Source organism: Eutrema salsugineum, unplaced genomic scaffold (genome assembly GCF_000478725.1).
Source record: "Eutrema salsugineum unplaced genomic scaffold, Eutsalg1_0 scaffold_13, whole genome shotgun sequence".
Classification (NCBI taxonomy): Eukaryota; Viridiplantae; Streptophyta; class Magnoliopsida; order Brassicales; family Brassicaceae; genus Eutrema; species Eutrema salsugineum.
The window spans coordinates 7,251,376-7,373,271 of record NW_006256885.1 but is presented as its reverse complement, the minus strand read 5'-3'; the positions used below and the strand labels follow the sequence as shown (position 1 = coordinate 7,373,271).

General features: G+C 37.6%; 29 protein-coding genes and 1 non-coding gene across 49 annotated transcripts in view; 15 read left to right on the top strand and 15 right to left on the bottom strand.

Annotated features, from left to right (window-relative positions):
• The first annotated feature begins 2,713 nt into the window (after positions 1-2,713).
• Positions 2,714-5,350, top strand: LOC18023501 (transcription factor MYB108). Its single transcript, XM_006407876.2, has 3 exons — positions 2,714-2,992; positions 3,759-3,888; positions 4,380-5,350. The coding sequence occupies exons 1-3, from the start codon at positions 2,839-2,841 to the stop codon at positions 5,077-5,079; spliced, it is 984 nt and encodes a 327-aa protein (XP_006407939.1). The 5' UTR covers positions 2,714-2,838; the 3' UTR covers positions 5,080-5,350.
• Positions 5,351-10,267: 4,917 nt separating this feature from the next.
• On the top strand, positions 10,268-14,095 carry LOC18023500 (alkaline/neutral invertase C, mitochondrial). The gene is made up of 6 exons (XM_006407875.2): positions 10,268-11,320; positions 12,240-12,405; positions 12,623-12,834; positions 12,938-13,431; positions 13,510-13,558; positions 13,651-14,095. Exons 1-6 carry the CDS (start codon positions 10,559-10,561, stop codon positions 13,972-13,974), a joined length of 2,007 nt encoding a protein of 668 aa, XP_006407938.1. The 5' UTR covers positions 10,268-10,558; the 3' UTR covers positions 13,975-14,095.
• A 957-nt stretch (positions 14,096-15,052) lies between these two features.
• Positions 15,053-18,379, top strand: LOC18023499 (galactolipid galactosyltransferase SFR2, chloroplastic). Its single transcript, XM_006407874.2, has 10 exons — positions 15,053-15,399; positions 15,649-15,931; positions 16,012-16,150; positions 16,233-16,399; positions 16,470-16,691; positions 16,769-16,937; positions 17,047-17,280; positions 17,518-17,667; positions 17,774-17,903; positions 18,005-18,379. The coding sequence occupies exons 1-10, from the start codon at positions 15,237-15,239 to the stop codon at positions 18,220-18,222; spliced, it is 1,875 nt and encodes a 624-aa protein (XP_006407937.1). The 5' UTR covers positions 15,053-15,236; the 3' UTR covers positions 18,223-18,379.
• Positions 18,350-20,967, top strand: LOC18023498 (DUF724 domain-containing protein 3). Of its 3 annotated transcripts, none has more exons than XM_024159239.1 (4): positions 18,350-18,542; positions 18,892-19,430; positions 19,779-20,258; positions 20,359-20,967. In XM_024159239.1, the coding sequence occupies exons 1-4, from the start codon at positions 18,350-18,352 to the stop codon at positions 20,824-20,826; spliced, it is 1,680 nt and encodes a 559-aa protein (XP_024015007.1). In that variant the 3' UTR covers positions 20,827-20,967. The 3 variants fall into 3 exon arrangements, with proteins under 3 accessions (XP_024015007.1, XP_024015008.1, XP_006407936.1); XM_024159240.1 differs by having other exon boundaries at positions 20,333-20,467; XM_006407873.2 differs by lacking the exon at positions 18,350-18,542 and having other exon boundaries at positions 18,722-19,430.
• Positions 20,968-21,465: 498 nt separating this feature from the next.
• LOC18023497 (uncharacterized protein At3g06530) lies at positions 21,466-32,949 on the top strand. The gene is made up of 40 exons (XM_006407872.2): positions 21,466-21,625; positions 21,719-21,932; positions 22,015-22,110; positions 22,214-22,331; positions 22,414-22,587; positions 22,676-22,846; positions 23,014-23,069; positions 23,161-23,250; positions 23,348-23,496; positions 23,585-23,667; positions 23,748-23,876; positions 23,955-24,023; positions 24,126-24,294; positions 24,693-24,832; positions 24,915-25,001; positions 25,114-25,314; positions 25,468-25,660; positions 25,774-25,871; positions 25,972-26,115; positions 26,222-26,378; positions 26,617-26,750; positions 26,843-26,921; positions 26,999-27,161; positions 27,302-27,377; positions 27,511-27,681; positions 27,789-27,857; positions 27,939-28,043; positions 28,150-28,239; positions 28,438-28,655; positions 28,765-28,957; positions 29,033-29,215; positions 29,371-29,466; positions 29,564-29,631; positions 29,713-30,070; positions 30,261-30,476; positions 30,743-31,399; positions 31,483-31,892; positions 31,990-32,221; positions 32,321-32,491; positions 32,582-32,949. Exons 1-40 carry the CDS (start codon positions 21,466-21,468, stop codon positions 32,810-32,812), a joined length of 6,618 nt encoding a protein of 2,205 aa, XP_006407935.1. The 3' UTR covers positions 32,813-32,949.
• A 1,200-nt stretch (positions 32,950-34,149) lies between these two features.
• On the bottom strand, positions 34,150-36,884 carry LOC18023496 (rab escort protein 1). Its single transcript, XM_006407871.2, has 9 exons — positions 36,135-36,884; positions 35,896-36,018; positions 35,684-35,783; positions 35,563-35,601; positions 35,221-35,473; positions 35,051-35,126; positions 34,755-34,947; positions 34,576-34,659; positions 34,150-34,493 (listed from the first exon to the last, which is right to left on the bottom strand). The coding sequence occupies exons 1-9, from the start codon at positions 36,848-36,850 to the stop codon at positions 34,389-34,391; spliced, it is 1,689 nt and encodes a 562-aa protein (XP_006407934.1). The 5' UTR covers positions 36,851-36,884; the 3' UTR covers positions 34,150-34,388.
• Positions 36,885-37,197: 313 nt separating this feature from the next.
• Positions 37,198-37,964, top strand: LOC112088952. Its single transcript, XM_024159519.1, is given in 4 exon segments — positions 37,198-37,238; positions 37,351-37,373; positions 37,376-37,627; positions 37,630-37,964. Coding segments are annotated over 4 exon segments (651 nt in total).
• Positions 37,965-38,166: 202 nt separating this feature from the next.
• Positions 38,167-42,076, bottom strand: LOC18023553 (protein REDUCED WALL ACETYLATION 2). 2 transcript variants are annotated; one of them, XM_006407869.2, is made up of 16 exons: positions 41,775-42,076; positions 41,516-41,607; positions 41,261-41,404; positions 41,117-41,173; positions 40,970-41,042; positions 40,665-40,823; positions 40,342-40,491; positions 40,005-40,260; positions 39,822-39,937; positions 39,613-39,699; positions 39,427-39,515; positions 39,278-39,340; positions 39,138-39,194; positions 38,902-38,998; positions 38,661-38,819; positions 38,167-38,492 (listed from the first exon to the last, which is right to left on the bottom strand). In XM_006407869.2, the coding sequence occupies exons 1-16, from the start codon at positions 41,805-41,807 to the stop codon at positions 38,487-38,489; spliced, it is 1,638 nt and encodes a 545-aa protein (XP_006407932.1). In that variant the 5' UTR covers positions 41,808-42,076; the 3' UTR covers positions 38,167-38,486. The 2 variants fall into 2 exon arrangements, with proteins under 2 accessions (XP_006407932.1, XP_006407931.1); XM_006407868.2 differs by having other exon boundaries at positions 41,261-41,401.
• Positions 42,077-43,234: 1,158 nt separating this feature from the next.
• Positions 43,235-46,285, bottom strand: LOC18023552 (galactokinase). The gene is made up of 13 exons (XM_006407867.2): positions 45,961-46,285; positions 45,576-45,751; positions 45,434-45,480; positions 45,252-45,346; positions 45,097-45,179; positions 44,924-44,992; positions 44,658-44,843; positions 44,436-44,570; positions 44,191-44,325; positions 44,034-44,104; positions 43,867-43,944; positions 43,638-43,779; positions 43,235-43,533 (listed from the first exon to the last, which is right to left on the bottom strand). Exons 1-13 carry the CDS (start codon positions 46,121-46,123, stop codon positions 43,423-43,425), a joined length of 1,491 nt encoding a protein of 496 aa, XP_006407930.1. The 5' UTR covers positions 46,124-46,285; the 3' UTR covers positions 43,235-43,422.
• Positions 46,286-49,627: 3,342 nt separating this feature from the next.
• On the bottom strand, positions 49,628-50,518 carry LOC18023551 (transcription factor bHLH148). The gene has a single exon (XM_006407866.2). The coding sequence runs from the start codon at positions 50,422-50,424 to the stop codon at positions 49,744-49,746; it is 681 nt and encodes a 226-aa protein (XP_006407929.1). The 5' UTR covers positions 50,425-50,518; the 3' UTR covers positions 49,628-49,743.
• A 2,303-nt stretch (positions 50,519-52,821) lies between these two features.
• LOC18023550 (protein SINE3) lies at positions 52,822-55,592 on the bottom strand. Its single transcript, XM_006407865.2, has 4 exons — positions 55,474-55,592; positions 55,260-55,379; positions 54,643-55,047; positions 52,822-52,969 (listed from the first exon to the last, which is right to left on the bottom strand). Exons 1-3 carry the CDS (start codon positions 55,564-55,566, stop codon positions 54,682-54,684), a joined length of 579 nt encoding a protein of 192 aa, XP_006407928.1. The 5' UTR covers positions 55,567-55,592; the 3' UTR covers positions 52,822-52,969; positions 54,643-54,681.
• Positions 55,593-55,923: 331 nt separating this feature from the next.
• Positions 55,924-57,139, top strand: LOC18023549 (huntingtin-interacting protein K). Its single transcript, XM_006407864.2, has 4 exons — positions 55,924-56,183; positions 56,334-56,389; positions 56,653-56,719; positions 56,822-57,139. The coding sequence occupies exons 1-4, from the start codon at positions 56,052-56,054 to the stop codon at positions 56,912-56,914; spliced, it is 348 nt and encodes a 115-aa protein (XP_006407927.1). The 5' UTR covers positions 55,924-56,051; the 3' UTR covers positions 56,915-57,139.
• Positions 57,140-57,309: 170 nt separating this feature from the next.
• On the bottom strand, positions 57,310-62,691 carry LOC18023548 (probable LIM domain-containing serine/threonine-protein kinase DDB_G0287001). 2 transcript variants are annotated; one of them, XM_006407863.2, is made up of 13 exons: positions 62,026-62,689; positions 61,333-61,786; positions 60,584-61,250; positions 60,423-60,463; positions 60,244-60,312; positions 59,886-59,986; positions 59,703-59,781; positions 59,414-59,512; positions 59,006-59,074; positions 58,870-58,919; positions 58,696-58,777; positions 58,108-58,202; positions 57,310-57,960 (listed from the first exon to the last, which is right to left on the bottom strand). In XM_006407863.2, exons 1-13 carry the CDS (start codon positions 62,406-62,408, stop codon positions 57,846-57,848), a joined length of 2,304 nt encoding a protein of 767 aa, XP_006407926.1. In that variant the 5' UTR covers positions 62,409-62,689; the 3' UTR covers positions 57,310-57,845. The 2 variants fall into 2 exon arrangements, 1 of the variants encoding a protein (XP_006407926.1); XR_002900750.1 differs by having other exon boundaries at positions 57,813-57,960; positions 59,414-59,555; positions 62,026-62,691.
• A 2,720-nt stretch (positions 62,692-65,411) lies between these two features.
• LOC18023547 (probable serine/threonine-protein kinase SIS8) lies at positions 65,412-70,621 on the bottom strand. 8 transcript variants are annotated; one of them, XM_024159403.1, is made up of 14 exons: positions 69,958-70,621; positions 69,336-69,750; positions 68,617-69,253; positions 68,486-68,526; positions 68,326-68,394; positions 67,901-68,185; positions 67,603-67,701; positions 67,345-67,413; positions 67,207-67,256; positions 67,033-67,114; positions 66,462-66,556; positions 65,916-66,307; positions 65,683-65,737; positions 65,412-65,571 (listed from the first exon to the last, which is right to left on the bottom strand). In XM_024159403.1, exons 1-12 carry the CDS (start codon positions 70,329-70,331, stop codon positions 66,178-66,180), a joined length of 2,346 nt encoding a protein of 781 aa, XP_024015171.1. In that variant the 5' UTR covers positions 70,332-70,621; the 3' UTR covers positions 65,412-65,571; positions 65,683-65,737; positions 65,916-66,177. The 8 variants fall into 8 exon arrangements, with proteins under 8 accessions (XP_024015171.1, XP_006407924.1, XP_024015170.1 ...); XM_006407861.2 differs by having other exon boundaries at positions 65,412-65,737; positions 67,901-67,979; positions 68,085-68,185; XM_024159402.1 differs by having other exon boundaries at positions 65,683-66,307.
• Positions 70,622-71,670: 1,049 nt separating this feature from the next.
• LOC18023546 (ATP-citrate synthase beta chain protein 1) lies at positions 71,671-75,542 on the bottom strand. The gene is made up of 17 exons (XM_006407860.2): positions 75,359-75,542; positions 75,022-75,136; positions 74,804-74,906; positions 74,673-74,738; positions 74,461-74,584; positions 74,209-74,343; positions 74,053-74,113; positions 73,884-73,960; positions 73,541-73,696; positions 73,334-73,462; positions 73,122-73,254; positions 72,900-73,027; positions 72,692-72,797; positions 72,525-72,601; positions 72,363-72,433; positions 71,986-72,270; positions 71,671-71,892 (listed from the first exon to the last, which is right to left on the bottom strand). The coding sequence occupies exons 2-17, from the start codon at positions 75,119-75,121 to the stop codon at positions 71,817-71,819; spliced, it is 1,827 nt and encodes a 608-aa protein (XP_006407923.1). The 5' UTR covers positions 75,122-75,136; positions 75,359-75,542; the 3' UTR covers positions 71,671-71,816.
• Positions 75,543-75,969: 427 nt separating this feature from the next.
• LOC18023545 (FIP1[III]-like protein) lies at positions 75,970-79,947 on the top strand. The gene is made up of 6 exons (XM_006407859.2): positions 75,970-76,460; positions 76,554-76,666; positions 76,790-76,916; positions 77,017-77,112; positions 77,185-79,143; positions 79,388-79,947. The coding sequence occupies exons 1-6, from the start codon at positions 76,086-76,088 to the stop codon at positions 79,742-79,744; spliced, it is 3,027 nt and encodes a 1,008-aa protein (XP_006407922.1). The 5' UTR covers positions 75,970-76,085; the 3' UTR covers positions 79,745-79,947.
• Positions 79,948-80,169: 222 nt separating this feature from the next.
• Positions 80,170-82,476, top strand: LOC18023544 (peptidyl-prolyl cis-trans isomerase CYP21-4). 2 transcript variants are annotated; one of them, XM_006407858.2, is made up of 8 exons: positions 80,170-80,335; positions 80,770-80,962; positions 81,078-81,123; positions 81,241-81,291; positions 81,383-81,468; positions 81,731-81,868; positions 81,958-82,108; positions 82,191-82,476. In XM_006407858.2, the coding sequence occupies exons 2-8, from the start codon at positions 80,811-80,813 to the stop codon at positions 82,275-82,277; spliced, it is 711 nt and encodes a 236-aa protein (XP_006407921.1). In that variant the 5' UTR covers positions 80,170-80,335; positions 80,770-80,810; the 3' UTR covers positions 82,278-82,476. The 2 variants fall into 2 exon arrangements, with proteins under 2 accessions (XP_006407921.1, XP_024015789.1); XM_024160021.1 differs by lacking the exon at positions 80,170-80,335 and adding an exon at positions 80,389-80,506.
• A 422-nt stretch (positions 82,477-82,898) lies between these two features.
• On the bottom strand, positions 82,899-83,608 carry LOC18023543 (agamous-like MADS-box protein AGL29). The gene has a single exon (XM_006407857.2). The coding sequence runs from the start codon at positions 83,605-83,607 to the stop codon at positions 83,080-83,082; it is 528 nt and encodes a 175-aa protein (XP_006407920.1). The 5' UTR covers position 83,608; the 3' UTR covers positions 82,899-83,079.
• Positions 83,609-85,303: 1,695 nt separating this feature from the next.
• On the bottom strand, positions 85,304-89,243 carry LOC18023542 (aldehyde dehydrogenase 22A1). Its single transcript, XM_006407856.2, has 14 exons — positions 89,003-89,243; positions 88,808-88,851; positions 88,426-88,530; positions 88,183-88,310; positions 87,972-88,094; positions 87,715-87,868; positions 87,371-87,474; positions 87,210-87,288; positions 87,043-87,138; positions 86,796-86,933; positions 86,255-86,470; positions 85,933-86,124; positions 85,690-85,833; positions 85,304-85,598 (listed from the first exon to the last, which is right to left on the bottom strand). The coding sequence occupies exons 1-14, from the start codon at positions 89,112-89,114 to the stop codon at positions 85,443-85,445; spliced, it is 1,791 nt and encodes a 596-aa protein (XP_006407919.1). The 5' UTR covers positions 89,115-89,243; the 3' UTR covers positions 85,304-85,442.
• A 718-nt stretch (positions 89,244-89,961) lies between these two features.
• Positions 89,962-93,792, bottom strand: LOC18023541 (probable E3 ubiquitin ligase SUD1). Its single transcript, XM_024159518.1, is given in 10 exon segments — positions 89,962-90,354; positions 90,459-90,605; positions 90,689-90,840; positions 90,953-91,104; positions 91,179-91,529; positions 91,612-91,799; positions 91,889-92,413; positions 92,529-93,089; positions 93,347-93,515; positions 93,773-93,792. Coding segments are annotated over 10 exon segments (2,658 nt in total).
• A 1,441-nt stretch (positions 93,793-95,233) lies between these two features.
• On the top strand, positions 95,234-96,269 carry LOC18023540 (pectinesterase inhibitor 10). The gene has a single exon (XM_006407854.2). It carries the CDS (start codon positions 95,248-95,250, stop codon positions 96,067-96,069), a length of 822 nt encoding a protein of 273 aa, XP_006407917.1. The 5' UTR covers positions 95,234-95,247; the 3' UTR covers positions 96,070-96,269.
• Positions 96,270-96,823: 554 nt separating this feature from the next.
• Positions 96,824-99,332, top strand: LOC18023539 (INO80 complex subunit B). Of its 4 annotated transcripts, none has more exons than XM_006407853.2 (7): positions 96,824-97,007; positions 97,413-97,746; positions 97,845-98,373; positions 98,461-98,561; positions 98,653-98,742; positions 98,822-98,949; positions 99,043-99,332. In XM_006407853.2, the coding sequence occupies exons 2-7, from the start codon at positions 97,444-97,446 to the stop codon at positions 99,188-99,190; spliced, it is 1,299 nt and encodes a 432-aa protein (XP_006407916.2). In that variant the 5' UTR covers positions 96,824-97,007; positions 97,413-97,443; the 3' UTR covers positions 99,191-99,332. The 4 variants fall into 4 exon arrangements, with proteins under 4 accessions (XP_006407916.2, XP_024015387.1, XP_024015386.1 ...); XM_024159619.1 differs by having other exon boundaries at positions 97,399-97,746; XM_024159618.1 differs by having other exon boundaries at positions 96,824-97,043; positions 97,399-97,746.
• Positions 99,333-99,904: 572 nt separating this feature from the next.
• Positions 99,905-99,976, bottom strand: TRNAH-GUG. The gene has a single exon. It is a non-coding gene; the product is annotated as a tRNA-His (tRNA).
• A 306-nt stretch (positions 99,977-100,282) lies between these two features.
• On the bottom strand, positions 100,283-107,582 carry LOC18023538 (serine/threonine-protein phosphatase 4 regulatory subunit 3). 4 transcript variants are annotated; one of them, XM_006407852.2, is made up of 24 exons: positions 107,246-107,582; positions 106,606-106,686; positions 106,389-106,488; positions 106,206-106,290; positions 106,057-106,106; positions 105,823-105,902; positions 105,461-105,520; positions 105,016-105,115; positions 104,841-104,918; positions 104,456-104,523; positions 104,137-104,205; positions 103,977-104,054; positions 103,803-103,898; positions 103,474-103,544; positions 103,242-103,319; positions 103,024-103,117; positions 102,815-102,916; positions 102,452-102,648; positions 102,244-102,358; positions 101,777-101,908; positions 101,588-101,695; positions 101,404-101,513; positions 101,197-101,319; positions 100,283-101,106 (listed from the first exon to the last, which is right to left on the bottom strand). In XM_006407852.2, the coding sequence occupies exons 1-24, from the start codon at positions 107,288-107,290 to the stop codon at positions 100,626-100,628; spliced, it is 2,601 nt and encodes an 866-aa protein (XP_006407915.1). In that variant the 5' UTR covers positions 107,291-107,582; the 3' UTR covers positions 100,283-100,625. The 4 variants fall into 4 exon arrangements, 2 of the variants coding, with proteins under 2 accessions (XP_006407915.1, XP_006407914.1); XM_006407851.2 differs by having other exon boundaries at positions 102,452-102,645; XR_002900767.1 differs by lacking the exons at positions 100,283-101,106; positions 101,197-101,319; positions 101,404-101,513; positions 101,588-101,695 and having other exon boundaries at positions 102,452-102,645; positions 103,024-103,112.
• A 757-nt stretch (positions 107,583-108,339) lies between these two features.
• LOC18024878 (60S ribosomal protein L29-2) lies at positions 108,340-109,027 on the bottom strand. Its single transcript, XM_006407848.2, has 3 exons — positions 108,971-109,027; positions 108,756-108,859; positions 108,340-108,678 (listed from the first exon to the last, which is right to left on the bottom strand). The coding sequence occupies exons 2-3, from the start codon at positions 108,855-108,857 to the stop codon at positions 108,595-108,597; spliced, it is 186 nt and encodes a 61-aa protein (XP_006407911.1). The 5' UTR covers positions 108,858-108,859; positions 108,971-109,027; the 3' UTR covers positions 108,340-108,594.
• Positions 109,028-109,905: 878 nt separating this feature from the next.
• LOC18024877 (importin subunit alpha-1) lies at positions 109,906-113,508 on the top strand. Its single transcript, XM_006407847.2, has 11 exons — positions 109,906-110,271; positions 110,461-110,557; positions 110,657-110,748; positions 110,850-110,981; positions 111,095-111,280; positions 111,370-111,533; positions 111,629-111,707; positions 112,218-112,346; positions 112,458-112,585; positions 112,690-113,073; positions 113,173-113,508. Exons 1-10 carry the CDS (start codon positions 110,050-110,052, stop codon positions 113,069-113,071), a joined length of 1,611 nt encoding a protein of 536 aa, XP_006407910.1. The 5' UTR covers positions 109,906-110,049; the 3' UTR covers positions 113,072-113,073; positions 113,173-113,508.
• A 126-nt stretch (positions 113,509-113,634) lies between these two features.
• LOC18024876 (thioredoxin-like protein CITRX, chloroplastic) lies at positions 113,635-115,465 on the top strand. Its single transcript, XM_006407846.2, has 4 exons — positions 113,635-113,960; positions 114,291-114,413; positions 115,009-115,089; positions 115,171-115,465. Exons 1-4 carry the CDS (start codon positions 113,727-113,729, stop codon positions 115,285-115,287), a joined length of 555 nt encoding a protein of 184 aa, XP_006407909.1. The 5' UTR covers positions 113,635-113,726; the 3' UTR covers positions 115,288-115,465.
• Positions 115,466-115,836: 371 nt separating this feature from the next.
• On the top strand, positions 115,837-116,955 carry LOC18024875 (GATA transcription factor 15). Of its 2 annotated transcripts, none has more exons than XM_006407844.2 (3): positions 115,837-116,115; positions 116,221-116,385; positions 116,510-116,955. In XM_006407844.2, the coding sequence occupies exons 2-3, from the start codon at positions 116,239-116,241 to the stop codon at positions 116,774-116,776; spliced, it is 414 nt and encodes a 137-aa protein (XP_006407907.1). In that variant the 5' UTR covers positions 115,837-116,115; positions 116,221-116,238; the 3' UTR covers positions 116,777-116,955. The 2 variants fall into 2 exon arrangements, with proteins under 2 accessions (XP_006407907.1, XP_006407908.1); XM_006407845.2 differs by having other exon boundaries at positions 115,843-116,133; positions 116,510-116,953.
• A 1,808-nt stretch (positions 116,956-118,763) lies between these two features.
• Positions 118,764-119,534, bottom strand: LOC18024874 (anther-specific protein SF18). The gene has a single exon (XM_006407843.2). The coding sequence runs from the start codon at positions 119,412-119,414 to the stop codon at positions 118,968-118,970; it is 447 nt and encodes a 148-aa protein (XP_006407906.1). The 5' UTR covers positions 119,415-119,534; the 3' UTR covers positions 118,764-118,967.
• A 1,338-nt stretch (positions 119,535-120,872) lies between these two features.
• LOC18024873 (protein DEHYDRATION-INDUCED 19 homolog 4) overlaps positions 120,873-121,896 on the top strand; it is a 1,699-nt gene continuing 675 nt past the window's right edge. Inside the window, exons 1-3 of the mRNA XM_006407842.2 lie at positions 120,873-121,124; positions 121,214-121,362; positions 121,731-121,808. Of these exons, the coding sequence (XP_006407905.1) occupies positions 121,049-121,124; positions 121,214-121,362; positions 121,731-121,808 (303 nt within the window). The 5' untranslated portion in view covers positions 120,873-121,048. The remainder of the gene's footprint in view (positions 121,125-121,213; positions 121,363-121,730; positions 121,809-121,896) is intronic.

Here is a 121,896-nt window from a genome sequence, read left to right as displayed (position 1 = left end):
AACGTTAGAAGTGATTGTTTATCTCTTACATTCACTGGTTTTAAAATCTATTCACCTCGCATACCTAAGTTTTGGAACCTACATGTGATTAATGTAACGAATTAGAAAGGAAATGTCCAATCCGGAGTTCTATTTGAATTCCAATAAGATATACACCTCAAAATCCAAAACTTGCTAATATATATTTTCTTGTGTATTTGTATCGACTACATTTATTTACCAACAATAAAATATTTACATTCTTTCCGTTTATGACATAGATGTTTGATTAGAATCTTTTTTTTTTAAAACTCGGATAGATGTTTGTAATTACGTATGCATATTTATAAAAAATGAAGTATGCATATTAATATATATATATAATTATTATCGTTTAGTTATAATCATTTATTTTCTTTAAATTATAAATATTCGATAAGAAATCTAGTTGATATTTACATTAAATATTTACATAAGAACAGAGTATTTAACTACCATAAACTCTGGAACTTGTCTAAACTTCAGTTGAAATAATTTTGATGACCATGAAACAAAATATGTCATGCATGTTGAGTAAATGGATTTGGACTTTTTTGATGGTCAGAAAAGAACGGGAAGAAATAAGGGGGAAGTGGAGAAAGTAAAAAGGAGAAGAAAAAAAAGCTGTAGAGCATATATATTTATTATTGGCAACTTGTTTGAAATAATGAGAAACCCATAAAAGGAAATAAAAACACAGATTAATTATCAATAGAAAACAGAAAACGGAAACAGAGTTATGAGTTATGACACACAGAGATGGAAAGTCAGCGGGTCAACTTTTATAACTCAGTGCTTAATTAAGTGCTAAGTGATAATCAGCTCTTTACATTATGATTCCTTACGGAGCTAATTAACTGATTTTTTAACTGGACGGCATCTTTTCTTACTTCTAGACCTCTAGTATTATTAATTAAAGACGAGAGCGTGGTTTTGCAGTTTGCACAGTCCAATCAAGTAACAGAAAATAACTAAAAAACTTGTTCGGAGCTTTCTAACGATAATAATAAAATTTGATCGGACCATGTATACGTAGTTCTTAAATAAAGGGTTTTATTGAGAGTTCTATTCCATAGTCTTAGTGTTGTTACGAGGCCAACGTAGCACATTATTTTAAGTAACAGTTGGTTTTACTATATCTGTATCAAACAACAATTACAAAAAGTAACTACTATCACAATCGAGAAAAAAAATATCATGTTTACGACTTTTTATTTTAAAAAACTGACATAACAAACTTATCACCAGGAAACTAAAAAAAAAATGAGCACCAAGATACCATCGGTAAAGGCTTCTATGAAGAAAACGAAATTTGATGTTTTATGTGTGTTTCGTATGTATAAATTAGGATTTAAAGACATCAATGCTACGTGACTTATCATCGATCCATACTAAAAACTTTTGATCAAAATTTTGGTAATCAGCGCTTTAGTTCGACTAACTCTGATAGTTTGTAGTGCTGCCGACATGTTATAATCTGAATTCAAATTTGAAAATGTGCGTATGTGAATTATAAATGACAGCAAAAATACCAGTATAGTTCTTTTACAGAAATGTCTTGCTAATTGCTATGAATGAATTAATGTAAATTTGGTGTTTTTGTGGATTAGTCGTATGCCTTAATGCAAATAGGACTATACACTATAGTTATATAATAAGGGCTTCACTCTTCACTCTTTGATTTTTTAAGTTTGTGAAATCCGTCGTTAACAAACTAATTCATAATATAATGGTAGGATCGAAAAAGCTCACTTTTCTTTAACAAAAAAAAAAGGAAAAAAAAAAGCTCACCTTTCATAAGAGAATATTTGTTCAGCCATGTAGACTACTCGTATTCGGTAGTTTCCCCTAGGCCTGGGCGTTCGGATATCCATTCGGGTTCGGTTCGGATAATTCGGTTTTTCGGATTTTCGGTTTTTAAATTTAAAACCCATTCGGATATTTTTGGAATTTCGGTTCGGGTTCGGTTATATTCGATCGGGTCCGGTTCGGGTTCGGATATCCAAAAAATAATTAAATTAAATAAAAATAATTAAATTTAAATAAAATTAGTTAAATTCAAATAAAATTTGGCAAAATTTTAAAAATATAACTAAAAACTTAGTATGTTTAAATTATTTTGGATTTTTCATCATTTTCAGAATAAAAATAATTCATATTTTGGATTTATAATTGTAATTTTAGGTTATTAAATCTAATTGTAGTTAGTATTTTGGGTATATAATTGTATTTCGGATATTTCGGATATCCATTCGGATTTTCGGTTCGGTTTGGTTCGGTTTCGGTTTTTCAGATTTAGAAATTTAAAAACCGTTCGGATATTTTATCAGTTTCGATTCGGGTTCGGTTTCTCTTTTTCGGGTCGGGTTCGGATAAATTATTCGGGTTCGGATAATGTGCCCAGGCTACTTTCCCCGTTTCTCCATTATGAAAATTTAAAACTTAAAAAAAAAAAAAATCGAAAACAAAGAAAACATGGTTTACAAAACAGAATTGAGGAAAGCTAATAAATAATTACATCAATAAACACACAGTTCCTATATTACGGCTGTCTATTCCCTTCTTCGCACATGTTCCAAAGAATTTAAAAAATAAAAGAAAAATTGAAATCTATCATCTTTTCTCTTCTATAAAACCCACAACTTCTCTTTTTCTTGTGCATTAAAAACTCATCCTTTCTCTATCTACACATAACTCCAAAAAATATCAATTTCCCTCTCGTGTCTCTCTCTCTTCACAAAACCACAAAGAGAAAAGTAAATCGCTTCATTCGTTTTACTCAAGAATCGATCTCTTTGTGGGTCTCTTCTGTGTGCATCAATGGATGAGAAAGGAAGAAGCTTGAAGAACAACAACATGGAAGACGAAATGGACCTGAAGAGAGGTCCATGGACCGCTGAAGAAGATTTTAAGCTCATCGATTACATTGCTACTCACGGAGAAGGTCGATGGAACTCTCTTTCTCGTTGCGCTGGTATGATTCATTTCACACACATATATATGTTTGTATTTTCTACTTCGGTTTTTTTTTTTTTTTTTTTTTTTTTTTTTGGCTAAAAGAGCCAAGGGATAAGTCGTTTAACATAATTGGTTTTTAACTTTATGTTCTATCCTTTTCATGTTTCAATCAACATGTGTGATTGTGTTTTTTTTTTGTTCTTTTAAATTACCCACCTTTACTATTTTTAAAGAGAGCTTTTTTTTTTTGAGAATTTTCGATAATGGTTTGTTTCCTTTATATGCATAGATGAAAAGACCCTTCATAGGTATGAATCAAAAAGTGCATACGTCTCATGTTTCTTTGTTTTTCTCTTCTTAAACCTATATTTAAATATAATTTCACCGAATAAATAAAGTACAATACTGATGATTTTTAGTGAGATCTTTTAGCAATGGATACGATTATCAACAATCTCAGTTTTGAATAAAATATCAAATTTGGCTATCAAAAAGGATGAAAAAAGAAGAACTAATGCGAATTAATTATCATCATCTATATGGGAAGAGCACTAACTCAATGGAAGAAAGCTTGCTGAAGAAAAAGACCCTTTAGGAAAATTTTGCATTTTGCATCATATTACGGTCCATTTTTTATTTTGTTGGGGAACTTGATATAACTTTACCAAATATATATGAAACGTTTATACAAATGAGTTTCTTCCGTATAAAATCAGCTTACTATACGTATACATGACCGACCGGTATATTAATCATCATATGTACTTTTACCAATGAAACAGGACTCCAACGCACCGGTAAAAGCTGTAGGCTACGGTGGCTAAACTATCTCCGCCCTGACGTCCGCCGTGGAAACATTACCCTCGAAGAACAACTCATGATCCTCGAACTTCATTCCCGTTGGGGCAATCGGTACGTATGTTTCAAATTTAAAATAACATATATATATATATATTGTTTTGTATCGTTATCATGAGCTATATTTCTTTTATATCACAAAAAATATCGTTTGAATATAATTTTTTTACACAAATAAGTAAAATTGTCAATTCTATTAAATTAACCATTTATTAATATAACATCGTCTTCCAAATAAAATTATATATTTATATATAATATTTTATTTATACTTAAAATATTTTGTTTAAAAGAATAAAATCTGAATTTTACATTTTTTGCATCAGAATATAATTTGATATTTATGTGGGTTGTATATGTTGATGGATAAAAAAGAACTACTAATATCGATGTTGATGGATAAAAAAATCTACTGATATTGAGATATCATAAATCCTGATGAATATTAATGTATTAGACGACAAGAAAACAATTGTTTGATTATCAATTTATAATAATACGCTAAAAAAACAGATAACTGAACCTGTGTTGTTTGTTATAAACAGATGGTCAAAAATCGCACAATATTTACCGGGAAGAACAGACAACGAGATCAAGAACTACTGGAGAACGCGAGTGCAAAAACATGCAAAGCAGCTTAAATGCGATGTAAACAGCCAACAATTCAAAGACACAATGAAGTATCTGTGGATGCCCCGGCTCGTCGAGAGGATCCAATCCGCTTCAGCCTCGGCCTCAGCCGCAGCCGCAGCCACAACCACAGCCACGACAGGATCAGCTGCCACATCATCATGCATCACAACCTCTAACAATCAATTCATGACGTATGATTACAACAACAACAACAACAACAGTTGCATGGGACAACAATTTGGTGTAATGAGCAACAATGATTATATTACGCCGGAAAATTCCAGCGTGGCAGTGTCTCCGGTGTCAGACTTGACCGAGTACTATAGCGCTCCAAACCCGAACCCGGAATATCATTCGGGTCAAGTGGGGAATAGTTATTTTCCGGATCAGAACTTGGTGGGTCCACAAATGTTACCGGAGACTTATTTCGATTACAGTGGATTATTAGACGAAGATTTACCGGCTATGCAGGAGCAGAGTAACCTTAACTGGTTTGATAATATTAATGGAGCTGCTTCTTCTTCGGACAGTTTATGGAACATTGGAGAAAGTGATGAAGACTTCTGGTTTTTACAGCAGCAACAACAGTTCAACAATAATGGCAACTTCTGAATATAGATTAAGAAAAAAAGAAGATTAGAATCGTTAAGAACTTAATTAAACACGAAGTTTACGTGTGAAAGGAATTTGTTTAAGGGAATAATTAAAGAAGAAAAGGAATGTGTTTACGATATTTTATTAGGATGTATGATCAGCTTTATTATTCCAAGCTTGATCGTATATCATGACGTTTTAACAAGTCGCTAAATTTGATTGGTTTTGTTTTTTTTATTTTATTGGGATTGTAATGATATTTTTGTAGATAATTCATAAACATGTGGATGGTAATTTATGATGTACGCATTTTAAGAATACAAATTCTTCGCCGGTGGGAGTAATACGATAATAAACATAAATAATTGAAGTTGTTTTCACACGATTGAGTGATTTCCTCAATGGAGGCATAATATTAATCATTGTTCAATTAAATATTAATATTTCGACGACGAAGCCCATAATTGGTTCCACCATAATCAATATTTAACCTAAGATATAACACAAACAAACAAAACAAACACATCAGAAATTTTTTATAAAAAATATATTAAATAAGGACTTTATAACTATAAAATGGATAACCCCAGTAATATTGCTTTTTATGAACTATGTCTATAGGGCATGTATATGGGAAATAAAAAGAACTAGTGTGTGTGAAAGCCGTTCTTAAAGGGTTCAAAAGAAGACATTTAAAAACTGAATGTTTTATCCTCAAAATCACGTGGCAAAATCTCATTGGCTTTGATCTAGGCTTTGTGTTAAGGTGGACATTAAGGGGTTGTTATTCATTGAAAAGCTAATTCTTTGTTACGGAGAACGCTAAAGTGATGATATAACCCACCACTTAATATGTCCAAAAGCCTTAATTAATTATTGGAAACCGCATTATTGTACGGACCATTACACCATTATCCAGACAAAACCGAATTTTACTCTGCAACACGTCAGCAACACCGTATCTTCTATAGCCCTGAATCCCTTTCCTCCTCCGTTCTGGTCAGTTTAGAAGAAAAAAATAATTGAATCTACTTAAACAAGATTGTTAATTAGGAATTAAGATCACAGGCTAATATATAATATGTCATCTAATTATCAATGACTTTTGACATGAAATCCGATAGACATTAATGTTATATTGGATAACTTATTTTTGTAAACAAGCTTTGAAATTCCATTTTTTTTTTGCGGTCCACACATTATACATTAATTGTCAGCCGTCAAAGTAAAAACTGTAGTTGAAGTCGTTTTCTTTCTATACACCAACTTGATCCTTTTAGGCAATAATACGGCTTTCCTCATTTTTTCCCATTGAGTTATAATTTATAAACTCAAACATAGACACATACACGTATTACATAAGATATATATGTTGCACATCTTTTGGAATTGGCACGTGACGGAGAAGAGAAAAGGCACGTGTTAAATAGTGAAGACTTGAAAAAAAAAAAAAGGTGGCGGCGGCTGAGAGAATGAAAAATCCTAGGCCGTGTGGTGTGGCCAGCAAGCAAGCCGACGCCTAAAAGCCATCCCAAGACTAAGATAGTGGTCCCAAAATCTGAAGATCTCTTTCCTCAGCAATATATATATATATATATCTTTATCAAACTTTATTCAAAATCGATCACTCCAAGATTGAGATTTTTTTATGCTACAAGAATTATCCTAATCATTATCTTATACAAAATTTAAGTAATATAACGGAGTAGTTTTTTACTGAATTCGAACTAAACTAGGTAACAGTTTTTAAATGTCAGTTTTAAGAGAATTGTTTTTTTTTTCATTACAACTTCGAAAATCTTGTTCGGTTTCTTAATAAATGTTGACTGAATGGGGTATGTACATCTTTAGTAATATTTAAGTTTATTTGAGGGCCCTTAATAAGCTATTCAACATAAACTACCAATTAAGGCAATACAAGTAACAAATGACATTGAAATTTGATTTTAAGTTAATGTTATATTATGTATAAATGCAACGCAGAAATTTAAGTTAAACAATTAACGGTGGGAGATGGATTCTTCTTAATTCACACGTGGAAATTTAATCTCTTTCGTTGAAAAACAAAACGCTTCCATTTCAAACTTGTGTTCAGGTTTATTCAGAAGAGACAGGACCAAAAAAAAAGACAGAAAGCAGCAGATTCAGATACATGGGATGGGACTTACCCGTGCGCCACGTGGTAATCGATGATTAGATAGGTTGGATAATATTCCATTTTTGGGGAAGACGAGCACAATCAAGGACCGACTCAATCGTCTTTTGAATGGTCAAGGTCAACGCGTCCAGAGACTTACACGTCGGCGTCAACGTGGCTTTCTTTGGGTCCCACCTTTATACATTAACAAAACCTATCTAATCCGAAACCAAGCGAAATACATTGTATTTGGAGAATTCACCTTTCTTCGTTTTTTTTCTTCACTTTTTCCACAGAGAGAAGACTACGGCAATATGCTTAGTGAGTTTTTAAGTATGATAATAATAATAAAATTTGATGGGCATAATTTCATTTAAGTTTCCATATAAACTGACGTTCTGACGTCAAAAAAAAAAAACTGACGTTCTGAATATATATAGTGTGGAAGGTTTCAATCGATGTATTGTTGTTTAATATTGATTTATATGATATTCATCAAAAATGTACCGATATTAATACTGAACTATGTAGCTTTTTTGTTTGTTGTAGGAATCATGTAAATTTCAGGTTTATTCAGTCGAACCAGTAAGAACGTTTTAGAATTTAGAAACATATATTGAGTCCGAATTCCGAAACTTTGGTATTTTGAGAAAAAAAAGTTATCGTAATTTTTATACGATACTATATGACATTTTTGTGTTTAGATAATTCAATTCGATTCATCTCTTTATTGTATCTTACTCTGTTTATCCTCTATTTCAGGTTTGATTTATAAATTATATCAAACCGCAATAGAGTTCTATTCTTTATTTGCATCCCACATCGGTATATATTTTTGTTTGCTAATGCAAATTTTGAGATTTCACAAAAAAAAAAAAACCATTCAAATTTGTATAACTGTGAGCATATTGTGGTCCACTCATTGGTTACATTTTTTTATCAATCATCCAATCAACACATATTCTATTAAAACATATATATGATGAGTATACATGTTTTGTGAATTATGATAACTACAAACGCATGTAATTTGTGCCATTTATAGCTCACATATGCGTAATTCCATAATATTCAATATATTACTAACCACTGACGTATTACAAACTTCAGTTTTACGAATGAGTGATTATGAAATCGAATTAAAACAGATTTAGTTTCAATCGCTTTAATGCCTTTGTTCATTATTTTTTCCCTATAAGGCATAAACCATTTCTAGCCACAAAAGTCCCTACTGGATAATCGCTTTATTAGAGAATCTATAACAATGGATCGAGACTTAAACCCAATATTAAGCACATTAACGACTACCCAAAATCGTGTAATTGATACAGCACATGAATTTTATATATATATATATATGTATATATATATATTGATATTTCATTTTATTACCCATCTAGGAAATATATTGGTTTATGGGTTTCCGACTTTCCGTGGTACCTTTGGACTTAAAAAGATGTTTATGTTATGTCTGTCCCGTCGTAAGGTGATTGATACCTGCCTTGAAATTTGCCATATCTTAGCAATCGCGTATTCGTTTGTATGTCTTTTAATTTGTGGTTAACAATTAATCATTTTTTAAATTCTAGTTATAATTTTACATTTACAATCATTTAAAAGTAATTTCATAATTATGCATCATATGTGTTATCATATATGAAAGGATTTTGTAGGGTTTGTGAGCTTTGATCATGAGAATAAGCGTAATTTTAGATATAATCCTCCAAGCTATTAATTAAGGCATATTTGATTGTATACGATACGACTACACGTTTGTGTTTACATTTATAAATGGTTAAGCAAAATTCATTTGATCTTCATACTTATTTATTTATTTATTATTAGTAAACAGGTTGAACGTGTTTTGAACAATGGATTATAAACATTCATGTACATTAGGTCAACTGTGTGTATTTGGGTGCGAGGCTTGCAAGCTTGCCAGTTATCTTAAAAATATAAACTACTACCTTCTTAAAGAGACCGTTCCAATATATCCATAAGATATTTTTTTATAAAAAAAAAATAGAAAATTCTTAATTCAAGCAACAATATGGGATTTATAGATAAGAACGTACAGTATTAGCTAATATTAACAAGACAAAATGAAGCACGTTATATAAATGACATGCTTCTATCTCTTTCAATGTTATTCAAAAGCAAACGTTTATTATTAAACCCACATGCTTTCGGTTCTCGTGGTTAGGCTCTAATATGAACTGATGATCACTAAGATAATAAGATAGTTGAAAATTTTAACTTCTTCATTTTTTTTTCTTCACCATAATACAAATAAGTCCAAACAATTAGTTAGTTATTGGTCTAAAAAATGGTTTAAGACCGTATAAGTTCAAAAGTTGGGCTTCATGTAGACTCAATTTGCTTTTAAAAAAAAGAAGAATTTGTAATCCCTTTTCAATGGAAAGAAGCATCAGAGACCCATGGCAACTAATGAAGATTAAATGGGCCTCAGCTATGTGGTCCAATAGGCTAATATTATTCGTGCTGTGAAGCCCTTTAATGCGGTTGAATATATTGAGCGCGTGGAAAGTTTAATTTATGCGAGTCGTGACAAAGCAAGCAAGAAGGATCTTTTTACTTGTACGCCAGACGAAAGCAAACCGAAATTGACAAATAGAAATATAAATCTGAGAGATTCTATTTTCCTGCGTACCTCTAGAAACTTGCCACGCAGAAACTTAGCCAATGGTAGACATCTAGTTGTGTGTAAAGGTTATGGGCTTCCAGGGGTTCTTCCGTAAATACCTAAAAGCATTGGATCAATGGGGACAATAAGGTTTGGCTTTATGTATTTTTCATTTTCTCCACATTTATTCAACGAGAAATTTTGTGGTCTCTCTCTACCACCGGCCCATCTTATCCATACAGGTAACAACGAAATTTGGAATGTCATTTATACCCACACTTTTCAACACAATTAATACAAGCAAAAGAGACACGTAAACGAGGCTATTTTCGTAAATATAGTTTATGTTGGAAAGTGCACTTGCGTCGTCGATTTTTGCATTTCCGCCACGGAGCTTTTTCTTTTTAAGTAAAGTCTCAGATTCCATCTTCAACCAAACACATTCAGAAAATATCTTATTCATTCATTTATTACTCATTATCCCCTAAAACACCATTCTTCTTGTTGATCATCTTCTCTTCCCTGTAAGTATATTCCGATCTAAGTATTTGTTTCCTAATTATTTTTTCTCCTCGAGCTAGTTCAGACAATAGACATTCTCCAATTTATACGATCGGATTCTTTTTTTTTCGTGTCGGTCGATTAAGAATTTGTAAAAAAAAAAAGCTGTGTAAGGTGTTTGATTGTTTCAATCGTGTGTTCTCGATTCTTGGAGAATGATGAACAGCAGGAGCTGTATCTGTGTCTCTGCGATGAAACCATATTGTAGATTTCTGATTAGTTTTAGAAGTTCCTCGATCTCCGGGTTTTCTCCTCCGAGCTCGGCCAAATTGCTCAATTCGTCCAAGTTACAGTGTAGAAAGATTGATTCCAGAAGTATTAGATCTGGTACTCAATGCCGTCGGATTGTTCTGGATCGGAAGGCTTTTTGTGATTCCGATTCCATTAGTTGGGGAGGAGGATCTAGGGTCTTAAGAGCTAGAGTTAGTATAGGAAGAGGAAGAGGAAGAGGAAGAGAAAGGGGTGTTTTAGTAATTCCCCGTGTAGCTTCCGATTTTAGGAACCACTCGACTTCTTCGTTGGGTTCCCATGTAAATAGTGATCAGAGCTTCGAGAGTATCTTTGTGAAGCCACTGGTTTTCAAGGAACTCGAGAAAACTGAAGAGATACCGAAAAAGGAAAGTGGTAAAGGAGGAGAAGATGCTAAATCTGGAAATGTGGGTGTAAGAAGCGAGAAAGAACAGGTTTTGAGTCAGAGTGAGGCTGAGAAAGAGGCGTGGAAGCTGCTTCGTGGTGCCGTGGTGAATTATTGCGGGTTCCCCGTGGGGACTGTAGCGGCTAATGATCCAGGGGATAAGCAGACTTTGAACTATGATCAGGTCTTTATTCGTGATTTTGTTCCTTCGGCGTATGCGTTCTTGCTTGATGGGGAAGGGGAGATTGTAAGAAACTTTCTCCTTCACACGTTGCAACTGCAGGTAACATTTTCTTGAACCTTTTTGTTTGAAACAATGTTCTTGAGCTGTCTTTGATTGATCTTGCCCAATGCAGCCAGTTTTAGGCAATGTCTGAAAAATCAGAGCTTTTGGTCGATATTGCTGTTTATTTTCTTGGAAACTTTTGAGTTAGTTGGTCATTTATACCCGCACTAAAAAGTATGCTATGCTTTTGCAACTTTCCGGATTTGAGAATTATATCTGGCCGGATTCTTTGAATTTGGTTTTACTTTCTTGGTTGCACGCTCATTATTTGCCATTGGAATTTGATCTCTCATTCTAGGGAAGTTTAGCGGGTTTTGTGAAAACGGGAAATTTGTCTAGTTTGTTTACTGAATTTTCTTGCCTAACGGAGAAAGACAAGATTTGGAGAAATCTCTCCTCTTTCCGCTGCAGTCCCAGGTATGTCTTCTTATGTTTTGACTTGTTCTGACCCAAAAAGTTTGATTGCTTTTGTCATAAATTAGTTGTTAAAATTAGTGATACTGTGATATTCTTGAAGATGTCCCGAGTTTCGTTTACTTGGTCTAAATATTTCCCTCTCCTTGCTGCTATGTTAGTTTCTGGTTCTTAGAAAAGTGTTTTAATTTGTTCAGATCGCCTAAATTTTTTTACAGCTTGCTTCCCAAATCTAGTTTTAATCAGTGCTTTGAGAAAGCTCGGAGCATTATAAATATTGAGTTATGACTCTGTGATCTTCTTTTAGACGCATTTGATATCCGTTTACGTAGTCTAAAGATTTGCATTTCCTTGCCTGCTTTATAGTTTCTGGTTCTTATAAAAGTGCTTTCCTTTGGCTTCAACTACTTTCATCCTTGTGGATGCTGATTGTAAGGTACTATTTGATATACTAATCTACGCTAAAGTTTCTTAATCGAGCTTTCTGTTGCTTGGTTTTCAGAGCTGGGAGAAAACAGTTGACTGTCATAGCCCTGGCCCAGGGCTAATGCCAGCGAGTTTTAAAGTGAAGCCTGTGCCACTTGAGGGAAATGATGGCTCGTTTGAGGAGGTATTAGATGCAGATTTTGGCGAATCAGCTATTGGACGTGTTAGCCCTGTTGACTCTGGTAACTCCTTATGCTCACTTTTTTTTTTTTTTTTTTAGTCTTCAATTCCTTTTAGATGAATAAATTATATTTCCATCTATCTTGGAGAATCAAACGCCCTCGACAATCCACTACTAAATCACATTCTGTGTTGAAAAGTTGTGAACTTTTCACTTTAGCATTGCAATGGTAATGTGATTGGAGAATGTTTCTCACCGAGGTTGTAAATTTTGCTTAGGCTTGTGGTGGATTATATTGCTGAGAGCTTATGGAAAGCTCACTGGCGATTACACGTTGCAAGAGAGAATCGATGTTCAAACAGGGATCAAGTTGATTCTTAAGCTATGTCTAGCTGACGGTTTTGACATGTTCCCAACTCTTCTGGTGACTGACGGATCATGTATGATTGATCGAAGAATGGGCATTCATGGGCATCCACTTGAAATCCAAGTAAAGTGAAAAAAAAACTTATCTCGCATGGGAATTTAGTTGCTAAGGTTATGCTTTTTTCAACTGATAATTAACGGCCATGATTTTTTCTTTTCCCTTCCAGGCACTATTCTACTCGGCTCTTCGCTGTGCTAGAGAGATGCTTAACGTGAATGATGGTACCAAAAACTTAGTTGCTGCCGTCAACAACCGGCTAAGTGCTTTATCGTTCCATATCAGAGAGTATTACTGGGTCGATATCAAGAAAATAAATGAGATTTATCGTTACAACACTGAGGAGTATTCAGCAGATGCAACCAACAAGTTTAACATATATCCAGATCAGATCCCTTCTTGGCTTGTCGGCTGGATCCCTAACCAAGGGGGTTACTTCATAGGAAATCTTCAGCCTGCCCACATGGATTTCAGATTCTTCACACTTGGAAATCTCTGGGCCGTTATTTCGTCTCTGGGAAACCAAGAACAGAACGAAGGAGTCATGACCTTGATCGAAGAGAAATGGGGTGATTTGGTTGCAAACATGCCTCTCAAGATCTGTTTTCCGGCTCTAGAGCAAGACGAATGGCGAATAATCACTGGCTCTGATCCAAAGAACACGTGAGTCCCTTCAAAACCTTTTTTTTTCGTGTTCTCTGTGAATTCTGCAGATCTTTGATTTCATACTTGTCATTGCAGGCCTTGGTCATATCACAATGGCGGATCCTGGCCAACTCTCCTCTGGCAGGTACAAACAAACATATATCATCTCTTAAGTAGCTGTTCTTTTTTTCAGATTCAAGAGTTCCTAACACATTTTTAATGCCTGGATTTTGTTAGTTCACATTGGCTTGTATCAAGGTGGGAAAGCTAGAACTGGCGAAGAAAGCAGTTGCTGTAGCAGAGAAAAGGCTCAAGGAAGATGAGTGGCCTGAGTATTATGACACGAGAAGCGGGAGATTCGTTGGGAAGCAATCAAGGCTTTACCAGACTTGGACTATCGCAGGTTTTTTGGCTTCTAAGAAACTCATAGAGCAACCTGAGAAAGCCTCACTCTTGTTCTGGCAAGAGGACTATCAGCTGCTCGAGACTTGTGTCTGTGGGCTCAGCAAAAGCAGCGCAAGGAAGAACAAATGTTCGCGTTTCACACCTCCAAGATCTTAGTTGCGTGAAACGTAACGTTGACCCTTGTCTTTAAAAAAACTTATTTCTACACATGGTCATAAATTATGAACAATACATGTTCTTCTTGAATCAACTTTCTACACCACCTATGAATCACTTTCATAAGTTAAATACGCATACATATCCACTTATGAATATTTTTATGTAAGTTATGAGTATCAATACCTTCAGGCTTTCTTGCGTGAAACATATACATGTAACATAAATGTGTGTGAGTTACGAACAAAACTCTTTTTGTTAACCGAGTTTTTTTGTTGTTGTATGATACACTATCTCATATCCAAAATCATTGCAAATTAGGACGCTGGATCAGTTTACTAACTAACTAACTAATCGTACTTTTAATCAGAAGATTCTGAACAATTCTTCTTTCTTTTTTTTTGTTTATGTACTCTGTTTCGGTTTAGTTTTAAAGTTTTGGGATGGAGATCAAACTAAATTCAGTAATCTGAACTAAATGTTACTAACTTACTATATTGGTTTTTCCGTTTGATAATTAGCAGTTATCAGACACGTTCTACATTGTATGTCAATCAAAAAATGGATATTTTAAGGGAAAGTGAATAGATTTTGTTTCTTTTTAGCGTATCTGAAGGAAAACTATCATGTGAAACTGCCAAAAGAATGAGACGAGAGAAAAAGATATTAGAAGCCAAAAGGAACTTGAGGTGGCTGAGGTAAAAGATGAGAAAATCTACATGGACCACTCATAAAAATACACGTAGCATTGAGATAAAAAGCCTTCGGGCTCGGACAACAATCATAAATTTCACTACAAGCAGAAATTCAAGAAACTGTTTACAAAAATTAGAAAAAAGCAATAATGTAATGTCAAAGGAAACAGAACACATATGTCACAGTTCAAAAATGGAACTCAGAAGAAATTGGAGATTGATTTCAATAAATAAAATAAAAATTGGAGATTGATTTCGTTCTCCAAATTATTAGTTGAACACTGATGTATTGTGTTGCACTTGCTAAAAAGAGAACTTTCAAAGTTAAAATCGAGAAAACGACATCGTATTAGGACACATAGAGACGTACACGGACCTTAGAGCTAAGCCACCCACACGAAGACGATAAGGTTGCGAGCGAAGGATCACCACCAACCACTTCACGTCACGCTGTTTCGATAGGCCCTTAATGGGCTCGTCTTTTCATAAACCCGTTCTATTATTGTTATCTCTGTGCGCGCGCCGGTAGGAACTAGAAAGTGCCGTTCATCATCATCATCGGCGATAATGAACATAGTCGCATTGCTCGTTAAGGTCGCCGGTCTCTTGGCCACTGTCACCGTCGGAGCCAACGCAATCTCCTATTCTCGTTTCCGTCGCCGGAACCTCGGGAAGTTCCGCTCTCCGATCGACGAATCCAAAGAAGTTCTCGCCGATTTCAATTCCCACGGTACGACTGCGATTCGTATTACTGTTGAATGTGTTCTTCCTTCTGCTTTATTTGGTTGAGCCTTGATGGGTTTTTGTCCACTGAGTGTGAGGTTTCATTTCTGCAAATTTTTGTTTTTGTTTTTTTTAGTGGAATTGAATTTTCCATTTCTGCAACTTATGTTGACGATTGTTTCCCTTTTCTGCATTCTTTCGAATTCAAAATCATCAGAATCAAACTTCTTCTACATGAAATCGCTGTTTGTTTCAGAACACAAGGAGGGCAAATTCTTCTTTGGGTTGGCTACTGCACCTGCTCATGCGGAGGACGATCTCAATGATGCTTGGCTCCAGTTTGCAAAAGAAACACCATGTTCAGCAGCTGATGCAGATTCAGAGGCTGCTGATAAAAAGGCAAAGAGGAAGAAGGTTAAGCTTGCTGTGGGAGCTATAACGAAAGGGTTGGAGAAGAACACACATGGAAAAGATGACAAGACCTCTGCCAATAAGCCACCAACTAAAAATGTAGCTGCGTGGCATAACGCTCCTCACCCGTGAGCCTTATCATCTAGATATGATCAACTTAGCTGTGTCTTAAGAGCTGAAACTGAGATTTTCACAAATTGTTTGCCAGGGAGGACAGACTTAAATTTTGGTCAGATCCTGACAAAGAAGTGAAGCTAGCAAAAGATACTGGCGTTACTGTCTTTAGGATGGGAATCGATTGGTCTAGGATAATGCCACACGAGCCTACCAAAGGGATTAAGGAAGCAGTGAGTCAAGGAAGCATAAATAAACCTTGTGTCTGAATATGCTTCTTGTAGATAAAAGTGTTCTTACCATTGTGCTTTGTAGGTTGACTATGAGGCCCTCGAACACTATAAATGGATACTCAACAGAGTTCGTTCAAATGGGATGAAGGTGATGCTAACGCTGTTTCATCATTCACTGCCACCATGGGCTGCTGATTATGGTGGCTGGAAAATAGAGAAGACTGTGGACTACTTTATGGACTTCACCAGGTGACTGTCTTTTCAAATGAGCTTTATGGAGACTATGTAGGTCTTGATCATTTTTTCTATAACATGCCAGGCTTGTTGTGGATTCCATGTTCGATTTGGTAGACTCTTGGGTAACATTTAATGAGCCCCATGTCTTCACCATGCTTACCTACATGTGCGGATCTTGGCCCGGTAACGACCCTGATTTTCTAGAGATAGCTACATCTACTCTACCAATGGGTGTATTCCATCGAGTCTTACATTGGATGGCTGTTGCTCACTCAAAGGCTTATGACTACATCCACGGGAAAATGTTAGTTTTTCTCTACAATTATCATATGGATTTCTCTCACTATCGCATCTTAATAGTTTCCAACTCTCATTTGACAGTTCCTTGAGAAAACCTTTGGTAGGGGTTGCGCACCACGTCTCCTTTATGCGACCATATGGTCTCTTTGATATCGGGGCCGTTATGTTTAGCAACTCCCTCACTATATATCCATATATTGATAGCATTTGTGAGAAGTTGGATTTCATAGGCATCAACTACTACGGACAGGTAAGAGAGCGCTAAGAGTGAAAAATGCCTTTAGGTCTTAAATTTGGATCAATAATAATGATTTCTCTCGAATAAGTAAGTATTATGGAATCTGACTCCGGGAAATCAGGAAGCAGTGTGTGGTGCTGGACTAAAGCTTGTAGAGACTGATGAGTACAGTGAATCTGGAAGAGGGGTATATCCTGATGGTCTCTACCGCGTGTTGCTAATGTTCCACGAGAGATACAAACACCTGAAAGTTCCGTTCATCGTCACAGAAAATGGCGTGTCTGATGAAACAGATGTGATTCGGCGGCCTTACCTGATCGAGCATCTCCTTGCCCTTTATGCTGCAATGCTCAAGGTTTCGTCCTTACAACTCTCTGAGTCACACAAACGTTATTTACTGCTTAACTATTCCGCCTGTTTTTGAGCCTGGCCTGTTATGAACTTAATCTAAGCTTCAAAATCAGAACCCAGCTCATGACTGGCTTATTCTCAAAACGGGTCATCCGTTGCAGGGGCCGGGCAGGCTTTGAGTGCACCATAACAACCCTAGGTGCTGGAATATCTCTCACTGTGTTTGTGGCTTTCACGACAGGGTGTTCCGGTGCTCGGTTATGTATTCTGGACTATCTCCGACAATTGGGAATGGGCAGACGGATATGGTCCAAAATTTGGACTTGTTGCGGTTGACCGATCCAATGATCTTGCCCGAACCCTTCGGCCATCGTACCAACTATTTTCCAAGGTTTATCATTTTAACCCTTGTCCTTACCACAACACCTGAATTCATCTGATCGTTTTTTGTCCTGAAATGGCTTGTGTGTGTGTTTTTTTTTTCCGGTACTCTCCAGATAGTGAAAAGCGGAAAAATCACTCGTAAAGATCGGTCTCTTGCATGGAAAGAACTCCAAAAATCTGCCAAAGCAGGAAAACTACGGCCATTCTACCGAGCCGTTGATAATCGTGGTCTAATGTACGCAGGTTGGTTACAACTTCCACCTTTTAAGTCTTTGTTTTTACATTTTCCAACTTTTACTTTTATAATCTTACTTGCGAGGCTTTGTTTGTTACAACATATAAAGATGGTCTCGACAAGCCTCAATGGAGACCGTTTGTTGACCGTGACTGGCGGTTTGGTCACTACCAAGTGGATGGCCTACAAGACCCCCTGAGTCGCGTGGCTCGAGCCCTTCTCATATGGCCGCTTATCATGAAGAAGAAGATAAGAAAAGTTAAGATCAAGCACACTGATGATTCTGGGCTCATTTTACGTCCCGCTTATGCCTCACCCTTTGACTAGAGGAAGTCTGAGTAGAAGAAACCGAGAAAACAATCTCATTTCCCTGTACGAGTTGCCAAACCTTTGGCGCAGATAACTATTCTCCATTTTGTTCAAAGTTTTGTGTACTAATCTCAATTAGAAATCAATGAGATTGTTTGCGGTAAAGAAAACAAAAGTAAAGATAAACCGGCACAATATTCGACCTTATAGCCTCTGGATGAGGCGCTGTTTTCGCCCATGCGTCCTGCCTTCGATCGTTATAGGCCTTAGCGTGAGAATTGAGCCACTTGCCTGGACAATGAATCGCAAGCTTAACCGACCCAATGCCCGGTTTACAGGTACGAAAAAATCTTTACTCAAATTGGAAACGGGAACTATTATGACACGATGAGGCCCATTGTAATGGCCCGTCGGTGTTTTTTTGTTTTGTTTAACAAGACATTAAACATGAACAATTCAAGACTTGAACTCCAAGTCTCTAGTCTCAGATGAACCGTCTCTTATTTGAGACATTTAACACGAAGCAGAAAAACGCCTCGCAGTGTGGTACGAACGATCAATAAAAACAGCAAGATGTTGTATTCCATGAATTTAGAACGACGTGTTGTTTTGGTGTTTTTTCCTTTTTTTTTTCTGGCGTTGACCACTCTTGACCATCTCTCACTATTCTAGTATTTTCTGAATCAGTAGTCTTTACCAATTTCTCTCGTTGTCCCTCTTTCCTGCACAATTTTTTGGTAATAAAACCCGAATTCAAAGTCGAGCACCAACATCTTCACTTAAGAATTAAGATGATGAGCGATGGACTTTGGCGCGGCGGCGACCGCGTCGAGGTGGAACGAGTCGTCTCCGGCGCGGCGGCTTACTTTCCGGCGAGTGTGGTTAGTGCGCCGTCTTTGAGAAAGAAACTCGTCTGGGTGGAGCATGAAGCTCTACTGGTTGGAAGTTCCGTACGTATGAAGGAGTACGTGATTCCGACGCGCCTCCGCCCATCACCGCCGCGAGAGCTCAACCGAAGCTTCAAGGCTGGCGATGAGGTTGACATCTTCCGAGACAGCGAAGGTTGCTGGGTTAGAGGCAACGTGACGACCATTCTTGGAGATTCAAGGTACATTGTAGAGTTTAAAGGGGGAAATCGCCCAGAAGCACAAGTTGATCACTTGAATCTGAGGCTACATCGTGAATGGGAAGATGGAACTTGGGTGCCATCTCTTTTCCAACATCAGGTAAATCCGTTACTTCTCTGCCTCTGATTTAAATTGAATATAAGGTTTCAGGCAAAATTTTTTGTCTGATTAATAATTTTGTTCTGAATTTGCAAATCTTCAGTTGTTCTTTTTGGAAAGTCTTTGACAGCTTGTGACGTAAACTAGGATTTCTCGATACATTCTTTGTTTATGACATTTTGATGGCTATGTTCTGAGAATTTTGGTATGGGACTGGAGAATGTTAAAATCTCTCACGACTTAGTTCTGAGATCCTTGGTTTAAAATATTTTCCTATATATGTTGAGCAATTGAGTTGGAAGATTTGTTGGGATTTGTCTTAGTGCACTCACAATTCTTTGATTACAGGGCAATGTATTGGAATCAACGACCAAAAGTATGAAACTGAAGATAAAATTCAGAGAAAGAAGAGGTCAATATGAGAAGGGTGCTATTGTGGAAGTCAGAAGTGAAGAAGAAGCTTACACGGGTTCTTGGTATTGTGCACGTATACTTAATTTATTAGGTGATGATAAGTACATTGTTGAACACTTGAGATTTTCAAGAGATGGCGACGAGTCTATCCCTCTGAGAGATTTGGTAGAAGCCGAGAACATAAGACCAGTTCCTCCTTCAGAACTCTCGCCTGTTTTACGCTATGAACCAGGGGATGAAGTTGATGCTTGGTTCAACAAACGGTGGTGGATCGGCAGGGTTTCCAAAGTGCTCGCACGAGATTCAACATACTTAGTTTATTTCATCTCCACGGGTGAAGAAGTGACAGTCCTACATTTCAATTTGAGGCCCCGGAAAGACTGGATCAATGGCCGATGGATTAATTCTTACAAGGTATGGCTACATACAATGTCTTGCTATTAACTAATCTTGTTATTTGTTGAATACAGGTGTTTACACTGTTACAGTTTGTGCGTTCCTTTTTTGTGTACAGGGAGAAGAATGCTTCAAACCTCCATGGAAGAAGCTGAAATTTTGTAAGAGAGCAGAGAAGGTGTTTAACATCGGAATGATGGTGGAAGTTAGAAGCGATGAACGAGGTTATGAAGGCTCATGGTACTCTGCCAAGATTATAAGCTACTTAGGGGAAAACAGATACACAGTTGAGTATCAAACACTGAGAACGGAGGATGGAAGAGAGTTGTTAAAGGAAGAAGCAAGAGGCCTAGATATAAGACCTAATCCTCCTCAACTTATTCAAAGGGCGTGTCGATATGAATCGTTAAAAGATGTGGAAGCTTGGTTTAACGATGGATGGTGGTCTGGTCGAGTCTATAAGATAAACAGCAACTACACTCGATATGGTGTCTACTTCAAAACGACTGATGAGAGATTGGAGTTTGCTTACACTGATTTAAGGCCTTGCCAAGTTTGGAGAAAAGGGAAATGGAGCCGTGCTTAAGAATGAGAGAAAGATGGCAAATAATAGGTAGTGATGAAGAGGATAATTAACGTGACTTGATTATAGATTTGTTGTTAAAATTGTTTATATGACATTTATGATGTTGGTGATGTGGTTAATTTTCTTAATATATGTGTTTCTTCTCCAAGCTTAAGTTCTTTTTTTTTTTTTTTCTGTGTTTTCTTGTCATAGTTGAACATGTTTTTTGGGAGAAACCGTCTAGAACTCATTTTTTACTGTCTTGGCAATGGAATGGAATGCAAATAGTATTTTAGGACCAGAAAAGAAAATAGAGAATCTAGAGATTCAGATTTTCGAATGGATTCTTTTGTAACATTTCAAAAGGTTGGGGTGATTTTTAATCCTAATAACAAGGTCATGCTTTGAAACGTGATTTCATTAAAACTCAGGGGGTTTCCACTTTCCTTCTTCTTCTTTTTTACCGAGAGGTTTATAAGAGATTAAAAAAAGAGTATAGCATTCGTCAGACGACAAACAAATTAAAAAAAATATATAGAAAAGAATCGTTAAACCCTAAACCCACATTGATTTGTTTGTTCATCTTCTACGCCGCGCTCTTTCTCTCTCCCTGTCTGACTCATCTTCGATTTTCCTCTGGAAGAAGAAGCTTGAGCGAGCATGAGTTCTTCGCTAGCGTCGCAGTTACAGGCCATCAAGTCGGTTGTACTAGCCGATACAGAGCCTTCGAAGAGACCCTACACACGCCCTTCGATCCTCTTCAGTCCCAAAGAAGCAGCAGATTTCGATATCGAGTCAATTTACGAACTCGGACTTAAAGGTCTGTTATGGGTTTTGATTTATGCTCTTCTAGTAAAATGTAATTTCCATTGAACCAGCTCAGTGATTTTCCGTTTTTTTTTTGTTAATTCAGGTCTAGAAGTGCTTGGAAACAAAGATGAGAGGTTTAAGAACTTCATGAATGATTTGTTTAGTCATAAAAGTAGAGAAACTGATAGGGAATTACTGGGTAGAGAAGAAAATGCTCGGATTGACGCATCAATCAGCTCGTTTCTACGCTTACTCTCCGGTTATCTCCAGTTTCGAGCTTCCTTGGAGACCCTTGAGTATCTCATACGAAGATACAAGTAAGTTTTTCCTTATTACTATCTCTTTTGGACTTGCCAATGTATCTGTTCATCAAATTGTCCTAACTATTGGAATTTGTAGGATTCATATATACAATTTAGAAGATGTGGTTTTATGCGCTTTGCCATACCACGACACACATGCATTTGTCCGTATCGTTCAGCTGCTTTCGACTGGGTGAGCATGATTCTTTCATTCACTTCACTTTTGAAGTTGAAGACACTTATTTTTTTTTCAAATAGTGTTGTAATCATTGGCTTTCATTTCACTTGGAATACAGCAATACCAAGTGGAAATTTCTGGATGGTGTGAAAAATTCTGGTGCTCCACCTCCTAGATCGGTTATTGTTCAGCAGTGCATACGTGATATGCAGGTTTTGGAGTCCTTGTGTGACTATGTAAGTAGCTGTTATTTATTTTCCCTAAAGTGACTCTTAATCCCTATATTAAGCTGACGATCTGATTTCTTGGTTGTTGTAGGCATCTCGGACTAAGAAGTATCAGCCTTCAAAACCCGTGATCAGCTTCTCCACAGCTGTTGTCGTCGAGGTTCTAGGTTCTGTTGCAACGGTTGACGGTGATTTAGTAAAGCAAATTTTACCATTTGTCGACTCTGGTCTTCAATCTGCTGTGAAAGGGTGTTTAGATCAGCAGGTTTGTATGACGGAACTGCCAAATCTTGTCATTTTATTGATTTTGTTTCAGCGAGTGTGATTTTTTTGACATGTTTATTTGTTTCTAGGCTGGTGCGTTAATGGTTGTTGGGATGTTGGCTAACAGAGCCATGCTGAATGAAAATCTTATTAAACGCTTTATGAGGTCAATCATCGACATTGCTCGTGAACATGCGAAAGATTCCTCTGATCCTCATTGGCTTCGATTGTCATTTATGGCATTGATTAATTTTGTTCAGGTACAAGAACTTTCTGTTCTCATAAACATCTTAATTTTGATATCACTAATTTTTAAACTTCTAAATGTGATGTGAAACAAATTTCCTATTGCTTACTGAGAATTCTGTTACAACTGGTCGGTGTTGGTTTTTTTGAACTAATTGTTTTTTCGCTTGATCAACCACAGTTGCAATCTGTGGTCTTGATTCCAAAGAAAGTTTTGGACCTTTTAAAGGAAATAAGGTAGTCCCATATGAACCGTACTCCCTCCTTGGCTTAGTTTAATAATTGTAACTAAATTATTTTTTCTAACGAGGGCTTCAATTTCGTATAGGGATATTTCCGGTGTTCTTCTTGGATTATCCAAAGAGTTCAACATCAAGAGATTCCTGGCCGTGTTACTGGATTCTCTTCTTCTCTACAGGTGTGTATTTGACACACTGTTTGTTATTTTCCAAGCGGATGTATCTATATTATTAGTAATCATGTTTTGACTTACTCTCATCTGTATCTGTTTGCAGTTCTTCTGATGATCAATGTCGTCAAACTTTAGTTTCGATAATTGATAATGTTCCAATAAACAACTTGGTTGATCATTTGATCTCCAAGGTTTTCTCTATGTGTATGACACAATATCAGAAGAACAGTGATTTTACATCTTCTGCATCTGGTTAGTGACATGTCAACTACCGTGTCTTCCACTCTATTCTCTCTCGCAGCTCTCTTTATAATTGCCTTGGTTTGCAATTTAATTGTAGGGAGCTGGGCCAAGAAAATTCTGGTTGTTGTTAGAAATAAGTATCCTGTTGAATTACGTGCAGCAGTTCAAAAATTTCTGGAGGTCTGTAGTCCAAGTCTCGTTGACTTATTTAATCCTTTTGTCAGTTATGTCCCTTCTGAACCATCTAATTATTGCTGCAGGATACTAAAGTTCTTTCGAAGAAGGAGGATTTGAAGTTAGAGATTGTTTCTTGTATGCTGGATGGAAATACAGACATGTCCCAGCCATTCTTGGATTCGAAATTGTGGTTCCGGCTCCACCATCCCAAGGTTATATAAACTCTAGTCTTAGTTATGTTATTTTTTTTTCCTTTTTGGGCATGACTGAGCGCTTGTTTTGAATTGTAGGCTGCTGTACGTTGTGCTGCACTCTCTAGTCTTAACAGTGTTCTCAAGGCTGATAGATCTAAGGCAGAGGTATGTGTGGGGAGGGACTCATTCCGAATAATATTATGACTCCTTGCTACACACTTCTTGGCATCTGTCTAATCTTTTATTTCGTTGGCACTCTTCATCCAGAACCTTGTCACAATTCAGGATGCTATACTGCGCCAGCTTTGGGATGATGATCTGGCTGTTGTTCAGGCTGCCCTGTCTCTTGATCAGTTGCCGAATATAGTAACCTCTTCTAGTCTTCTGGATGCTTTGCTTCATGTGGTGAAACGGTGTGTTGGGATTCTGTTATCAGGTGATTAAAGATGCTCTGTTCTTCTCTTAACATGGTTCAGTGCTGTCGTCTAAAGTTTTATTTGCATATCAATAATAAGGAGTGTTGATCTTCAATGTGTCATCTGATTTATCATTTCCGCTAGCAGTAATACTTCGATTAAATTTTAGTGTGCTAACGTCAGTCAGATATGTTTTTTAGGCTGTACTGTCTTTAGGAACTTGAACTGCTCGGTCCATTTTCTTCTTGCGACACTTCCCTTTTGTGTTATGCATAATTTTAACTTCTGAATTTTTGGGAAATGCCTGGAGGAAAACTCTGTGTAGTGTCCTTATCCAGTTTCTTTTAAATATAAGGTTTAATGAAATATATATAATTGCTCCAATCAATTTATCTTGAATCAACATTTTTTGTTGCAGGAGTATCACATAATGCTCAACTCGCAGCTGATGTCGTTGCTTTGTCCCTTAAAATTGCCGTCTCAAGATTCTGTAATCAAGCAGAATCTACTGAGAAAGTCACCTCTGCAATGTTCCCATTTCTCTTGATTCAGCCGAAGGTTCTCTCGTTATTTATGTTATACAGTTATGGCCAAAGTCTATTTTACCTTTGCTAATTGTTGTAACCATGTTTGTGAATAGACTTGGAAATTAAACCTTCATGTGCTGAAATTGGGGAAGGATATTAACTGGCCACTTTTCAACAATCTTGTTGCTGATGATGGAATGGTAAATATGAGTTTACAATTTGTATATGCTTCATACCCCAAAATGCAATCAAAAATCATTTTGTGATTGTTGAATATTATTAAAATGTCATCTAAGAAACTCCTTTTTGCAGAAAAAGCTCCCTGATATCATGACTGGAAACATATCCTCAATAAGCATGGATATTATCAATAATTTGGGGGAGGCACTGTCCTTGGATCCTGATGAGCGTAGGATTGAGCTAATTGAGAGTGCTTGTAGCTTTAAGCTCTCTGAAGTATTGGAATCATGTGGCAGTATCAAATTGACAGAACAGGAACGCAACAAGTTGCAGGTTCGTCTTTACTTTCCTGTTTTTCATGAAAAATAATTCCACTTCTCCTTAATATTATAACTATTACTCTTGTCTAGTGTTGGCGTACGTGAGGCAGTTATATTTAATATACTATTGTTCTTTGTTTCTAAGATTTTATCTTATGTCATATAGAAGGGACTGTTGATCCGTGAAAGTGTGTCCGCATTGAATATGGAAATCGTTAACAAGCTGGTGGATGCGTTTATGATGCACCCTGGTGACGTTATTCAATGGCTTACTGTCAGTTGCCAAGATGCACCCTTGTCAAAGACGCTGTTTTTTATGATGTTGATGCAGTCATTGCTTAAGGTGTATTCTTCATCTGGTAAGGTTCAGTCCATGGTTTATTCGCTAACTATATATGATCATGTGTTTTCTATTTTTAAGTCCCGTAAAACCTTGATGTTATGTTAACGGCTGTGTTTTCCTTTTATTTAGACCCTAGTAAATTTTTGGACCTTTTTGAAATGTGCTTTCCTGCTTTAAAGACCGAGTGGGAAGAAGCTGAAGTTGCGGTTGATGTTTCTTTGAAAGAGGTATAGTTTTCTACTGGCTGATGTAGCTTGAGGTTTTGATAATTTACGATTGTTGCTTATTTTATTGTTAGATTTTGATGTATTTGCGTATTACTTGCAGCTGTCGAAAAGCAACTGCCAAGAACTCTTATATCAACTTTTTGACACTTCTGATTTTACTGCACTGAATTCAAAGCTTCTGATCTGCTTGTTTTGGAAGTTGGTCGAGTCATTCATTAAACTTGAACCGGCCCATGTCTCTTCGGTGGGTGATAATCAACTTGATCTGTTTACTATTTGGTTACATTGTAATTCTTGCTGCCCAACAAATAGCAATGCTCACAACTACATGCAACTTCTCCGTCGTTCAGGGTTTTAGCAGAAGGTTGTGTAGCGGACTTGAGGACATGTTTTTCTTTTTTGCAACAACTCGGTCACGGCATGTTTTCAAGGAACACCTTCACTACCGTGTGAGGGAAGCCAAAGTCTGTCCCGTTTTGTTTCTCACCCGACTTATATCACGAGAAGGTTTGCATGGAAATTTACATTTTCTCTAGTTATAACCACTTGAGCTTTTCTTTCTTTTCAAATGAATTCGTTTTTAGTCTCTTCTAGCATTCTGAGAGGTTTAGGTTTTATTTTTGATATTTCTCTCTCCAGCTTTATGCTGTTGGGAAATCAAAGGGCTCATAGAATCTAGTTGCTGATAATTCTTTCGATTTTATTCCATCTCCTGTTATCTTATGCTGTTCTCCTCTTCTTGCAGATGTTCCTCCTATGGTCCAAATTGATAGTCTCAACTGCTTTCTTTATCTTTGCTCCAACGGGAATAGTGAATGGTCGATTCAAATATTCTCTAGCTTTCCTGTCCTTTTGGTTCCCATGTCAAGTGATAATCAGGTGACACCTGAAGTTTTGTGTTTTTTATTATTGTATTACTCTTTGCATTATCTTCATTTTCTTAAACCCGTTTTGGTGCTTTCACTCTGTAGGACCTTAAAGTAGCTGCCATGAACTGCATTGAGGCGCTCTTCGACCTACGGTGTCGTTCCGACTCTAGTAAAAAGAATGGTAATCTTAGTTTGGCATTGGGTGTTTATGTTTTATCGTAACATTTGCTTTAATGCTCCTCTGAAATTTCAATCCAGGGAGTGCTGCAATCTGTAGTAATTCTTTCGATGAACTGTTGGGAATGATTGTTCAACAAAGGAGGCTTTTATTGTCGGACTATAAGTTTCTTCCATCCTACCTGACATCGTTGCTCAGTTCAACCCATAATGACTTACTAGTGCCAGTTGACCTGCAGAAAAGGTACTTAGCTGAGTTGTATACTTTTTTACTTCAAAACAGTTGTCTAAGGACGCATGGGCATATCAATTTATTTAGTCCATGCTTGAATGTTCTCTTCTCAAATTCCCTCAGTGTCGTCTTTTCTTGATTTTCATGTTCAGGTTTGATCAACCCACAAAAGACAATATCCTTTCCTTCATTTTATTGTGTGCACAAGAACTTCCTGCTTATGGAAAGGTGTGTTGCTGCTATCTTTCTTCTACATCTGTTTTCGGTTTCATTTCCTTTCATTTTGAAGATCTAAGTATCCTTATGGTTTGTGACATAATTTTTACCAAGTATAAAGACTCTTACCCATTTTCTTCTACAGCTAAGAGTCCTATCATTGCTAAAAGGTCTGGGCATCATGCTTCTGCATGATGAAAATGTTAAGACATTGTCTCAACTTCTTGATAAACGTAGTCAATACTACTTGAAATTGGACAAAGATTCCCAGCCAATATCTGACACTGAGGTCGCTTTATTGTGCCTTCTTCTGGAGGTAAATTCATTTTTTCTTGATTCCTGTCCTAGGAAAAGTTTACCTATCATTGCCTTCCACTTTAGTTTAATAGTAATCTTGCTTTTGCTTTTCACGGCCTGTATCAGTGCTCCATGATGCGTTCAGCGTCGTTTAAAGGGCAATCTGTTGATGATCATATACTGAACGCATTGAAAGTAAGAATTGTCCTTTCTTCGATATTTTTCTTGTTTTGTTGGATACTTTTTCGTTCCAGTCAAATTTGTTTACTTTTGCAGATGGATCGTGTGGCATCAGAACATCCTGCTGTTATATCTCCATGTCTTACTATTTTGGAGAAGATAAGCAATCAATTTTATGCTGAACTGAAAACCGAGGTTCAGGTCAGTCTTGGAATATAAAAGAAATGTCCTCTTCAATAGCTGGGTACCCTACTATATATATTATCAGGATCGTTTCAGAATTTCTTGATTGTTCTTTCTGGATCAGATTCGTTTCTTCCACAATCTGGTTTCTCTGTTTCGAAGTACAAATGGTAGAATACAACATGGTGCCAAAGAGGCTGTCTTACGCCTGAATGTATGTTCACTTTCCATTTATTTCTCGGTTTCGTCCTTGTCTTACTTTTTTTACTGTCTTTTTGATATATTATGTAAAAATTCTATCTTTATCCAGTTTAAAAAAACTTTTATGGAATAAGCGATACTTTAGTCCTTCAAAAAGTTTCTGCCAGTTGTATTTTGCTTTATTTACATGGTACGCTCAATGCTATTGCAGATTTCTTGTTCAACAGTGGTCCATGTCATTGATCATATCACTCAACAGGATAATCTTGTTATTGATTCTTTGAGCAAAAGAAAGAAACAGAAAAGAGATTCGAAGTCATGTTTAGAAGAAGATGTAAATGTTGTGGAACTTCTAAGAGGAGAAAAGGCTCTCTGTTTCATTGCCTCGTTACTTGACATGCTGCTTCTAAAGAAAGATCTAGCTCACAGGTTTCTTGAATTTGTATATGCTTATATTTGCATGTCCACTGTAGAAATGACTATCGGAGACATTTAGTTGCCCAACTGATATCTTATTATCTTTTTTGTTTTTGTTTAGGGAGTCCCTTGTAGGACCATTGTTTAAGCTCCTAGGAAGATCTAAGTCTAACGATTGGGTGCAAATTGGTTCTTCCGCTGAGGAAACCTCAGTCCAACCTCCTCAGGATGTTGCCTCCATATCTTCCATCCAACAGACAGTGCTCTTAATCCTGAAAGATATTTTTGATTCTCTGAATACGAATCCTGTGAAGGTATTCTCTAAATAATTTTGGGTTGATTAACAATATTCTTGCTTCTTTTCTTCTCTTAATTCACTTCTGATGCAGGCTGACATAACTAACGAAATCAATGTCAAAATGCTGGTTGAGTTTGCTCATTCATCAAATGATGGAGTTACACGGAACTATATCTTCTCCCTCTTCACATCTATTGTTCAAATTGTCCCAGACAGAGTCTTGGACCATATTATCAGCATACTTACACTTGTTGGTGAATCAACGGTGACACAGGTTTGTTACTTGATAGTCCATAACTTTCTTAGTCATGTATCAATTTCATTTTTTCCCTTAGACTCTTCAGTGATACATATCTTTCTTGGCACTCCCCGATATTTGGCAGTGACTAAATTTTCCTTAACTGATGATTCTTTATTTTTTATTTGTAGATTGATAGCCACTCGAAGTCTATCTTTGAGGGGTTTATATCATCGGTCATTCCATTTTGGCTGTCTAAGACTAAGAGTGAGGAGAAGTTGCTGCAGGTAATCTTTCCGTAATGTTTCGTTTTCCTTACTACAGTACTTTAGATGTGAATCATTTGTGGATTAATGTATCGTAATTTTAAATTTTTTTTTTCAGATTTTTGTGAACGTGTTGCCTGATATTGTTGAGCATAGAAGACGTTCGATTGTAGCTTACCTGCTGGGGTAATGTGTTGATGATAAAATCAAATTGGATATTGTGTTTTCTTTCTAAGAATACTGAATGACGTCCCTTTATTTCTGCAGAGTTATAGGTGAACAAAATGGCTTGCCTTCTTTGCTTGTTCTCTTATTCCAGTCCTTGATTGCAAGGAAAGACTCAGCTTGGCTTGGTAATGCCCAGAATTCTGAAAGGTTTACTTCCGTTGTTAAGAAGGAATGGGAGTATTCTTTTGCCGTGGAAATATGCGAACAATATTCTTCTTCGACATGGCTCTCAGCTCTGGTCACGCTTCTTCAAACTATCAGCAAAGACAGTTTTACTAAAGAATGTTTCTTTCAGATGCGGCTTGTCTTAGAATTTATATTCCAGAAGTTGCAAGACCCAGAATTTGCATTTAAGGTGTCACTTGAACCAAGAACTAATGTTTCAGATGGCATTCAGGTAAGGCCTCTTCCAATTTTTTGTTTTATTCAAATTGTTGTTACTAAACCTCTGTTTATCCTTGTGCATGTTGTTTCTTGGAAAATGAAAAACTCTATAGAATATATGGATTTTTTGGTACCTTGTTTCTCTTTTTGCGTGCTTTCTTAATTGCTGATTTCTTAGAAAGTACGTTTTGTTATTTTTTCAGCAAGAACTACAGGAGCTTATGAAGGGTTGTATGTTTCTACTGCAAGCTGTTGATTCCACAAACGAGAAAGATGTGACTTCGGCAGTTAGAAAGGAAATCAGAATGCGTATACATGATATCTTGATGACTGTTACAGGAGCCATGGATCTGTCTATATATTTCAGAGTTGTTACTAGCTTGCTTCAGCAGCAGTCGGACCGTAATGGGACAAAAAAGGTATACGCTATTACCATTTATTATTTTTTGTACTAGAGGAACAAGATAGAAGTTTTCATAGTAATTTCGTGGCTATGGTGATTGAACATATTTTCTAGCGGATGTTTTTTCTTCTGTTTACCTGGAAGTAGCATTGCCACACGAATTCCCGTGGGAAAGCACATATCCTTTGAAACCTTGATTAACTTAATCTTAATCGGGTTTTATGCTCATCGGCTTAATGGTTTGTTCTTTGATGCTAACGTTGTTATAATTTGTGAATGCAGATACTTGGGCTTATAAGTGAGAGAGCTAAGGACACCTCTTCTTCTAAACTGAAACACAAGAGGAGGCTCCCCAATCAAAAAAGAAGAAATCCTTGGCTTAATTTGGATGACGCTGCTGTTGAATCTTTTGGGAAGATGTGTGAGGAGATTGTGCATCTAATTGATGAGACTGATGATGAGTCAGGCGTTCCGGCTAAACGAGCTGCTATTTCTACACTGGAAGTTTTGGCTAGCAGGTTTCCCTCTGGTCATCCAATCTTCAGCAAGTGCCTTGCATCTGTTGCGGAAGGCATCAGCTCAAAGAATTTGGGAGTTTCTTCAAGCTGCCTTCGTACAACTGGTGCATTGATCAATGTTCTTGGACCAAAGGCGCTCGTTGAACTTCCACGCATAATGAAAAATTTGGTGAAACAATCGCATGAAGTATCTTCTGCATTGAAGAGTGGTGGAACTGCAACAGTCGAAGAACAGTTACTTATGCTGTCTGTTCTAGTCACTTTGGAAGCGGTGGTAGATAAACTTGGAGGTTTCCTAAATCCTCATCTTGGGGATATTATTAGACTCATGGTGCTACATCCTGAATATGTCTCTGACTTTGACAAGAATCTCAAGTCCAAAGCAAATGCCATTAGGAGACTCCTTATTGATAACATACCAGTGAGTTCTTCACAAACTTTTATGAATCTGATTTTTTTTCTTTCTGCTTGTAGTAGTGATATTAATAAAAACCCTTCTTCCAGGTTCGACTAACTCTGCAACCTCTTCTACGAGTATACAATGAGGCTGTTATTTCTGGGAATGCAAGTTTAGTGATTGCTTTTGATATGCTAGAAAATCTTGTTGCGAAAATGGATAGACCATCTATTGTTTGCAACCATGCGAAGATTTTTGACCAATGCTTAGTTGCCCTTGATATTCGACGTCAAAATCCAGCAGCAATCCAGAACATTGATGAAGCTGAGAGAAGCGTAACTAATGCAATGGTTGCACTCACAAAGAAGCTAAAGGAGTCTGAGTTCAAACCCCTCTTTATCAGGAGTATAGAATGGGCAGAGTCAGATATTGTAGACGGATCACGGAGTGAAAACAAGAGCATTGACCGAGCTATATCTTTCTATGGTCTGGTGAATAGACTCTGTGAGATTCACAGGTGAGTGACAATCACGTTTAGGAAGCTGTAATGCCCTTTACGTATGCTTCTGGAATATTGGGAAATTAACTTGAATATATCTTATTGTGGTATGCAGGTCCATCTTTGTACCATATTTCAAATTCGTGCTTGATGGTATTGTATTGCATCTCACCAGTGCCGAAACATCAGTTTCAACCAGGAAGAAAAAGAAAGCCAAAATTCAGGAAGCATATGACACTATCCCACCAAAAAGCTGGCATCTTAGGACACTGGTGCTGTCTTCCTTGAAGAATTGCTTTATGCATGATACTGGAAGCTTAAAGTTTCTCGACACAAATAACTTCCAGGTCATTGATCAACAACTTGTTTATGTTTTCTTGGATCAAACATCTCATCCTTTTTCTTGGAGTAACGGATTCTGATTCAAACTGTTTTCTTCTCCACAGGTGCTACTGAAGCCTATAGTCTCACAGCTAGTTGTTGAACCGCCATCTTCGTTAATGGAGCATCCATATATGCCATCTGTAGAAGAGGTTGATGATTTATTAGTTTCTTGCATAGGTCAAATGGCAGTAGCCTCTGGCTCTGACCTCCTATGGAAGCCGTTGAACCACGAGGTAACAACATAATCTTTAAAAACCTGTAAATTCTCACAGCTTTCGATAGACTTGTTGACTTCAACTGTCTTTAAAATCATGTTATGTCAGGTGCTAATGCAAACAAGGAGTGACAAGGTGCGTTCGAGGATATTGAGCTTGAGAAGTGTAAAACAGATGCTGGACAATCTGAAAGAAGAGTATCTTGTGTTGCTCGCTGAAACCATTCCATTCTTGGGTGAACTACTGGAAGACGTTGAGCTCTCTGTCAAATCTTTGGCTCAAGATATCATCAGACAGATGGAAGAGATGAGCGGTGAAAGTCTGGCGCAATACCTCTGAAACTAAAACCTTTGGGTTCCCATTTTTGATACGTTTTTTGTTTTTGTTGTTAAATAACTAAATATGGGATATATGAATTTATTATAATGTTAAACAACATTAAAACAAGATTTAATATCAAAATATTATTTCTAAAATATGACAGTTTGACTTTCTAAACTTTTATCACTTTATAACTTATAAACAGAATCTATAAATAGCATTTCTATCATTGGGAACAACAATTCCTGTAAAGAGCCAAAAGCAAAGAGTTTAGCCAATAAGACAATGCAAAACCATAAAAGAAGAGAATGGATCTACACAGAAAAAAGATTGAACTTTTCAAGCGAGCTAATTTTTTTTTTTTTTTTTGGATCATATGTAATCATATTTTTCCTTTTTCCATTCTTTTTGGATTATACAGTAAAAAAGATAAAAGCAAATATATAAAGCTCATGAATCACTAGCTTTAGACACCAAAAATTTTGGGCATCATTTGTGCAAACTATTTTTTATAATACAATGATAATTTTAAATTTGTTGGATAATATGTTTATTTGACTATGATTGTTTTAACGCGTTCGACGTGTAAAAGCGAGTACCAATCTTCCTTACTATAGAACAAGCGAGTCTTTCTATAAAATCCGGCTATAGAACATCCGGCTATGGAACATCCATGGTGGAATAGAACAAGTGGAGGAGAAGGAGAGAAAAAGCAAGTGAGAGAGGTGAAAGAGAAAGAGAGAGAGGTAGAAATCCCAAAGATGGTCTTGTAGTAACATGTATGATATTACTATAAACTCAGCAAATTTTGATTTTTCTCTTCTTGTGATTATCTATCCATGTGATGTGACTAATTACAAGACAATATATTTAATCTTTTTTTCTAAAAATAAAGTAAAAAAAAGAAAAAAAAGAACAAAAGATATAAATAACCTATCTCTTCCACCAAATTTTAATCTCCATGGTCGATGCACCTAAACAAATACCAAATGTTACTTGATCAGCTTCATATTCGACATGTTTTTACAAATACTTGAAGATTTTATATAACCATTAGCAAACCAAAAAAAAAAGTCAGACGACAACTAACTAGCATGATGGTTTAGTTGTTGAAAATTGCTCTATCAATTACTAGAAAAAGGAATTTGATATGTTTATTTTTGTTATGTCGACCAGTATAAACATGTTAAATGGTTAGAAAAAAAAACTATTAACACTTAAAAATAATATTAGTTCAGGTTCTTCAATATAAATTCACTCAATGCAACAACGTGATTAAAAAAGAAAAATTATCAGTTTGTCGCTATTAAAATTCTTACCAAACTTGTTGTTAATTCAATGAAATGTCTGGGAAATTTAATGTGAATTTTTTTTTTTAACAAACTTGTTAGTTTCTGTACCTTACACCACTTATATAATTGAGTACAAAAAATGAAGATGAACAATATCTTAATTGTACATGAAAATACGGGAATACCAATAAAAAAAAAAAAGAGACACAACCGTGAAAAATACACTTGCCTTGGTGCACTTAACTATATGTTGTGACAAAAAGCGTCACGTAATAAAAAAAAAAAAGGTGTGGTTTCTTTGATCAATCTTCAATTTCAACACCACCACTCTTTTCCATTTCCGCTGGGTTCTCTGGTGAGGCCTCTTCTTTAAACAATTCATCACTCCCCATGAATTGTTCATACAGCTACCAAATCCAAGATGATATGTTACATAAAGTTATCAAGTCATAACTTAATGAGATATGATAACAGAGTTTGGTAACTAACCTTCACGGCTGATTCCACAATCTCATTGTAGTTCAAATTTCCATCAGGACTAGACGCGGAACTGATACTACCTCCAAATTCACCCTGATCCAAATCAAACTTTGATTTAGTAAGATTACATTACCACGGTCGAAATGTGTAAGTCATGAAGCGATAATGTTCCTAATCACATGCCACACCTTGACCAGCTCTTGCACGTACAGTGCTCTCCAGAGTACAACAGGTTTTGTTTCAGCGGTGTCATTCTCAACTACTGAATCGCTTTGAAGATTCTCAGGAAGCTGCGGTCTAATGAGCGTACTCATGGCTGATAACAGTGCTGTTTTCCCTCGATCATCGTTGTCACACAAACTTGAAAGATATAAAACATGCCTGCAGCAGCAAAGATATGTCTCAGGGAACAATTATAGAGAAGCAAATGGAAAGAAACGCAAGGAAAAGGGCAAGGATCATCTTTGGCTCAACCACAACTTACATGTCAGCAGGACAAACCGCTAAACCACTACCAAGCTGCAGAACCCGAATCGCAGTTAGCTGTTCAGGAAACAAAGCTAAGAGCAAAAAAACAGTAAGAGTAGATCTATCAATACGCAAATGAAGATATACCTAAACAACTAACTAGTGGGTCTTCAAACTCTATCTTACATTTAGGTGGATATACGACAAGAGCGTTGGATATATCAGCTTTCACAGAACCTCTAATGATACATATCCCTCTTGCTATTTTCGCCTTACTGCTTATCGCCTTTGGGACAAGAACACGAAGAGTTTCCTTATGCTGATCTGTCAATGACGACAGTGACTCCAATCCCACAGTAAGACATGGATCCAGAATCAACTTTTGGCTGAATATCTCTTGACCCGAAGCTAGTCTAACTCCTTTGTAACCCCCAGTTTCCTGCAAAAAAGTTAGCACAATCAAGTAAGAATCAGTTGTCAAGCAAACCAATTGAACATATCTTTGGTAGCAACAGTCGACTCACTTGCCTTGTCAAGAAGCAGAGCAGTAATAGGCATCCGGAGAACCTGTTCATACATATACATACCAGATAAGTAACAAATTCGCAAGCAACTCAGTGCACAATGCAACAAATTGCTCGAAGCGTACATAGATGCATCCTTTGACAGCAGCCCGGCGACAAAAGGCTTGTGGGAGTTCCCCTTGTCCATAAATTGGGTATATCAACGCCCCAAGTGCATTAGAGAATCTAGAGTAGAGAACAAATGGGAGTTCAAAGACAAAATTACACAGAGTATATAACCAATGCGAACGGCGATCAGATATTCAAAAGAGCCAAGAATGAGAGGATGATGAGTGACCTGCCCATAGATGTAATGTATAGAGCCAATCGATCTATGCCATCTCTGGTCTTGAGTAAATCTCCACAAGTTTCCGTATTGTCTTGATCATAATCTAGCATCGCAATGGCATACAAGATGATCCTACACAGACGAAGAAGAAGAATCAAAGCCTTGTCGCCGGCGTTTTCTTGAGAAACAAAAGCTGCTAAGCAGACATATATGCATAGAGCTGCGACTAACGGAGAAGGAGGCCATACGATTTGATTTTGGGTGGCAAACGCATCTTCGCCAAGAATTCCACAAATGGACTCTCCATGTCTTCCTCCGATATACTGACTGTCGTCTCATCGCTTTCGATTGACGAAGCCAAGTGTGCCTGAACAAGCTTGAAGAATTTCATCAGCTGATTCTTCTCCAACAGAGTCAAGCTCTTGTCCTTGAATATCGCGGCTCTAGAATCCGGCACATTTCGTAGCTCTCCGCTCGAATCCCCGACGAAGCTCGCGTCGATGCTCTTGAACTCAACGTAATTGTTGGATCCTGATTTCAGCATGAGGTTAATGGATTCATCGGCACAGAAGATAACCCTAGGACCGCACAAGTCAACGTTAAATCTTCTCGAGTGTTCTTCGAGGATCGCCGGTTCGAAGCTCGAAATCTCGACGGAGGAGTACAAGGACCGGTTAACGAGATCGACGGAGAGGAAATCATGACTGATTGACGGCGGAGATGGAGATGAAGATGATGTCTGCGGCGGAGGAGAATCGGAGTTTGAACGAAGGAAAGAAGATAGATCGGGAAGAGAAAGGGAGGCGAAGTGAGAGCCGTAGAAAGGGTTAGGGTCGAGGTGGAGAACAGAACTACCGGAGGAGGAAGCGGCGGCGGAGAGGACGGACTCGGAAACTCCGGTGCCGACGACAATGAGATCGTAGTTAGTAGGATCAAGCGGCGGATAGGGAGGGAGTTCGCTCATCGTTGTTCGAACCAGTGGGTATCAAAACTCAGACTTTACCCTGTGCGGCTGAATAATCGGAATATGGTGGGACTACTACGATTTACACAGTCACCTTTTTTTAATTTTTAATTTTTTATAATTTTGAAAAAGTTAAATAAATATGAGTTAAAATCTAGTTCAGTAATTAATTAGACGTTAATGCTCCACAATAAAATAGAAATTTTACTATATTAAATTTATCCTTTTTTCTTGGTTTACAAGAAAATAAGTAATTTCCTTTTAGCAGTAATGTTAACTTTTTTGGGTGCAAATGTTAAGATTCCTTTTAGTAGTAATGTTAACTTGTTAAGTCTAAAGCTATAAATATGTATGTATATATATATGCTCAGAAGAGAGCAATAAACAAGTTTGTCAGAATATTAGATTCAACCTCTTTTCTTTTTTAATATTCTAAGAACAAATTTCACGTTTCTGGTTCAAAATCACAAAATTTCAACATTCTATGTGATTGTAAGCAGAGGAATATGGTACGTAATGACTCTTTCCCGCTCTTTGGCCTCTCCGTATCACTCAATCTTCTCTGGCCACCGGGAGAGTCAAAGTCTCGGTTCCTCAGGGACGGTGCGGTTAGTGCCACAACATTCTATGCAGTCACGCTGCTCAGATGTCTCTTCTTCACTGATCCTCCCTCTCCCTGCTACAAGGAGTTTACCACATCGAAGGAGAGGTATCTTCAGGGTCGGTTCTCGATTATTGCCTTACATGCAGTCATCGTTTTGCCTCTTATATATATAATGTGTTGATGAAACGGGTTGTGTTATCCGCGTCCTTATTCACCATCTCGTTGTTCACTGGAGGGATAGGGCTTATCCAGCTCTCGGATAATAAGCTTAGGATGGAGATGAGACGTGGTTTCCTCACGCTCTTCCTCGGATGGTTGTTTTGTCTAGTTGGCATCTATATGCTTTGTTCATACGACATACACAGTACTCAGGAGGGGCGGTCATTTGAAATTGCTATAGTTTGGTCAGTGGATGATTATGTGTTGTTTCATTTTTTATTGGGAGGAGGGCGACAAGGTGGACTTGGGCACTTGCTCTGCCGCTTCTGTTCTTGTCTGATAAGCTTATGACTGACTTTTTTGGTCTTACGATCTGGTTTCATGTTTTACTTTGTCTTTTTATTTTCTTTCTTTTTTCTCTTTTAGTTGAGGTTAATCTGTAGTTTGCAGCTATAATCAAAATTTCAACTTCTCTAACCTTAAACTTGGTCTAACAGACCTCCCTTTTTTTGAATCACAAGCTAGATGCGACTTTACTAACCTAACGGATTTCGGAAATTTGGCAATAGATGATGCCATTTTTTTATTTTTATTATCAACTGATTTTGGAGAATTGGCAAATATACACATATATATGAAAACACAAAACCTAACATCATCATAAACAAAACTTATATAAACTAAGAAAGAACACCTTGACCTTGTTCATAAATAAAAGGGATATACAGACATATGGCATTATAGCAACATTTGTATCCATCTTACCTCTGATCTCTATCTTCGTATATCCACCATATCTTCGCGTACTTCATTTAACTCCTCTGCAAATTGATATATCAATTAATATCCACTCTGGTCCGGTTCAGACGTGCTTCACACCTGGTTGTTTTCCATGAGATAATTAAACGTGAGATGGTTCAATCAAAATATCAGAGAGTGACATTCTCCCTTTACTTTGTGTATATCAATGCGCTCAAGCATCAACAACAACTTCCTTCCATACAAAAACAAAAAAAAAAAAAGAGAGATTTTTTTTTTTTGACTAACCAGTTTTTGGGGTATTTTGATCAGAACAAATGAGAAGAAGTAGAGACAAGTGCAGATAATGAGTGCCGAGATCGTGTTGTAGACAAGGCGCTTGTCGTCCTTGGTTGGTATGAAGGCTGTTTTCAAAGTGTTGGTAAGCTCGAAAAGCCTATAAGAGATCTGAAACAGAGTAACAAAACGCCAATCAGTTTCTTTTTGGCTTTCAAATTGTTTGTGATCTGTTGTAGCAGAATTTGCTTACAGCGACGTAAATCGAAGTTGTGAGCATGAAGTTCAACAACGGGTAATCCGGGATAAGAGATAGTAGTAATTTTGGTTGGCCATCAGGAACGCCAGATCTGTGAGTTCATTAGAATTTTTGTTAGTTCAAAGGCTCAAGACATATATTAAGAGCCTATTGTATTGGCACTCTCAACCATTAAATTTTCCAACTTAAGCTACAACTGAGAACATTGACATGAAAGAAGCCCTACATACCTGAGCCATATATGAAACTGTGAGATATACGTCTCCAAGGTTATCTTCCCAAGCCACCTGAAAATTTCATGAACCGAAATCAAGATTTCTGGAGATATCGAAATAATGGGTACATCTATTGACTAAACTATTTTACTTACGCCAGAAGTGTCAAACTATAGCCGCGGAAAGACTGGGTGATGTTCCGGAGACATATATAAACACTGAAACAAAAGCAAAGCGAGATACGCATATTAGGACTGGTTTTTGAAGAGATGTTGTATAGAGCTTTGCAAGTATAGTGGAATACGTTATTGGAATCCAAGATGTGTAAGGATGATATTTGTTGTATGTTAGCTTGTCCAGCTTGTATATGTACTCGTACCAAAGATATCCCACCTAAAAGTTTCATAAAAACGAGGATAGATTAGCTGGAGAAATAATAATGTAAGGTTTCTTTCACCTGGATGAAAGTTGAAATGATGATTTGTTCTACCGTTAGAGCTATAAGTGCCACAGTTGTTTTGATAGCCATCCTGAACTTCATCTCAGCTTCCTCCAGTTTATCCATCCAACTTTCAACCTATGAGATACACAATCAAGGAAATAAAGGAAGGATGAATTAGTTAGGTGTTTACCATTAAGCTACCCATTTGTGAAGAGAGATTTGGTGTGAAGTTCTAGTGTAAGTATTCGGGAACTTACAGTTGGGTGGTAGTATGCATATAGCATCCCGATTATCCATATGTACCGATCAAGGCCCGAGCGGAAATGCCACTCATGCAAAAGGGGAAGCTGTGGCTTTGCGGGATCGTTGTAACCTGCAATTGTTGCTTGTTAAAACAGTTATCTCATGAGCACATTTGTTTATCATGGGAAGTAACTAACCCATTAGGAGCGTAAATGGACTCCAAATCCATTCAAAAACACCGGGAATTTCCCAAACGATGATAACCACAAAGAAGGAAGCAACAAATTTGGCGGCCATGACGGAACCCATCTCATTATACTTATTCATGATACCAAGTGCTCCGTAGACCATCAGAGTAAACAGAGTGTGCATTGGGCAGATGTAATATAGCATGTAACTGTTGTTGAGGACAATGCAGGAGAATATGACCAGGAAATTTAGCCGCCACATCATCTGTTGAACAAGAGTATGTTAGAATTTTAAGTAGGTGATGGATAGACCGAAGAAAAAAAGCCGCGAGGACATAGCTGTTACCTGTGCAAACCTTGCAAGGCTAAAGTCCTTGCGAATGTAATAATAAGAAAAGTTCCCAAATCCAGTCATCCATACATAGCAAGCAATGAAAACACGTATCGCATTGTAGTACTCTGCAGCAGCAAAGTAGTGGTACATCAAAAAGAGGACCTACAACACCAGGGAAAGAAAACATTGATGAGGTGACAGCAAATTAAAAGGCACATTAAGCAATGAACACAAGATACTTCTTTGAAAATCTGAAAATCGTCTTCCTATTCAACAGACATGTAACAAATCGGAGGGCAAGCCACTAATTGGAACAAACATGTAATATGACAAACCTGCATCCAGCCTTTCCACTCCTCGGTTTGATGCCTATTCAAGTACATGATGGCCTTTCCGTTGAATGCAGACTTATCATTATGTATCGTGAAAGAAGTTATTGCTGAAACGATGATGAGAAGGAAGTAAAGGAACAGAAAGAGATCCCGATTGTAACTCTGTATCAAAAACAATAAACAATGTAAGGGAGTCAGACACGTAGAAGCATGTATAAGATATCAATTTATTTATAGTTCCCTCTGTAACCACCATAAACCTTTCCGGAACGTAATAAGCAGATTTCGAATATGATTATCATCATTACCTTCTTCGATGAATTGAAGACATCCGTGCGGTCACAGACATAAAAGTATCCCATAAGTAATGCGAACTCAATTCTGCATACAAAACCATAAATAATTTAGATAAATTCAAGAAAAATGTGCCTTTGAACATAGAAAACAGTACTCACATTGCTCTCAACGTCAGCCTATTCTCAACCAAGAACGACTCATCCAAAAGAGCAAACCTGCGTAGAAACGGGCATAAGCATAAGAAAAGAAAAGAAAAGAAAAACGGCAGAGGTAAGTGGTTGATTCTGAAGAAGTAATGGAACCTGATGAGAGGAGAATGTGTGGACAAGCCCTTGGCTCTGGGAGAAGCTGATTGAAGACCATCTCCATCTTCTATTAAAAGGGCTTTGTCATCTTCTTTGACAAAATCTTTCGCTATTTCCACCAAGCTGACGTCAGAGTGCCTACTAACATAGACAGCAAACAAATAAAAAAAAACAAGTGATAAATCATTACGAAATGAAAGCGAAAAAAACTCCATCATCACATCACTAGGAAGAAGAAAAAAACGAACGTACGCTTTGGCGGAGACCGAATGTTTTGTATAGTGCAGATACTCGGAGTATAGCCAAGCCGCGATCACCGGCACGATCCCGAGCACCACCGACATCTGAAATTTCCAGGAAGAAAAACAAATCACTCTCGTTTCACTAGAAAACGAACAAGAACTCAATATAACATCCAAATTTGTATATAAAAGCTAAATCGAGCAAGATCTAATTCAGACGAATGAAAGCTTAAACAACAACAACAACAGAAATCGCTCGTAAGACGTACTAGCCCAGGTGTAACAGGGCTTGAAATCGCCATTTCCAATCAGAGAAAAAACGAACACGACCGAGAATGAGATGGATTCAAACTCCACCACAGTCGTTGGTTTCCAAATTTGAACTGAGTCAATCCGCTTCGCTCCTGAACCAGATCTGGTAGATCTCGCGAAACAATCAATGACCTACGATTGGATCAAGAATAGATCCTAATTCTCTCGCTCATCAACTTCTATAGTCGCAAATCAACCTCTCTCAGATAAGCTTCACCGGAGCGAGTGAACTGTGTAATGCGAGAGAGTTTGAGCGGTTAGTAGCTCTATACTTGCATTAATCATTTTTTTAATATTCTCCCAAACGGGGAAAAAAAAAAATTTACTAACCGACAAAATTTTATGAGGAAATTTAACCAAACGAAACAAAAGTTTGAAAATAACATTTTGGTTTTTTATGCTCTTCTATCAAATCGGGGGCCATTAATAGAAAAGAAGAATCATGCATAGATACAAAAAAAAGGTGTTAATGTGTTGTGAATTTTTTTGCAACGAGAAGAACGTGTTACTAGATCGGTGTTTTAATTCGAACAAGCCAAAATAATGAAGAGACAATCTAACATTTTGTTTTACTCTCTGTGTGGATTGTACATTTTGATTCCCCCTAAACATCTTATCATTTTCAGTATCAGAAAGAGATATATGTGGATGTAATTTTGAGTAGAATTTATGAAATTTTACGTATTAATTTTCCACAATTTTGTGTGACATCTAAACTTTCAAACCTTATCTCACCGGAAATTTTTAAAAATTCAATTAGTGGATGGTTCCACAGTGCCCAATCAATGGTGAAATGTATAGTATGAACCACCGTATCTAACAACGTACGAGTTATTAACATAACTCTTGGAAAATTTAAGCAATAATATTTTCATTAGAACCTGGCAATTACACTCGTCTCTTCTCGGTTGGTAGAATCAAGTTATCGGTTGTGCAAGCATCTCAGCTGCCTAAGAATGGTGAGTGTGATAGCAGCAACAGTAGCAAGAAGATGACAAGGTTCTCCGGGAAGATAAGCAATGCAAAAATACACCGGTTTACTCACGGCATTTTCCCGTGGTTGGGTATGAGAAGATTAACCACAGGGAGGCTGAGAGCACGGAGATTAGGTGTTAGGTCGTGTTAGTGATAGATGGTTCTGCTTCTTGAAAACTATTTTTGTCTGTTTTTGAGTTTTAGGCCGGTTAAGTGTGTGCCAATGAATTGATTGAGATCATCTGTGAGGTTTGCTAGACGAGACTAGATTGACTTTTAACTTTCTGATTTGTAAAGGTCTCTAGACCAATCCGAATTGTTTGCAAAAGAAAAAGAGTTTCTCAAATATTTCCAACATGGAAAAGAACTAAGCAACGTTAAACTTGAAAATTTTGTTTTTATAGCTATAAAACTCTAAAAAGAAAAGTTGTGAATGAAACTTTTCAACTCCTCTACTCTATATTTTATTGATTTCAGGCGAACCAATTATCCAACAGATATATTTATACGACACTAAGTTGGGAATTCAATACAAGCTGACAATTGCAAACAATTCAGACTGAGAAAGATTGAATAAATAAAACAGAAAAAAAAAAAAAAAAAAAAAGACGAAGAGAAGAGGAGGCATGTTTAGAAGTTGAAGATGGCAGCACCACTTGACGGCTTGGAGGCAAAAAGGTAAAGCTCCATATCTTCTTCCTTTACAACTCCTTTCTCTACCCTCTTTCTGTAGTATTTGTCCTGAAACACCACAATTCCATTTCTTTGATATCAGTGGCCCACTCAAAATTAATAAAAGCATTACAGAGTCCAAAAACCATTAACCATAACAAGTATTTTACTACCTTGACCGCAGCTATGAACTGCAAAACTGCAGGCTCCTTAACCAAGGCCACGGCGCAACCGCCCCATCCAGCTCCGGTCAATCTTGCTCCAAGTGCTCCATTCTCCCTGCAAACTTGAACGAGTTCTTCTAGCTCGGGGCAACTGCGTCATTTCATCAAAATCAATAATCCAAATCCTTTTTCACAATCAACTAATTTCACACTTATACTTGATCTTAAATTTATGCACCTGCACTCGTATAAGACACTGCAACTGTAATGGCTTTCGTTCATGAGATCACCAAGTTTCCTTAACTTTTCTTCATCACTGCACAATTAAATTATCAAGGTATCAAGGTTTCTGATAACCTTGTACAAGATTTATTCAGAATTTTCCACGATGAAAAGTGGTCTCACCTCAAGTTTGAATTTACAGTGTCCTTGAAACCATGGACTCTCCGGGCTTCGGAGTAAACGTGTGCAGCTCTCTGTTGATGATGCGTAAGGAGTTGAGACTTGAGAAAAGAAAAAAAGAACACAATATTCCACAAGTTGGTATATTTATATTTTTTACCTGATGCAATTTGAAATGCGTTGCAGCATTAAGTACAGCTAAAGATGTTGGATCGTTGTTCAAGATTGATGGTAATTTCTCCTCGACAATTTTCTCAATCTCCTCGGCGCTATATGGTTCTTCTTTCAGATATTCCTTCAGCAGCATAGACAAGAAGACATAAATCTCAATGTCTGTTATAAATCGATTGAATAAATACAGCTAAATAAACATTCTGTTTTGGCAGAGATTGATTGGATGAGTACCTTTACAGCTAGAACAGGATCAGACGAGCCACGATCACCAGCAAATGACACACACAATCCCTCCACGTCAGAAAGAGTCTTAACTTTTGATATTGCTTCTTTTGGTTCCATTCCGAGCTTGATGCCAAGTATGATCTACAAGTCCACATGGCAGAGAGGATCATATGAAGTCTAGCTAACAAAGTTAAGATGTTGTAGTGGAAAAGTTACGCCATGACTCACTGAAGCAAGTCGACATTCAACGACCCTGTTATTGTAATTCTTGGCAGCCGTGACCGCCTTTTGAGATTCTGCAAGAGAATGTGCAATTACAAAACTCCCACCATCAGAGAGTTGCACATCAGTTGCACGAACTGGGTTGAAGTCAATAAGCTCAGCAAATCCACTTTTAGCCATAATAGAGATCGCCTGTTTGCAATATTTAAAACTTAAACAGTCAGAAAACAGAGAGAAATCTGGGTGCAGGCACAGATGAGAAAATTTCTGACCTGGTCCATCCCACCAGATTGTGTTCCAATGTGTCGTTCACAGTCACATGTAAGCTGTGCAAGTTCTTTCTGAAAGAAACGGAAACAGAGAGAAGAACTTGGCCAACTCAATAATTAACAAGAGAGAGAGCTATGAAAGTTCCTTTCATCAAGCGCCACGACTGAGTAAATACCTTTTCAAAGTTCTGACCAAAGACGGCCATAATAGCAATTGTTGATGAGCAGACAAACGCAGCAGAGCTTGATAATCCAGAACCTAGGTAATAAAGAAGAAACTCTCAAGTTAAAAAGTGAAATGAAATAATGATGAATGTATTGGGAGCAATACCTGTAGGAACAATTCCATCAACAATAACATCAAGTCCAACTGGTGAACCAAGATTTACGCCTTTTGACTTTGCATACTCATGGAAGCCTTTGTATCTGTAAAAAAATCGAAAATCATGAGGCTCCTCAAGAAAAACAAAGATCTCTTTCTGACACAAGAGATCCCCAGACGAAACCCCTTACGCGCATATGAAGTAATGACCCCATTTGTGATTCTGCAAGTCAATTTCCTGCAAAAAATGACATAAATAGTAAGGCAGTGGCACTCTAATCATTCCCAAGGGAATAAAAGTCATCAATCCAATCACAAGGAGAAGATATTAACCTGGTCAGGATCAGCAGGATATGTACACATGTTGTACTTTTCATTGACATTTGCAATCCGAAGCTGATTTTGACCCTCACATTTCCTGATTGCTATAATCGTGTCCTGACGAATAGCCATTGGCAGCACTGAGTATCCCTCATAGTCAATATGCTCTCCGATTAGATTCACTCTTCCTGAAACACACAAAAACCAATAGCTTTCAGCTTCTGTTTCGGGAACTTCACAATCAGTCCGACAATTACCAAAACTAGATTGCTTTTGATCTCCTGTTGTGTATTCAATTTCGATTTCTCATCATCCAGATACAGATTTGTGTAAAGATGATTTCGATTTCCAGGGTTTTTCCATAATCAATATCCAAACATAAAACCGAAATGATTACCAGGAGAGCGAGCGAAGAGTTGGGGGTTAGCACCAAAGACTTGATTGAATTTGGCCATCAAAACATCGAATCGTGCCTTTGCATCTTCGAGCTGAGATCCTTCGCCGTAGACAGGCTCAAGGGAGGAGAAGATCGGGACCGCAACTTCTTCATGTTTCGCCATTCTTGTTTCTCGAACGAATTCACAAGCACTCCTCACGTTCACACTTGTCACGAAATGTCTTCTTCCTTATGCGCCATTATTTATATGAGTTGTATCCACCGATCTAATTTATTGGTTAGATGAGAGATCTGTTAAGGAAGATCGCTTACAGTTTTCGAATATCTTTGAAAATATTTTGTTAATATCCCCCGTGTCTTACTTATCCATAACTTTGGATAATTACACTAATTCTTGTTCAGTTTTCTTAGTTTTTTCAAAAGGGGCTTATCCATGTCAAAAAAATTTGGAAAAAAAAAAGAATTTAAACAAGAGGACTAATTTAATTTTATACTCTTAACACACTAAAAACTCACAAGTATAATTGAAGGCAAACTATTGATGATGTACTATACCTATCTTGTAGAATAAAGAGTTGTTTTTTGTAACACTCTAAAATTACAGAAAAAAAAAAAACTAATTTACGATTGTCCATGACTGAAGAGTTCTGGGTTTCAGGGTTTGACGAATTTATCCTAAAATATAGAAGACTGATTAGTCTGGATTTTCAATCACAAAAAAAAAAAAAAAGAAAAAAAAATCCAGGCTATAAAAAACCATAATTTGACACAAAATAAATAAATAGCGGTGATTTTGGAGAAAAGTAGATTTAGATTAAAGTCATGGCCATGTGTATATAATAGTGTACCTTATATATTGAGATTGAGATCGATCATATCTACAAAACAAATCCATAAGCAAAAACGTCTCTTACCCTTGTTAATTTGATCCCTCACATCACCGATTGAGTCTTGGCCTCTCCCAAAGAAGTGGTTATCAAGGAGGTTTTACACGTGTGGCTTCTTCTTCACTCAAAAGCTTCTTCAGTCTTAACCTCGTCTGCAACTCATTACAGAAACTCTGCTCAAGTCCATTTGCTTCGACGACGATTCCATAATCCCCAAGGATGATCCAATACATAGCCTCGAGATTCCTCGATCGAGAAATACAGAGAGAGTGGAAACGCCGAAGCAATGACTGGTGCAGGAATTGCGAATTACGTACTACTTAGACCGATCGAGACGCATGGTTATGAAGAGAAAGCGATCGAATGTCTAGTACATTACCTGTATCCAAAGGACATGAACTGCCAACATATCTCTATATGAATCCATCTCTTCTTCTTCTTCTTTTTTTTTTTTTAATGCGCAAGAGGGTCTTGAGATCATTGGTGAAGTTCATTTTCTGTCGTTAATTCGTTGATGAAATGACAATTATGTTTCGTTATGTGTCTTCTCGCTTGGTCTGGAAGAAATCTCGAGACTAGAGACAACATTGTTTATATTGGTGTTTGTTTGTTTTTTTTTACTAGCTATATATTATACTGTTTTGAAAATATTAAAATCAGAGAATAAATTCGTAGGTGATCATATATACAAATCTTAAATAAAAAGTATATTAGCAAAAAAAAAAAAAAATGCGAGAGGAAGATGTTATTCAAAGGACTGAACAAACACGCATATTCCCACAAATCTATGCATGCATGTTGGATTATAGTAAGCAAGGGGGGAGTTATTCACGTAGTTTAAGATCTAATATGTCAAGTAGTGGAGAAGGCATTCCCACAAATCTATGCATGTTGGAATTTGGATTATAGTAAGCAGGAGGTAGTTATTCACGGTGTCGAAGAATGCATCCTGATCTATGAACTCATAACAGATGAGAAAAGAAATGTTCGATGATCGGAAGCAAAAAATCTATCCTAAATTACTGTCTCTTTTGGAAGCAGAAGTTGCAGCCAAATTAGCATGGGGTATGACATGTGTCAACAATTCGGAGTTCGAGTTTGAAATCCTTCGAGAGTGATTCCACGGTTTTGATGGAGGCGATCAAAGATATCTTATACAATGGCAAATGTTAAGGACCTCTACAAATGAAATCTTGATGCAGCGTACGTACATGTTTTTTGAAACCATCATTCAAGTTCATTGGTAGATAGAAGAATTAAAATCAATGTGCAGATGGTATTGCTAAATAGGCATCCTCTTACCATCATCATTATGCTCTTTTAGATAATTGTGCCCTTCTTTGGTTAAGTCCAGTGGAAAATAGGGAGAAACTTTTATGTTTAAACCGTACCTGAATTTAAAAGAAGAATGTTTTGAGTTACAAAAAAAGGAAGATCTAACATATCAAAAGCGTTTTCGTGCAAGATCATAAGAGGAAGCTAAAAAGGAAAGAAGAGGACAAGGCATGGCCACTCCCATGTGCTTCTTCATACCTTTAAGTCTCTTTTCTATACTTTTAAATAATTTTTTTTTGCTTTTGTCATTTCCTTCTTCTTGTCGCTTAGTCATACTCCAGTGTTCTTCCTATATAGTAATATATATATATATATATAAAAGAATAAAGATTTTCTTAATTATTAAACCTACTACCTTTTTCGGCTATTAAATCTACTACATTATCAATTGAATTACAAAATTCTTATTAAGAATTATTCTTTTTAGCACCAGATATTAAACAAAAATACAAAAAAATCCTACACTAATAATTGCTAAGCGAATGAGTGTTAGAAATAATGAGTTTTTGAAAGGGAAGCGGAGAAACCATATCTACATATAATATGTTCATTATGTTGTAAACTTTAACTATCGGGTAATACGCGCAGAACTTGAGTTTGTGGAAATAATTAATGTATTAGCTAACGCTTTGTGTTACATGATATCACTAGGGTTGCTAGCCATTTCATAAAGTCCGGGATTAGTAGTTGAGCAAGTTGTGCTAATAACATCAGTACCATTGTATATAGAAACAAACAAACAAAAACATCACTATAATTTTGTCAGAGCAGAAATTTAAAATTTGGAAAAATACGAGCCCGTAGACGATAAAGGAGGAAAACAAAAAAACAAACTCGTAGTGCATACAGTATATCTAGGATACAAGGCAGGGGGCAATAAAGTGACTAGATGATTGAGTGACAGATCTATCTCATCATTCAATGCATATCATCGCATACTACCATAATCAAAATCAGTGTAACCCATTATTAATTGTAGATATATAACAAAACTGAGCACCTACTAATTTATTTTTACCTTTGTTAATATCACAAATATTTCTCCACTATACTGGCAGTACAAATCTTAAATTTCACATATATATAGATAATACAAAACACGATATAGTACATGCCATATTGGAGGAAAAATTAGTAGACAAAAGGTTCCATATTGATTGGTTTAGTCTAATCCAATGGTATCATATCAAATGAGGTTAAAGACCCATTTCCACCAACTGCAATAACGTAGGTATCAATTAAAGCTAAATAATCCACTACGGTCTGAATCTTTATCAACCATATACTACTACTAAAGAGATCAAATTATTCCGGAATTTATTAAAAAAACGTAGAAGACCTCCATTGGATTTCATTTGAGGATCCTTAATGGGGCTTTTGTTAGCTGATTTCAAAATTTGATAGCAAAGAATAATCATCAGTTAAGGAAGAGTACTTACAGATTATAATTAAACCGGATCTTCTATATACATATCATATATGAAAGTTTTGGTGTACACAGAGACAGAGATATGGCAGAATCAAAGGACGAATATGAGCAAAATGACGATTTTCAACGTCATCAAATCGGCGGAGGAGCTGAGCCTGAGCCTGAGCCGGAGAGAAGCTCGGCTAGAGATTTCATGGCTCTGACTTGCATCTCCAGAGCCTGGATGTAATCAGTTGCTTCTTCTAGAATCACTGGTACAGATTCTTTCCCGCAACCCGGAACTAACCGGCCGAGAACACGAACTTTCCCGGTTACAGCCGGTAGACTCTTCTTATTCAGTCTCACCACCGAGACTCTCCGTTTCCTCGATCTGCCGCTACTTCCCGTCGTGATCACCGTGGTCATGGCCGGTATCGCCGTCGGCCTTGGCCGTTTCTGTTTCCGAAATTTGAGTTTGATCCGATTAGCCAGAATCGCTCTGCTCCAGCGCGTCCTTCCGCGAGCGGAAACGGCGAGAACGCGATCGGCGGCTTCGCGGACGGCTTTTCCCCGCTTCTGAGCCGTTGGAGATGATGTCGCGGCGGAGGAAGAGCTGTGACGGACCTGTTGCAGGGCTTGTATCAGCTTGGCCGAGTAGATCCGCTGTTGCTTCTCCGATCTCCATCGCGCGTGGCTCTCACTGTCCCCGGAAGCTGCGTGTCTCCGAGCCGATGCGCCGGAGGAAACAGAGGGTCTCTTCTTCTTGCGAAGAAGATCTGTAGAACTTGGGTCCAAATGCGTCGGCGGTTCAATATCTGAGATCAGAGACGCCATATCCAGAGAGGATTGTTTCTGATATTTTCGTATTCAAAAACCCAAGAATCTGAGTTTCTGTGAAGTTGAGCAGAAGAAACTTATGAAATTAGAAATTTGTAGAGAATATTACAAAGGGAAGAGGATATATAAAGGAGTAGATGCATCGCGAGCAATTTCATTCACCACACGGCGTCGTTTTAGTATTTCCTTTTTATTTAAATATATTATTTATGTTTTAGCCAGAGATGTAGAAGTGGTATTTGTAATGCATGATAAAAACGATTCGTGAATGCCACCAAGAGACGAATTATTAGATTTCCAACAGAAGACTAATGAAAATGATAAACTAAATATGGTTACGGAATTATGATAGACATCATTGTCACAGACTGAAAGCAATGCTTTGTTTACTTCAAAGTTTTATACTCTCTTCTTTTTTTTTTGTCAAAGTTCAAAGTTTTATACTCTGTATTGCTTTTAACAGATACATTTTAAATAAAGTAATACAATTTTTTGATTCACTCATTATCCATAATATAAAGACAGACAATGGTCACATAACATTGTCGATATTTGACAACACAAAACATATATCAGAATAAAACGAGATGAGCATACCGTGTATATATACATAATTACATAATCAGTACGAAAAAGAGAGGTCGTCAATGCTTAGGAAACAAGATAGATGTCATTAACAGGAAGAAAAAAAATTAAATTTGCAGCTATAGAAATGCTACAAATATTCTAGTGTGGGTAGGGCATCCATAATGATTGTTTACCACTATGATTTGGGTTCTAATTAGTTGTTTCTTGTGATAGGAGTTAAGTGAGATTATTTCTATCCAAAGATGTTTAAGAAGAAATAAAAACCCCTTTTTGGGGTAAGTTAAGAGAGAACAAAAACTTTATATGCGTCAGAAAGCTAGAAAGGCCGATCCTTTGGTGACATGGAGGAGGAAGGTAAATTCAAATACGACGTGACGTGTAATACAACTATTGGAGGAATCTGTTGATGGCTTTTAGTGGTCGTTTAATTGACTGACAAGGCAAAAGAGAGGGGCCAAAAACTCAAAACTTTGGATTTTGTATTCAGTGCAATGATTTCGTAAATGTTAAAGTAGTATTTCAATTCTGCTGTATACATAAAGTAAAATACCAAAACGAAATGCATGTGCGATGTAGGGTTAGTGGCATTGCCTCTCTTTAAGGCTTTTTCCTTTTTCCTGTAATAAGGAGCATTGACATCAACTCGTTCATTTTATACCCAAAAACAAAATTATTTCTTTTTTCCGCGAAAACAGTGTCAGTGTCTAATTTTCTTTTATTATTTCATTGAATTGTGTATATGTACGTATAAATAAATAGTAGATTAATGAGTTTGTTGGGTTGGTTTATGGGTGTGGCATATGGTCCACATATTATGCATAAAAGGGAGCCTCCGAACTTCTACATTTAGTAAAATTAAGCTAGAAGTGTTAATTCTAATTTTATTGAGCAACTACTTAATTAACCTGAGGGTTAATTTTTGTATAAAGTATTGTGGCATATTATCTGTAACTTAGAAAGTTTTTAAGTTACAATGATTGCTACACATGACAAATTAGTAAGAAAAATAAAACAACTCATTATATATCCAGGTATCCCGTATCTACTAGCCACTTACTATAAAATACTTTATCCGGTTCCTGTCTAAGAATATTTTTTCGTTTTAGATACTCCAAATTTAAAAACACTTTAGAATCGTACGAAATTTATATACATAATAACAATTTATCGAGCATTTTAATTTTACTTTTTCGTGAATGTACAGAAGCAATCTAATGAAAAGTCTCGTTTATAAGTTGAGTAAAGAAATAACACTTATTTTTAGCGATTCGTTTATAATTTTAAAATAGGTGACTCACGGAAAGTGAAATTAATAAAAAAGCTGTTTTGGCACATTTGGTATTGTAAGCGAATTGGACCTTAAGGTTGTAAATTAGAAACTCCGTTTTACGTGATGTTATTTTAAAACCTGAAAAAAAGTGAACAACATTTTCGTTTGTCTGTTTTAGTAGAGGTTTCTGTTTGTTCTATGCAGTGTGTAATTTTCCTGTAACTAATATAAGATGTTTTTTTGCTCTCTTTAAAGTTTTTATATATCTATCAATGAAGAAGTTGATAAAAAGGAAGATTATTTATTAAGTATGATTAGGTGGCACGGCGATTGCCTCCCTAATTCTAGACACCAAAGAACCATCTTAAGTGAATGACAATGGGTGAATAGACTATTTTTTTAAAGCCGAAGAAAAAAAAAGGCGAAGTATTGATGAGTAACGGATAAGTTTTCGACAAAGGTACTATTTTAACCACTAGACAATACTAAATTTGCCGATATCGATGAGTAAAATGTCTTTTTTTTTGTGGTTCCTGGTAATTTTAATATCAACTAAACCCTGTTCAGAGAAAAATACAGAATACTTACTTACCTGTAGAATTGTTTCCAGATGTATATTAGTATATTCCAACTTTTACATGCTTCCCTTCTGGTTTCACTTTCATAGATGATAGCAGCCCAATCCTGCATAAATAGCACAAATATGATTGTTGTTAGATTACGTAGATTAAACTGTAAGCATTTTGAAGTCTAACTCTTAATTTTTTGTTATCACTGTTTTATCAACAACATTGAGCATACTGGACAGGTACTTGAGAACCAATGACAAATCATTTTTGTGAATCGAAAAGCTGAAATTTTTACCCATAATTTGCCTAGATTTAATACCGAGTTTTGATTGATACGTATAAAGAAAACAAATATTTTTTCTAGTAGGGAACTCAAATTTCGAAGCAAGACTCAGTTTCTCAGAAAGAATCACTATTCAATAGAATGAACTATACACATGCTACAAAAAGTGAGGAAAACCAAATGATACCAACCCTTGCTTATAATACAAAAAACAAATATGGTCATTCATGATTTCATTAATGTTAAGACACAAGGACAAGTTATATTTTTTTTTTGAGAAAAAGGTAATGCATCTCCAATAATTAGTGCCAACTAATTCCAAATCACTAAGCCGGGTTTTCTTTTAATCAAACAGAAACTTTACTTCAAAAGTAAACCCACAAGAGCTGCTTTAGTTTATTATTTTTTTTCCTGGTGTTTAGTGGCCTACCACTGTAATCCCCAGTAGAAAATCCAAACACAGTCTGGACTATTCTGTCATTCACTTTTTTAAATACAGGACTAATTTCCAAATCCTAATACTTGTATCATCATCATCCATTCTCCATAATAATGGAGAAGAAACCTAACCTAACGCCTACAAAAGTTTTTCTCTAATATTATCAAAGACCAAATCAAGTAATTACCCTACAAGCTTCACAGGCTGGAGTTTCCCTAGGAATTGTCTAGCTTATTATACTTCAAAGTAAGGAACAACTTGCATAAGAACAGAAACATGTCATAGTAAGATCTAAAACCTATCATTTTGAGAAGCACAGAAAACAAGCATGCTAAATATATGAAACAAAGCAACAAGGTGGGGTTGCATTGCACTGTATCAAAAAGGGCTACGAATGGAGCACATCAAAATAGATTAGGACCTAGAGACTTAAATGCCACAGAAGTGTGATCCAGAGAAGAGTTTTCATTTAGATTATAAGATCAAATGTCATATCCGTTGTCCCAATAAAGTGTAAGGGATTATTTTTTTTTCCCTCAACTGTAAGGGATCATTTATTGCTTAGGAATGAGACTAACCAGCAGCTTAATAGGCCAACTTCTGAGACTAGTAGGTTTGGGCCTAACATGTGCACGAGTTTTAACTTCCAATCATATGGCCTAGGATGTGAGATACTCTACCACATACGAATTTACTGAGATATCTGTACTACTGTGCTAGAGGATGTGTTTCAATTATTCAAAGAGAACTGTGAATTCTTAAATGAATAAAAAAAATCCAGACCTGCTCTTTCCTTTGGCAGAAACATCCCACACTATTTGATTGAGAAATGTCACAGTGATGAGGTTGCAGAGATACTAGAAGCCAACTCAAAATAAACAGTTGGTGCTCATAAACAGAGATGCAACTTGAAATGATAGGTGAATATGAAAAGCAGGATAGATGAGCTGTTATAAGTAAATCAGTATATGCGACCTCAATCCTATGCAACATTGGTATTATTGTTATGAAAAGGAAACCAGTATAGACGTAGTAAAGGTAAGAAATCTACAGTGAGTAACCTTACCATTCATATAATCCATGGACGGACAGTGATTTGAATCCTTCAAGTTGGAAGTGGTCCATTGTAAGCAACTTCCTCTCCTGAGCAGACGGAGACCACAATCGCAGCTAAAATAGCCCAAAGGATAAAAGCCAAAAGCACAACGCGGAATTTCCCAGTAACAACTCCATCGATCCAGTGGCTTTCTTCAGAATCCTCAACGGAATATATCAGTTTCTTCAGCTCATTGATCTCCGCGCGCAAAGACTGCACAGAAGCAGGCAAGTCTACAATTGAATGGATCCGATCGGTAGAAGAAGCGTCAATGTGAAAATCCTTATAAGTAACGGTTGAAACTGGAGATTCATCAGCCGGGAGAGAAATCTCTGGCGTTGATAACAGGTCTAGGCTCGATCCTTGCACAAAACTCTGAAGAGAACAGCATAATTCGAAAAAATCAGACATTATCAAAGCACAGAATGGCTGCGATTCAGCTAGAAATTTTCTTATTCGTTTTTCAATCAAACATCAAATCGATTCAATTTCAAAAAATATAAATATCTGATCTGAACGGATCTGGAGGTTTGCAAAGCAACATAACTGAAAACTCCGATGGAAATGAAAACGCGAGAGACGCATACCTCGGCTTCGGAATCAGAAATCGCCCCAGAAATTTGAGAGATCGGAGTAAAATCCATTGGATCTTTCGTACTTTCCGATGATAAGTCGGAAAAGGTTGCGCTCTGTCTCTTCTCCGCAAACTTCAGTCGAAACAAGGAAATGTGATTGGAATCTCAGTAGTACGGTAGAGGAAGAAGAAACAATGGCGATTTAAAGACGATGCGATCAAATTACCTTTCGATATTTCAGCTCAGAATCCTTGAATCTCTTAGTTCCAGCATCAGATGACCGCGCGAAGTTTTTCCTGGGAATTTGAATTTCCTTCATCCCTCCAGCGTTTTCAAATTCGGGACTAGTGAGTTTTTCGCAACTGTGAACGAAAGATATTTGTAGTACGCTATTTCCATGGGCTAAGAGCCGATCACTGTTTAATTAAGGCCCAGCCCAATTTATATCGGTTTTCGCTTACCAGAAGATCGACCTACTTAACCGTCTGATTTTTGGTTTTCATTTTTTTGGTTCGGTTGAGGCTCGAAGGGAATAATTAACCGAATCAGAGTTGTTTCAATTTGGACGAAAGGTCGAATTGGAGAGATGTAAAACGGTTCATTAGTGAAATTGGAACGGTTATGGTATTGTTTTATCCGGTTAGGATGTGGTTCAAAAACACAGCAATTGGAGGACAGTTTCTGTTGAAAAGTCGATAGCTTTTTGCCTTTAGGGTTTCTAACGTTGAAGCTGGAAACACACTCAAAATCTCTGTAGCTACTTCATCCACCAAAACTCAAGAGTTAGGAGAAAAGGTAGAAGCAATGGAGGGAGCAGAAGAAGCTGGTGCGGAGATGACGATTGATTCAAAAGATTTGCAGCAACAAAGCAAAGCTTTCGACAAGCTTACCGATCGCGTCGAGGATCGCCAGCTTGATTCTTCACGCGTTCAATCGGTTTGTTGCTCTTTCTTCTTCTGTATTGACTGATCAGTTTTTCCGTAGTGGTATTTCTTACTTGGGAAATTGGAAAATCTTTCTTTGTTTTAGCTCAATTAGTAAATTAATTGGCTTACAAGGTCAATACTTGTAAATATCGTGTTTCAGGCAATGGCTTCGATTGCTGCTTCTAGGGAGGCTGATCTAAATGCTAAGAGATTGAGGTAAAATTCTTAGCTTTTTGGTGTTGTAAATTCTGGATTCACAAGAGATAGTAGTTGATGCCTTATATTAGTTGTGCCGTACTAGTTTTTCCAAGAGAAAATACAGTGAGATGCTCAAATGAAACAAGTGTCAGTATAGTAGTAATATGTGATTCCATGTGATTTATATCAGCTTTTGGCAAAGATGTGAAGATAGGACTAGACTTTTCACATATTATCTCTTGTGTCGTATTTGATTGACAAATTGCTGGAACTTTATGCAGGGAGAAGGAACTGGCTTCTGTTAAGATCAATGCTGCAGATGTAGAGATTATTGTAAACGAACTCGAGGTTAGCTTCTTCTTTTGTTTGTTACTATAATATTTTTCCATTCGTTATTCTTATGGCTCTGTGCAAAAAGTTCTGAAGCTTTTCACCATTGTAAACGAGCAGATGGAAAAGAATGTGGTGGAGAGAACTCTACGGGAGCACAAAGGGGATGCGGTTGCTGCAACTAGGGAATTGCTTTCGCGATATCCTCTATGATGGACCAAGACCAGCTTTTACTTGCAACTTTTTTTTGTGTGTGAGAGGTTGAGACTGAGTTGAGACTAAGCTTCCAAATATTTAACTGAGTTGAAACTGTCTCAGAATCACTTGCATTGCTGAATCAACCTCTTTGAGAAGCCCTGAATATAGATACATTCGATTCTGTGGCGGTCTTTTACTTTTCTATCTGAAGTTCGAAGTTTCAATCTTATTATCAAGATTTAAGATGTTGTTCTTTTTTTTTCGTTGGTCAACATTTTTTGTTCCTTATTTGCTTGGTATTGGAGCTGCAATAAACCGTTGGAATATTATAGGAACATTGGCTCTTGCAAAGCGATACAGATTAAATTGAAAGTAGCCCGTGTTTCGGAATAGTTGCTAGAACAAAGCTTAAATGCCCCAAATGCCAATATTTGTCTGCTCCAAAAGAAAGAAAAAAAAAATCCCCTAATGATGTCGCTATATTCACTTCCCTTTTTGTCCTCCCTATACAAAAACACCAAATTGTTCGACTCCGCTTCATTACATACATGTATTATGTATAAGGTCTGCATATAAACATATGCAAGCATACTCTCTTGCACACCTACCCAACGAATACATACTCAAGCACGTGACATTTTGGCAATCAACTTCACATCAAATCCCTTTCACGCACTTGCTTTAAGCCTCCACGACAGAAAGATAGCAAAAACCAATCACCATAATTACACTAACCAACCTGAGCCATACGTTTCTTTTGGCAATTTGTGTAATGACCCGAACACATCACACATCACTTACTGCCTGTTAGAGCAGTCCCAGAATTCCAGTGGCTGTCTCTGCTCTTCAGTCTCCTCCACGTTGTAATTACACTTACTCGCTCCTACTGCTCAAAAACAGGCCAATTCTCTATCTTTTCTTTGCTTTCATGAATGTTTTTGAGTCTTCAAGTGGCGTCAAGCAAGGCAGCACGATTAGCTTGTGACTGTATTGTATACTTTCTCTGCAGGTCTCTTAGTTTCTCCATCAGTTCTTGGAATGTGGGTCTCAGCTTCGTATCGCTGCAGTGTTGTACAAACCAAAATAGAAACACATATTAATGTCACCATTAGCTACCTGTGACTTGTGCAGAACATCTCAATCAAGGAGAAGCGTAATAATTAATGGTTATGTTCTTCTAGCAAGGATTATGCGGCATGTTAATTTACCTGTGCCAACAGCTCTCCATTAATGAGATCCAAAGAGGATCAATGTCCTTTGGAATTTCCAGCCTCTGGTTCATGAAACCCACAGCTCCAATCACCTGTAGATATTTCAAAATAAGCATCTCGTCATATCCGACACGTGCATGTGTATATATGCATGATCAATGCGGCGAGACTGAAAAATGGAAATTTTCGGCAAGCAGAATGGTCGTGCAATGGAAACAGGACATCAAATTCGTAGAGATATTGCAAAACTATGCCTTTACAAAGGCTAGATTCTAAACAACACACTTCACTTGTATGTATCTACACACATTACTTTGTAACGGTATCTATGGTTCTTGGTTCCCACCTGCTTAATGAGCATAATTCTATGGTTCAGTACAATTATTTGCTAAGTTGACGGAAATGAGATGGATCTTATCGAGGTTCACCCTAAAACTACTTTTTTGACACAGAGATTCTTGTTATTTTTTAGCTTAATTAATAGAATAATTTATAAGTAAAATTTGCCCAAATTTGATTTCTAGGACCAACTGTCATTTTGGACAAATTCTTTTCATCGTGTGATCTATTATAAAAAAATGATACCTGCATAGAGTTGAGAGTTTCCCATGGAATCTTCTGTGTGGCAAGCTCCCATAGTACTACTCCAAAGCTGTAAATATCAGACCTGTTTCAATGAATAAGAAGAAGTAGTTAGCGTTGAAGGCTAGAAGAACAATAAATCAAGGGCAGTAAACCAAACAGAGCACGGGTATATACTTCTCATCAGCAGATTCATTTCGAAGAACTTCGGGTGCCATCCATTGAGGCTGCAAAACAGGAAAAAAGCCTATCAAGATCATAGTGAGAGGTTGACTATAATTCAGGATTCGTATCAATAAAATAAGGTAAGTACCGTTCCCTTCCCGGACTTGGTGGTTAGGTATGTCTCATGCTTGATACGCGAAAGACCGAAGTCAGCTACCTGTTAGAGATGTCCGGTAAGTTCCAGTTCTATTTTGGAGATATGAGTCTCAGTCTTCCAGTGCGTTCACATACAACGATATTTTTTTATCTAAAGCTTCATTATAGAGAAGCTATATAATCACTATGAAGATGGAAGGTTAGTATCCATCTAGATTACAGGAAACCAAATGTAAGATCAATATCTTACCTTAACGGTCCAGTTCATTCACATAAAACGAAAATTTTTTTTATCTAAAGCTTCATTTTCGTTTAAAAGCTATACAATTAGTTAGAAAATGGAAAGTTATTATTTAAGTCGATCACGGGAACCACACGCATTTCAAGATGAATATGTTACCTTAACGGTCCAGTTCCTGTCAACTAGCAGATTTGACGACTTCAGATCACGATGAACGATGGGTGGACTACAACAGTGAAGATAATTCATACCGCGAGCCTGTGTGAAGAATTATGAATATGCTGGATGAGATGTACGGTGACTGAGTCAAATGGAGGGGGAAAGAAGGATCACAAGACAAATACAAGAGGTAATCAAATAGGGCAGCTCATACGTGGAATTTTCTACGTGCAATCATCATTTCTCATAAAAACATCACAACTCAAATGAATGTATAACTAATACTCACAATGTCCAAGGCCATATGGGTACGACGCCTCCAATCCAGTTTTGACATGTTCCGCTGTAGTAGACGGAAGAGACTTCCACTGCAAATAGTAATTCGAATAATTAGGGGCATGGATCAAAGCTATGGCTTGAAGGCTCAAACATTCAAAGAAAGTGATAGTAACCAAAAGAGATGAGACCAAACCGTGGAAGGAACTCTGACACTATACAGAGGCGCGGAGGTGAAGTCACAGCTCCCATAAACAGCAGCACGTTAGGATGTCTTAGTCTTTTCATCAACAATACCTTAGCAATAAAACAAGACCACATAAATAATTAAGAATTTGGTAGCTGTTTTCAGAAATGATATATTCTTCAGTGAAACGCAATTTGTAAGTAAATGTGCTCGAGTACAGACAATTGTTGTAAAGAATCAATCTAATAATTATGAAATGAAAGACAGTTTATACGTTGTTCTACTAAAAACAAATAAAAATGTCAAATGTCTTTTGCGAAAATTGCACTCGAAGCAATCGTTATTGACGACGGACTAAAAACAATACCTCTTGTCTAAAAGATTGTATAACCTCTTCTGAATATTCTTGTTTGGAGAACACCTTTACAGCTACATCCTGCAGTGATATTACCAGCTCTCAACAAGACAAATCTTTGCAATTTTTTTTTTGGTGTTATAAATCAACAAATGCATATCCTACAATATCACCAGAAGCCAAAAACTTACAGATCCAAACCAGAGACCGTGATAGACAGTTCCACATGAACCTGTAAAATATAAACCTGCATGTTAGCAGTATGGAAACAAAATATCACCTAAAAAATATTAAGGTATAAAGAATGAATATGTCTGGCAAACGAGATAATCTATTCAAGAGAATAAATTACCTTGTCCGATTTGTTCTCCAATTGTCAAATCATCCCATAAAATTTCATATTCCAAGGAATCACTATCAGTATCAACCTTGTTCATAACACTGCTGGTACTTTCGCAGCTGCTAGCGCTACTTGTGCTGTTCGCATTTAAAGAGGAAGACCACAAACTACCTCCCTCATTATTGGTAGGCTTATTACTTTCAGATGAATGGCTTTCAGGCTTAACACCAGAAGAGGGATTAATCTGGAGAGACTTTTCTTTCTCTTCTTCATTCTGTACCGAAGGCCATACAGAATGAGTAGGCCTTCCTTTTGAACCTTCCTGCTCGTTCTCTTTCCATGGCCATGACAAACCTTTCTTTACCATCCATTCTTCAGCTCTTGAGGTGAGAACTTTACGGAGTGCAGGCTTTCCATCACTCTCATCACTGGAATCTTTAAAGGGTTTTGAAAGAAACTTTTCATCGTTACATGTGAATACACCAAAAGGAGATTGGATAAAATCCCCTCTTGGTGTGCTGGCACCACTTGATGCTGCATCGTCCCTGTGGTCAGACAGAGTAGCACTGACGACACCATGATCTGAATGATGACTATCCCCACTGCCCCCCTCAGAGAGTGTGGCACTACTGTCAGATGCTCGCATTTTCGACCTGACCTTATTGCTCACCTTTGATGCCTGTGATTCTAGCACTAGTCAAAATATGCAACAGCAAGATAAAAGATGAGAGTATAGTATACAACCTAAAAACTGAACTAACCAAATCTGATATCTTTGAAGCTAAAGCAACTTGTATCGGCTGATCAGAGTCAAGGCCAAGTTTCGATATAACAGCTCCTCTGGAGTGCAAACCAAGTTTAGAGGCAAAGCTATTCCTTGCAGGGATAGTGCTCATGTCACCTTCTTCTTGCGCCTTTAATTTAGCCAAAGAGGTTCTGGGGTTCAGAAACGATGCCGTGTTAGTTGTGATACAAATGATCCCTATAAGAGCAGCGTCATCATCATAGAAGGGGGAACATGTAGTGACAGCTGAAAATCTCTCCCCTGATTTTTTCTTGACAGGAAACTCGCCTGTCCAGCTCTCTCCACTGACACAACGTTGAGCAACATGCATCGCGAAGACAGCATTCCGATCATCTGAAATAATATTAATTGGGTTCTCCCCAAGTGCTTCTGCAGCAGAGTACCCATAAAGCTTTTCGGCCATGGCATTCCTGAAACAATCATGTCATCGAATTGGAATCTGAAGACATAACAGATTACAGAAAATACTACAAATGAACAACGCAAAACCATAATGCAAACCGTCTATCAATGAAATCACGTCTTTACTTCCCTAATTAACGAACGAGGGTTCCCGAATATACAGGAGTCAAAATCCAGAAACTAGCATCTGAATTCTGAACAATACAGGACGGCATAAACCTGCATTCACGAGATAGAAACTACTCACCAAAAGATAATTCGCATATTTAGATCGAATGCATGAACAGCTTGTGCCATCGACTGCAAAATATTCAGGTAGTGTTTATCCGCGAACTTCCCGGCCGATGGTCCTCCGCCAACTCCTCCGGCTCTCAAATTCATCGAAGCCTGAATACGGCTCTCCTTCCGCAACGGCGAAGCGTGACGAAACGAGGCGGAGCCGCTCTTCCTCCACGCAGGAGCTCCGTCGCCGATGTATCTCCTCGCCGGCCGATGCGGCGACACGGAATGCGATCTCTGCCTAATCTCGGTGGATACCTTGAGCCTCGACATCTCCTGCTTCAGATGCTCTTGACTTTCCTCTAGCTCCAGTATCTTCTTCAGCAGCAGTTCCGCAGGTGGAGTCTCCATTGCGCTCGAAAAGAACCAGAACACGGAATACAACGATTCCTCCGAAAATGGAAATCAAATCTGAAGCAGAGCGAGTTGAATCGGGGATCGTACGACGAGTGGTTGAGCAAAGCTGTTAAAGCATGGTCAAAATTCTTCCTCAAAGGAGGAAGAATCGAAATAGGGAATGATTTGACTATAGAGGATAGATTGACTGTCTCTCGCTCCCTAAGCGATGATAGATACACAAAATTTCTCTCTCTCTCTCTCTCTAGAATAAAGAGAAAAAATGGAATTGAAGAATTGACGAAAAGAAACGTTCTATCGATGGTCCCAAGCAGTCAATAATAATGGAAACTTTCCTCGCTTATCTTTGCTTCTTTTGATTCGCTTTTCTGCCTGTACGTTTTTTTTTTATATTTTTCCTTTTCCACTTAAATTTTTTTACTGAAATTTTTTGGCGGTTTATTTATGAGCGTTTCTTTATACACACAAATCATAAATTTCTTGCGGTTCGTTGTATTTAATTTGGATAGATTCTAAAATACAAAATCTGGAGAAGAAAAAAAATCCTGAATTAGATTGTAAATGTTGATTCATGTTAAATTAAGTAATTTTCTTTCCATTGTTCCATATAAGCTATATTTTTATTTTTGTTTTAAAACTATATTTTAACAGGAAAATTTAGAAAAGAACAAAAGAGATGGATACAGGTTGATTAATTTATTCCTATAGTTTTTGGGGCCTATGTTTTTGTGATCAATATTATGTCCTATTTTATCATTCTTCAACATCCACAATACACTTATCATGAATAATTATGTCAAATACGATGAAACAAAAAACAAAACAAAAACTATCATGGGAAAAAAATTAATATGTAAAATTCGATTAGTTTATAAGCAACCTCTGATTAAGATATACATGCGGACACAATTTAGGGCATTTATTTATGCATGCATAAGTCAGAAAAAGTATAATATATGAGTATACGGTATGCATATATATCTATATCACTTTTTTTTTTCTTTCAACATATATCACTATTTGCAAGGAAGCTTAGATTCGATGTGGAAGTAAATCTTCATAAATGTACAAATAATTAGAAGCATGTGTTGAAAATCAAAAAGATTTCATGTGGTGATCTTGACGACTCTTCTTGTCTGTTTCGCAATAAGACGAAGTGGTTTATATTATAGCACCCAGCAACACGTTAATTAACTCATTTTATCAAGCACCAGATGATCACATGTTTCTTATTGCACCTAACTCATTATATGATTATATGAGTGAACATGTTTCTCTGTAGTTTTTTTTTGTTTTTTTCTCATCGCAGTAGCTAGAATCGTTGATTATAAGTTTAGAACTGAAGATCGGATAATCTGTACGTCGTTCGTACATGATTGTAATAGCAGAGTCAAATCCTTGAAAAAACTTATAGTATCAGATCAGATAATGTGAATTTAAATTTTTGTACTATTAAGGAAGAAAGAAAAATTTTGCTTTGTAAAAATTCTTGATAAAAGTTTGTTGTAGCAGAGTTACCTCGTCTTGGGATGCATTCAATTTCAGGACTTTATAGACTCAATTTCTGTCTTTTGGCATCATCTGCGTGTCTACGTTAAGCTGAGCGGATGAGAAATATTTGAAAGAGAATATATAACGTGTTCAAACTTTTTAACTTTTAAGTGTAATCGAGTCAAAACAAAATTAATGAATGATATCATTGTGATATTTAATTAATAAAGCCAGTGTGGGTTATTTTAATGGAAATTTTGCACACAAAAAAAAAAAAAATAACAAGTTCAAAAAGGTCGAGAAACTTATCTGAATTTAATACTCCTTATTTTAATACAAACGTTTGACCTGAAATTCTGAACAGAAAAGAGGAGGTTGGCCGGTTGTAATTTATGGGTACTAGACAATTTGTTGGTTAGGCAGACAAAAACAAAAATACAATCACTAAAAATATCACAACACGTAAGAAAGTTGCAGTGTGTAGAAGACTCACAACTATGATCCACAAGCAGCGGAACTTCTATACTCTTCTTTTTTATAGTTCTATTTTATATGTTACCTAATATATAACGCCTACATTAATATATTTTACCTTGCATGGATGTAATTTATACGTAGTTTACGTATCAGTATCCACGGTGATCTGGAGAAAAAAAAAATCTTGTGTTTGTGTGAACATTGATCTAATGACAAGACATAAACTAAATATAAATACTTTTTTGTATGTTAACAGTAAATATAAAAATCTGGATAATGCGTTGGTATCTTTCGTAATACCCCGTCATTATCTGATTATCACTAGTAACAGTTAAACGAACATGTTTTATTAAGTCGCTTTTTTATCAAGTTAAAACTTAATTAAAAAGGTTCAAATCCAAAGTTATATTTGAAGAAAAAACATTCAAAACTTTAGAAGTTTAAGACAAAATAGCAAGATTGAAAAACAAAAAAGGTTTCATCTTGCCGCCCCGCCGCTTCAACTCCAGAAGTAATGCAGTCGTTATCAAAGACTAATGTATGTCGGCCAAAATATCAGCAACTAACTTACCTTTTTGAATTGAAAATCATATTTCCTTTTCCTAGCTGATGTGTATCATATGCTCTTCAGTAATAAATAAATGCGTACTTGCTAAGGTGGTATGAGTTTCGGATAGTATTTGGATGATATCAATTCAAGTAGTTGGTTTCTTTTATATACCTAAAATATTCAAAAACCCACCATGAAAGAAAAAAGCTCCATGTTCTAAAATTACAGAAGAACCCTAGAAACTTGAACAATTCCAATTTACGGAGTAGACCATCATTTTCCTAAGATACGTAATTTGTTGTTGACTTGGCTTTTATTTGGATTTGGTGACACTTTTATTGGCTTAAATTTAATTATAAGAGTACTATTGATACGTGATAGTTTTAGATAACACGACAGTTATATTATATTGCAGTTAGAAGCCGTTTATAATGTAAGAAATTTTACCAAGACGATGTGAAAAATACCAAAAACTGGGGACTTCGATGTAATAATAACCAGGAAGTTATGTGAATTTACAACGAAAACATACTGATATTACAGATAATATTCAGAGATTTAATAACTTGTTCTTCAAGACATCTTCCCACGGGTCTCGGTACAGAGGGTGCTTCAGACTCTATCTGATCGAATGCGTGCCTGCACCCATTTATGAACAAGATGTATGTGTCCGGTTAGGAGAGCTACCCCGATTAAACCGATGGATCGAGCGAGGTAACCCATCTCTTGTTTAGTGAGCATCCCACTTACAGCGAGAAGGTCCGCGAAGAGCGATCCAATGGCTCCGTCGTCTCTGCTCTTCATCCTACAAAATACCAATAAGATGTAAGAAAAAAAATCCCATAAGAGAAAAGTTCTGTTCCTGCTGCTCAAGTTGTCAGAGCGCAGAGTGGGTCTCACTAGCTAACAGTATATAACATTTGTGTCAGGACATGGAAAGATGAGCAAATATATGAATTTGGTACAGTAATGGGGAAGACTACGTTTAAACCAGCGGAGAGAATCCAATCTCCCACGCCATAAACTTGTTCATTGACGGAAGACATTGGCACACCAGAACAGCATCCATTGTTGCTGCTCAAACTTGTTCATTGACGGAAGACATTGGCACACCAGAACAGCATCCATTGTTGCTGCTCAAACTAGACCATTTATCTATCTTTCTTTGCGTTTATGAACAGACTTTGAGTCTTGAAGCGGTGAATTGAGGAACATAATGGCATAAGAGGAAAGGGTGTAACTTGTTTAGTTGTCCTCGAGGAGAGGGTTGTCAAGTAACCCAGCACGAGTCGCTTGGAACTGAATTGTATACTTTCTTTGCAGGTCTCTTAGTTTCCCCATCACTTCTTGGAATGTGGGTCTCAGTTTTGTATCGCTGCACCGTGGGACAGACCAAAATAGAAACACAGATTCATGTCAGCATTAGCTGTGAAATGCGAAGAACTTCTAAATAAATAAAAGAATCATAATAATTAAAGGTTTACATTCTTTTAACAAGGATTATGCGGTATTTGATATGTTAATTTTACCTGTGCCAACAGCTCTCCATTAATGAGATCCAACAAGGATCAATGTCCTTCGGAATTTCCAACCTCCGGTTCATGAACCCCACAGCTCCGATCACCTGCAATTTCTCTTCAATATTTCATTCGTGTATGTATGAAAGAGGGAGTGCAGTAAGACTGAAAATGAAAAAAAATGGTAAGCTGAATGGCTGTGCAATGGAATAAGAACATCAAATTCGTGGAGATGTTGGAAAAATATCCCTTTAAATGGTTAGATTGTACATAATAAACCATGTTGAAAAACGCGGCCGCCTAAACTTAATAACACTTTAAAGTTTAACTATTTGGCAAGTATAATTGTTTTTTATGGTTCTTACATTCCTAATTAGTAAAATTTAATTGTAGAGATGGTGGGAATTAGATGGATTTTACAAAGGTTTACCCTGAAACTAAGCTTTTGACATTGTTATTTTTTAGCTTAATTGACAGATAACGAAAAGTACTTGATAAGTAAAAATTAGGCCAAATTTTGAGGTTTCTAGGGCCAATTGTCGATCGGGTCTCTGTCTTTTTGTCGATATATCTATAATGGTACCTGCATAGAGTTGAGAGTTTCCCATGGAATCTTCTCTGTGGCAAGCTCCCAAAGTACTACTCCAAAGCTGTAAATATCAGACCTGTTTCAATGAATAAGAAGAAGTAGTTAGCGTTGAAGGCCAGAAGAACAAGAAATCAAGGGAAGTTAACCAAACAGAGAACGGGTATATACTTCTCATCAGCAGATTCATTTCGTAGAACTTCCGGTGCCATCCATTGAGGCTTCAAAACAGGTAAAAATCAAATCAAAGACCACTGTGAGAGGTTGACTATAAATCAGAATTCATATCAATAAAATAAGGTTAAGTACCGTTCCCTTCCCGGACTTGGATGTTAGGTATGTCTCATGCTTGATACGGGAAAGACCAAAGTCAGCTACCTGTTAGAGATGTCCCGTAAGTTCCAGTTTCATTTTGGAGATATAAGCCTCACTCTTCCAGTTCGTTCACATAAAACGAAATTGTTTAGCTTCATTTTCGTTTATAAGCTATACAATTAGTTTGAAAATGGAAAGTTATTATTCAACTCGATCACGGGAACCAAACGTATTTCAAGCTGAATATGTTACCTTAACGGTCCAGTTCCTGTCTACCAGCAGATTTGACGACTTCAAATCACGATGGATGATGGGTGGATTACAACAATGAAGATAATTCATACCGCGAGCCTGTGTAACGGATTAAGTAATATGCTGTATGAGATACGGTGACTAAGTAATATTGGGTAGAAAAGAAGGATCACGAGACAAATGCAACGAAGCAATCAAACAGAGCAGCTCTTACTTAGAAAATTGTCTACGTGCAATTCTCATAGACCATAGAAATATGGTAAACAATTGTTAAAAAGAGAGTATAATTAATACTCACAATGTCCAAGGCCATGTGGATACGCCGCCTCCAATCCAGTTTTGACGTTCTCTTCTGTAGTAGACGGAAGAGACTTCCACTGCAAATAGTAACTATTGATTGGGCCCAAGGGGAGCTATGGCTTGAGGCCGAAAAAAGCACAAAAAAAAAGCGAGAGTGGTAACCAAAAGAGATGAGACAGAACCGTGGAAGGAACTCTGACACTATACAGAGGCGCGGAGGTGAAGTCACAGCTCCCATAAACAGGAGAACATTAGGATGTCTCAGTATTTTCATCAACGATACCTTCACAGTAACACAAGAATAAGATTAACTTAGAATTCTAACTGTTCGTTCTACTAAAAACCAAGAAAAAATGTCAACTGTCTTTTGCTAAAACTACACTCAGAGCAAATCATTATGAACGACAGATTAAAAAGCAATACCTCTTGTCTAAAAGATTGCATGACCTCTTCCGAATATTCTTGTTTGGTGAACATTTTTACAGCTACATCCTGCTATGACATTAGCAACTCTCAATAAAACAGATCTCTGAACTTGCAAAGATTAATTTATTTATTATGGAATAAATCAACAAAAACTTACGGATCCAAACCAGAGACCATGATAGACAGTTCCACATGAACCTGGAGTATATAGCAGAACAGAGAGAGAATATCACATAAAATGATAAAATTAGTAAAATGTAGCAAAACCTATTTAAGAGAGCAAATAACCTTTTCCGATTTCTTCTCTGATTGTCAAATCATCCCATAAGATTTCATATTCCAAGCAATCGCTATCTCCATCAATCTTGTTCATAACACTGCTGTTGGTACTTCCGCAGCTATTGGTGCTGCATGTGCTGTTCGCATCTAAAGAGGAAGACCACAGACTAGAAGCCTCGTTATTGGTAGGCTTATTACTTTCAGAGGAATGGGTTCCAGAGTTAACACCAGAAGAGGGATTAATCTGATGAGACTTATCTTTCTCTCGTTCATTAATTACCCAACGCCATACAGAAGAAGTAGGCCTTACTTCTGAACCTTCCTGCTCATTCCCTTCCCGTGGCCATGCGTGACCTTTATTTACCATCCATTCTTTAGCTTTTGAGGTCTGAATCTTACCGATTGCAGACTTTCCATCACTCTCATCACTGGAATGTTTGGAGTGTTTAAAAGGAATCTTTTCATCGTTATATGTGAATACACCAAAAGGAGAATAAATAAAATCCCCTCTTACTGCACTGGCACTACTTGATGCTGCCTCGTCCCTGTGGTCAGAGAGAGTAGCATCAGTGCTACCCTCAGACAGTGTGACACTACTATCACATGCTCGCATTTTCGACCTGACCTTGTTGCTCACCTTGGATGCCTGTGATTCTAGCACTAGTCAAAATATGCAACAGCAAGATAAAAGATGAGAATATAGTATACAACCTAAAAACTGAACTAACCAAATCTGATATCTTTGAAGCTAAAGCAACTTGTATCGGCTGATCAGAGGCAAGGCCAAGTTTAGAGGCAAAACTATTCCTTGCAGGGATAGAGCTAGTTTCATCTTCTTGCGCCTTTAATCTAGCCAATGAGATTCTCGGGTTCAGAAACGATGCTGTGCTGGTTGTGATAGAAATGATCCCAACGAGAGTACCCTCATCATCATAGAAGGGTGAACACGTACTGACAGACAAAATTCTCTCCCCAGATTTGCTCTTGATAGGAAACTCGCCAGTCCAGCTCTCTCCACTGATACAACGTTGAGCAACATTCGTCGCAAAGGCAACGTCCCGAGCATCTACCATAACATCAAGTGGGTTCTGCCCAACTACTTCTGCAGCAGTGTAGCCATAAACCTTTTCGGACGTGGCATTCCTGGAACAATCACGTTATCGTATTGGAATCTGAAAACATACCACATAAAACAAGAACGCACATCTTATTCCAGAATTATTGGAATCAAATCCTGATTAACGTGAACGAGGGCTTCAGATATATATAATTAAGGATCAAATCAAGCAATTGTGACGGTGAACAATATAGGAAGCCATAAACATGGATTCACAAGATCGAACTGCTTACCAAAATATTATTTGCATATTTAGATCGAAGGCATGAACAGATTGTGCCATCGACTGCAAAATATTCAAATACTGTTTATCCGTGAAGTTCCCGGTCGATGGTCCCCCTCCACCTACTCCAGCTCCGGGACTGATCGGATCCTCGATAAGGTTCTGCTTCCGCAACGGCGAAGCGTGACGAAACGAGGCGGCGCCGCTCTTACTCCACGCAGGAGCTCCCTCGCCGATGTTTCTCCTCGCCGGAAGGTACGGCGACACCGAATACGATCGCTGACTAAGCTCCGACGATACCTTGAGCCTCGACATCTCCTGCTTTAGTTGCTCTTGACTTTCCTCTAGCTCTTGTATCTTCTTCAGCAGCTCATGAGTCTCCATTGCGCTCGAAAACCGAAATTCAACCAGAACAGGGAACACAACTGTATCCTCCGAAGTAGGGGATAAATCTGAAGCTTAGCGAGTTGAATCACGGATCGCTCGAGTTGAATCGGACCTTGAACAAGATGCTAAGCCATGGCCGGTTGGAAGAATTAAATATAGGGATTGATTCGACTATGGAGGATTCATTTCGACTATGGAGGAATCATTGACTGAGTGTCTTTAGCTTCCAAAGATGCAACGATACACTGTGTTTCTCTCTCACTAGGCGATGAAATTTGACGCGAGAAACGCTTTACTATCTCAAGCAGTCAACAAATGAGGAGGTTGTCCGGTTCTATTTTAATTGGTACACGACAATTTCTTCTTGGTTACGCAGACAAAACCAATATTTAATCTCACTTGACATGATCATATACTGTACTGTACGTAAGAAAGATACCGACATGTGGTGTGTTTGTTTTCTCCTAACTTTTACCTATAATTGTATAAATCCACAAACAGAGGGATTTCTAGTTTTCTACATTCTTCTTTCTCATAACTTTTACCTATAATTGTATAAATCCACGAACAGAGGGATTTCTACATTCTTCTTTCTCAGCCTTTGTTTGCATACTAACTAATAATCCGTAAAATAATTTATCTTGCATGAGTGTAATATAATCAGAGAGATTAACTGACTATAATTTTCACGTACTGATTTGCAGATGAGTTGTTGTGTTTTGTATTGATACCGATCTAATGATGAGACATTAGCCAATTTTCAGCAGTAACAGCAGAATAAATATATTTAAGCTAACAGATTCAAACAAAACTTCATCAACAAATTCTATCAAACCTGAAAATAATTAAAGCATAAAAATACGATAATTATAAGCAACAAACCATTAAAGTATGGTACAAGTATCAAAGCGAAGAGCATTAATTCAATCTTCGAACAAAATTTTATAATATCTATTAGAGAAACATAGCAAGACTGATAATAAAATATATTTAATCTCGCCGCCCAACCGCTTCAACATTATAAATTGCAATGGATACCTTAGACTAACGTATTTAATATTTCTTAGACTAACGTATGTCGACCAAAATATCAGAAACTAACTTACCTTTTTAAATTAAAATCATATTTAATATTTCTTATTTTTGGTTGTTGATATGATCGTGATTAATAAAGTGGCGTAAAAGTCGAACACCCAATTTCCGGAAGTAGAACACATTTTTTTCTAAAATAAGTAAGTGCTGTTCTTCCATAATCTATTACTTAAAGCTAGGTGAGTTTATATGTAAGAAAATTCTCTAAGACGTTGTAAGAATACTAAAAACTTGGGCACTTGACTTGGGTTTAACCACCAGGAAGTTCAACGAAAAACACAGATAATCTTCAGAACAGATATATCAAAAGATAAAACAAGAGAAAAAGCCTAACTGGAGGAGAGGGAATAAGAATAATATTGATGAGAAGAAGTGATAATGATCTGATGACTACTTGGTGTACAAGACATCTTCCCACGGGTGTCGGTACAGTGGCTGCTTCAATCTCTTCTGGTCGAATGTGTGCCTGCACCAATTTAATCACAAACAAAATTTGAGAATCAAACCGAATCAATTTGCTTCAAGAACAAAGATGAATGCGTCCGGTTAGGATAGTTACCCGATTAAACCGATGGATCGAGCAAGGACGAAGAGGCCGTTGAGATAACCAATCTGGACGATTTCGTCGATCTCTTGCTTAGTGAACATTCCACTTCCAGCGAGAAGGTCCAAGAAGAGAGATCCTATGGCTCCGTCGACGTTGAGTACGAGGTTGTTGGCTTTTGAAAGTGTGTACGTCTCAACTTGGACTGCGTATTCCATATACTTCACCGAAGGGAAGTTAGACCGTGCGAATTTCTGAAGCAGCTCCACTCTTTTGTCTCTGTTGTCTCTGCTCTTTATCCTACAAAATCCCATTAAGATGTAAGAAAACATTATCCCATAAGAGAGATGTTCTGATTCTTCTGCTCCTACTCAAAACTGATTTATTCCTACCGGTGACCAATTCCAGGGACACGGATTCCTTTCTTCTTCATGCCTTCCACGAATTCATAAGGCGTGAGACTCTAAGAAACGATAAAACATATTTGTATCAATTATATTTCAATTTCAAGAAATGGTTGATGCAGTTGCAGTGCGGGAGAAAGGGGTTTTTACCCTGTCGCAAGCGTCCTTGAAGTACCTTGCTGCGTCATCAATGGCACCACCAAATCTTGGACCAATTGTTAATAGACCTGTTTGTTGGAATTATTATATAAGCAAAGATTATTTTATTATAGCAAAGTTCACTTGGAGTAGACTGTGAATCTAGATGTTAAACTCACCTGAAACAAGACTGGAGACGAGGTCTTTTCCTGCTCTTGCTGTTACGATGGTGTTGTGAGCCCCGGAAACGCATGGACCGTGGTCCGCACACAACATTATACATATCTGATCATAGATTTAAAGTGCCAGAAAGCAGAGTCCATATCACTAGCTAATAGTATTCAATATTCGTGTCAGGGGATGGATAGATAAGAAAAGATATCCAACCTCAATGAATTTGGTACAGTAACTGGGAAGACTACGTTTGAACCATAAGAGAGAAATGACATCCCCCACGCCATAACCTTGTTCAATGATGGAAGACATTGGCACACCAGCATAGCATGGTTCCTCCCCTGCAGATTACACTCAGAGATAAATTACTTTTGTTTACAACAATGTTTCCTGTTTTAAGCGTGATAAAATGGTCTCGTTTCAGCAGAATAATACCCCTGTCATCAGAGATGGTGGAGATGATGTGCGTAGGAGCTCGGACTTTCCCACTCTTAATTGCGGAGCTGAGATCTTCGGGGATTTGTGGAGGAGTGACTTCCTTAATAGGAGACACCTTGCCTTCTTCAACCTATGAAAAACGAAAAAATGAACATACGATCACAACAAAAAGAAATGCAACCTAAGAGCATAATTGATTGGAGACTGACCAGTTTGTCGAAAGTTTCCTTGATTGCAGATTCTAGGGCTTCAAATGAAGTGGGTACAGTAGCTCCAGCGTCTTTCAGTGCTTGATTCTTGGCCTGTGCAGACTCCATCTCTCCACCACTTTTCGCTCCCTGATTCAGGTTATGTCAAATAATGGTTTATGCAGGAAGGTTAGTTTCCAGAGTTTATCTAATTTGGGTGGCACTTACTGCATGACCAAATTGTACTTCGGACTTGAAAAGACGTGCACAAGTCCCGCTGACCCAAGCAACCACTGGTTTGGTGATTTTTCCCTGTTTCAACGCTTCAACTAGAGAATATTCATCTCTCCCTCCAAGCTCTCCAAGTACAACCACCATCTTAATCTTCAATATTTTTTACAAAGGAAGTTTGGTGTTAAAAACATTAGTTAAATGAGAGAAGGAAGGTCAGATGCCTTATAATAGCTTCATATCTAGTTAAACAGTAGTAAAACATAGTTCCGGTGCTATTCAAAACTGTCAGATGAAAGCCCAGTGTGAAACAAAATTTAAAACTTAAGGATTAAATTACCTGTGGGATGTTATTAAAGCGGAGGATATGGTCAGATAAAGTGGATCCCGGGAACACATCCCCACCAATAGCAATTCCTGTAGCCATCCCAGAAAGTAAACTCAACTTCAGAATTGATAGACATGAGGATACCTCATTAGCAGATTCTGAACATAAAATAGAATATCACCTTCATAGATCCCATCTGTCACACGAGCTATGGTATTGTACATTTCATTAGACATGCCACCCTGCAGAAAAGAGAGAAGGACAAATAAATTCTCAGATTAAGATACAAAAGAGGAGCTTCTGCAGGCTACAAAAGAGCAACGAAATCAGTACATACAGATTTCGAGACAAAGCCAACAGATCCAGGCCTGTACAGTTTGCATTGGATGATATTGTCAATTGTTCCGGCAGTGTCACCAATTTTAAAGGCTCCAGCTTGAATACCTCCAACAGTAGCTGGTCCAATAATAACCTGTAACAACCAATCCGTAATAGAAGATTGATTCAGAAAGCTCACATTAATTAGAACAGATTGATATGAACTAGTCATCTTAGGGAATCGAGTTCAGTTCAGTTTTAAATCAATCACCTTATTGTTAGCACGAGCATACGCAATCAACTGCTTAGTATCTGACTCCGGAACACCTTCTGCTATTATGGCCACTACTTTAATAGTTGGCTGCTTCAAAGCAGCCATGGACGAAGCAGCAGCACTAATACAGAAGGAGGAGAGAAAAAAAAAAAGCATTACAAAAGAATCACAAAGAGAGACAACTTTTATGGAATAAAAACTACACTAACCTTCTAAACGATGCAAAGTTGATGAATACATCTGCTGTGGGATGCGCAGCACATGCTGCCTCAATGCTGCAAGAAACAGAAACAATGTTGATATTGTCTTTTTTTCTCTATCGAAATGAGATCTAACTTACGCTGCATGGACAGGGATGGCGATTTCTTCTTGACCAAAAAATAGCTTTTGGAAACCCTCGGAACCTGGGTTAATGATACCAGCAACAGAAGGAGTTTCTCGCCCTGAAAAGAGTAAACATAAATTAGAGCCAAATTTGATTCGAGAAATTAACCGTAAAGTCAGCTAAAACCAGGAAAGAGATTAAGATCAAGACAAAGAAAACGAAGCTACACTCACCACAGAGGAAATCAAAATCAAGCATACGCTGAATGGGAAGCTGTTTATAGTTGTAGAACAACGCTTGTGTATTGCGTGAAAATAGCTGCCCCGTCGCCATGTCTCAAATCAACCACTTGCATTACAAAATTCCATTTCAATTTACATTTCAACCTCGTACAAAACAAAATCTATCCACTATCGAATCATCACTAGACCTCTAGCCCCTAATCCGCAAATCGGATCGGCACTTTTTGTTTGAGAGAGAGAAAAATACAGATCGGAATCGAAAGAAACACGGATCTGACTCTTGAGATCCTCAATGAAAATTTAGAAAGGCAAAGACAAGAACACGAACCTGGTCACCTGCTGAGTCGAGCGAGACAGTACCGAAGAATGTTAGGTAGAGAGTAGATTGCTAGTTGGAAGGGAACGCTTCAGAGAAAACCAAAAGATATCTGAGAAATGGGAGGGAAACAAATGGATCAGCTCAGCTACCACAGAGAGAGAGATGGAGAAAGAGATGAATATAGAGTGTAAAGGTGGTCACGTGGCCCTTGGTAGTTAGCTCACAGCTCCGGATCTCCGATCCAAGTTGTTTTTTTTTTTTTGTTAGTTCTTTGGGATTATATAGAATTTAAGTAAATAACACAATAACGAGAAAATTTCTCATGAAAAATAAGAAAGGGAAATGTGACAAAAAAAGGTATTAGGATTTTCTACTTTTTTTTTGTTAAAATTTACATTTAATAGATAATTTATTCATTTAAATATTCTACTTTTTTTTGTTAAAATTTCTCAATCAATCAGTATTCGCAAATTTTAATTTTCTACCTGCTAATATCTTACTATTTCACATTATGCGTGGTTATTGGTCAACATTAAAATTCAATTTTATAAGATAAATAAAAAACTAAGAATCCATCGTGTGTTAGGGTTTAAGGAGTTTTCGTCTTCTGTCACTCCCAAATTTCTATGGAGATTTATGCAACAGCTCTAATATTTTATTCTCTCGCATAATGAAATAAACAAAAATCATTCTAGTGTGACAATCTGAATTCTTCACTGAGTTTACCTGCAAAGTAATGGATTCCACTGATGACGATTTTGGTGAGTTGTACGTTGATGACAAGGTTCAGGCGAGTAATGCCTTCGCCGACGATGTTGGATTCGTGAAGCCGCCCGAAGAACCGGAGGATGCTCCGATTTCCGACGAGGACAAGGGTTTTGAAGGGACAGAGAAGCCTGAATCGCAAGGTGAAGTGGTGGCTAAGGATTCGAGTCGGACAGATTCGAATGAAGAATCAGAATACAGTGACAGTGAAGATGATTTGAATATAGTGCTGAAAGACGAGGGTTCCAAAATGCTTCCTAGTGCTTGTGGGTCGAACACCAACAATGACGAATACGTCGAATCATCGCAAACTTGCTCGTTTCAGGAACGGAGGATTGGAAGTTGGGTAAGTGTCCGCGATTGAGTTTTAAATTTCTGGTGGCATTTTATTCTGCAGTATATGCTTTTAATCTCATTGTTCTGATGTATTCCTTTCCAGTGCACAATGCCAAATGGTGGGATGGTTAATGGACGCATGACGAGGGAAGCTTCAGCTAACAATGCCTGGATGAATCCGTTTCTAGGAATGCCTCAATCACATACTTGGTCCAGGTTAGTGACATTTGATCCATGCGACCGTAGTTTTATATAATTGAATCTGGCTGAGAGGAACAATGGTAAAATTTGTTTGAAGATCATAATATTTACGGTGATGTGTGTTTCTTTTATTCTCAGGACAACTTTTGATGCAAATTCCGATGTGTTTGAGAAGAAGCCATGGAGGAATCCTGGTATGGATATCAGTGACTTCTTTAATTATGGGTTTAACGAGCAAAGTTGGAAAGATTATTGTAAACCGTTGGTAAGTAAACATGTTTTGATCTTTGATGTCAATGTCATATCCTTGTCGCAATGACGTATTTGGTTTGATCTTGATGAGCTTCTTTCCGTTTGAGTTAAAGGGAAGAGCAATTGAGGTTAAAGGTGGAACTCACGAGCGAATATCATCTATGGATTTGCGTTGTCCACGTGATTCAGACCCTGACGTGGTGATACAGGTCAGATATTGACTGATACTTGGTTGTTGTTTCCCTTATTTTTTTCATCGTTGATTGGGTATGTGAAACCAGATCCCAGTCACTGATGATGTCAATGAGCTATCAAGCGTGACACCTATGGAAGCAAGGTCTCTTAGCATAACATCAAATAAAGCTTCTAGAAGTGAAGAGTTACATTCAGTTAACGGAAAGGATATGAATTCATCTGGTGATTCAATGAGAGAAGAGCCTTCTGTGGAGTGTGAAGACGAAAACACTGGAAGTTTCAGAGGCGAGCAATCTCCTTCGAAAGAGGATTGCTACGGTAGGGAAGGAACACCTTGTGATAAGGAAATTATTGAGCAGGAGAAAGAAGAGACTTGTTGGAATTCTGTTGAGGCGGATTCATCCTCAGTGGAAAGGGAATCATCTCTTGGAGATCACATTCATTTTAGCCCTATATCTTCCTATTCTGTGGGTAAAACTGAGGAGTCTGAAGATTCTGAAACAGAGTCATCAAAAGGCGGTGCTACTGATGACCAGTGTGAAGTCAGTACACCACCACGACGAACTAGATTTGTGGAACAGGAAGCAAACAGTATCAAAAGTGGGGAAAGGAGTGGTACAGAGCATCCTAGACGCAGAAAATCTTACGAAGATGCAAGCGAAAGGCATTTTGAAAGAGCTAACTATGGTGTAAATAGAAGAATACAACATAGAGTTGTTAAGGATGCATCACCGACACCAGATCCTTATCTTGGCAAGAAAGTGTCTTCTGGGCGTGGAAGTTTGTATCGTGATTCGAGCAAAAACCGGCAAAATGGACCATTTTCTACTTTAGAAAAGTTTGAGACTGAAGGTAAAGGTCTTCGTCACTCAAATAGAGAAAATTGTCATGGTTGCCCATATTCATCTGCAGATCTTGATCGAGATAGAGAGCACAGGTTTGGTTGGCGCAACAACAAAGAATCATCACAGGGCCGTGGGTTTGATCATTCTAGTAGTTACAAGTATGCGACACGTCTGAAAGACTATACCTCACGTTCAACCTTCAATCTTAGTCAGAGAAACTCTGGATTAAGTTTTAAGGAAGATGAGGATAGATATGGTAGGCAACATTGTGAAAGAAGCCCTGGCCTAGCCTATGAAAGCAGCAAAGAAAGAAATCGATATGATAGGCTAAGAGAACCTTATTATCAGGACCGTATTCCATCAACTGACATGGACTATAGGTACCGGTTTGAGTACTCTCTTGCACATGGAAGACATCGCGAAAATGATCTTCACTGTAGAAGAAGGGGTGACTACGATTATAATTTTCATCGTCATAGATACGAAGATGAAGTTCACAGGGCAGAAAGTGAAATTCCATTTGAGCTGGCTTACAGGGACGTGCATTCTTTTGCTGAAGTGGGAAGGAGAGAATTTGAAGGGTATGAAATAAATGAAGAATTCTCGGAAATCGATAGAAGACACCATTGCAGACCTGATTGGCATCTTGATAGTTTTGTCTCAAAGAAAGATGGTTATAAATACAGAATCCAGGATGATTGGCCATCAGCATCTTTATCGTTGAGAGACTCTTTGTATACAAAAGGATCAAGAGGTGATTCATGGAGAGATGATACCAGAGACTTCACAACAACGGAAGCATATGAAAGCCAGGATAATCAGTTGTATAAAGAAGCACTAAGAGATGGTTGGACGCGAAATCTTGTTTATAACGATAATGTGAGCATACAAGATAGATTAAGGTATGATGATGATTGGATTCGTCGTGATAGAAGGAGATATCAGTTGGAAGATGACATTCAATGTTCAATGAGAGAAGTTCCTCATTTTGAGCATCCATCATATACTGATGAGATGCCAGTGCGCGGTATAAGGATATCAAGACGTAATCGAATGTCTACCAAACAAAGGCTTGGATATTTTAAGAGCAATAATCACGAAAGTGATGAAAGACATCACAAATCCAAAAAGATGAGAAGAGATGGGCAAACTTTCGTCGAGTGTCAGGATCCGGTTGACTTAACTGGCAGGCAAAGGAAGGTAAAAATGAATTCATCTGTATTTATCAAATATAAGCGCCATTTCAGTTTTTTCACATTGAATGAATTTTCTCTGCCGCTCTGATGATAAACTTCAGTGACATGCCTGCCTTATCTTTTTGACTGTTCCTTCTCTTTTTGACTGTTTTATGTGGTTGGATTTCTTCTTTGTTGTCCTGATTTGATCTGTATGATTAAACATCAGCTTGAGTGATATGAAACCTTTTCTTTTTGGTGTGTTTCAGCTCTCTAACCAATCAAGAAAAAGATTCTCTAATGGCGGAGATCCAATAGAACAACGTAAACTAGGTAATGTCGCCAGCAGAAGGAACGAGAAAGTTGATGTGCAGATTCAAAGCTTATATGATAAAGAGGAAGGTGAGATCACAGAAGAAGCGAGAAACGTGAAAGGGGTTGATATAGGCGAGGAGCGAATACAAGAGAGCCTTAAGAAGATGGAGAAACGAAGAGAGAGATTCAAGAAAACCGAATTCTCGAGGACGGTAGAATCCACGTTTCAATCTCAAGCCAAACCGGGAGCCATAGCCGACGATACCAATCAAGAGAGACCGGTTAGGAAGAGGCGGTGGTGTGCAAGCTAGTAAATATTGGTTGGCTATTCAAGTGAATACAGTTACGGTCCAGACAGTTACGGTCCAGGCGATACACAAACTTTGACTTAGTTTTTCAAGTGATTTTGCGTGTGATTTTTTTTTTTTGGCCTAGTTTGACCCCTTTAACTAGAAGATTTGACTTTGACCAATACTCTGTTACGTTTAGCATGCGAAATCGAATGATATGATGCAGCCAAAGATCGAGCCGGATATATTTTGTATTAGAGCATGGTTATCGTAATAACCACAACACGAGAGTAATTTTTTTTTTTATGATTTGATAGTTGTAATAACCACACAACACCAGACCAATTTCTATCTTTGATGTAAAAACCAGACCGAACTGACTTCAAAATTATAAAATTGCTGACCGAAGAAAATACAATGGAAGCAAAGAAAAAATAAATAATTATCGTCGATATATGGTGAGGTGGAATCGGAGCCGTCGGATAACACGCGGCTGATCAGAAGCGTCTCTGCAAAGGAGAAAAGGGGGCAGAGAAATTCAAACCAGTTTCCATCGACGAAACGACCTCATACGATCCCTCTCGTTAGGCTCTTCTTCTTTCTAACTTCCAGGTCCGCTTTTATGGAGCAGTCCTTGTAATCTTTTCATTATTTTACTTTCGGATTTCTTTAGAAGATCCGTTTTGTTATCTGATTGGCGGGACATGCTTTGCTCCGTTGCTCGAAATTTATATGCACTTTTTTATCGAGAATTGCAAAATTCATGGATCTGGTGTATTGCAAGTTAGTGTTGAAGCTATGGAGACGAGATAGGAACCTTGTGATATGCGTTGATTTATACAACTTTGTCATTTTCAAATCGCGTTTTTTTTTTTTTTTTTTTGGGTTGTGGGAACTTCATAATCTTCTGTAGTTTTGATTTCACGAACTTGTAATCGAATTAAAGATATGGAACTGGCACCTGAAAGGCTTCGAATTTGGAGATTTTGTGTATGGGTTACTTGCTTTGGATTGCTTGTCACTTACCTTTGATTTGTGGTTTGCAGAGACAAGTTGTATAAGTCAATTTCTGCGTAATTAAGGTGAAATGGCGAGGATAAAACCTCAGGCTCTTCTTAATCAAAGCAAGAAGAAGAAGACTCCGAGTCGCATAAGTATTTCGACTATTATTGTGTGTAACCTTGTAGTTGCTGTAGTCATACTATCGTTGGTCACTACTTATCGTCATTGGTCTCAGAGGTTTGTTTTCACCTTTCAATTACTTCTTATGTCGGAGATTCTATTTCGACTGTATGTTGCTTATAGCTAGAAATTGCTATCTACAAACGTAATATGATCTTGGTTTATCTCGCAGGTCAAGAAACACAATTGAACAGGAAACCCAGAGTCAGAGATTTGAGGTACTGTTTTGAGAAATTGTTTCAATGCTTGTTCTTTGGGTGATGAAATTTCTGAGCACGTAGTTTTAGAATTTAGGATATATACAGACATTATCTGCCTTTGTGTTTGTGTTTCAGGACACAAATGCTGCATCAGGACAAAAGAATTACGATCTTCCTGGTTATGCTGTAAGTAAAAGCTTGCTTGAGTTTTTTGTCTTGTCCTTGCTCTTATTTCTCCTGGATATACATTCTCAGTGTATCTTCTTATCTCATGTAGGATATAAATACGTCAAAAGGTCTTATAACTGTGGAACTCTTTAAAGAAGCTTCCCCCGAAGCTGTGGACAAGTTTCTAGATCTATGGTTAGTATCATAATTCGTTTGTTCTCTTTCAAGCTAGATAAAAAAGAACAAGTATATGAACATGATTAAGCTAGGTCATGATTTGTTCTCAAGTAGGGGTCGAGTAACTTCAGTTTTTTCGCTGATTGATTTTAACCATCAAGTCCTATCATTCTCTTATTTGGAACATAAAACGTCACAGAAGAGAAACAGGCTGAATCACTATGTGACACTATTCTAGCTTAATTCGTTGGTAGAAGTAATACACTGAGTGTTGTTGCAGTCAAAAAGATCACTTCAAGGGAATGCCGTTTCATCTTGTTATAAAAAACTACTTGGTACAAGCTGGTCACTCCCCGAGCTCTATACCTGTTGAAGAATGGACAGCTAAAGGAAAGCTCCGTGGTCGCCTTCACACAAGGTAATTTTGTTTGCTCTGCGTTTGCTTTACTTAAGAGCATCGTCTCTCTTTGGTTTAAGATCAAACTAAACCCGTGTGCTGTTTTTCAGCCCAAAACATGAGGCATTCATGTTGGGGACACCAAAAACCAAAGGAAACAACAAGGATTTTGAGCTTCTGATCACAACGGCGCCAATTCCGGATCTGAATGATCAGCTTATAGTGTTTGGAAGAGTCCTTAAGGGGGAGGATGTAGTACAGGTTTGATCCAACAAAACACACTCTCTTTTCAGCTTTTATGGTTTGTTTTCATATGTCAACGATTAAATCATAATTATTACAGGAGATTGAGGAAGTTGATACGGATGAGCATTACCAACCGAAATCGCCGATAGGGATCATTAGCATTGTACTGAAAAGAGAAATATGAAATGAAAACCTTTCTTCTTTCTTCCTCTGTAAATGAGGCCCACGCCAAATATTTCTTCATGCTCACTGTTTGTATCATCCCTCTTTTGAGGTTTTTTTTTTCTTTTATATTTAACTGATAATTTCTTCTTGCTTTGTAATTTTATCTAAACTTTTCTCGAGGAAAATAGCATCTTTTGTTTAATTAATACGCTTCTCCTTTCAGACCATATTTTGGTTCTTCGTGAAGTCTTGGACTGCCCAGTGGACATTAATGCAGTGTAATGGAAGACAAAAAGTAAAGTCAACGGTCTCGTTTTTGTTCTAGGATCAACATTCAATTTATACGCGCTCTAAAATATTAGGCATCCTATTAAAGAGATAAAAGTTGAATAGTGGTTCCAACTGTTAACATTTGTTCCTTGCATCTTAACTTTGTAAAAATATCAAACAGCAAAACTTTTACACCCCATAAACTTTTGACAACAAAAACAAACCGATTTTTCTTCCTTTTTTCCTTCAAAATTTTAACATATGATTCATCAATCACAGAAAAACAAACCGATTCATACTTTAAAATTTCGTATCGTAAATACATCGTTAACAATTTGGATGGAGTAGGAAAATTTTGAATAATCGCTTGTTTCTTATATAGTTGCAATGTCTGCAACATACCGAAAGTTACAACCAATAGGGACATACAATCGGTATCATGTACCGACCAGTTATTACATTTATACCATATAACTATATTAAAAAAATGACAGATCAACAATACGAAATGAAAGTTCTCAATTCGAGCAACATGAGAGATGACGAATCTGTTACTTCTCCTTGGAGAGAATCACAAGAGAAGACGAAGCTCGCATATGATTAATGTTACCTTGGATCCCACCATGCATCCTCTCCATCTTAGCTTCAAATTCCTTGAGCTCCTCAAGAGTAAGATCCTCAATAGGTCTGTTAAACCTCTCTTCTCCAGCAGTTTCAAGCCAAATCTGAAGATTTTCGCCTCGTTTCTTCTCAGCTTCAGCTTCTTCGATGATGGAGTTGAGACGTTTGCATATCATCTTCTCTTGTCTAGCTCTGTTGCCTCTTCTATAGCCTGATCTTTCACAGCTGTCTGAATCTTCGGATTCGTTCATAAAACGCTCTGCAATCAAATCAAAATTCGGTTTCCCGAAGGAGTAAGGCTTGTTTCCAGGAGAAAAGACAACAATACCAACCTCGGCGTTGCACAAAGTGGCAAGCTCACTCGCTTTCTTGAACAAACCCAATCTACGTTTCGAAAACGTTACTTGCTTTGTGTTTGTGTCTTGCACTTTCTCCATCTTAATCTTTCTCCTACCCATTTTCTTTCTTTTTTTTTTTCGTTGATGTTGATTGTAATCTATCTTTGTTGTCTATACTATTATATAGGAAGAAGATTTATTTTTTTTATCAGTTATTTCTTCATGTATTTATAGTAATGAATGTGTGGAGAGTTTTCCATTGAACCTCATCATCATATTTAAGAGTAGTTTTAGTAAGTCGTTTTTGCATAATTACATATTAAGTAAGTCCACTGGTGAAAATCTTTTATTACCTTATAGGAGCATTGAATAATTTCTATGTATTCAATCAATATCCATAGATATTTAGTTATTATTAGTTTTTTTTTTTGCTAGTGGACCTCTTATTAACTGGCAGTTTAAATTACCTAAAGAGAATTTACAAGTTGACAAAAGAATACCTTTTTTTACCAAAATAGTTTTCTTACACCCGAAAACAACTAAACTAGATTGAAAAAAAAAACCTTCTATATATAATTCCATTTTCAATATTAAAAAGTGTTTTCGAAAAAATAATCTTTACGTATAATATAATTTAGCATTATCAAATTAACTTTCACAAAAGTGATAATATCGTTTATGAATAGAAAAAAATATAAAATATATAATTCAATACTTCTATTTTTATTTATTTTCAATCCAAATGAATGAAGATGAGGGGAGCTAAGTTCAGTAAATAAAAATCTTCTATCTATATACTTATTTGTCTAATGATTTGTTTACGTGTCGCGTTCACAGCAATTTTCACCGTTCGTGTCAGCCCTAGAATGAGTTTTGGCCGCAAAAAAATCGTTTAACCTTATTTTCCAATTACGTGTCATTTTTTAATTGGTTCTCATTTGATGACGTGTCAAAAAAAACTTAAAACAAACCGATCTAAATTATTACGGTTAAATGCTTAATTCTGTACTCAGTCAAACCTATATACTTATTTGTGTAGTGATTTGCTTACGTGTCGCATTCACAGCGAATTTCACCGTTTTTCGTTTACGTGTCAGCCCCATAATGAGTTTTGGCCGTAAAAAGACCGTTTAGCTATATTTTCCAATTACGTGTCATTTTTTAATTGGTTCTCATCTGATGACATGTCAAAAAAAAACTTAAAACAAACCGATCTTAATTATTATGGTTAAATGCTTAATTCTGTACTCAGTCAAACCGTTTTTAAAATAAGGTTAAACCAAAATTAGGCAAAAAAAGAACTAAAAACGTTTTTATTTAAACGTTTCTAATGTCTTCAGAAACGTTTTTCAAAAAAAAAAAAAATTTACCATTTCTAATATTTTCGAAATAATCAAAAATCTAACTAAAATATTAATTAAAATTTAGTATAAATATAAGTCACTTTTCACTATTTCTCTCAGAACTTTTACAATTGTTAAACATCTTCCTTCTTTTTCATTCAAACCGTTTTAAAATTTTATATTAAACCGAAATTTAGAAAAATTAGACAAAAACGTGTTTTTAAGTAACACAAAAAACTAAAAATTTACCATTTTTTATGTTTCCGAAATTTAGAAAAAATCTAACTAAAGTGTTAAAAGAAACAAAAATTAAAATAAAATTTAGAATATCGTTTCAAAACATAAAAAAAAAAACAAAATTTATGCTAAAATATCGTTAATTATTATAGTGTTTACAATTTTTTATGTTTATAGCGTTTTCGATTTTTATAATTTTTATAAAACTAAATTTAGTAAAAATCTATGAAAAAAAGTAAAAAAAAAACAATAAATAAAAACTATATGTCCAGTGAAATATCGTTAATTATGAACATGAAAGTTAGCAACTCAGCTGATGCATGTAAATGCAAAAAGTGCTTAGTAATGGACATGAAAGTTATTTGTCATCGGTCTTTAGTGGCTCTTTCTAGTTCTGCTCACGTGAGAGCTCTGATCGGTAAGGAACTTGAGGACATCGATTAATGATCTTAGCCGGTCCCAGATGTTGAGCCCATAAAGGGTTTCGACTAGTGCCTCCTGGAATTCAAATGCGTTTTCTGCTACAGGGTACTGTCATTTGACCATAATGAGAAATGTTAACGGATATGAGGATTATCAAGATAGAGTTTAGAATTTTTGTTATTAGTTAAAGAATACTTGCCTGAATAGGTTTTGGAATCTTGGTTTTGATGAGTGGCCAAAATCTATCCTCAACCACGGATTTTACAAGACAGCAAGCTCTTAAACCTTCTATGCCAGCAAACCGTCCAAACCCACTATCCTTTACACCTCCAAATGGGAGCGACTGCAAAATTAAAAGAGACAAAGTCCTACTCTTACCCATGGAAATGATAGTTCACCCTTTTTTTCTATCTTTCCCAAAAGTAAAATCAGTGATGAGTACCTGGCACATGTAGTTTGATGCAAAGTCATTGATTGCAGCAACGCCACACTGAATTTGTGAAGCAATTTGTTTGGCTCGACGCTGGCTTCCAGAGAAAACAGCACATCCGAGCGCATAACGTGAATCATTCGCTAGCTTGATGACCTCTTCATCGGTGCTGAATTGCATGATCGGCATTATTGGTCCAAAGGCCTGATTCTCACACATTAATAAAAATCTTAAGAACTCGTGTATGCATTTTGTGTTATGCACCAACATGCAGCAACAAAAGTAAGAAGTCTATGAATTCCGAGCCAATGATGGTAAGGGTAAGGTTATGTACCTCTTCTTTCATTATTTTCATATTGTGGTTTACATTGATAAGAACAGTTGGAGGGAAATACTGATCGACTGCATCTTCTCCCAGATGACCAAAGCTTCCACGGACTGCAATTTCTGCTCCTTTGTCTAAGGCGTCATTAACAAGGCTCTGTAGGTTTTCAGAGTGCTCTTGCAAACATATAGCCCCCATGTCATACCTCCCACTTAGAGGAGGACCCTGATGTAAACGAAGAATTAAAATAAAACAAGACTAGCATATTGCATGCGAATTTCAGTAAACCTCCTCTGTGGCTTACAAATACTAGGAAATATAGGAATAGGATTGAAGGGTGGTGAAAACAAGTGAACAGCTACTATGCCCATTTCAACATACTTATGAAGAGGCTGGAGTGAAGATGAAAAACAAATCACAGTAAAACTAGGAATCAAGAACTTCCTGAATTTCATGGTTGTATTAAAGATCAAAATAAAATGCCCTGAGAATGGTTATCAGTTTTTGTTTTTTTTTTTGTTTTTGAGTTAACAGAGCACAGTGCACTTACAGCAGAAACGGACTTCACAATCTTGGTTACTTGGCTAATGAATGACGTATAAATGTCTTTGTGAACATAAAATCTTTCAGCACCCGCACAGTTTTGCCCGCTGGACTGAAGAGTGCCCCTTACAGCCACTTGGGCAACCTACGTTGTACAATAGAAGTGTTAGTTTTATTGAAGGAAAAAACCTCATTTCCAATAAAAAAGAATAAGAACACAGAAGAGACCACAATGACACAGAAAGAACACTTACATGGGAGACATCTGCGTCTTCACATATGATAAATGCATCTTTCCCACCAAGCTCAAGCGTGACAGGTGTCAATGTCTCGGCCGCATTTCTCATTATCTGCAACATATTGCTTGAGCACAACTCATACTAAACAGATGTGAATGAAGAAGGAAGTCTGCAGACTATACCATCTTGCCAACAGCTGTCGACCCAACAAATATCATTTTATCAACAGATGAGACAAGTGCTTCTCCGGTCTCCGCAAACCTGAAAAGAATATGTTCTTTTGAGGAAATCAATTTGATAACAGCATGCCAAGAAGAATTGCATAAAATCTACATATACCGACCCTGTTATCACATCAACTAGATTTTCAGGTGCTCCAACCGCAGCTAAAGCTGCCTGGATAATGCGGAAGTAAAAGCATCCTGACCAGCTAGCGTGTTCTGAAACCTGCAGAAAAGGTTTTGGCAACCATCAGAAACATATATATAATCTCCAACAGAAAATGCATTGAAGAAAACTAATCAAGTTCCTCTCAATGGTCGCACTGTCCATGATGTTGACATCATTTAAACAGTAACATGTAGGCCAATACAAGATGTGAAATACCGATGTATGGCATAGCCTTTGGAAATATCAAATCGAAAGGGTCAGCGAATTATAGTAATAGAAAAGACATTGCAGTTATACCTTAATAACAATGCCATTCCCTGAGAAGACTGCTGCCAGCATAGGATTGAAAATATTGTGGAACGGATAATTCCATGGGACTATAGCTCCTATGACACCAAGGGGATGGAACTCTACTCTTGATACTTTATGAAGCATAGCTCTTCCTGAAGACCTGCAGACAAATTAGATCTGAATTGAAATTCATATCCATGTAACAATCAAAGGAGAGCTGTAATCAATAATACTGATATATAAATAAGCTATGATGGAAATACCGATATTCAGGCTTTAACCATCGTTCACCCTCCGAAAGAAGCCAAGTAATCTTCTCACAAGTAGTCATTATTTCTCCCAAGGATGCATCGACCATAGTCTTTCCAGTATCACGTGAAGATACTCTAAATAAACACGACAATGTCTCGGCATCAATCGGAAAAGAAAAGGTACAGAGGTAACATGTATATCAACAGAGAAATGAATCCTTACTCGCATATAAGCTCTTGGTGTTCAATAATGTACTTGAGAAGAATCCGCAAGAACTGCCTTCTCAGCTTGAAGCTACTTTGAGCCCATGTTTTTTGTGCCTTCCTTGATAGTGTCACTCGCTCCTTAACCTGACACACAAAAAGTGTAAAATGGATTGCCTTGAGAGAAACCTTCGAGTAAAGTACTTCTCGAAAAAAATAAACAAACAATATTCCCTTCACAAAAGGGACAGAAGCTACAAACCTCAGCGGGCGACAGAGCGGGGAAGTATCCCAGATATTTCATCGTGGCAGGTTCATAGCATTGAACTTTTTTGTCTGACTGTTGACTCCTTCCTCTTGGAGGAATCTAAAGATCATGTCACAGAGAGCTTGTGATTCAGTGTGCTATTTCACAAGAACAGCTATCACAATATATATCAACTGTAGTGAGTTAACCACTTGGATTGACAAATATGGAAATCAGAGTTGCTTTCATAATACAGAGATGAAGTCCTAAACCAAAACAAACAGGAGAATATATATATATGTAAGATCAGCAGCTTAAATTTCCTATCACTCCAGATATATTTAAACCACAATATATATGGATGAAAATGAGAAATGATGCGATCGAAATAACTCACATAAATGAAGCTATTCTCCTCCGTATCTTTCCCATGAGCCAACACTGTTTCGAAAATAAAATCGTTCCATTAATCACACTATCGATAAGCTTGTTGTACGGATTGTTCACAAAAAGGAACAACGCAGCAGTGAACAAAGCGAGCAAAGCCATAAAATGAAACAAGGAGCCGGTACAGACATAGAGGAAAAACTACCATCGGATGCGTCTACGTCAATGGAAGGGACGTTGGGAGGAATGAGCATAAGAAGGAATCTGCAGATCGCGTAAGCGAAGGCGAGAACGATCAGCGGCCACCAGAAGGGCATTTCTTCTTCACTTGCTTCAGCTAGGGCTTCTGGAGAATTAGAATTCGCCGATGAATGATAAATCTCAGAGTCTCCGTTAATCGGAAAATGGGAAATAGGAATCAACGAAGAGCAGAGATTAGATTTAATGTTCTCTCATCTTTGAATCGCCTTTTTGTTTTCTAGTTTTTGAGTCCACTTGGAAGTGAGAGGATGGCACGACTGGTAATTCTTGGAAACTCCAAGGGTAATCGGAGAGGAAGGATTAATCCAAGAAAGTGTTGCGTCATTAAAACGAGAGCATCCACGCCAAGAACGTGTGAACACACAGCATCAAGCGCTGTATTTGCGTTTGTTAAACCGGGTTAAGCTAAATATTTGAACCGATTGGTCCATATTATTATTTCAAAGACTAAATACTCCTCCTGATAAAGAGGGGTTTGAACTCAGACTCCGTTAGCTTCTTTGTGAGTGCAACCATTGCAGTAGTTATGCTTGTCTCAGCTTCATCAACGTTCTGGATTGTTGCTGGATTTTGACGTCGAATATCCAGGGCAACTAAGCATTAACTTTAGATATTTCCTTTTTTTGTTTAATAAGTAATCGTAATCTAAAATTCTAAATATAGTAAATTTTATATTTTATTGTGGAGCATTAACTTTAGATATTAACGCATTGCTTCCACAATTTCTCTCTTAAAAATATAATCAATCGCATATATTGTAGACTAGACAATATATATAGTAACTCATCAAAAGTAACTAATACAAACCTTGCCTCTAATTATAGTCAAAGTTTGAAGCCCAAACCCATTGCTAAAGATCATAAACATAAGTCTATCAACAAAAATCCTTGTTAAGTCATACACTCATACTCCATGGATGATATCAATATCTTCAGTCAAATTCTCCACTCTTTCACCCACCAAATACCGTTCATCGAAGACCAACTGGTGAAGGTAGATAATGAGATGGCGTGCTAGCTTGGCTATGAACCAGGCCACTATCAAGGTTAATAACGCCGGCCATATAAACCGCTCAATAGCTGAATTGACCCTTTTCGAGTATCCAAGCAGTGGAAACAGATACTTCCCAAGCATGTAAGGGATGGCCAAAGTAGTTAGAAGCGTGTTTATACTGGAACCGATCACATCTTGAAGCAACCACATTGAAGGAAGTCTTTCAGTTCCCACAGTTCTGATTCTCTCCAACTTTCTTCGCCATGCCTCAGTCGCGAACCAGTTGATAGGCGTGAACATTGTCTGAGAGAGAGAGAGAACAAAAAAAAGAATAAACAAATACATCAGTTGCTCTGCAAGAAAACTGAGTAATTTTTTTAGTGAAATCCTCTTGATGTTTCTCTTACCATAAAGGCCCAGATGTGAAGCACCACTACTCCGATCAGCCAATCTTGGACCAAGAAATAAATCGGTGATTCATCTAGCGGCACTCGTAATGGGATGATGATCATAAGGTCAATGAGTAGACCAAGCAATACCGGTACGATAGAGATCTGTTCATCGGGTTTTCCAAGTTAGTTAGAAGTCAAAATTTTCAAGAGTTTTTCTTTTGGTGAAAATGGAAGGTTTTTCTTACCCAAATGAAGACAAACAATCCATTTTGTATCCTTGTCAAGACATCTTTGAGAAGCAAATCGATTCTTCCCTTCTGAATATGATCATATACAAGGCAAATGCTGATATAGATTGCTACCAGGATATCACATCCAATCCAAAAAGCACAGAGATCTACACAGTCACGAGGTTTTGCAAAAGTGAGACTTAAAAGGTTAGAGGTATGTAAATAATAAAAGGAAAAAAGGCCTATAAGAAACAAGATGAAGAAGAAACTACAACTTACCATCATGTTTGAGTCCAACCCATAGAATGATGAAAGAGACAGAGTCTAAGAATACTCTTCCCACCATAATTGGCAAAGCTAAGAACGTCGTACTAACGATGAACATACTCAGAGCAGCTAGCACCAACATCAATGCAATCCTCAGCAGAAACCTGATATCGTCTTATCACTCTTATCAGAACTATTACAAATTTTTATTAAAAGCTTGTTTGTATCAGTTAATTACCTGTTATCCCTTTGGTCTTTAATATCGTCTTCAGCATTCTGAGATCCATGCAAATTCACCATAGAGCCTTCAGCTAAGGAATAGAACCGAAACCATGGATTACGATCATACGGCAATCTTGGTGGCAACAATGGCCTCACATGTTGATCAGCACGGTGAAAGCTATCTCCTCCTCGGGGCACTACCAGCAAGAAATCACTCAGCTGAAGCCAAGAACTAACGGTGATAATCCACTTGTCAACTATGAGTTTGATAGCTGGTTTGACAAGTTTGATTAACCACTCGTGGTTGGATTTCAGTAGGTTGAAATATATTGGGTATACACCAATCAGATGCTTTTCTTTGGTGACCCTGCGTTTTGTTCAATGTACAAGAAAGTATAAGCGATATATATAAGGTAATGTTCAGAGGGAAGCAAACGCAGCAAGCTTACCAGAGCTGAAGAGGGAAAATTGATGGGCTGATCATTGTAATTGCTTTAATTGGTAAGTGGAACAAAATCACCAACAATACCCCATGACAAGCAAACGCATAGAAAGTGTGACCAAGATATAGTTTGGTGATCTTGTATTCTGGATCTGTGACATCTAGAAGATACCAAAAGGCTCGTTTATGGATGATCTGTCGAATAAGAAGGGAGAAAAAATGAGAAAAAAATCTGATAAAAGACAAAGGTTCCGTTGGGATGAAACCAAAAATGAAACTATTACCTCTGGGATAAGTTTCCTGGAAGCATTAGCAGCCGCCAACCAAGAGAGTCCTGCCAGGCATTGTAGGAAAATCACGAATGGGTCTTGTGAAAAAATCTCAAAGCTCTGGGAGATTTTGGTTCCAAGCATAGGGGACGCGCAGAACTCGAGCCAACATCCGATAATCCAAGGCAGAACAGCAATCTTGAAACAGAGGACTAAAGCATCCTTGATGAGATGTATGTTTTTGCAGGCTTTTACTGAGAAATACAACAAAGTCAACAAGAGACATGGCAATACCAATGTTAAGCCTGCTATGAAGCGGAATCCCAGCGAAAACCACCGGATGATTGGAAATGAGTTTTGACGGAGAATGAAGGGGATTCCAAAGTAAGCAAAGCAAGTTGACAGCGCCACCATGTATCCAAGAATTACAGGTGAGTTTCCGGCTAAAGAGTTGCCTCCAAAATTTGCTAATACAGTCCATCCAATCCAAAAGGGCACAAGAAGAAAGAGGAGAGACACGTATACGCTGATGGCAAGAAACTGTAGAGAACAAAAAGAACTTGTCAATCATCATTCTCCTATTTGTGGTAATTTACGTTAGTTAGGGTGCATGAAGGAAGAGAATTGATGAACAAAGAGAAATATTTGGACTTACAGCAAAGGCATCGTCATTCAGAAAGAAAAGCAGCCTCCGGATAAGCCCACATTCATGAATGAGCGCGTTTGGAGGAACAAGTATTAGTTGATGAGGTAGCCCCAAGAAATGGACGAATTTATGAGCATACCAATCACAAAGGATCTTCATATATTTCCATAAGACCTGCACAACTCCACCAATAACTCCTTGTTGTAGGCCATTCTCAGCGCCAAACCCAACAATGAATCTCCTGACATCGACATCTCCTACCTCAATCCTTATAACAGTGATAATGGTCAGGAAACACACGATCAAAATGCTGTAAAGCAGGCCAGCCCACAAATAAGCCAACTTCCGAGACATCCAAGAACCCATCTGGAACTCTGCAACAACTTCTTGCCCTCACGGATGTAACAAATTGAAGTATGCGTTGAAGAGAATCACCAAAATCCAAGGAACAATCGATTTCATGTAACGTGCAGCTCTCAATAACAACCAAATCACAAACTCGTTACATGGAAGCCTGTCCGGAGCATTCTCGGAGTAAACGGGAACAATAGAGTAGCTACGCCCACAAACCTGCGAAACAGAGGAGAAATCAGAAAGCACACACACTACTACGACATAACGATGAACCCTAAAAATCAGCCAAGTCAAAAAAAAACCTTTTCGGAAAACTAGCAAAGCGCAACAAAACCACATTAACGAGCTTGTATTGAAGATTCTTCTTAGACCCACAGAAATAGGAGGAAATCGGAAAACCACACTAACACATACTTGATAAAAACCCATGTAAAAAAAAATCCCAAATTCGTTGTAGAAACAAAGTTGTTTACCTCGCATTTCTTGTATCCGCGACGATTCAGCCAAAGACGAAGACAATCTTGGTGGACATACTTGATGGAGCCTCGACACAGACAGGGATACCTTAACGGGTTTCCTGGTTCCTCCGGTGATCGACAAATCCGACACAGGTCTTCATCAGGCCGTAGCCACCGACTTCTGCTATCTCCGGCGAAACGTCCATTTTAGGAAATGCTTTTCCTCTTTTTCTAGTCTCTCCCTGAAGCGGCAAAGTGCATAAACCTTAAAACATGAAATTTATATCTTTTCTTTTTTTTTTTTTTTTAAAAGTTAAATACAATTGGCGCGATGAATGCCTCTGTTTGCTTTTTGTCAGCTATAGAGTCTGCAGAGTGAGAGAGAGGGTGACCAAAATTACGACGGTAAAGTCATATCACCACGTGACCACGGTTAAAAACCACATCTTGTTAAAGTCCATTGTCGTATACTCGTATAAGAGAAAACAGTAAGTACTATTTGCGACCAAAATTCCACTAACTTACAAGACAAAAAAAAATGTTTTAAGAATCATAACTTTTTAGCTTAAAAATATCCAATGTTTTTAAACCCAACCCGGACAACTACCCGGAGTGTTCTTCGGGTTACCAGATCACTGGGTTAACCTGAATCAATCCGAGTCAACTATGGATCAACTAAGTATATATATTTGTTATGTTTTTTAATAAATTTTATAATTTTTGTTATATTTTTTCTGCTGTGTAAAAAAAACAAGTTTTTATAAAAAAATTTATCACTAAATCGCATTAATTATTTTATATCTTTTTTAATTATCTTATATCTTTTTTGTATAATTTTTTTAATAAAATTTTAAATAAATATACACTAAGTATTGTGATCATCTTAACTATATCTTTTAACATTTATAATTATATTTTTATTATATATTCCTCTTCTTTCTATTTTTTTTAAACAGTAAATTTTTTACTAGAAAACTTGATATTATAAAACTTACAACTGTATAATGGTGAGAAAATTACAAATCATTCAAAAAAATATAGAAAAACAAACCGTTATTACTACTAAAAACATTAAAATAAAAATATATATTAATTATTTCATAAAATCTAAAAATAATGTAGAAAATCCTAGTAATGTTTTTTGACTTTGCTACCGCCTCATTTTCTTCATCTTCTATTACTCTAAGTGCTCTGCATCTTGTTCTAATTTTGTTTTTCAAAACTATATCGTTTTAAAAAAAAAATCATATATTCATAAATAAAGTTCTAAAACTATTAATTTTTTTTCCAAACCAGAAACCCATCCGAATCGGGTTTTGCCGGTTCACCGGGTTTAAACGGATTTTTTTAGGTTTGAACGGTTTAATAGCATCCGGATTTTTAACAAAAACCAAACCGGGAATTTTACCGGATCGCGGTTCAACTGGTCGGACCGCCCGGTCCTATCCGGGTCTGAAAACACTGAAAATATCTCATCATTTCTTTTAATCCGACGGTGCTAAATAAGCCCCAAAAAAGTTGTTTTCGTACCTTAAAAATTTGAAACTAAATTTATTAATTTCAACCAAAGGTCATTAGTAAGAATTAAGACTTTGAAATGGTGACGGGTAAAGGTAACAGATTTCTAGCTATACATAGAATTTTTAGATTTTATCTACTTCGAATAATACAAATGTTTTTAAATACACGAGACGTTAGTTATCTTTGACGTGTTGATCTATTTTCTCGCAAAACTTCACAATACGAGTTTACAACAACCCTCTTAAAAGAAATGGATATTTCAATTCTGAAAGTTGCTTGAATTCGCCATTTGCGTTCCGCCGATCCCCATTTTTTTTTTTCATTCGTTCCCTTTTATCTTTCAGAACTCCGATTTTTTTCCTCAACAAAAGGGAACGAATTCGGATAAAAAAAAAATGGAGTTGAATAAAACCGTTCGGATCATCGCGATCGTTACGGTTTCTACGTTGGTCACCATCTTCACGCCTGTGGAATCCAAATGGGTGCCGCTCAGCGATTCCTTCGTCGCGAGATCTCTACTCCGTGTGTTTCCACCTTCGAATCCTCTCTCCGAGTCAGAGTCTCCATCTCCAGCACCAGCTCCGGGACCAGTAAGTATTCCGGTAAGTCCGTCGACGGATATTGAAATCGGATCTCCCGCCGATTCCATTTCCCCTTCGAATCCTCCGACGGCGGAGATAGATATGGACTCTCCCGCGCCGTCACCAGAGGCTGCCGCCGATTTGGTTTCCCAAACAGCTAAATCTGCAAAAACGCTTATGAATTCGCCTAAAAACCTCTTGAATAGTCAGCCATTGTTATCTCCTGAGATCAAAACCATTTGCGGCAAAACCGATTTCCCTCCCTTATGCGAATCTGCCATTACTCCTCTCTTAACGGCTCAGTTGAAACCCGACGCTTCCTCCGTCCTTGTTCTCGCGATTCAGGCTTCGATCAACGCGACCAAGGCGGCGACGACCACCGTCGAAAAAGTAGCCGCCGCCGATTGCCAGGAGCTGTACGACGACGCCGTGACGAATTTGGAAGACGCGGTTAACGCCGTCAAGTCACGTGACATTGCCACCGTTAACACCAACTTGAGCGCAGCGATGACGGATTACACCACGTGTAATGACGGTTTTGAGGAATCAGGTGAGCCTAACCCGTTGGCTGACGTGGCCGATCAGCTTACGAAGATGGTTAGTAACTGTCTCGCAATCTCGACGCTGATCAAGTGAAATACGACTGCGTTTTCATGGGTCATGTGAATGAAAAACTGTTGTTACGTTTCTATGGGGATTAAATGGGGTTTGAACATGGTACTACGTCATTTTCGAACATCCGGACATATTTATGAAGAGGTGAAGGTTTAGGCTTTATTATGATAAACCCTAAGATGATACTTCTTGCACGTATCTCCTCATTGTTGTATTGTCATGTGTGGATGTCATTTTCTCGTAAAACAAAGTGATTATAATCTAATATATATACATAAATGTATATGTGGAGATAAACACTGTTTTTTTTTCTGTTGTTGGTGGTGATCCCTAGACAATCTAGTGAAATTGAATCGTTGTTAAGAATGTTGTTTGCTATTGTAAGATGAATACCTCAACAACGTTCGGAAAATGATAGTCTCTTAGAGGAAAAAATGTAAATATGGTTTTAAATATGTTTCTATGGCATATCTTTAATTCGATTTCACATTTAGAGCCCAAAAAAAAGATCTTTAATTCGATTTTGGGGAAAAACTTAAAATATATTACTTATTTACCAAATTAAATACAAAAGCTAGTAAATGCAATGTTATAGCTTTTTGTAATTGGGCCTGAATGTTAAGGGCCTAACCCAAAAGTTCCAAAAATAAATTCTTGTCTAACGCTTTGACCCCGACAAAGAAACGCGGTGCGGTCTCGCCGGGGATATTTAAACGGCACGGCATGGACGGGAAAGAAAAAAAAAAGGAAAAAAAAAAAAAAAAAAGAGAAAAGAGAAGAAGGAGGAGGGAAAATCAGAAAAATGGAGGAGATAAAGATATGGGGGCTAAAGGGCACAAACTTCTCTTCCACATTTACCCTTCAGTTAAAGCCAATCCACATACTTGCGCTCTTTCGAGACACTTCTTCTTCTACTCAATCCCATCTAGGGTTTTTCTCTCCTTCATCTTTGTGCGCAAGTTCGTTCCCTCTCTCTCCCTCTCTCCCGACTCCTGGTTCGTTCCCTCGTAAATTGGTGTTACTGTCGGTTCTTGAAAAATTCGATATCGGTAATTGAGGAGTAGGTGTTATTAGGTGGGTTTAGTGTCTGGTTTCTCGATCGTCTGTTGTGGATACCACTCTAATATGTGATTTGTTAGAAGATGCTATTTTTGATTGGTTTTTTGTGTCAAATTTGAGAATGCAGTGTACAGTTTCAAATCATCTTTAGAAATGTCTCCGTGGAAAACAGAATGTGAGGCTTAGTTTTCTGTGAAAATTGCTTCTGAGTAAACCAACATTTATTATGGCTTTTGTTGCAGATGTTATAGCTCAATTACTATGTATTAACTCTCGGGTCACTGTGTTTAGGTATTCTGCTGCAGCTATTCTCGCGACGGTAGTCCCTGAAATCTGATGATAATGGAGACCTCCGAAGGTTCTGCTTCTACTATAGCTGGCTTTATGAATAGGAGAAGGAGAAGCTCTGTTATTCGCCGACCTCGCGACATAAAAGAGAGCTTGCATAGTTTCACTTTTATGCCTCCCTCAACACAGGCAAACATTGCTCCTATGATTGAAGGTAACCCAGATTTTAGCAACGCCGATAGTCGTTGTGGGTCTGCAAGTGAGAACACACTGAAACTGAAGCTTAAGCTTGGTGGTGTTACTCGTACAATCCAAACCAACTCAGAGGCCGGTTTTTATACAAAAGCTATGGTAAGACAATTGAAAAGCCTTGGTTTTGTCCATCTTCATTGCCTTAGTTATTGTGTCCTTGTTTCTTTTCTGTTGGCTAATGTTTGAGAATTATGCAGGATAACGGACAAAAGCCCGTACAAAATAATGTCAAAGGAAATGTACCAGAGCAGAGATGTGTTCAGAAAACTATGTATCTAGGAGAGATACATCGTTCTAGAGTAAATCCCTCTGAGACTGTGAATGGAGCATCCTTGAGCGAAAAGAGAAAACAAGGTCTTAAAAAACGTTTATTGGATCCAGAGCCAGACAGTGATGATGATGGAGATGAGGAAATAAGATATCTTGAAAAGTTAAAGTCTAAAAGAGTCAGCAGGGATTATCATCAAGTTAAAGAGGGTGACGGAGGTAGAAGCATACACAGCAATGCTGGCCACAACATGGAAGACCAAGAAAATTTCTCATCCGACCAACATGCTTTAACTGAAAGGAAAAAGCTGAGGATTGATTCGCTGCCACAAGTATCAACAAATGGACAAATACCTACGACACGTACTCGGGCTCTCCAGTCTGGAAAAGATCCATATTCTCCCATCGGGTCAGGTCCACTCGAATATCCTGATGGCTTACCGTGCCCCTCCTCCAAAAGTGAGTTGCACACTTTCCCTTTCGCTTTCGAACTGACAAAATGATAGCTGCAAATGCTGATTCTCTAAACTTTGAGCCGTTTTCCAGGACAAAAACAGAAGCTTTCCGAGGTAGAGCAACAATCCAAGAAGGCCGAAGCTGCACAAAGACGGCGAATGCAGTCCGAAAAGGCTGCCCAAGAAGCCGAGGTAAAGTGAATACATTTTCTCTGGTTAATGTATAGTTGCCAACACAAGCAGAATGACAATCTAAGCTCTTCTTCTTTGTCTTCTTCACCAGGCTGAAGCTATAAGGAAAATACTCGGGCAAGATTCAGGGAGGAAGAAAAAAGAGGAGAAGATTAAAAAGCAGCAGGAAGAGCGAGCTCAGGTACCTAAAAGTGCATATGACATCTTATGCAACTTCTCTCACTCTCCTTTTGTGTTGACGTCATCTTTCATCACCACAGGAGAGAGCTGCAAGATCAACCACACTCGCATCAAACACTGTCAGATTAGTTATGGGTCCGAGTGGAACGACTTTGACATTTTCTGAAGACATTGGTCTTCCCGATATCTTCAAGCCGATCACTTACAGGTAAGCAAGCATCTGAGTATACATATATCTATATGTGGAATGCTGTGGTTTTTGTAACTGTGTTTTTTTTTTTCTGTTTGGATCTTTCTTCAGTTATCCTCCTCCACGAGAGAAATGTGTGGGGCCAAATTGCGAGAAAACTTTCAAGTACAGAGATTCAAAGTCGAAGCTACCACTATGCAGCCTCAATTGTTACAAGGCTATTCAAGAGAAGATGCAACAATCTTCGATTCAATGCTAATTGCTTAACAAGTTTTGGTGCAATATATATTATTTAACACATAATTGTATTTTAGCATGAAGCAAAATTTGGCATCTTTTGGTCAACTAACTATCGTTCAAAAGGAAACTTGGATTCCGGTTGCTAGGCGCATAAAATTGAATTGACCTTTATTATTATTTATTAAATTGTTGTTTTTTCATCTTCGCTAGTCTTCAAAGTTGAAACCAACCAATACTGAGACGAATTCGTAGGAAACCCAAATTCCAGGTTCCCTTTGAAACTTTAATCATGTTTCCATCTTCTCTTGAAATTGACCTTTACTTTCAGTTTACCTGATAAATTTGTTTTAAATCTTTTAGTAAACCAAACAAGAAATATAAAATAATAAGAAACATCGAAGTGCAAGAAGAATTTTGCTAGAAACCCAATTACATAATTAACTAAATATCTGATGACGTCAAAAAAAATTAACTAAATATCTGATGACGTCAAAGAAAAATTAACTAAATATTTTATTAGTGGAATTTGGTTCAAATTCGTGTCATTCTTTCATACAAGGAGCACATTAGCACTATCGACGTTTATTTATATCACAAAAATTATTGGGCCTAATTAGATCCAAAAAATAAACCTCAAATCGATTATAATACCAGTGGGTTAAGGAGAGTTTATAGCCTCATATTTCCATTGCAAATTTCGGCCCAATAGAATAAAAAACAATGAGATAAAATGTGTGGCTGCTGGGATTCGAGCCCAGGTCTCCACGGCCACAACGTGGAATTCTTACCACTAAACTACAGCCACTTTGTTGTCCCTACTCGGAAGAAGTTACTACATATCTACTCCAAATTAAGTTTTGCCAGCAAAATACTCAGGGAAGGAGAAGCTGGTGAACAACTGACGCCATCAATCTCGTTAATCTGCTTGGTACCGTCATTTAACAACTTGGAACCAAGAGAAACTCTAAGTGATATAAATCAAATCCAAACAACCCAGTTAAAAATCAACACTTTGGCTGCCGGAACCACCTAACAAAACGAGGTGTTTTAGTTCATCTTTTGATCGAAGAGAGTGGAATTTCCACAAAGACAGACATCTAACGAGGATCAATAAAAGAAACCATTAGGAACTTGAATTTAGAAGAATAAAAAGTTAGTTGCTGATAGACCATGTCTTACAATATGCAATTGACCAGAGCAGAGACCGCTAAGTTTTTCCAAAGATGAATATAAAATAAAAACCGGCAGCAAACACTATGGACCAAGACCCCGTTGTATCTCAAATTGGCGCTCGCTATACATTTCCTCCTCCGTTGGTTTCCCCAAGCTTTGTTTTGCGGTTACTCAAGTCTCCTTCTCAGTCTTAAAACTTTGAAGGTTTTTTTATTTGCACATGAGAGAGAGTGCCTTCTGTCCACAGCCACAACTATAAAGAGTCCAAGAGTGTTAAAATCTCAGGATCCATTTACAGCCATTTCAGGTGATGATTTGGGAGCTACTACCAGAGATTCTTCCCCATTTAGCTTTCCATTGTCTGATGTTCCGTGTTCGGAACTGGAAACTCCATCATCCTTATGATTTTCATCATCTGAACTGCTGCTATTATTCTCTTCACTACTTCTCGAGTTCTCAGGTTCCTTTGCTACAATTGACCGTATTGCAGATCCAGTGGTGCCTTGATTTTTCTTACCCGTAAGCACTGCATGGCTCAGCGTCGAACAGAGCACAGCAAATACATTTTCTCTTTTCGAATTTTTACCCATCCGTGGTTTCTTGGACGGCTCTTGTTCTCTTTCTACGCAAGGGGATTTTCGCTTCAGCCCAAGGAGCTCGCCTTCCTCCTCCTCAGAGGCTACTTGCTGTTTCCGAGGAGGAGGTTTATAGTCTTCATCATCTTCATCGTCCTCATAGTCAACCAAGCCTCCAGACCTCGGGCTACATAGTTAACAGAAGAAGCAAGCAAACCCATTATACAAACATAATTGCGGATGCCTTCCATAAATTTTCATATTGGAACTACTATACCTCGAAGAAGCAGGGCTTGCAGCCACTCCATTTGCAAGAGGCTTTGGTTGTTCTTCCTGTGTATTACTACAAGCAGGTTTTTCCTTTTGTGTATTAGAGGCAGATGCAGAATCTTCTTCATCGCTGTCAGTACCAAAATGTGTGAGAAAAGCTCATTCAAGCAGAATAATAAAATAATCATGGTTTTAACACCCATAGATAATAAACCTGTCTTCATTGAAATAATCTTCCTCCTCTTTATCCAACGCACGCTCGTCAACTCTTCTTCTCGGATCAACCGCATCAGCAGTGCTTTTCGGTCCAGCACTTTCTAAGCACTGAAAACACATTGTCAAACAAAGACACATAAGAATTTTTCCAAAGTAAAAAAATCAAGATCCAGAGGCAATACCTGTTCATACTTGACCTTGAAAGCCTGGATGGAGGTCAAGCATTGAAATGGGGCCAACTGGTCCCAAAACGTATCGACTATGTATTTGAGCAACAGAGTTGCATTTCCCTACACACCAAAAAGGAAAATGATCAATAATACGATAACATCCACTACATAGACGAAAGGGGAAAAAGATGAAAAATGAACCTTGCGTATGTGCTCAAGCAGATCCAAGACTGCAGAGTTCAGCAGATTGTACCGGTTGCCATTGGCAATGAAGACATCTATAATCGGTTTCAGCATGTCGTTCTTAACAACGTAATTCTGGACATATTCATCCTGAAATAGAAATATATTTCAGCAATTCTGTAGCATTTTCTAGAAAAAAATTTTCACCTGATGAGCTTCTTTGAGCCATGATAGAAAATCAAAGGTAGCGTCAGTTCAGAAGAGAAGGTCAGTTGTCACAAGCAGTTTAATCCCTTACAGAAAGCCTACCATATGATACCTACCACTTACAAGAATTTAAGTAGGATAAGGTTATCTAACTATTTAGCAAACAAACATGAATAGAATAGCTACCACCAATATGACTCAATTCTTTAGAGGGAGCAGTCAGGAACTAGTTCAGATGACCAATATATATTGCCTAGGGTTCAAACAAATCTACTCACATGCACAGATAGGAGAGTACGGACAAATCGTATAGCCGCAACCACTAGGTATTTTTCCTTTCTCCGAGTGAGATGCAAAACCTTTTCAGTCACATTGTTCTGGAGAAAACTGCATCTGTAGACAAGAAGAAATTGGCAACAAATGTCAAATTGGATCCAGTATGAGAATAAATCAGAAAATCACCAAAATATGCATCAACATGATTACTTTGTTCTGGATGAATCTTGCATGATGCAAAAGCACAACAGTTCACATATGTTCAATAGGACTTCAGGCTTTGTGCGAATCCTTTTGGATGCACCATCAGATGTGTTGCCTGACTTCTCAGGACATGAGGCAGTAATAACATCCACTAATTCAGGTAGATGCTTCTCGTAGAAAATATCCATGATATTCGCTCTCTGCTAAAATGGCACGCATTAAAGTCATAATAGAAGTCAGGATATTTATCTACCAGATTATAATAGAAAAATTGAAAAGACACAAGGTTGGGGTGGGGGAAAGGGGGGGAGATACCACCCCTTTCTAATTATATGAAATTGAGGGTATTGAAAGAGAACAAGGATGCACCTGAGCTCCACCAGACAATGCATTTGCATCCAGTAAGGTTCGGATAATTTCTAGAAATTGACAATGCATCTTATCACCAAAGTCTTCCATCATTCCCTTGACCTATTACCAAAAGATCGGGACAATTATTACTTGAGTCTTATAAACAAACAAAAAAACAAGAACAGCCTTGAAACTGAGAAACAATCCAAAGGCTTCCAGAAAATTACCAGGAGACCGAGGAGGGGGGTTCCTTCTGTCCGAACAACATACGAACGTAAGAGGTTGGGGTCTTGGGTCAAGAAAAGAATCAGGATATCTGTCCTGCATCCATAACAATATTTATTTTGAGTATACAGCTTATGAATTAGCACTGAGATTTCTTAACGGCACAAGAAAATAGAACAGAGTAACAAAAATGAGCTATCAGGTCTAATCAATCGTATACCCAGTTAAAACGAGCTTCTGGTCTGGAATCTGCAAGACTTCCTCTATGACATGAAAAATGCCTTCATTAATAAGGTCCCTGTAGAATCATTGAAAGACAAGCACGCAATTAAGAAATAGATCACTAAAGACTTCTTATAGAAGCACTTAACAAAGAAAAGGCAATAACACTAATATAATAATTGCTACAACTGTTCAACACCAATTGCATTTAGTTTCTAGTGAGTACATACCTAAAAAGCCGCAGCTGCTGCACCACTTGGAGGCTCTTGCTTAAGCTACAAAATTCGTGCAAGAAATATACCTATTTTATTGAAAATGAAAACACATCAGTCTGACTAACTCAACTGAACAGCAATATTTTTCTAACGGAGATCTATAGTTTCCATTTAATGTCACATGTAGATCATCTGAGCATCAGGGCTAGAGATCGGGGATCCCAATAAAATCTCATACACCCAAAAGATTCCAACTAAAATAACTTTTATAAATGTCATTCACTTCTACAAAACAAATTGAGCCTTAAACAAAATGAAAAATGCCTCGTGAAGGCAGGAAATACCAAATTTTTCTTGGATTCCATAGATGTAGAAGGTGACCTCAGCCTTGCAAATAATTCTTGAATGAAAGTGCTATCGTCCTTCAGCAATGAAACAACCTAGAGAAGATACGCTTTAGTTAAGCAAAAATATGGGTACATGCTTTCAATGTCATAGAATTTCTATGGACAACTTACAATGGCATTGTTCGCATGGATTACTGAGTTCAAGTTTGCAACTATAGCATCATCTAGTACTCTAGCCAAAACAACATCCTGTAAAAAGCGACAGAGAGTGAGAGACCTAATACCACCGAAAAAGAGGGTAAAAGATTTAAGAAAAATTATGGAATCCAACCTTCAAGTAACCAATTCTGTACGTTTGGTGAATCTTTGACAGGACTAAGGGGTCTTTAATTGGTATGGCCTGCAAAAATGAAGGGATATACAAAAGAATCTGATAACTTTTTTTCCCAAACACCCTAGATCAATCTTCTTTCTAAAAATCAAAGAAACAAATCCCAAAGTACTCATTGTGAGCATGTTAACTCTCTAATATTTGGTAGGCATAATCTGTTCTTATAAAAGGAAAGCGTCTCAAATAATCTCTAAGTCCAGTCTACTTTAACTGGTCCTGACCAACAGGAAATAATAAGTATAAGGGAACATTCTGTTACCTCCTTAAAAACAACATGCTCCTTCAGAAAATTCCGGTGATGCTGAGAGTGAGGAACGCCGGGGTCATCTGTAAGGAGAGTCAACATGCAGCGTCATTTATTGACGCTATATATGAGACAACGGCCAAGAAAAGAGAAAGCTTCACATTGGCTATAGTATTTGTGTTCCCAAACGCAAACCCTTATGAAAATGTCTATTTGATCCAGCAAGCCTATCCATCTAATAATCAAAGAAGCCTAAGCTTTTGGCGTCCATGTACGACAAAGGATATGAAACCACAAGGAGATTCCTCGACAGTGAAAGTATCTAGAAGGCCTATGCTACAGATCCAGCAGCTACAGGACTAAGGGATCATTTAGGTTCAACTAGTGATATCAAACTTACATTCAAGGCATCCGATAATTTCCATGATCAGCTCATCTCCAAATATTTTCTCCAATATTTGAGAACTGTTGAGCAAAACTGCATATACAAAGATATAAGAAATGCTGAAGATCAAGAAAAGATTCTGGAAGATGTCGATGGAAGAAACGATAATGATTAGTGTGTGAATACTAACTGATTCCCTTGACAATATTGAATATCATGTGAAGGCCATCAACATTTTCCAAGTCCTCGCATATTTTAAATACACCCATCAGATTCCGGAAGAAACCATGCTGCACCAAGGGAGAAGATAAGTTAAGGAGGTTTCCAGCATATACTCCTCAACACATGACAAACTATATTGATTTGTATAACAGTATATAAAGTTAAGAGTAGACACTGAAATCACAAAGTTTGAGTAACTTATATGAAAGAAAACAAAATAGGGCTCAAACTATATCAATGGAGATTTCCTTGCTATAGCTTGCTTGTAAACATAAAAACAAACTTAATTTTACTAAAAGCGTTAAAAGTAAAACTTAAGCGTGGAGTGAAATTTTCCAGATAGAGTGCAAGCATAGATATAACACTAAATTGAACTAGCAAGGACAAAAATACAAGAATGCTTAATAACTTACATCCTTCAAAATAAGTTCAGTTAGACGCATCTGATCTGTAATGCCACTCTCTGTAACAATCTGCAAGGAAGATGGAAAGGTATAACAAAATCTTTAGGAAAAGATAAACCCAGGACACAAATCCAAAGCATCAACGAATTATTAATTAACAATAAACTTATTCATTGATAGCGCCTACACGCTCACTAAGGAGATGAATATGATAGTGCAAAATACAGTTCTAGTTCTAGGAGTCAAAAATGGATACAAATAGAGGCAAGGATACTTAAAAATGATGCCTTCACAAATATTTACGGCTAATTTTGAACGTTCCACCACATATGAGACATCAATAAGACATAGGGGTAGTAGAATCTTAAAACCTTTAGTATTAAGGGAAGTGTAGTAAGCTCTACAGCAGGAAGCTCCCTCAACTCACTATTCAAGCTGTGATATGTTTCGCCTGCCCAATCACAGATAATTACATAATCAGATAATAGATAATTAGATGATTACATTATCAGAAGGTAAGGTAAAATAAAACTATATTAAATTAAGAGGCAAATCACAATAAACAAAGATCAACTAATATAAAAAATCCAGAAGAAAATTCTTACTGTTCAAAGAGCTGAAATGCAAATTTCGTTGCATGGTACAGATTTGATCCCTGAATATTACGCACACCATAATTGCAGTCATAAGTATTGTGATATGTAGAAATGAAGGACGAAATTAAGAAGATAACGGGAGAACTTTCGTAACTGACCATACATAAGAGCACCCCGCCGTCTCTTGAAAGCTCAAAGCCAATTCTGTTGAGCGCTCTGGGTCTCTCCATGAGATTATTGTGTCTGTACATTGAAACAGATATCACTCATCAACACACACAAAATAAACAGAAACCCCAAAAGATATCACAACTAAGAAAACCAAGACGGACAAAGGCTACCTTCTTGCTTCCTGTAGATATCATCAGAGTTGATGGGATGCACAAGTAAAGTTTCGTTATCTTCTTCATCAATTACACATAGACTGAGTTCTTCGGAACGCTGCATCATATAGCATATCAATTTAGCTACAAGTCCTGAAAGTTTATTTACAGAATAATTGCTGCAGAATACCGGCAGCAGGAGGAAGTGAGAAAGTCAAATAGAATCACAACAGACCTCCACATAGTCGATGCTTACATGCCCAGTTCCTCGATCATCCCATTTACCATCTTCATTCAGATGATAGACCTTTACCCTCTGAACAATTGATATAAAAGTGAGAAAGGCTGTTCCCCCACAGAGATAGAGGAATGATAACATATTCGTCCTATCAATTCAGCACAACTCATTAAACAACACACTTTTCTAGTGTTTTTCATGTATCAATTTTAGAGATTCGTTTTCTATCGAAAAAAGTAAGGTATACCACATGGTGGGAAATCTACTGAAAATTATCAGCTAACACTGTCCAAAAACCAACGGGAACTAGTGGATTACGCTACACTACTCGACAGAGATGAATACACATAAACATCCAGAAAGTAAAAATCACAAGAAGTGAACCATAGAAACGAGTGAAACAACAATTCCCATCTTTGTGGTGCTTTAAACCGAGGTATCAATTGAATTGCACAGTTATTTGCTGGGTAGCCATGAATTTCTTCAATAAATAACAAAGCTTAGAAGCAGGGAGTGTCGTTCTATTAACGAACAAGGATTCGAGGGTAAGTACTCTACAAAAAATTCTACTAATCGAGAAACCCCCAGTTCGAATCAAGTGACCGAACAAGTAAAAAAAGCAGAGCGAAATACACACCTGCATCGCATTAGTATTAGATTGCGACTTTTCCGGTGCGCCCATCACTGATTTACCCACCTCCAACACCAAATCGAGCCGAGAAAGTGAAATTCCTGACCGACGGTGGGACACCGAAGCAAAGTTAGGGTTTTGGAGCAACGAGAAAGGAGAGGAATTAGACGCCGACGATAAAGGCGGGAGATTCAGCTCTCGAAGGGGACGAAATCAAACAGAAAACCCTAACCACCACAAAGAGAATCAAAAAAACATTGACATTCTCTCTCTAGCTTATATTTTCTTCTGGGAAAGCCTTCCCCAACCTTCGAAACGCAATAGAGTCGAGAGGAAAGGAAAAAAAAAAAAAGAGAAAAGAAGAAGAAAAACAAAAATTAAAGCAGCGCAAAAAATTATAATTCTTCATACGTTATAGACAATATTCCATTAATACCCTCAGGAAGAATGGATTTTTACTAAAAAGCCATTCCGCTTAAGGGAATACATCCACACGCGCTCTCTTCCCGCGAGTCTGCTCGCTATCTCTAAAAATGACAGCCTGTGACGTAGGACAAATAACAAGCAAAAACGTTTTGTGTAAAAGCCAATCAAAAGGCGCCAGGTGGATCTTTGATAGTCCACGACTGTGAAATTAGTGCTGTTCTGGAGAGTATAGGTTATGTGGTCAGGTAAACACCCACGTGGATTTAGATTGTTGGCGGATCTATCCAAAGCGCAACAAGAAGGAGAGACAGGTAATCGAAACCTCGACACGAGCTGTGTATCCTTCGCGGACAGACAAGGGGTTCTTTCGTCATCAACATTTTTTTTTTTAGAGCATCGACACTTAAAATAAAAATATGTTGTATATTTCGTTTACCAAAATCCTAATTACTCCTTCGGTTGACCCAATTCGACGTTTTAACACTTCACCTAAACACTGTTAAGTATTCTTGATGTTAACAATGTGAAGACACACGGATTCATACACAACATGGACAATAGAGTTTGTTAACGGACTACTGAGAAACAATACAGAATTTCAAAAAAATCTTAAAACCCACAAGCGATAATTGAACATGTGATTCGCAGAGAAAGATGGAGTTTAACCCAGTATATTCATGAAAACCAGAACCTATAAGAGCTATAGGAAATGTTGAATAAAACCAGATCAGATCCGAAATGTTTAAATCCAGATTATCAGGTCTACAAATACGAACAAGAGAAAGAATAGCATCAAATCAACTTACTCGCAAAAAAAGAGAATCTGAATGTAGATATATTAAACTGGTTACTTTGTCTATTACAAAAAGTCGTCAATCTCATAAAAACCTTTAAAATGTCTTTCTCTCTCGCTCAGACGATCATAAGATCTATGCTTCAACGCCGGCATCCTCGCCGCTCTTGACGTTGTGCTTCCTTGCGTACCTCTGGTTCCTCAGGAACTTAGGATCCATCTGAAACATTTCACCAAACGCATATCAAAATCTGAAAATGGATCATTAGGTTCTAACTGTAATAAGAGACGGCTTACTCCTTTGGTAGAGGTGTGACGGTGCCTCCTTGGCTTCTTGATTCCGTTCTTATGAGCTTTGGCCGACTGGTTATGCGCCGTGTGATTCTTCGACTTCGCCATCTCTGTGAGAATAACACAACTACTTAAAATCAATCGCGAGATCCAAAAATAAAATAAAAATTAGAGCGTGAAAGTCAATTATCTCAAGAGGCCGGCCGATAAAAGAAGCAAACCTGGGTAATGGGAGAGAGAGGAATTCTGTTCAGCTAGGGTTCCTTTCCGTAGTGTAGGATGCTAATGGACTTATAAACCAAAGTGAATAGTAATAGAAATTGTAAAAAGCCCATAAAGGAATCCATAGGCCCATATGTATTCGAAGGCAACGAGGATACACACGGCCGAGAACGCCAGTGGAGAGGTGCGTACAACCTTCAAGGCTCTGCCGATTCTGCCAGACAACAAAGGTTATTTCTTTATGTAAAGATCAGATGGTAAGTACGTTACCTCCATCAAAATCTTTGGCATTTGACATGATCCAGGAAGCTTTACATATATTTTTTTGTAAATTTACTAGTTCTACAATTCGGCCAAAACGTGACTTAAAACATGAATCCCCGTTATGTTTTGGCTCCACCATCCTTTCCAAGTTGTAAGAAGTTAAGATCCTTGACAATCTTGGACCACTTTTGATCTTTACATAAACACGTATATGCAGTTGCAAATACTAAAAGAATTCAAACACTCGATTGAGATAGTTAAATACCATCTCAAAACACAGGATTGGGACAATTTGACTAAAATATTTTGAGCCTGATAAACAACGACTTTTGTTGATAGGAATGTCAAATATTTTAATCTAATATAATCGGTTAGAGGCAAATGAATATGTCTTGATATAAAGTTATGAACAGATTTTGACGAGAACATTTGGGGCATGGTTTTGATGTGAAGCAAACATATAATTTGTAGATTGGTTTTTCGAGAATGCTGCTAATACAAAGGTTGGAGGGAAAATATGTTCTGTATGAAAACAAAAGATAATTAAATATGTCAAAGAAAACAGATACTACTTGAAAATTATAAAGTTACGCTTTTTATTATTCTTTTTTTTTTTTTGCTTTGTCGTCAACTTGTCCCTCCCTGCCTCTTTAAACTCTTCACTTTTTTACTCCCAAATGTTTTTTTAGGGTTTTTATCTCCGCAAGATCTATATAACACACGACCACTACCTGCGTTTGTCTGTGTGCATTGATCGAGTATAACTTCCCCTTCACTTTCCCTTAATCGGATATTTTGCTTTCGAGCGAGAGAAATGTCGCTGAGACCAAACGCGAGGACTGAGGTGCGCCGGAACAGGTACAAAGTTGCGGTGGATGCGGAGGAGGGACGGCGGAGGAGAGAGGACAACATGGTGGAGATCCGTAAGAGCAAGCGCGAGGAGAGTCTGATGAAGAAGAGGCGTGAGGGTATGCAAGCTCTTCCGGATTTCCCTCCATCTTCAACCTCTTCTCATGCTCCCGCTTTCGATAAGAAGGTGAAATTCTGGGGTTTTCGCATTAAGCGATCGTATCTGTAGTCGATTTCTAGTTTTTCTTTTCATGTAGGCTTAGTGAGGTCTTAGGGTTTCGTTTTTTGACCGATTGGATAATTATTGATTTGGAATACTGGTTTATGTCCAGAAATGGTTTTTGTATTCTGATGATTGAATTCAAACTCTTTGTAGCTGGAGAGTTTGCCGGATATGGTCGCTGGGGTTTGGTCCGATGATCCTTCTTTGCAGCTCGAGTCAACTACTCAGTTCAGGAAGCTTCTATCTATCGGTAATGTTTATGTTCTTAAACCTTTTTGTTTCGCTTTCTAAAATTTTTTTTTGAGTGTCCCCTTATATTATGTCCCCTGTTGGTGTTATATTTGCGTAGAGAGAAGTCCTCCTATCGACGAAGTGATAGGTTCTGGTGTCGTGCCTCGGTTTGTGGAGTTTCTCAAGAAGGAGGATTATCCTCAGCTGCAGGTGAGAGAAACACAGTCTCTCCCTCTCTCTCTGTCTCTGTTTCTTTTTTATTCAGTCTTCTGAGTAATCTTATGTTTCTGATCTTCTACGATCATTTCTAGTTTGAGGCAGCTTGGGCTCTAACAAACATTGCATCTGGGACATCTGATCACACAAAGGTTGTAATCGATCACAATGCTGTTTCAATCTTTGTCCAGCTTCTTGTTTCTCCTAGCGACGATGTCCGTGAACAGGTATGGTACTTATGATGATTTACGGAATATGTTTATCATATATTATGCGAGATTATTGCGATTTACAAGTCTTGTAAAATCCTGGTCTCAAAGATTACGCTTTTAACCTGTAGGCTGTATGGGCGTTGGGTAATGTTGCTGGTGATTCACCACAGTGCCGTGATCTTGTTCTTAGTTGCGGGGCACTTACACCGCTGCTCAGTCAGCTAAATGAGCATGCCAAGCTGTCCATGCTTAGAAATGCCACATGGACCTTGTCAAATTTCTGTCGTGGCAAGCCTCAGCCTCACTTTGACCTGGTCTTCTTCTTTATTTTTTTCCTCCATGTTTTTGTTTCTACATTGTATTGCTCCAGTATTCTTTTTAACATATGAAGCATGATCAACAGGTGAAACCCGCTCTTCCGGCCCTTGAACGACTAATTCACTCGAATGATGAAGAAGTCTTGACAGATGCCTGTTGGGCTCTCTCATACCTCTCTGATGGAACCAATGACAAAATCCAAGCTGTCATTCAGGCCGGTGTTGTCCCAAGACTTGCTGAACTTCTCCTGTCAGTAACCTTTTTTTTTTTTTAACTCTCTCTATTTTCTGTCCCCTTCACGCATGTGTAGAATATAACTGGACACCCTGCTCTTGATTTTGCAGCCATCCTTCTCCATCTGTGTTAATTCCTGCACTTCGCTCTGTTGGAAATATCGTTACTGGAGACGACGATCAAACCCAGGTATGAATTCCAAATGCTGTCTATTGAATTTCTCGCAATACTTTTGTTGTCACATCGAAGAAGATAGTATACCTTTTTGCCTTCGGCGAGGGATAGCTTTGTGTATAAGTACAGCAATGGACTCTGGAGAACCCTTTGGCCTTTAGTAATAATAGGTCTGAAGATACGACTAGAACTTTTCATAATTGAACTGCCGGCAGAAACATGTCGAAGTTAGCGATATACCATGTATATTATCTAATCATAGACTAGTTGTATATGCGATGAAGTGTTGACCAATGTCATGCTACACCCTTGTTGTTATGTGATATTTAACATTTTCATTAGATAATTGTGAGAGGCTTGAATTCTTATAATTAGACCCTCCGTCTGTCCATAATAGTAGATAGGATGCAGTGCCTTTATTTGCTATATGTTACTTGTGTTTTGTTTTTATAATATTGTTGAAATCTGGTTTTTCATGAGTCAATCAAAGCTGACTTGTATTCCGATGAACTTCTTCTTCTCCAGTGGGTGATCAGCAGTGGTGCTCTACCTTGTCTTGCCAACCTTCTCACGCAAAACTACAAGAAAAGCATAAAGAAGGAAGCTTGCTGGACGATTTCAAATATCACAGCAGGCAACAAAGAACAGATCCAGGTTGGCAGTTCCTACTGTTTCATCCTGTGTTTTGTACCCTTGTGCTGCCAGACTTTTCTGACCCATTGATTAATTGTGTGATTTTATTTTCTTGTTATCCGAACTTTGCAGAAAGTAGTTGAGGCTAATTTGATTCCCCCCTTGGTTAATCTGCTTCAAAATGCTGAATTTGACATTAAGAAAGAAGCTGCATGGGCAATTTCAAATGCAACCTCAGGTGGTTCTCATGATCAAATCATGTAGGTCACTGTCTTTTTTACCTTCTTCTTAGCTTTCAATTCCTTCTCTCTTATATATACTTTTGGGTTCATGTATCAATGTTCTGTCCCGGTTGGTTATGCAGATACCTGGTGGAGCAAGGATGCATAAAACCATTATGCGATCTCCTGATATGCCCCGATCCAAGAATCATAACAGTCTGTCTTGAAGGATTAGAAAATATTTTGAAGGTGGGAGAGTCGGAGAAGACGTTGGGTAATACAGGGGAAACGAACTATTACGCTCAGCTGATTGATGACGCAGAAGGGCTAGAAAAGATCGAGAACCTTCAGAGCCATGACAACAATGAGATATATGAGAAGGCTGTTAAAATTTTGGAAACATACTGGCTTGAAGAGGAAGATGAAGAGACACAACAAGCTCCAGGTGGTGATGGTTCTCAGGCAGGGTTTCAGTTTGGAGGGAACCAAGCTTCGGTCCCATCAGGTGGATTCAACTTCAGCTGAAGGTAAGAAGGAGCAAGAACCATTTAACATCTAACAACCTCTCTCTCTATTCATGAAAACTTGCAGAATCTGACATTTATATCTGAAACACAAACCTACAGGAATGAAATTGAAAGTGCACAGAGCCGAGCCTGGGCAGAAGCTCATGAAGCATGTGAATGTGTCTAAACTTTAAAATTTGTTAGCGGCCAATTTGTGAATGGGTCTAAAGTTCTCGTTTTTTTTCACATCTGGGTCAAAAAATTCGAGTCTATGAGTTTATGTTTTGTGTTTTTTTTTTATCATATTACTTTAATTAAACAGGAAGGGCAAATGTTCTTTTTTCGAAACTTTTTTTTCCTTAGTTTTTTTAGTCTTTGAGACTTTGTTATTTATTTTTTAACACTTTTTGAATACATTTTTAACTTAAAATAAGCCCGAGTTAGTAGTAATTGTAACATAGCATTTGAATAAAATTGTCATACAGACAAGGACTATTGCCGAAATAAATAAAAAAAAATATACATATATCGACGAATTTAAACTCGTTTTTTGTTTGCCTTATCGTTTTTTTTTTATTATTTGACATCAATTGCCTTATCGTCTAAAACCCCTCAAGACTGAGAAACCTTAAAAGCTATAAAACTGAAATCATTTTCCACTCTCGATTCCCAAAATGGCTCTTGTTCAATCCAGAACACTTCCACCCCTCTACGGCCCCTTATCGCCGATTCTATCTTCCCTCCATGCTCCGTCGTCTCTGTTTGTCCGGAGTGAACTCCGACTTGTCCCCTCGCCGTTCTCCTCCTCCACCGCCCGAAGCTCACCGTTCTCGCCTCCGTTGACGCATCCGCGGAAGCTTCTCTGCGCTCCGCCTCGCGGAAAGTTTGTGAGAGAAGATTATCTTGTGGTATGCCCAATTTCTAGCCTTCTCTCTCTCTCTCTCCATTACGTCCATGTTGTCGTGTCGGTTTAGAAGCTCTAATTTTCGATTTTCCTTTTAGTTTTCCTGGGGAATTGAGTTGATTAAAGGCAATATTCTTGTAGACATTTTCCCCCAAGGATCTGGTCATCGATGTAGTTATATAAGGATAATATGTGTGCTTGCATTCCTCTATCAAATATTCGACCAATGCGCTCCTAAAATGCTTCATAATTAAGATTGCTTCATTTGAATTATTTATGTGGGAGCCTCACTGCTCGTAGGATGTGTTTTTTACTTTTCTTGATGGTTTGACAGAGGAAATTGTCAGCTCAAGAACTTCAAGAGCTGGTGAAAGGAGAGAGGAAAGTGCCGCTGATTGTCGATTTTTATGCAACATGGTGTGGTCCTTGTATCTTGATGGCCCAGGAACTCGAAATGGTATCATCGCTCACCTTTTTACATTTTCTCCATTTCATTTGCGTTATGTTTTAGCCTCTAGTATTGCTTATATTATCTACAAACATTTGACTCTTGGAACCGGTAGTTTGTTAATATTTACTTGAATCTTGAAATGTGATGGTTTCTGTTAAGTTTTTTTTTTTTTTTGCCAATTCTAGTGCAAGACTATTGTAATTAGCATAGGTGTTGAGCACTGAATTGCAGCTGTTCCAGCTTAGCAAAGATCTTATGGTTAGTCGAGAGCTCAGCTTTAAAGAGGAGCAATGAGGATGCATTGGGGACATTCTAGATTTGTCTAAAGTCTCTTCTACGCTGTAGTTATTTGGTGAACTGAATTGAAAAGGCGTTTTCACGGTGCCAATCTTATCAGTGTTTCACCCCATTCCTTATGGTGAAGATACTTGTTAGATAACTTGTCGTGGAGGTTGGCATGTTTCCATTTTCAAAAGAAATACTGTGTGATTGGGGAGACTCAACATTGTATATGCTTCTTGATTGTCTCTGTCTACTCGCTTTTACTCTGCAAATCTCGTTTACAATTTGTGTTAAGGTGATTATGTTCTTTGTGAAACAGCTTGCAGTAGAGTATGAGAGCAATGCAATGATTGTGAAAGTTGATACAGATGATGAGTACGAGTTTGCACGCGACATGCAGGTAACTCTTAAACTTTTCATCAACCTCCTCTCAGCGTATCAATGTGATGCATTACAATAAACTAAAAATCTTTTGGTGCAGGTTCGTGGCTTACCTACATTGTTCTTCATCAGTCCTGACCCAAGCAAAGATGCAATCAGGACGGAAGGGCTAATTCCATTACAGATGATGCATGATATCATTGACAACGAGATGTGAAGTCGAAACACTTTCTTGCTGGCTTTAGGATTGAGTAGAATCGCCGAATTTAGGATTGGTACCGAGTTATATTTGCATTTGAGAATGATGTAATCTAAGAATCTTATGTGTATGCAGTGTTAGGCCTTAACTCACATAAGCTTGCTATGAGTATTTTAAAGCATTTTATTTTCCAGAAGAGGTTTTGTGGTTTGGGTCCTAATTGGGGATACAAATGTGAAGCTAGAAGATCTGAGCCGTTGATCTTGTCGGATCGAAGTTATGTGGCACATCTAAATCACGGTCCTGTCTCTCCAGTTAGACTTATGCGAATTTTTAAATTCGAAATTAACATGAAAACCGAAATCAAAAGTTATTGAACACCATTATTAAAAAGCACCGCGCCACTCGAAATGGCGCCATTTCTTCTCACCCAAAATTATCAAAATAAATTCCTCAGGTTTTGCGGTTTGTTGGCGGGTCGAAATAGGGGTATTTTCGTCAGTTTAAGACTAGGGTTTAGCCGGCCCAATTCAATTTATAATTGGCGTTTTGGTTTAGATCTGATTCGTGTGGTATCTGTCGGGTCTCTTCTTTGAACCCAAAAAAAAAAATATCTCTGTTTCTCTGACACTCCCTCGCTACTCTCTCTCTCTCTCTCTCTGTTTCTCCAAAATTTCAAATTCTTTGTTTTACCGATCCTATCTCTCGTCTCTGATTTTGCATCTGATCTTGTGTTTTACTCGGACCCTTTCACTCTTATCTCTATTTGAAGCCCTAGATTCATATCTTCTCGATTGAAACCCGTTCGCGATCTGCTGTTCGATCCAAGAATCGGAGACGAAGTTGGTAATGCTCTTGTTTCCAGTGAGTGATCTAATTTCCCTCTTCTTGCTGTTAATCCCAGTGATCGAATCTATTAAACTTAACGGTGCTACTTCTTTTGGTGTTTAGATCTTCGACTCAGAAGCCATGAAAAGCAGCAAGTTCACATCCGCAGATGCAATCGAAGAAAGCAGCAGTAGCAGTAATGGAGGTATTAGCAATGAGAAGAAGAGCTGTGCCATTTGCGGCACTAGCAAAACCCCTCTTTGGCGAGGCGGTCCCGCAGGTCCCAAGGTTAGGCTCTTCCCGATCTTGACCAAAACCTCAATTTTGGGCCAAGTGGTATTCGAATCGTTATCTAATCCGATCCGATCTGATCTGATCTGATCTGATATGATCTCTCTGGTTGCTTATGTAGTCTCTGTGTAACGCATGCGGGATCAGGAACAGGAAGAAAAGACGGATCGTGATCGGGAATAGATCAGAAGATAAGAAGAAGAAGAAGAATCCCACCAGAAACTCGAAGCTTGGAGACTCATTGAAGCAGAGGTTGATGGAGTTGGGGAGAGAAGTGATGCTGCAGCGATCGACGGCTGAGAATCAACGGCGGAAGAAGCTCGGCGAGGAAGAGCAAGCCGCCGTGCTACTCATGGCTCTATCTTATGCTTCTTCTGTTTATGCTTAACGAATTTCAAAGTTGAAATAATAATTAATTTTGTAGGATAAGAGTATGTTTCAGATTCTGAGAGCAGTAGCTAACGAATTAATGTGTAATTTTTGTTCGTTTTTGAATTGTTGAATTAACCTTCTTTTCGAATTTTTTTGTATCTGGTTTATCATTTATGTGATCTGGAGAAGAAATGGAAAATGGTCAAAAATTCAAGCCTTATTTTTATTATACTAAAATCGTTACATTTTTCCTTCTGCAAGTTTTGTCTTTATTAAGACAAACTGAATGGAGACCGCACTAGTATCTGTTAAGCACATACATTTATTTTTTGAAAGAAAAAAAGTTTCAGGAAATGTGTTCGAATTTGCCGCTTCTTTTTTTCAGTGAAACCTTAACCACAGTACTGCAGAAGAAATTAAAATAATCTATAGTTTGACTTGTTTGGAGCTTTTTGCTGATCCAATCATTACGAAAGATTAGTTAACTTTAGATAAGTTATAATTAAAATTTCAAAAGAGATAATGAAACGAAACAACTTGAACTCAGTGTAAAAAATGCGGGCAGGAGGAACCATATATGCAATAAATGAGCATACGGAATGTTGGCCTGTAACCTTGAGACGATTTCGAACATATTACTACTACCTCTCACAGGTATCACGTGATTGGTCAAAGGTATGACTCTTTGATCCGATTTTTTTTTTTTTGGGTATATTCTTAGTCTAGTGGCCACAACAACTCACAAGCCACTAGAGATGTATAAATAATGAATGCATTTGATCATTTAATAGATTGTTACGCTTATTGGGCTAGAAATAATGGAATATATTGTTGGCCTACGGTGGTTAAACCAAAACCAGTTGCCATTGTTAGTGAAATTACGAAGGAAGGGAACCAACCAAATGATCAGAAAACCATGTTTGAAGATGGTTTTGTTTATTAGGTTTGAGCAAATGGAATGAGAGTGGTTAAGCCGGTATGGCATGATTAGATTGTGCATAAAATTAAATAGTTAACTGGAATCCAAGGTTTTGATCCCGGTTTATTACGTGTTTTTTTTTTTGGTCAACCAAACGAGCAAAGAGTTTTAATGTAAGTAGGGTTTAGGAAGAAAAAGGGAGAAGCGCTTGCTTGTAATTGTTGGAGCCTAAACCTGTTTTTAACTAACGAATGTCTAGAGTGAAATGTTGTAGATCTTAAGAGTTTGCTTTCCTGCGAATGATTCTGTGTGTCCGGGTTTACTAAACGTCCGCTTCTTTCAAAGTTGGTTGTGGAAGCCAACAGATGGATGGCTCTCTGATCAGATTAAAACGGTCTCAGTATGACGTCAGAAACCATTGCCATCGATTGCTTGCTAGCAAGCATTCAGTTGCAAACTCAGGCCGCCACTGGGCAGCATGCGGAAGATTCTACAACGTTTTGGACGTGGCCATTGGTGTAAATACTCAAAAGAAGATATGAACACAATTGTGCGCTGTTCCATTTGCCAGGAAACTTACATGTCCCGCCGGTTTGATAATGTGCCACCTAGCTAGTAGTTCAACCGCTGGCAAAAAAAGAATCTCAGGATCAAGAATCAGAGATCTGATTAACTTGTGTTGTTCGGTAATTATTTTTGTAATTCAACTATAGTTTCACACAACATCAAAATCTAGTCGGAATGATGAGTACAAAGACGACAATTCGCAATTTTGAATATGGTTATAAATTGAATAGCGCTTTTGCTTTTTGTGCAACATATTCTTCTTCATTAACTACTTACACTTGCAAAATATAACTGGACATGGACATTGAAGCTCCTCCGCCTCCTAACAGTGACCTGATTCTAAAAACTAGAGTTAATATATTTGCCATTTTCTTATTATCTACCTAATTGTCTAAAAACATTCGACTTTTTATCCCTTGAAAAAAAAAACAAAAAGGCTAATCCACTAACTTTATTTTACTTCCAGTACAGAGAACTCAAGCTCAATTTATGCCACACAAAAAAAAAAAAAAAAAAATTCACCAAAAGAAACTTATTTTCAAACAAAATGTTTACTTAGATATATATCTGAAGATTCCGAACAACGAGTAATTATGATGTTAATTAAAAATAAATATTAAATACAGATTGTCAACAGAAAGTAAAAAACAGTAGTATGGTTAAAAGAGAAGTTTCAGTTCTTCGTACTTGCCGGCTGATGTATCCGATGATCCTCCCTCAGTCACCCAAAACAGAGCAAGACGGAGAACAGAACAAAGAAAAGAGAGCCCAATAAACGATCCGATCCAGAATCTCCCGGAGGTGGAATGTGATAGTAATACGGAAAATAAGGAACGATCGGATTCGGCGGAGGCGGCGTTGGGTAATTTCCGTAAGAAGCAGGCGGATAATAGTAACTTTGTCCACCGTCTCCGCCGTACGGAGGCGGGTATTTACCACCACCGGAGCTTGAAGGAGAAGGAGGAGGAGGAGAGTAATAATAAGATCCACCACCGGAGCTTGGAGGACTAGGAGGCGGAGGAGGATATGGGACAGGGTTACATGGATTGTCGCAAGAGGAACACATTGTGCAAGAAACAGTTTGGTCCTTTGAAGTCACAGTGAGAGACAGTGACAGTAGTAGCAGTAGAAGAAGAGCTGTCAGATTAGAGAATCTGATTGCTTCCATTGTCAGAAATTTTTGTTTTCGACTAATGAGCCAGAGGTTAGGACTAAGATCAATAGATAAGGAGGAGAGAAGATGAGAGGAAATGAGAGAGAGAGAGAGATAAAGAGGAAGAAGCACATTCAGAGGCTCATAGTAGAAGTGTACCTCTCTTTATATATTATTAAGGAATTTCATATTTTAGTTATTTATTATTCTTTTATGAAAATATTGATTATTTTCTTATATTTTCGAAAGTTATAAGTATTTTTTTTTTTGGTTTAAAGTTACAAGTATTTTCTCTATGACATTTTTCTTATAATTTTTTACAGTTTGTAGGACGACGAGCCACAAGGATCTATACAATCGCATCTCATTCGAGGTAAACTCTACCTATCACCTTGGACAACTGTCTTCAGAACCTAGTATATTTTGTTGCACTACAAAAACATGTTTTCTATCAAAAGGATCACAAAAACTACTGAGAAAGTTGTCTTAATATTTGTTGAAGAGCAGATTAAAAAAAAATAATGGAATTGAATTGGAATTTCATTTTTGTGTTATTTTCAGCTCCTCGTTAGAATAGATAGTCGATAAGATCTAGCTGGACGTATTTTGGAATTGAGTGAAAAGTCTTCTGATACAATTATAAAGGGTCGTTGCAATAGCCAATAGGCCCAATGGAAGTCGGCACCCAATATTGATGTAAAAGGTTTTTACTTTTTAGTGTACATATAAAGTTACATTGATGCGAAAAGATCCGTGTCATCATCATGTAATAACATGGAGTACCCAACAAAATTTAATTGCATCTAGGAAAAAGTTTCCCAATGTTGCATAAGTGATAGAGACCAAATTTAATTTTGCTTTCGAGTGTTTCCACTTATTCTTTATGTAATGTGGATGTGGGTTGTAGTAATTTGAACTTTGAAAACGAAAGAAAGAGAGGATCTAACAAAATCACAAAGGCAAAGAAGACAAAGCTCTATTTGTGTTGGTTGCCAAAATGTTTAATCGGATTCTTCCCTGTTTGCTGATAAATATAAGTTATTAATTATTGCCAGTTTGCCACCACTTTCCCCTCACTCACATGCAACTTCATTTTCTCTACTTTTTTTTGTTTGTTTCTTACAAATTTGAGATGATGACTCATGTCGCTCTCGAGTTTTTAATTATAACAAAAGAATCTAATTCTAAATTAATTACCAATAATTATAGGCTTTGTAGCAGTTTATTTTCTAATAAATGTGGCTGTTTCTTTTCTCAGACAGGACTTTGTGGTCGACCAACGCCACACGTGTGAAGCATAGTCATACATACAAAACAAAACCCCTTTCTTCTGTTCAGTCCAATCGAAACCAAACCGCGTGAACGACTGATATTTGAATGGGGCAAAAGTATAAATAAGAATAAAAATTGAGGATAAAACAGGTAAATATTATGTTGTCTTTCTTTGTCTTGTGTTCTCCGAACTTGTAGTTCGGTAACAAGTCTCGCTTCCACTCTCTCTCCATCTCCTCCCATTTTTCTTCCTCTTCTCTCTCTCTCGCTCTCCCGTCCTTCTAGGGTTTCGTTGATCGCATTCAAATTTTTCTCTTTTCATCTCAAGAATCTCTAATTTATCCAATTTTGTAAAATCCGTGTATCAATCAGAAGAAATGGATTCGAATTCATGGATCAGTTGTCCTTCCGTTTTCTCATCATCTTCTTCGAGACGGTGTCAATCTCGATCAGGTTCACGCGTCTTTTGTTACTGTAGGATTCACGTTTTCTTTCTTAGGCTTAGTCATGAGATTGATTGATCCGTGGAATTTTGGGGGCAGATTTGTATTTAGGTGGAGGGTACGAGGATCTCGAAGGAGAAGACGATCTGAAGGCGGAGTTTATCTGCCCATTTTGTGCAGAAGATTTTGACATTGTCGGGCTGTGTTGTCACATTGACGAAGAGCATCCTGTCGAGGCCAAGAATGGGGTAATTAACGATCATCGACGACTCTTCTTTACCATTTTCAGAAATCTTCATGTCCGGTTATTGCAAAAAAAAATGGGTTCTTTTTAGAAATTTCGAAGCTTTGGTTGAAATTGAAAATGTCCTGTTTTTATGTTGTGCTCTTCGTGATGATGAAATGCTCTGTCTATCTATGTTGTTTCTTCTTATCAGATGAGCCATTTAGCAATCCAATCTTGGAATATTTCATTAAATTGAGTATTCGTCATTAGCTGGTAATCGGTAAATTAGTGATCTTTCATGATCCGGATGCTACTTTTTGAGCTACGTATCTGTCGGGTTCTTAAACATGGAACTGATATAATGTGTTTTTTTTTCTTTTGGTATTCCAGGTGTGTCCTGTATGCACAAAGAGGGTGGGATTGGATATCGTTGGCCACATTACGACGCAACATGCAAATTTTTTTAAGATATCCTTTCAACTTTTGATATCTTGATCTTTTCTTATTCCAGTATCTGATGCTTTGATCTGTCTATATTACACAATCATTTGGAGTG

Bases quoted from the DNA above. Each gene is read 5' to 3' on its own strand.
- LOC18023552 (XM_006407867.2), bottom strand. From the start codon at position 46,123: ATGGCGAAACATGAAGAAGTTGCGGTCCCGATCTTCTCCTCCCTTGAG. The intron at 45,180-45,251 runs GTATTGCTCCCA...TTTATTACCTAG, and splicing joins TGATGGAATTGTTCCTACAG to GTTCTGGATTATCAAGCTCT. The intron at 44,993-45,096 runs GTATTTACTCAG...CGTTTCTTTCAG, and splicing joins TTGGTCAGAACTTTGAAAAG to AAAGAACTTGCACAGCTTAC.
- LOC18023539 (XM_006407853.2), top strand. From the start codon at position 97,444: ATGATAATGGAGACCTCCGAAGGTTCTGCTTCTACTATAGCTGGCTTT. The intron at 98,374-98,460 runs GTGAGTTGCACA...GCCGTTTTCCAG, and splicing joins ACCGTGCCCCTCCTCCAAAA to GACAAAAACAGAAGCTTTCC. The intron at 98,743-98,821 runs GTACCTAAAAGT...TCATCACCACAG, and splicing joins AGCAGGAAGAGCGAGCTCAG to GAGAGAGCTGCAAGATCAAC.
- LOC18023553 (XM_006407869.2), bottom strand. From the start codon at position 41,807: ATGGCGATTTCAAGCCCTGTTACACCTGGGCTA. The intron at 41,608-41,774 runs GTACGTCTTACG...TGGAAATTTCAG, and splicing joins GCCCTGTTACACCTGGGCTA to ATGTCGGTGGTGCTCGGGAT. The intron at 39,341-39,426 runs GTATTCCACTAT...CTTTTGTTTCAG, and splicing joins ACATCTTGGATTCCAATAAC to TGTTTATATATGTCTCCGGA.
- LOC18023544 (XM_006407858.2), top strand. From the start codon at position 80,811: ATGGCGAGGATAAAACCTCAGGCTCTTCTTAATCAAAGCAAGAAGAAG. The intron at 80,963-81,077 runs GTTTGTTTTCAC...TTTATCTCGCAG, and splicing joins TATCGTCATTGGTCTCAGAG to GTCAAGAAACACAATTGAAC. The intron at 81,469-81,730 runs GTTAGTATCATA...GTGTTGTTGCAG, and splicing joins GACAAGTTTCTAGATCTATG to TCAAAAAGATCACTTCAAGG.
- LOC18023543 (XM_006407857.2), bottom strand. From the start codon at position 83,607: ATGGGTAGGAGAAAGATTAAGATGGAGAAAGTGCAAGACACAAACACA.
- LOC18024874 (XM_006407843.2), bottom strand. From the start codon at position 119,414: ATGGAAGCAATCAGATTCTCTAATCTGACAGCTCTTCTTCTACTGCTA.
- LOC18023498 (XM_024159239.1), top strand. From the start codon at position 18,350: ATGAGATTGTTTGCGGTAAAGAAAACAAAAGTAAAGATAAACCGGCAC. The intron at 18,543-18,891 runs GTACGAAAAAAT...TTTCTGAATCAG, and splicing joins ACCCAATGCCCGGTTTACAG to TAGTCTTTACCAATTTCTCT. The intron at 19,431-19,778 runs GTAAATCCGTTA...CTTTGATTACAG, and splicing joins CATCTCTTTTCCAACATCAG to GGCAATGTATTGGAATCAAC.
- LOC18023540 (XM_006407854.2), top strand. From the start codon at position 95,248: ATGGAGTTGAATAAAACCGTTCGGATCATCGCGATCGTTACGGTTTCT.
- LOC18023499 (XM_006407874.2), top strand. From the start codon at position 15,237: ATGAACATAGTCGCATTGCTCGTTAAGGTCGCCGGTCTCTTGGCCACT. The intron at 15,400-15,648 runs GTACGACTGCGA...TGTTTGTTTCAG, and splicing joins CGCCGATTTCAATTCCCACG to AACACAAGGAGGGCAAATTC. The intron at 16,692-16,768 runs GTTAGTTTTTCT...CTCATTTGACAG, and splicing joins GACTACATCCACGGGAAAAT to TTCCTTGAGAAAACCTTTGG.
- LOC18023538 (XM_006407852.2), bottom strand. From the start codon at position 107,290: ATGGGCGCACCGGAAAAGTCGCAATCTAATACTAATGCGATGCAG. The intron at 106,107-106,205 runs GTCAGTTACGAA...CGTAATATTCAG, and splicing joins GCGGGGTGCTCTTATGTATG to GGATCAAATCTGTACCATGC. The intron at 103,320-103,473 runs GTATGTACTCAC...ATGATTCTACAG, and splicing joins CAGCAGCTGCGGCTTTTTAG to GGACCTTATTAATGAAGGCA.
- LOC18023549 (XM_006407864.2), top strand. From the start codon at position 56,052: ATGGAGGGAGCAGAAGAAGCTGGTGCGGAGATGACGATTGATTCAAAA. The intron at 56,184-56,333 runs GTTTGTTGCTCT...ATCGTGTTTCAG, and splicing joins ATTCTTCACGCGTTCAATCG to GCAATGGCTTCGATTGCTGC. The intron at 56,720-56,821 runs GTTAGCTTCTTC...GTAAACGAGCAG, and splicing joins TTATTGTAAACGAACTCGAG to ATGGAAAAGAATGTGGTGGA.
- LOC18023546 (XM_006407860.2), bottom strand. From the start codon at position 75,121: ATGGCGACGGGGCAGCTATTTTCACGCAATACACAAGCGTTGTTCTAC. The intron at 74,739-74,803 runs GTAAGTTAGATC...TGTTTCTTGCAG, and splicing joins GCCATCCCTGTCCATGCAGC to CATTGAGGCAGCATGTGCTG. The intron at 74,114-74,208 runs GTATGTACTGAT...TCTTTTCTGCAG, and splicing joins TTGGCTTTGTCTCGAAATCT to GGTGGCATGTCTAATGAAAT.
- LOC18024875 (XM_006407845.2), top strand. The intron at 116,386-116,509 runs GTTAGGCTCTTC...TTGCTTATGTAG, and splicing joins GCGGTCCCGCAGGTCCCAAG to TCTCTGTGTAACGCATGCGG.
- LOC18023551 (XM_006407866.2), bottom strand. From the start codon at position 50,424: ATGGCGTCTCTGATCTCAGATATTGAACCGCCGACGCATTTGGACCCA.
- LOC18024877 (XM_006407847.2), top strand. From the start codon at position 110,050: ATGTCGCTGAGACCAAACGCGAGGACTGAGGTGCGCCGGAACAGGTAC. The intron at 110,558-110,656 runs GTAATGTTTATG...ATATTTGCGTAG, and splicing joins CAGGAAGCTTCTATCTATCG to AGAGAAGTCCTCCTATCGAC. The intron at 110,982-111,094 runs GTATGGTACTTA...TTTAACCTGTAG, and splicing joins GCGACGATGTCCGTGAACAG to GCTGTATGGGCGTTGGGTAA.
- LOC18023547 (XM_024159401.1), bottom strand. From the start codon at position 70,331: ATGGAGACTCATGAGCTGCTGAAGAAGATACAAGAGCTAGAGGAAAGT. The intron at 68,527-68,616 runs GTTATTTGCTCT...TATATACTCCAG, and splicing joins CAGAGAAGAAATCGGAAAAG to GTTCATGTGGAACTGTCTAT. The intron at 67,414-67,602 runs GTAACATATTCA...CATCTCTAACAG, and splicing joins ACAGGAACTGGACCGTTAAG to GTAGCTGACTTTGGTCTTTC.
- LOC18023550 (XM_006407865.2), bottom strand. From the start codon at position 55,566: ATGAAGGAAATTCAAATTCCCAGGAAAAACTTCGCGCGGTCATCTGAT. The intron at 55,380-55,473 runs GTAATTTGATCG...TTTCGACTGAAG, and splicing joins CTGAGCTGAAATATCGAAAG to TTTGCGGAGAAGAGACAGAG. The intron at 55,048-55,259 runs GTATGCGTCTCT...TGTTCTCTTCAG, and splicing joins TTTCTGATTCCGAAGCCGAG to AGTTTTGTGCAAGGATCGAG.
- LOC18024876 (XM_006407846.2), top strand. From the start codon at position 113,727: ATGGCTCTTGTTCAATCCAGAACACTTCCACCCCTCTACGGCCCCTTA. The intron at 113,961-114,290 runs GTATGCCCAATT...ATGGTTTGACAG, and splicing joins TGAGAGAAGATTATCTTGTG to AGGAAATTGTCAGCTCAAGA. The intron at 115,090-115,170 runs GTAACTCTTAAA...CTTTTGGTGCAG, and splicing joins AGTTTGCACGCGACATGCAG to GTTCGTGGCTTACCTACATT.
- LOC18023501 (XM_006407876.2), top strand. From the start codon at position 2,839: ATGGATGAGAAAGGAAGAAGCTTGAAGAACAACAACATGGAAGACGAA. The intron at 2,993-3,758 runs GTATGATTCATT...CCAATGAAACAG, and splicing joins CTCTCTTTCTCGTTGCGCTG to GACTCCAACGCACCGGTAAA. The intron at 3,889-4,379 runs GTACGTATGTTT...TGTTATAAACAG, and splicing joins CATTCCCGTTGGGGCAATCG to ATGGTCAAAAATCGCACAAT.
- LOC18023497 (XM_006407872.2), top strand. From the start codon at position 21,466: ATGAGTTCTTCGCTAGCGTCGCAGTTACAGGCCATCAAGTCGGTTGTA. The intron at 23,070-23,160 runs GTAGTCCCATAT...AATTTCGTATAG, and splicing joins GACCTTTTAAAGGAAATAAG to GGATATTTCCGGTGTTCTTC. The intron at 27,682-27,788 runs GTAAATTCATTT...GGCCTGTATCAG, and splicing joins TATTGTGCCTTCTTCTGGAG to TGCTCCATGATGCGTTCAGC.
- LOC18023542 (XM_006407856.2), bottom strand. From the start codon at position 89,114: ATGCCCTTCTGGTGGCCGCTGATCGTTCTCGCCTTCGCTTACGCGATC. The intron at 88,531-88,807 runs GTGAGTTATTTC...CATGATCTTTAG, and splicing joins AGGAGAATAGCTTCATTTAT to ATTCCTCCAAGAGGAAGGAG. The intron at 87,289-87,370 runs GTCGGTATATGT...TATTCTTTTCAG, and splicing joins CTAGTTGATGTGATAACAGG to GTTTGCGGAGACCGGAGAAG.
- LOC18023496 (XM_006407871.2), bottom strand. From the start codon at position 36,850: ATGAGCGAACTCCCTCCCTATCCGCCGCTTGATCCTACTAACTACGAT. The intron at 35,474-35,562 runs GCAAGTGAGTCG...ACTTTTTTGCAG, and splicing joins CTGCTCTGCTTCTTGACAAG to GAAACTGGGGGTTACAAAGG. The intron at 34,494-34,575 runs GTTAGTTACCAA...TGGATTTGGTAG, and splicing joins TTGTGGAATCAGCCGTGAAG to CTGTATGAACAATTCATGGG.
- LOC18023545 (XM_006407859.2), top strand. From the start codon at position 76,086: ATGGATTCCACTGATGACGATTTTGGTGAGTTGTACGTTGATGACAAG. The intron at 76,461-76,553 runs GTAAGTGTCCGC...ATTCCTTTCCAG, and splicing joins AACGGAGGATTGGAAGTTGG to TGCACAATGCCAAATGGTGG. The intron at 76,917-77,016 runs GTAAGTAAACAT...TTTGAGTTAAAG, and splicing joins AAGATTATTGTAAACCGTTG to GGAAGAGCAATTGAGGTTAA.
- LOC18023500 (XM_006407875.2), top strand. From the start codon at position 10,559: ATGATGAACAGCAGGAGCTGTATCTGTGTCTCTGCGATGAAACCATAT. The intron at 12,406-12,622 runs GTAACTCCTTAT...AATTTTGCTTAG, and splicing joins TGTTAGCCCTGTTGACTCTG to GCTTGTGGTGGATTATATTG. The intron at 12,835-12,937 runs GTAAAGTGAAAA...TTTCCCTTCCAG, and splicing joins GGCATCCACTTGAAATCCAA to GCACTATTCTACTCGGCTCT.
- LOC18024878 (XM_006407848.2), bottom strand. From the start codon at position 108,857: ATGGCGAAGTCGAAGAATCACACGGCGCATAACCAGTCGGCCAAAGCT. The intron at 108,679-108,755 runs GTAAGCCGTCTC...GAAATGTTTCAG, and splicing joins GTCACACCTCTACCAAAGGA to ATGGATCCTAAGTTCCTGAG.
- LOC18023548 (XM_006407863.2), bottom strand. From the start codon at position 62,408: ATGGAGACTCCACCTGCGGAACTGCTGCTGAAGAAGATACTGGAGCTA. The intron at 61,251-61,332 runs GTTAGTTCAGTT...CTAGAATCACAG, and splicing joins CTTCAAAGATATCAGATTTG to GCATCAAAGGTGAGCAATAA. The intron at 59,513-59,702 runs GTGAGTATTAGT...TTCTTCACACAG, and splicing joins CCCATATGGCCTTGGACATT to GCTCGCGGTATGAATTATCT.